At 42.2% G+C, this 116,833-nt stretch overlaps 10 protein-coding genes, 1 long non-coding RNA gene and 1 other non-coding gene across 19 annotated transcripts; 5 read left to right on the top strand and 7 right to left on the bottom strand.

The window, feature by feature from the left end:
- Positions 21,839 to 26,300, top strand: LOC8068109 (protein rough sheath 2). 3 transcript variants are annotated; one of them, XM_021445786.1, is made up of 3 exons: positions 21,839 to 22,247; positions 22,817 to 24,418; positions 24,696 to 26,300. In XM_021445786.1, exon 3 carries the CDS (start codon positions 24,750 to 24,752, stop codon positions 25,893 to 25,895), a length of 1,146 nt encoding a protein of 381 aa, XP_021301461.1. In that variant the 5' UTR covers positions 21,839 to 22,247; positions 22,817 to 24,418; positions 24,696 to 24,749; the 3' UTR covers positions 25,896 to 26,300. The 3 variants fall into 3 exon arrangements, with proteins under 3 accessions (XP_021301461.1, XP_002443396.1, XP_021301460.1); XM_002443351.2 differs by lacking the exon at positions 22,817 to 24,418; XM_021445785.1 differs by lacking the exon at positions 22,817 to 24,418 and having other exon boundaries at positions 24,693 to 26,300.
- Positions 34,504 to 39,327, top strand: LOC110429891. Of its 2 annotated transcripts, none has more exons than XR_002447082.1 (4): positions 34,504 to 35,231; positions 36,275 to 36,490; positions 36,590 to 37,618; positions 38,521 to 39,327. It is a non-coding gene; the product is annotated as an uncharacterized LOC110429891 (long non-coding RNA). The 2 variants fall into 2 exon arrangements; XR_002447083.1 differs by lacking the exon at positions 38,521 to 39,327 and adding an exon at positions 38,051 to 38,396.
- LOC8074238 lies at positions 40,667 to 41,230 on the bottom strand. The gene has a single exon (XM_002442316.2). The coding sequence runs from the start codon at positions 41,113 to 41,115 to the stop codon at positions 40,696 to 40,698; it is 420 nt and encodes a 139-aa protein (XP_002442361.2). The 5' UTR covers positions 41,116 to 41,230; the 3' UTR covers positions 40,667 to 40,695.
- Positions 43,076 to 46,033, top strand: LOC110429869. Its single transcript, XM_021446566.1, has 4 exons — positions 43,076 to 43,441; positions 43,533 to 43,791; positions 44,176 to 44,238; positions 45,376 to 46,033. Exons 1-4 carry the CDS (start codon positions 43,251 to 43,253, stop codon positions 45,613 to 45,615), a joined length of 753 nt encoding a protein of 250 aa, XP_021302241.1. The 5' UTR covers positions 43,076 to 43,250; the 3' UTR covers positions 45,616 to 46,033.
- On the bottom strand, positions 46,243 to 46,976 carry LOC110429870. Its single transcript, XM_021446567.1, has one exon. It carries the CDS (start codon positions 46,843 to 46,845, stop codon positions 46,444 to 46,446), a length of 402 nt encoding a protein of 133 aa, XP_021302242.1. The 5' UTR covers positions 46,846 to 46,976; the 3' UTR covers positions 46,243 to 46,443.
- LOC8068108 lies at positions 60,166 to 61,559 on the top strand. The gene has a single exon (XM_002443350.2). It carries the CDS (start codon positions 60,394 to 60,396, stop codon positions 61,123 to 61,125), a length of 732 nt encoding a protein of 243 aa, XP_002443395.1. The 5' UTR covers positions 60,166 to 60,393; the 3' UTR covers positions 61,126 to 61,559.
- Positions 62,452 to 65,202, bottom strand: LOC8068107 (mitochondrial import inner membrane translocase subunit Tim9). The gene is made up of 2 exons (XM_002442315.2): positions 65,018 to 65,202; positions 62,452 to 62,929 (listed from the first exon to the last, which is right to left on the bottom strand). Exons 1-2 carry the CDS (start codon positions 65,110 to 65,112, stop codon positions 62,743 to 62,745), a joined length of 282 nt encoding a protein of 93 aa, XP_002442360.1. The 5' UTR covers positions 65,113 to 65,202; the 3' UTR covers positions 62,452 to 62,742.
- TRNAK-CUU lies at positions 67,216 to 67,288 on the bottom strand. Its single transcript has one exon. It is a non-coding gene; the product is annotated as a tRNA-Lys (tRNA).
- Positions 67,834 to 72,590, bottom strand: LOC8074237. Of its 4 annotated transcripts, XM_021445629.1 has the most exons (8): positions 72,400 to 72,590; positions 72,022 to 72,186; positions 71,852 to 71,930; positions 71,501 to 71,655; positions 71,217 to 71,269; positions 69,540 to 70,905; positions 69,295 to 69,447; positions 67,834 to 69,043 (listed from the first exon to the last, which is right to left on the bottom strand). In XM_021445629.1, exons 3-8 carry the CDS (start codon positions 71,869 to 71,871, stop codon positions 68,175 to 68,177), a joined length of 2,616 nt encoding a protein of 871 aa, XP_021301304.1. In that variant the 5' UTR covers positions 71,872 to 71,930; positions 72,022 to 72,186; positions 72,400 to 72,590; the 3' UTR covers positions 67,834 to 68,174. The 4 variants fall into 4 exon arrangements, with proteins under 4 accessions (XP_021301304.1, XP_021301303.1, XP_021301305.1 ...); XM_021445628.1 differs by lacking the exon at positions 72,022 to 72,186; XM_021445630.1 differs by lacking the exons at positions 71,852 to 71,930; positions 72,022 to 72,186.
- LOC8068106 lies at positions 76,524 to 80,094 on the top strand. Its single transcript, XM_002443349.2, has 2 exons — positions 76,524 to 76,689; positions 79,334 to 80,094. The coding sequence occupies exons 1-2, from the start codon at positions 76,524 to 76,526 to the stop codon at positions 80,092 to 80,094; spliced, it is 927 nt and encodes a 308-aa protein (XP_002443394.2).
- On the bottom strand, positions 80,223 to 83,696 carry LOC8068105 (repressor of RNA polymerase III transcription MAF1 homolog). Of its 2 annotated transcripts, XM_021445808.1 has the most exons (11): positions 83,512 to 83,696; positions 82,935 to 83,040; positions 82,758 to 82,828; positions 82,624 to 82,673; positions 81,922 to 81,953; positions 81,602 to 81,664; positions 81,185 to 81,272; positions 80,920 to 80,982; positions 80,765 to 80,844; positions 80,602 to 80,673; positions 80,223 to 80,513 (listed from the first exon to the last, which is right to left on the bottom strand). In XM_021445808.1, exons 2-11 carry the CDS (start codon positions 82,964 to 82,966, stop codon positions 80,471 to 80,473), a joined length of 594 nt encoding a protein of 197 aa, XP_021301483.1. In that variant the 5' UTR covers positions 82,967 to 83,040; positions 83,512 to 83,696; the 3' UTR covers positions 80,223 to 80,470. The 2 variants fall into 2 exon arrangements, with proteins under 2 accessions (XP_021301483.1, XP_021301484.1); XM_021445809.1 differs by lacking the exons at positions 81,602 to 81,664; positions 81,922 to 81,953 and having other exon boundaries at positions 81,185 to 81,262; positions 83,512 to 83,689.
- Positions 86,855 to 88,855, bottom strand: LOC8068104 (flavonoid 3'-monooxygenase). The gene has a single exon (XM_002442312.2). It carries the CDS (start codon positions 88,781 to 88,783, stop codon positions 87,056 to 87,058), a length of 1,728 nt encoding a protein of 575 aa, XP_002442357.2. The 5' UTR covers positions 88,784 to 88,855; the 3' UTR covers positions 86,855 to 87,055.

Below are 116,833 nucleotides of genomic sequence, written 5' to 3'. Positions count from 1 at the left end.
TCCATCATCAGAGGCGTCCATGAGAGGAACACGTATTAACTACAGCGGCTGTTATATAAAAATTATACGTACTCTACAATATACAGTACGGAGTCTACGGCCGTGTTTAGTTCACCCTGAAAACCAAAAAGTTTTCAAGATTCTCCGTCACATCGAATCTTGTGGCACATGCATAAAACATTAAATATAGACGAAAATGAAAACTAATTACACAGTTTAGCTGGAAATCACGAGACGAATCTTTTAATCCTAATTTGTCCATGATTGAATAATATTTGTCACAAACAAACGAAAGTGCTACAGTACGGAAAAGTTTTCTACATACTACTGTACTCCTACAAGAAGATGATGGGACGATGAGCAGGCCCGGCGCTGTGGCCCATGCATGCACGTCGTAGCGAGAAACACGGACTACTCTACCCACCCGGCGGCGGGGCCACCATGCATTTCATCATCTGACGAGGAGTCTCCTCCTAAGGCCTTGTTTAGTGCAACTAAGAACCATTTTTTAAAAAAAAAAATTCGTTATATTAAATTTTATGACACATGCATAAAATATTAAATATAGATAAAAACAAAAATTAATTACACAATTTGCTTGTAAATCGCGAGACGAATCTTTTAACTCTAGTTAGTATATAATTAGACAATATTTATCACAAACAAACGAAATTACTATAATAACAAAATCCAAAAAGTTTTCCCTGGCCGTAGTCGTCGTCGTAGTCGAAGTCCTCTAGACTAGTAGCGCTGTTGCTGCGCGTGAGCTGAGCCTGGCACCAGCACGGTCGTCGGTCGACTCGTCCTCTGGTGCTGGTGGTGCTCGTGCTGCTGCTCGCTCCGTCGCTTTCATCCATGCAATGCAGGAGCCACGCGAGAGTAGCAGCGGTCGTGTAGCCCGCGCCACGCGCCGACGTGGCCAATACGTATCTCTGCGCTGCGTTCATGGTCCATGCAGCTCCACGACAAACATGCATGGCATGGCATGGCATGGGCTACGTACCGGGAGACGTGACTGCGGCGTCCACGCACAGTCGTGTAGTCGTTCGTAGTAAGGCCCGGTTTAGTTGAGGAAAATTTTTAGATTTTATTTTTGGTTTTATTTAGTAATTATTATTTAATTATAAATTAACTAAGATTAAAAAATTTATCTCGTAAATTATAGATAAACTATGTAATTAGTTATTTTTTTATTTATATTTTATATTCGATCTGCGGCACAGTAACCTTTATGGGCGCCAAGCACTCCAGTGACCCATCTCTCCGATCTCTCTTCTGCGTACTGTACCTCTTTTTCCATGTCCTAATAAACCCTGTATAATCATCATTCAATGTTTGTTTCTCATTTTCCTCTCGCCGGATCGGAATATTGAACCCAAAGGACCGGTATCTGAAGCGCAGGACACCACCGGTCGGCCGGTCCGGGACGGGTGCCTGCCATTTACCCCGAACCGGCCGGGGCATGCATAGTAATGTCATAGCAAGTCAACGGATCAGATAAGGTACCCCTGCCGCATGCATGCCAGCACACAAAGGCAAATCAACGTTTTTTTTCACAAGAAACCAAATAAAATTAATTAACAGCAACTTGCTGTTAGAACCATTACAGAGTTAACGGTTACATCGTGAAGTGTCGTCATTAAAGAACACTCCTGCTCGTAAGGTGCAAAAGAACGGTCACCATTAAAGGTAATCTGATTGACCCTAATATATGTAAGAGCTTATCTGGCGAGCAAATCTACCATTTGATTTTGTGTACGCCTGATCCTTTTTATAGATGATTTAATGCCCAGCAAGCTGGTCTTAATTATCTGAATAAAAGGTTTAACTCTCCAGTTAGGTGGGTATTCCTGATCTTGTCCATTTAGGAAATAGACAAGCTGCTGATTGTCAGAAAGCATTGTGACATGATCCAACTACATAGCCTTGATCACTGCAGCTGCAAGGGCAAGAGCAGCCGCTTCTGCCATAAGGACGGAAGAGGCATCCCTCATGGGTGTTTTGATGAAAATACTATAAGGGGGGAAGGTGCACATGGGTGTTGACCAAGAAGATGCCAATCCCAGCCTCTCTAGAGGTAGAGACTGAGGTCTTGTTTAGTTGGAAAAAATTCTGATTTTTGGGTACTGTAGTATTTTTTTTTGTTTGTGGCAAATATTATCCAATCATAGACTAATTAGGGTCAAAAGATTTATCTCGCGATTTATAGGTAAACTGTGTAATTAGTTTTTGTTTTTGTCTAAATTTTATACTCCATACATGTGTCGTAAGATTTGATGTGACGGAAAATCTTAAAATTTTTTGAGAACTAAACAAGACCTTATTGATCCGGTTGAATGTAAGCATCCACATAGCATCTATATCCTGAAATCCGAGAACGAAGTAGGACTAGGCGCCTATCCACCATAGAAGTGGTATTGTTGGACACCGGCATGGTGTGTGTATTGGTTCCTGCAAGGAAATTATTTGTACCTTGATAATGTGCTGCATTGACAGAACTGTCACCGCTTTTGTTCAGATGGTTGTGGCCTTGCTAAGGACTTTAGTTAAAAAAAGTATCTAAATTTCTTTAAAATTTTCCGTCACATCGAATCTTACGGCACATCATGAAATATTGAATATAGACGAAAATAAAAACTAATTATATAGTTTATCTATAATTTGCGAGACGAATATTTTAAGCCTAGTTAGTTCATGGTTGGATAATACTTATAAAATACAAACAAACATGCTACAAAATCTAAAACCAAAAAAATTTTGCCAACGGAACAAGACCTTATTAGTTCCAAAATATTTTGCAAAATGGATACTCTAACACTTTCGTTTGTATTTGATAAATATTGTCCAATCATGGACTAAGGCCTTATTTAGTTACAAAAAGTTTGCAAAATGGATACTATAACACTTTCGTTTGTAGTTGATAAATATTGTCCAATCATGAACTAAGGCCTTATATAGTTCCAAAACTTTTGGCAAATGAACACTATAGCACTTTCGTTTGTAATTGATAAATATTATCCAATCATGGACTAAAGCCTTATTTTAAGTTCCAAAACTTTTGGCAAATGAACACTGTAGCACTTTTGTTTGTACTTGACAAATATTGTCCAATCATGAACTGACTAGGCTCAAAAAATTTTTCTCGTAAATTACAGACAAATTATGCAGTTGGTTATTTTTTTAATCTATATTTAATGCTTCATGCATGTGTCGCAAGATTCGATGTGACAAGAAATCTGAAAAAAATTTCAAATTTTTTTGGGAACTAAACAAGGCCTAACTAGGCTCAAAAGATTAGTCTCACAAAATACAGACAAACTGTGCAATTAGTTATTATTTTTATCTATTTAATACTCTATAAATGTGACACAAAATTCGGTGTGATAAAAAAATTGAAATTTTTGACAAAAATTTTTTGGAACTAAAACAAGCCCCAAGGAAAAAACTCCTATACGGGGCTGAGAGGTAAAAAAAAAAACAGATTTTCACTTCTTCAAGTGGGAACGTGTCCCCGAGCAACCAGAGTGGCCACGTTAGTAAATTTATTTTCAACCGTTTGATCTCCGCTTCGAGGGCTAGGAGCGCGTTTGGATGCCAGCCATGCACTGCCACGGGCAGTGTGGCGGCAACTCACTTGTGGCGATCAAAATGGCCGCCTAAGCTGCGGCAACTTTTTGAACTGCAAAAGACTGTGGCGGCCACACTTAAATACTAAGGGGTTGTTTGGTTCACGGCCACACGCTGCCACGCCACAATGATGACAGCCGCAGCATGGCATGGCGGTGGCGGAGAAAACGCCCGCCACACTCGCCACGGCCTCGCCACAATCGTCATGCGCTACACGACAACCACAAGCAGTAAAGGACAAGAAAGAAAGGCATGTGGCCGCCACAGCTAAAAATAGAATCAAACAGCTGCCTCCACTCTGTGGTTCACCGAAGCTTAAGCAGGCAAAGTATGGGTATGAACCAAACAGCCCCTAAACAACAGCCATTCATCTGTGGCGCGCCGCAAATTAGGATGGTGAAGTGTGGTGGTCATCCAAACACGCCCTAGATCTCTTGCTGACATCTGTTTGCACCTTGGCGCATTAAATGTGCCATCTCGAAGCCTCCCTTCCTCGGCTCGTGAGCCAATAGGAGGCCAGCACAAGTCCATGCGTCAAAAAAAAAGTGGGGGCGGTTAAATCCAAATTCAAATTTCTAGATTCTTAAACAGTAGGAAAGCTCTAAATCTTATTGTTGTTCTTTATTGGTTTTCTCAAAATCTATTTACTGCAGACCAAAAATATTATGACTTATACTCGGTACAATGCTTAACTATTGATTTGGTTGGTCTTATTAAAGTTTATCGCAAGTTGCATCGAATATTTGGATATATGCATTAAGTACTAAATATAGACTATTTACGAATTTAAAAACAAAGCTACAGAATAATTTGCGAAGCGATTCTTTTGAGTCTAATTAGTCCATAATTGGACACTAATTATCAAATAAAACGAAAGTGTTACAGTACATGCTAAATTTTAACAACCCAACCGAACGCCCCCAACGGTTGATTAACAAAATAAAAAAAACTCATCCCTATATTTCACCTACTGTGAATTCCGTACATGCTCTATTTTTTGACCATACTAACATGGCTGCTTTTCGTTTTTTAGATCTATACAATATATTATGTTTATCAGATCCGACACCGAAGACTAAAAAGGCAACTATTTGTGTTCATGTCATGGAAAATGGAGCTATGATGAAAACGTTGCTAATGACCCATGCCTGCATATTAGTCTTATTCTACGTGATGACCAGGCTTATTGCTACAACCTTTGACATTGTCATGTATTTTACTTCGTGCACACGCACAGCTATGTTCAGGTTTACAAATATTGAGGTCCTTTCTTCAAAATTTTTAGGACTAAAATATCATTTCAGATACTATATTTCTCTAATCCTCCATAATTTGGTTGTCAACAACTCCTATTAGTCAGTTTGTTTACTCAACTAAACCCATATATTTGTATTGCTCATTTCTTGTTGTTACTAAGCCCATCTATTTTTTTGTTTACTCAAATTATTCATGTTGTTACTAAGCCCATCTATTTTTTGGGTATACACCTTGAACTGATTACTTTCCTTTACTTGATCATATGATTGCTTGGGCATTTATATTTTAATCATTGGCGGCACGAGTAGGTTTGTACCGAGCCAAACGGTAAACACACCTCATACTATGGTTCGCTTCTACTCCATGATTAAAAAACTCAACTCTTTCAAATTTCAGGTAGTGTAAAACCATATACCTAATTTAAAGGTTCCATAATCAGGTATCAACTTATTTTCGATATTATTATTAAGAAAGCCCACCAGAGTGTTTCTGTGCTAAACATCAATAAGTTACCTAATGTAAATTTTGAAGTAAAATATTAACATCAGGTTATGTCTAAGAGACTCACACGGTGATCAAAAGTGCGGTGAAAAACATATAGCATTTGCTCCTATTTATAAGTCTCTAAATTACACTAAAAATGTTCTTTGATACAGGGTAACTCATATGAACTAGGTGCTCTACTAGGTTTGAAACTCCACATCTTCCGTGCCGACACGAACATGCCATCGAACTGAAGGATATGTAGATGTTACAACCATACTTATATGTAGTCAATTTATCCAAGTGCTCACAAAGCCAAGATTGACTATGTATCTTTTTACATGAAAGATTTACATGTAAGATCCACAAGAGTATATTAACCTTTAATGTGCCATGTATAATGTCATCAGAGTGCTTACCCGTCGCGCGAAGGGTGTGCGTTTGCCACTAGTGCCTTGTTTAGTTGCCGAAATGAAAAATAATTTCGGCAACAGTTGCACTTTCATTTATTTATGATAAATATTATGTAATTATTTACTAACTAGGTTTAAAAGATTCATCTCGCGATTTACAGGTAAATTGTATAATTAGTTTTTATTTTGGATTGTATTTAATGATTTATGTATGTAACGTAAGATTTGATGTATCGAAGAATCTTAAAAGGATTTTAGATTTTGGGTGAACAAAACTAGGGCCTTGTTTACTTCCCAGACAATTTTGCAAAATTTTTCACATTCCCCGTCACATCGAATATTTAGACGCATGCATGGAGTATTAAATATAGACGAAAATAAAAACTAATTGCACAGTTTGGTCGGAATTGACAAGATGAATCTTTTGAGCCTAGTTAGTCCATGATTAGACAATATTTATCAAATACAAACGAAAGTGCTACAGTGTCTATTTCCCAAAAATTTTTGGAACTAAACAAGGCCTAGGCCTAACTTGTACAACGTACAGCGAGCATCCGCGTCCATTGGTCAGGAGGCTACAGTAGTAGGCAGGTATCCTAGCCGGGGGGCTATCGCGTCCCGTCACCTGATAGATGACTGCCGCACTACGCAGACGCAGCAGAGAATTCCTCTATCGATCTGCGCATGCAGCCTCATGCAGACTGGTCACTGACCATACACGTACCAGCCGCAGCGGTCTACGGAGTACTCGTCGTAGTATACAGTAGACTACGTAGGAGTCCGTCGTCGTAGGCGTCTGCACGCAGGCGTCTTCAATGGTTGTCGGGTAGCTAACTTACCAGAAATTCTATCGGCTATTAATAACAATTTATAAATAGCTAAGGCCCTATTTAGTTCGCCACCCAAAAATGGTTTAGGCTTTGTTTAGTTACAAAATATTTTGCAAAATGTGAATAATACCAATTTCATTTGTATTTAACAAATATTGTCCAATCATGATCTAACTAGGTTCAAAAGATTCGTCTCGTCAATTCCGATCAAACTGTGTAATTAGTTTTATTTTAGTCTATATTTAATATGTCATGCATATGTCTAAAGATTCGATGTGATGGGAAATCTGAAAAATTTTGCAAAATTTTTTTGAACAAACAAAGCCGGCTGCCGACGGGCACTCACAATATAAGTAAACTTTATCACACGAACTTAAAGTTTAAATAAGATTTTAGAGTCTTATTTTCTACCTCTTCCTCTTATAAAGCCTTGTTTAGTTCCAAAAAAAAATTAGAAAATTTTTTAGATTTCCCATCACATCGAATCTTTAGACGTATGCATTAAGTATTAAATATAGATTAAAATAAAAACTAATTACACAGTTTGGTCAGAATTGACGGGACAAATCTTTTGAGCCTAGTGAGTCCATATTGGACAATATTTGTCAAATACAAACGAAATTAGTACTATTCATATTTTGCAAAATATTTTGCAAGTAAACAAGGCCTAAATATGCTGTCACATCAATAAAATACTATAAATAATATATAATTAATTGTCTTAGACTCTGTTATAGAGTCTTACTTTGTGAGTGCCCTAATATATCTCCTACGTGGCCTGATTTTTTGATTAGGTGGACTCTTGCAGCAGGCTAAAAATAGCTTAGGCCTTGTTTAGTTTGTAAAAACTTTAGGTTTTGGCACTGTACCAATTTCGTTTTTATTTAATAAATATTATCCAATCTTGAAGTAACTAGACTTAAAATATTCGTCTCGTAATTTACAGATAAACTGTACAATTAGTGTGTGTGTGTATATATATATATATATATATATATATATATATATATATATATATATATATATATATATATATATATATATATATATATATATATATATATATATAGGGTTTAGGGCACCATGCATATGCCACAATATTCAATATGACGGGGAATCTTGAAAAAAATTTTGGAACTAAACAAGGCCTTATTATACTTGCTCTAAGAGCAAGTTTAATAATACAGTCTAAATACTGACTATAAGGAATCTTGCAGCCTTCTTTTAGCCCACCAATACAATAGTTAGCTATTTCCTCCGTCCACGAAAGAGTTAATTTCTAGAGTTGTTCTAAGTCAAATTTTTAAAGTTTTGACCAAATTTCTAGAAAAAAAATCTAAGATTTATGTTATCAAATTAGTATCACTATGTTCATCATAGAATATATTTTCATAATGATGTGTATTTTATGTCATAAATGTTGTTACTTTTTTCTATAAAGTTAGTCAAACTTTAAAAATTTTGATAGGCATGAATTCTAGGAATTGATTTTTTCGTGGACGTTGAGAGTATTCACTATTAATACATAGCTTATTTATCTCTCTCGCAAAATATTTTGGTTTCTGTGTGTAAGCTGGCTCTAAGCTTACAATCTGCTTCTCTCTTCTCTCCTCCACCTCAGTATTTAGCGGCCGACTTACAGTCCACTATAATACTTGCTCTGACTAAATAAAACATATAAATAAAAATAAATAAATACTATAGCGGATAGTTATATGAAAGAGATATTTCTAAGAGATCATGTTAGATATTATTTAGGTATTTCTTTAAATAATTACAAGTCACTAGTTATTTCCTCTCTCTTTAATAAGCAGTAAAAGTGCTAGTACTTTTTATTATTGTTTTCATTAAAAATATTAAAATAGCCAATAGAATCCTACTACCTAGCGTTGGGGATCGGCGAGTTGTACTAGAAGCTAGCGGGCGCCCGGTGGGAGCCTGCCGACTGCCGTATGCTTGCCGGCCAGGCTACACAGGTTACCACAACAGCAGCCCCTAGCTAGCTTCCAGGTGCCCAGATGGCATGGCAGCGAGCCGAATGGCCTGGCCGGCATGGGCGTTTGCTTGCGCCGCTCGCCTTTGCCGTTCTCACGTCTCCCTCGCCGCTGCCCGCTGGTCGCGCAGCCTCTTAAATGCTGCCATGGCCACTGCATGCAACGACGAGCCGCCCGCCGCTGCTGCTGGAAATGGCAGGAAGCCACCGGACCGACCAGGGGATCTGCGGGAGGGTCGTCGGTCATCGTCTGGGCTGGGCGGCTGGCCGGAAGAGGAAGAGATCCTCCTCCTCCAGAATCCAGAGCTGGCCAGACAGACGCAAGCTGGGACGTCGGACTTGCCATTATGGTAAAGGGATTCAGATCAGTCCGTATTCGAGTCTGAATATTTAACATCCGATACCGTATCCGTATCGAGTATTTAAATCGTATATTTATGATATCGACGTCCAATCGTATCTTATCCGACATAGTTGACATTATCCGTATTCAAATCCGAATTCGACCAGAAATACGAAAACAAATATGATATCGATGATATCCGTCCGTATCCGATCCGTTTTCATCCCTAGCTGTAGGTGACTTGCCATTTCACTCATGGCCTTGTTTACTTCTCAAAAAATTTACAAAATGTTTTAGATTCTCCGTCACATTGAATCTTTAGACGCATGCATAGAGTATTAAATATAGATGAAAATAAAAACTAATTGCACAGTTTAGTCAAAACTGACGAGACGAATCTTTTGAGCCTAGTTAGTCCATGATTAGACAATTTTTTTTAAATACAAACGAAAATGCTACAATATCGATTTTGCAAAATTTGTTGGAACTAAACAAGGCCGGTTCAAACTTGTTGGCTCTTCCAAAATCTTCTACTCAAGCTAAGGCCTTGTTTACTTCCTAAAAAATTTTACAAAATTTTTCAGATTCTCTGTCAAATCAAATCTTTAGACGCATGCATAAAGTATTAAATATAAACAAAAATAAAAATTAATTGTAAAGTTTGGTCGGAATTGGCAAGACGAATCTTTTGAGTCTAATTAGTAAATGATTGGATAATATTTATCAAACACAAACGAAAATAGTACTATTCCAAAATTGATTTTTCTAAAAGCAGCTTGGCGTATAATTAAGATGGCCCACCTCTAGTTTTTTTTTTTAAGAAAAACTGCTGTAAATAATGACAAAAGAAAAAATCCAAGGAGAAGTCTTGATTATTAAGAAGGACCACGACCGGCCAGCTAGGCAGCTTCCTAGGATTTCAGCACATGACCTCGCACAAGCCACTCAACCTCTATTCATTTCGCTAAAATTTGGCACATACTATGCTAATAATAATTGGAAAAAGTCTACCTAACCCCCCAAACTATCTAGGGTGGAATACTTCATCCCCAAACTATAAAACCGGTTATTCTACCCTCTGAACTTTCAAAACCGGTCAAATAACCCCTCGAGTGGTTTTTAAAGGGTGGTTTTGTCTTTTTCTTTTTTATTTATTTCCGCTGAATCTTTGAAAAATCATAATAAATCATAGAAAAATCATAAAATAAAAAATTCAATTTTGTTGGACTCCTGATGAGTAGATCTACATAGTGAATATATAATATGATATACTTTGGTACAAAGTTTTTTCTGTAGCTTTAAATCTATGTTTTTCTGTAATTAATTAGAATAATTCATATATGTAGTTCCTATGGTCCAATTGTGGTAAACTTTTTATGGTAGGCTCATTATTGTATGTTTGAGCTATGGTAAAAATTTCATACTCATTGGATCACATATAACTTAGTTATAGATAAAGCATATATTTAACAAGAATAAAGATAAATAAATCTATAACTAAATTATACTTGATCCAATGTATACGAAACTTTTACCATAGTTCAAGCATACAATAGTGAGCCCACCATAAAAAAATTACCACAATTGAACCATAGGAACTACATATATGAATTATTCTTTTTAATTATAGAAAAACATAGATTTAAATCTACAACAAAAACTTTGTGCTGAAGTATATCATATTATATATTCATTGTGTAGATCTACTCATCACAAGTCCAACAAAATTGAATTTTTCAAATTATGATTTTTCTGTGATTTGTTATGATTTTTCAAAGATTCCGCGAAAATAAATAAAAAAGAAAGACAAAACCACCCTCTAAAACCACTTTAGGGGGTTATTTGACCGGTTTTGAAAGTTCAGGGGGTAGAATATCCGGTTTTATACTTTGGGGAATGAAGTATTCCACCTTAGATAATTTGGGGGGGGTTATGTAGACTTTTTCCAATAATAATTTGTTGTGAAAGAAAAATATTATTTCTTCGCTAGAAAAGTATTGCTGAACTAGTGCTAAAAATAGAGCAAATTTTATTAACGTTAGCAAATCTTTGTATTGAATATTTAGGCCTCTAAATCCATTTGTATTAATAACAAAGTTTAGATCTTATTAAGCATTATACCTTTGATTTTGTGCATATGTTCAGCTGAGGCCAACTAGAAAGTTTTAGATCTCTCGAGCTCTACATTTTTTATATAAAGGTATGCTTTTTTTTTTGTAGCACCTCATATTATTAGTCACAAAAAAAAATGGGTCATATTACCAACATCACATAAAAATTGATTTCTTGAGGCGGATTGATGCTCCCAAGTGCCTATCGAAATAACTCTATTTCTAGAGACTACACCTGATCTAGATATAGCATTTTCTAGAGGTGGTTGGTGCCTCTAAAAATAAAACACATTTCTAGGGGAGGCCAAAAACACTAACCACTTCTAGAAATTGATTTATGCTGAAGGACCACATATAAAACTATTTTTTATGATGGTTCTTGATGGAACTGCCTCTAGAAAAAGAAAATAAGCACATTTAAAAAAAAATGTTTGTATAGTAATTATATGTTTTGGTCGGTGCCAGGAGTGCATTCGGTTAGGTTCATTGCTAGCCTGACTCTTTTTTTTTTTTGAAGAAATTTGCTAGCCTGACTCAGGGAACCATTGTTATTTCAAATTAAGAATTCTCTCTCTTAGTCTTTCGTTGAGACAAAATGAGTATTTTCATAGCAGTGGCATCTCACAACAAATGACCAGAATTTCATATATTGTTCACGTGTGAATTCCTTTTTCTTTATATATTTCACTATACCTACATGTCCCACAAGGAATATTTGCAAAAAAACATAACAACAGTATTTGAAATGGAGAGAACAAATTGTGCTTGGATAAATAAATGAAGGGAGACGTGCTAATCTATATATACTCTCTTTTCAAATTGTAAGTAATTTTGACTTTTTTAGATACACAATTTTTATTATAGATTAAGTACAGAGGTTTATGTTCTTAACCTAGAAATTTTATTAAAGAGACACTTGATTCCACCACTTAAGTGATGATGAAGTGCTCTATTCGATCTAGCCCCGTTTTATTAGTGCCTTAAATTTAGTTACCTCCTCTTAAGTTTAGCTTAGTCTCGGCCACTTTTGTTACTCATCCACTTTTATACATTATGTCTAGATATGAAAATTTAGGCCTTGTTTAGTTTATAAATTTTTTTGGCTTTGACTACTGTAGCACTTTCATTTGTATTTGGTAATTATTGTCAAATTATGGACAAACTAGACTCAAAAGATTTATCTCCTAAATTACTGATAAACTGTAAAATTATTTTTTTATTTTTGCTTATATATAATACTTTATGTATATGTTCAAAAATTCGATGTAATAGAAAATTTTAAAAAAATTTGGGAACTAAACTAGGGCCTTGTTTAGTTCCGAAAAGTGAAAAGTTTTCGTTACTGTAGCACTTTCGTTTGTTTGTGACAAATATTATTCAATCATGGACTAACTAGGATCAAAAGATTCGTTTCGTGATTTACAGCTAAACTGTGTAATTAGTTTTTGTTTTCGTTTATATTTAATGTTTCATGTATGTGTCATAAGATTCGATGTGACGATAAATCTTAAAAACTTTTTGTTTACATGGTGAACTAAACAAGGCCTAGGCCTTGAGAAAATCTAGAACTTTGGAACAAGGGAGTAGAGAGAGACGCACACGCAGCGGCCTTGACACGGCCCGTGAGCACAAGGCAATAAATCCAGCGACGCCATCTCTGTACACGTAGGAGTACGTCAGTCACGACAAGATGCTGCGTTTCTACTGGAAAAAACCACGCACTACTGACGCACGTACGTTACGTGAATAGGTGTACAAAATCATGTATACGAGTATGTACAAAATCCCGGCCGGTCGACTCGAGATTGATGGATACTGCGGCGTATTTGCCCGTTTCCTGCAGCTGCCTATATGTACAGTATATGCAGCTGCATGCTGGGAAAAAAACGTACAAACCGGGTTGACCCTCACGATTCACGGGGCACACCGCACATGAAGCGTGGCCCCGGCCGGCAACGACGTCGACAGCTAGCATAGCAGCGTACAAAACGACCACACGCACGCATACTACGTGACAACTCACGCACGCGCACGGCACCAGAGTGGATGCATGCATATGTCGTCGTCTCGACGACGCGTCCATCCATCGCCGCCCCGGCCGGCCGGCCGGCCGGTCTGCCGCCGGTGACCACAAGAGGGCATCAGGCATGAGACAAATTGCATTGGTGACCACAGGCATCAAGCACCGATCTATATATATATATATATATATATATATGCGTACGTGCGTGCATTGCAATGCGCCCGTGACGATCGACCGCGATGCACCATAGCTAAACTGGGCTTATCAAGTACCTTTTAACGTTAAACAAACCGTACTTGATGATAAATAACATACCGGCCGACATACCCCTACGTACTAGTGTACTACTACTGGTGATGAGGACGACTTGCATGCGTCCGTCCTCGACGTCGAGGTCCCCCATGCATGGCCGGCCCCGGCCTGGCTTCAATAATGCATGCAGCTGCAGGAGCAGGAGGCCCAACTAACCCTCAAGATTTTTCTATCACTTTGAATCTTTAGACATATACATAGAGCATTAAATATACTCAGAAATAAAAACTAATTATAAAGTTTTGTCGAAATTTACAAGACGAATCTTTTGAGTCTAGTTAGTGTATGGGTTGACAATAATTACCACAAACAAACGAAAGTGGTACCGAAATTTTTTTCTTTACCAACTAAACACGGCCTAGGCCTTGTTTAGTTCACCCCAAAAAGCAAAAAGTTTTCAAGATTCTCCGTCACATCGAATCTTGTGGCAGATGCATGAAACATTAAATATAGACGAAAGCAAAAACTAATTACACAGTTGAGTTGGAAATCGTGAGACGAATATTTTGATCTTAGTTAGTCCATAATTGGATAATATTTATCACAAACAAACGAAAGTGCTACAGTATCGAAATCCGAAATCTTTTCGGAACTAAACAAGGCCCTAATCGAAACGGTGCTGTCAAGGTGATCACATCATGGTTTTGTCACCATGTGCATGCACACCGGGCCGGGGCCGGGACCGGGACCGGGACCAACCGTGCATGCGTGTCCTGTAGCACGCCGGTGCATGTCTGGCTCTGGCCTGCTGCTCCTGTACGTGCCTGCACCGCGCATCTAGCCTCCCCCATGCATGTTGGGCGCCAATTGCATGCCTCCCATCCCTCACTCTCCCAGAGTTTATCATGCAAAATCGCAAGCACACCCGTGATTTTTGTGTGTATGTATATGCGTTATTAATGTGAGTATATGTATCAATGCATATGTACGTGCTACATAGGCCTTGTTTAGTTCTCCAAAAATTTTGCAAAATTTTTCAGTTTTCCCGTCATATCGAATCTTTATACGTATGCATGGAGTATTAAATATAGATAAAAATAAAAATTAATTGCACAGTTTGGTCGAAATTGACGAGACGAATCTTTTGAGTCTAGTTAGTTCATAATTGGACAGTATTTGTCAAATATAAACGAAAGTGATATTATTCCTATTTTGTAAAATTTTTTGAAAGTAAACAAGGCCATAGCAGGACAGCTAAATATGCTGGAGCTCCATCATCATGTCGCCAGGAAGTACGTACGTACTGCTAACCTTGCTTCCGTGCACCCTCTAGTTGAATGCAGTACAGTACCTTTAGGTGGACTATAGTGCTCGCGTTCACAGTCACAGCAGTTCAGGTTTGGTTAAGCTTTCATAGTCAATGCTACACATATGTCCATGTTTGGCGCAGATTCCGCAGGAGACCCAATCCGAACACCGACCGGAACCTTACTTGTTGCGGCCGCGGAATTCCACATCTAGACAGTGTTTAGTGACAAACAAATGGACACTACTGTAAAAAGATCCAGGATGCGAATGCTTTAATTAGGCCTTGTTTACTTTCACTTCAAAACCCAAAATTTTTCAAGATTCCCCGTTACATCGAATCTTTAGACGCATACATAGAGTATTAAACATAGACGAAAATAAAAACTAGTTGCACAGTTTGGTCAAAATTTACGAGACGAATCTTTTGAGCCTAATTAGTCTATGGTTAGATAATAATTTATCACAAACAAACAAAAGTGCTACATTGTTGCGTAATTTTTTCCTTCCCAAACTAAACACGGCCTTAACAGAGATGGCAATTTTTGGTGTCGCCTCTATTAATAGCGAGGCAGGTCCAGGGAAATCCTCATATGTGTTGTTCATTTACAAAAACTGGTCACCCTAAGTTGTGTGACTCGGTAAATAGTCAATTTACAAAGCCAATTGAAAGCTCTGGTTTGGTGTTGGTAATTGAGAAAAAAATTAGTGGACTAACAACGCGCTTAAGTGTTGATAAGCTTGGTTAACTCCACACCTAGGAGATGAGCTTTAAGGCTACCATGGAGAAAATGGTGAAAGCCATAAAGATGATCAAGCGCTCAACTTTAGAGAGAAAGAGAATGATGAAAAAGATGGAAACAAACCCAAAATGCAAAGGTATAAGCTAGGGGTCTCCATTTCACCAATCAAAGGTGCAATAGAGTGTACGATTGAGTATAGGATGCAAAGTCATACTATTAATAAGAGAGGACCTCTAAAGCAACACGGTTATCTAGTGTCACTTTGTATGATCTAACTTTCCAAATGGGTTAGACCTAGACCTAGTAACATGGCAAGGATGCAAGTGTAAATGTTTCAAAAAAGCATTTAAAAAAATTCTAGCTTAGTGCTTGAAGGGTGAGGTGTTCAATGGAACACATTTAGAGTTAGGCCTTATTTAGTTCCTAAAATTTTGCAAAATTTTTCAAGATTTCTCGTCACATCAAATCTTGCGGCACATGCATGGAGCATTAAATATAGATAAAAATAACTAATTACATAGTTTGCCTGTAATTTATAAGACAAACTTTTTGAGCCTAGTTAGTCCATGATTGGACAATATTTGTCAAATACAAACAAAAATGCTACAATGTTCATTTTGCAAAAAAAAAATGCAACTAAATAAGGCCTTAACATGCTTGCGAAATGGTTTGAGATCAAGAGGGACTTCGACTAAGGTTTTTATCCTCAGTAGATTTATCTCGTGCGTGTGTTGAGGGGGGTCATCGGATAAAAGGCTAAGTTCCTTAACCATAGTGTATGTTATGCTTGCATGGACTCGTGTGCCACTAGATTTTATCAAGTGGTGATAAGGTTTGGGCACCGAAGCAAGAGGCTCCTAAGGGGCAATGTAGCGGCATATGGAGTCTACGCGGGAACTTCAAAAGGGTGGTTACTTCCTCTAGTGGCGGCATTGAGAAAGCATTAGACTTTTTTGGTGCAAACTACGTGCTCTATAGAACCTTCGAAGCATCACCGAATTTATTAGGTGAACCACAATGCAGAAACACCAAAAAATGGTGGATTCAAATGTTGAATCCCAATAGTCACCTGCAGGTGTACGCGCAGAGGCTCCCTAGAGCCACTAGATTTTTCCAATGGTGGTCCAACTAGAGTATTGGAGAAAGTCTTCTTCAACAACTAGTTCTAGATTGAATCTAAGTCATTAGATCTTCACAATACTTTATTTGGGGCCACCAGACTTATCTGGTGGGTGCGCCCAACCTATTGTGGAGCTCTCAGTGGCTCGTTTCATATGGATGCTATAAATAGAGGTTGAGTTTGCCCCTTTGAGCTTTCTTGGCCATGTCCATTTATCCCTACATCACATAGATGCTCAAGAACACTTCCCCTCACTGCTTTGACTATAGATAGATCTAGAGTGAAGTTGGAAGAGATCTAGTGGATTTGGTTAGAGAGTTTGCATCTAATGTCACTAGTTCATTGTTGGAGTTGTGGATTCCTTATTTCTTTCAGTTGTTGGTGCCACACCTATATGCTTGGAGTAGACTAAGATTGTTGAGTACCACTTGGTGACTATGATATGGCTCTGATCGGAGAGGTTTCATGCTCATCGTCGTGAGATAGCAAAGTGCAACCGTAGTGGAATTTTCAAATCTTCTTGGAGTGTTTTGTTGACTTAGCTCTATCATATACAAGCACCAACATCAAGGACAAGGTTTAGGGCTTGCTAAGCTTATGGCAGAGTAATAGTCCAAAGACTTGCCTCAACATGGACGCTGGTTGTCGACAAGCAACTAGTGCTTTTACTTTTGTATGTGTGTGCTTGTGCTTTCTCTGTGCCTTCAGCGTTTTGCCTTTCTCTATGCATGTGCTTTTACTTTTGTATGTGTGTGCTTGTGTAGTTTTCTCTAGTTGTCGTTGTGCTTGTGCCTAGAGTAATTGAGTAGAGTAACTTAATTGATCGGTTAGTTTTTAGTACTAGCGCTAAGGTGTTTTGTGTTGATCACTAGCTTTGTATAGAAAGGGTTGGTAAGTAGAAGCTCTTAGGCTCATCGCTTGTGCTTATCAAATTGCCTAGTGTTGTGCTTTTGTAAGGAATTTTTATGGGCTATTCTCTTGAATCTATGGACGAGAGAACATGTAGGAAACTACAAGATTGAACATTTGGATGGAGCGCAAGAAAAATATAGGATTTTAGTGTGAGAGTGACACAAAGGGAATTTTCCCATGAGGTTCAACCTCTTTGTAAAATTCCTACAAAATTTCTATGAAACAAGTCATTCCATAGGAATTTCATATGAATCGTAGCAACTAAATCCTTTGTTCCAAAGGGGTTCACATGGAATTTTTCTGTAGGATTCTAATCCTCCTCCATTTTGATTTGTTCCAAAGAGGGCAAGCACGGAAAATTGCCACTACTATTTTGTTGAAACATAAATGCCAAGGCCACACATGTCATGGACACAGCCAGTGGAAATTTTGGTGGCTAGTACATCAATTGTGCCCACCTAGGTTACAATCTTAGGTGACCTAAGCATCAGGTTTTAATTTTTTATATTCACAACTAATAAAATTATTCACATTAATTTGCACGATTTTATTTTCTAAAGCAACAGACATATAGTCTCTATAGAGTTTACATTTTCTCGTACACATCCGTAGTTTTTATACTTCGAATACACCTACATGTATCTTCTATGAACATTTAGTTGGAACCTTAAAGTATTGTGACACTTATTCGGCTTATGTCGCACATAAATCTAGATTATGATTTTATCTTATTTGTAGCTACATATATTTATCCTCAAATTGAGTTGAAACTTGTGCTTATTATATATTTTGTTAACATAATTTGTTGAAAATAAGGATTTTATATAGTGATTACACTCTTAAGTTCTATGATGGCACAAAATGACACGTAGTTTGAGATTAGTGGTAGAGATTGAAGTGAGATCTACAACATGGGTTCTAACTATAAGAAGATATTAATATACAAGCCAAATAATCACTGTTATCTAAATAAATCACAGACACTATGAAGGTGTGCCCACCATTGTTTGAACTAATATATAAGCCAAATAATCACTGTTACTCTAAATAAATCTTAGATACCATGAAGGTGTGCCCACCATTGTTTGCACTAACCTGTCTAGTTTTCATTTTTTTTATTTTCTTATACAAAAAATATATGGGTAGCATTATTCCTTTATTATAATGTTAGATATGTCAAAACGTTGAGGTAAAAATATATAAATTTATCTATTGTAACAATTATATAACGTAAATTATATAGCTTTTTTATTTTTTTTTGTATCATTCATATATGAGTTATGAGTTATTAAGGCATGATTCTAAAAATGATACACATACACATACATGTTTAGTTGGTCTACGTAATGGCACGAAATCATGTTCATTTGAAAGTATTATTTAATACTCCCTCCATTCTAAATTATAAGTCATTTTAATTTTTTTTAGTATATCCACTTTGCTATGTGTCTAGACACGTGTTATATCTAAGGGGGTGTTTGGTTTGAATGGTAAAGTTTAACAGGTACTGTAGCAGTTTTGTTTTATTTGACAATTAGTATCCAATCATAGACTAATTAGGATTAAAAGAATCGTCTCTCAAATTACTCTCCATGCATGTGCTGCAATATTTGATGTGACTGAAAAAAATTATAATTTTTTTTTGGGAACTAAACAAGGCCTTAGAATTTGGAACGTAAGGAGTATATTTATATTACAATAGGGTTTAATGGGCTACAGAGATTATACCTATCATAATGGTGGGTGGGTAATTAGATGTAAAGTTAGGAGTAGGTGGATAATTCAGATATAGAAATCTATGGGTTACTTTTTTTTATTTTAGTGCTACATAATTATTTTGAGAACAAATACATCGAATGGCTATTATTATCATTTATGATTAATGTCTATTATAGTTATGGCCATTATTATCGATCATGATTAGAGTCTATCACAATTATGGTCTGACTTTTTCTGATTTTTGTGACAATTCATATATTTAATTTGCTTTTTTCAAGCAAGCATACGAGAAGTAATATGGAAGCTTCTTTAGGAACCCCGAGTTAAAACTCTTTGGATTTATTTTCCTGTAATATGCAGATGCATTTAGTTGAAACCTAAGCTTAAGTTAAGCTATTATTGCATTTATTTTTATGACATCATAAATCTATGTTTGGCTTTCAAAAATTGACCTTAGTACGTGTTGCAGTTTTTTTATGTGTTACCCGTAAGTTGTAACTGTAGTGCTTATCATATATTATATGTTTATTTTGTCTTAAAAACATTAGATTACACTTTTAGTTGCTACAATAGCATAAAGTTCGTTTCAGTCTATACTGGTAGCACACGTGTGTCTGATATGGACTTTAGATCGATCCGAAAACCCGTGCCACGAATTTGTTGTGAAATGTTGTTTTTTTACACATAACTTTTGCTGTGAAATGTGGCACGATGTCTATACGATTTAATTATAAAAATCTGAATCTGATTGGTATTTTAAAAAATCTGACGTGGTAAACGCCCCTCTAGCTCTGTTCGCTGGTCTGAGTCATGGCTGAAATTACTGTTAGCTAATTTATTGTGAGAGAAAAATATTATTAGTTGGTAGAAAAAAGTACGGCTGATAAGAGAAACGAAAAGTCAGACAATTCGTAGTTTGATGAATATAATTTAAAAGAATACTAGTATGATACAACATGAATATCAGTATTAATTAACTGTGGAATTTAATTTCATAATAAACCTATTGAAATACAGAAATGTTGACACTATTTTTTTATAGAAATCTGGGCCTTGTTTAGTTCCGAAAAGATTTCGGATTTCGAAACTGTAGCACTTTTGTTTTTATTTGACAAATATTGTCCAATCACGGAGTAACTAGGCTCAGAAGATTTATCTCACGATTTAAAGATAAATTGTGCAATTAGTTTTTATTTTCGTCTATATCTAGTGCTCTATGTATGTGCCGCAAGTTTTAATGTGATAGAGAATTTTGAAAAGTTTTGGGTTTTTGGGGTGAACTATACAAGGCCCTCAGGCTTAGTTCACCTCAAAAACCAAAAAGTTTTCAAGATTCCCCGTCACATCGAATCTTGGGGCACATGAAGCTTTAAATGTAGACAAAAACAAAAACTAATTACACAGTTTAGCTGTAAATTGCGAGATAAATGTTTTGATCATAGTTAGTTCATAATTGAATAATATTTATAAAAAAAACGAAAGTGCTGTAATAGCGAAATCTAAAAAAAAATTCGTATCTAAACAAGGCCTTGTTTAGTTCACCCAAAAATCAAAATCTTTTCAAGATTCTCCATCACATCGAATCTTGCGGCACATGCATCAAGCATAAAATATAAACGAAAATAAAAACTGATTATACAGTTTACCTGTAAATCACGAGATGAATCTTTTAAGCTTAGTTACTCCATGATTGAATAATGTTTGTAAAATAAAAACGAAAGTGCTACAGTTCCGAACACTTTTTCAGTTTTTGGAATAGTTAAAATTTAAAATTGTTTGACTTGTACTTGGCTATAGTCTGAGGCTACTCGGCGTAGTAGGGTATCTAACCTGATCCGCGTGCGACCCCTGCATGGTGCCGTGATTTGACTCGAGGAAGCCCCGGACCCTCTTTTCGTCGCTTTCCACGCGCTGGCTGCCACGACAAGACGCGACGGCGAACGACGACGACCGGTGGTGCGCCCTCCCCGTGCCTGCTGCCATCCATCCATGCATGCCATCCACGGTGTATTCGTCCCTCCGATTCGAATGCGAGGTAGCGCGCGCGAGGCCCAGGCGGTTTGCATGATTTCCGCAGGGTTTTTCGATTCGAATCACAAGGTGCGCACCCACACGTCGTTGCGTCCCATCTCCTCTCACCCCCGCAGCCTGGTGAGCCAGTACTACTGCGAAGTCAGCTCGCATGGCAGCAGCAGCAGCAGAGAAAGCACCGGCGCCACAACCACGTAGCAGTACTGTTACTGCTATTGCTACTGCACCCGGCCCTGCTGCAGCTGCACGCTCCTCCATCTCCGGCCATGTGCATGCTCCAGCTGCATGTGTCCCATTGCCATTGGGGCCATTGTTGCCCGTGCTGCGGCACCTCCTGCACTGCTCCACGCCTTCCCCCCCCCCCCCCTCCGACCCTGTCTAGGGCCTTGTTTAGTTCTGAAAAGTGAAAAGTTTTCGGTACCGTAGCATTTTCGTTTGTTTGTGACAAATATTATACAATTATGGACTAACTAGGATCAAAAGATTGGTCTCGTGATTTACAGCTAAACTGTGTAATTAGTTTTTGTTTTCGTCTATATTTAATGTTTCATGCATGTGCCACAAGATTCGATGTGACGGAGAATTTTGAAAACTTTTTGGTTTTTAGAGTGAACTAAACAAGGCCCAGTCCTATATATATACACGCGCGCCCCCTTTCCGGGCAACCCTTTTCCTCCCCCCGTCTTTTCCTTTCCGCGTGCCCTAATTTCTTGCTGCGCCTTGTCCCCCACCTCCCTCCTCCTCCTCGCCTCCTTCCTATACATACAGCGCGCGCGCGCACACACACACCCAACACACAAGCTTGCTCTCACTCCACTCGGCGCCGGCCCCTCCCTGGCCGTGGAAAGGAATCTTTAATTTCAGCTCACACCTCCCTATCCCTCCCTTCTCCCCTCTCCCTGCTACTGCTCGCCAGGTCCCTAGCTCAGCTCACCTCGTCGTCGTCTTCAACCTCGCAATTATTTGAGCTCTCCCTCCCTCGTCCTTCCTCCCCCTCTCCCTCTCTCTCTCTTCCAACCGCCCAGGACGACAGGAGGGACCAAGGAGGCCAAGGACTGTTGCCACCATGGTGTAGCCGTGCCTCTGTAAGTGAACCCGCCCGCTGGCCGCATCCCAATCCCAAGCTAGCTCTTCATCAATTTTTTTTTTCATCGCATCAGCTCACTTGTTTCACTACTAGTACCTTCTCTCGTCCTGTTTGCAGATGTTGCTTGATTGAATGCTTGCGTTCTTGTAAAAGCTCGGTTCTTGACCTTGCTCGTTTACATATTCTGGGGATCCCATATTCTGTTTATTAGCCTGTCGGTCGTCGATCCATGGGTGGATTCTTGGGAGCGTAGTAGTAGTGGCCGCCTGATCTGGTTTAGTTCTAGTACGTTTTCAGCTGTCTTCTTGGATTGGGATTGTAACGCCACTCGTACTCCCTACTGTGGTAGATGTTGATTTGTGACAAGGATTGTTCCTCAGTTTCCGGGTCTTATTTTACTAGGAAATGGGCAAAACTGCAGCCGCTGAATGTGATGTGCCCCCTGCCTTTTATTTTTACCCCTGTTCTTTATTTCGTGGAGGGTTTTCCCCCTTTTTTGTGCTGCGCGTCAGGAGGAGATTTTCAGTTGTTGATTCCAAAAAATGGCACTTTTTTTTGGCGTTTCAGCAAGAGTCGGCCAGCTGATGGTCGGGTGCCTCGTGAATTCCTCTGCAACTTCGTGTGAACACAGATGTGATCGTTGTTTGGTGTCAACTCAATCTCCCATGAGAAGATGAGATACTCCGCAGTACTAACGTAGTTGGAGAACTTTTCCGTGGCTCTTGGGGTCATTCATCAGATTCTTCCCCGGCCGACGGGAACGCCATGTTTTCTTCTCCCATCATTTCTAGCTTGATTGCTTCATGATTGATCTCATCTCGGCACTGATTTTCCACTGCCTGCCTCCCCTTTGGAATATTCACCACTTGCGTAAGAATAGGACCAAGAGCAAGGATGCAAAATGATGAGGAAACTAGATTTTCTTTCTTTTTTTTTTTTGCTAAAACTCCTAGCCCTACATGAGTCTCCACAGATCCAAGTCCCATCCTAACTGAAATAAAGTCGTAGAGTACCACAACATTGATCTGTCTTCGACACATTGCTGTCAGCATTGTTGGGCTCTGTTTCCTCATCATCATGCTTAGTATATGCTTGATTAGACGTAGTAGATTTCATAGAACCAACCAATCTTGAACACCACTTGGCCACTCCATCATTGTGTAGGGTACCACAACCACTACCACCTCTCCGTCAAAATCTGCCTTTGTCTGTCTCGTACTAACCTCTTTTCACCCTATATAATCATTCACCTCCTCTAGAGTCTAGACATGTGATGGGAATGGGTGTGAGTACCACTGACTCTAACCCGGAATTATGTTAGCATGTCGCCAAAGGCCAAAGCCCTGATTAAGGGCTGGTCCTGCGCATCATTAACGTCACATTGATTCAGATTTGCCTCACATTCCCTCGCCTTGGTTTCTTCTAGCTTTCCCCGTGAGGGTACGAGTAGTATTAGGTCGTCATTAAATCCGGCAGATTTTAGCTTCGGGTCCTCGATCAAGCGCCACGTTAATGGCCGACGGCGACCCTGCTCCAGCAACAAGACAAGCGCGCGAGAAACCAGCGCGTGCGTGCTCGCCGTGCCCACACCTTTGTCTCCATGTGTGGGTGTGGGTGTGGGTGTGCTGATTGATAGCGGCGTCGCCATGGATCGATGGTGCTAGCTTCAGATTGACTTCAGTAGCTAGCTGCAGTTCGGTTGGTTAACGTTGGTGAAGGTTGATGGGCAATACAGTGGCTAGTACTACTCCGTAGTAGCTTTTACATTACAGTTGGTTAATCTTGGTGCCGTTAGTTACTCTGCTCTGTCGTAGGTTAATTGGTGAGGCAAGAAACTGGAGAAATTAACTTCTTTTGGTCATACTGGAGTAAGTAGGTTATGGCAGTGTAAATGTTGCCTGGAGCCGGTAGCAGATTATCCTGTCACTTGAGTAATGATGGAGTGAGTGACAACTGTTAGAGCTGTTTCTGGAGCGTGCATTGGTGGCTGCTGAGTTGCAGCAGCGCTGCAGCGGCGAGTGGCGAGCTTTGCAGGCCACAGTTACTCTCCCTGAAACCAGTAGTTATGAATGCTGCAAATCTCTGCAATACAATGAATTAGAGCAACGAACCACCACTGGGAACAAGCATCATCTACATGATGATCTGGTTTCTTTTGTTACCCTTCTGGTATGCTAATCACAGTTCTTCGCTCAGCAAGATGCTGGCTGAGACATCTGTGGTCTTTGCAATAGTTATTAGCATACTTTATTTATATAGTTATCCATGTCTTTCAGTTTCAGTCTGTTCTTGTTCATTCTTTTTTCAAAGCTGATGAGCTAAAGATTCACTAGCAACTTCTAATATATATATACTACTATCCATGCTTACGATTTGATGTTCCTGGTTTTCTTGCAATGATCTAATCAAAGAATTGATCTTTTTCTTGCAAATGCAACGGAAGCAGCGCGCATTATGAGGTGTGGTGGTGTGGGATGGGCGATGGCCTGGGCCTGTGCAGATGAAGGAGCGACAGCGCTGGCGGCCTGAGGAAGACGCCGTCCTGCGCGCGTACGTCCGGCAGTACGGCCCGCGCGAGTGGCACCTTGTGTCGCAGCGCATGAACGTGGCCCTCGACCGCGACGCCAAGTCCTGCCTCGAGCGCTGGAAGAACTACCTCCGCCCCGGGATCAAGAAGGGGTCGCTGTCCGAGGAGGAGCAGCGCCTGGTGATCCGCCTGCAGGCCAAGCACGGCAACAAGTGGAAGAAGATCGCCGCCGAGGTGCCCGGGCGCACGGCCAAGCGCCTCGGCAAGTGGTGGGAGGTGTTCAAGGAGAAGCAGCAGCGGGAGCTCAGGGACAGCCGGCGCCCGCCGCCGGAGCCCAGCCCGGACGAGCGGGGAAGGTACGAGTGGCTGCTCGAGAACTTCGCCGAGAAGCTCGTCGGCGAGAGGCCACACCAGCAGGTCGCCGCCGCAGCCGCGCCACCGACGCTGCTCATGGCCTCGCCCGTGCTGCCGCCGTGGCTGTCGCCGAACGCCGGGGCCACCGTTGGCGTCGCGCAGCCGCCCAGACCGCCTTCGCCGTCCGTGACGCTCAGCCTCGCGTCCGCCACCGTGGCCCCGCCCGCGCCCGCGCCGTGGATGCCGGAGCGCGCCGCGGCCGAGGCCGCCGCCGCGGCGTACGGGTTCCCTAGCCCGCCGCAGCAGCACGGCGCCCCCGGCGGCGGCGTGCCCCCGCCCCAGCCGCCGCCTCCGCATCCGGGCATGGCGGTGGTGGAGGGGCAGGCGCTGGCGGAGCTCGCCGAGTGCTGCCGCGAGCTGGAGGAAGGGCAGCGCGCGTGGGCGGCGCACCGGCGGGAGGCGGCGTGGCGGCTGAAGCGCGTGGAGCAGCAGCTGGAGATGGAGCGCGAGATGCGGCGGCGCGAGGTGTGGGAGGAGTTCGAGGCCAAGATGCGCACCATGCGGCTGGAGCAAGCCGCCGCGGCCGAGCGCGTGGAGCGGGACCACAGGGAGAAGGTGGCCGAGCTCCGCCGCGACGCGCAGCTCAAGGAGGAGAAGATGGCCGAGCAGTGGGCGGCCAAGCACGCGCGCGTCGCCAAGTTCCTCGACCAGATCGGCTGCTCCTCACGTTCTTCGTGGTCCTCGGCCACCGAAATGAACTGCTGAGCTAGCTGGACACACGAGCCGCCGCTGACCACACACCGCCGCCGACATCGCCGTGCTGCTACGAGCTCCGCTTGACGACACACTTTCTTGCCCTCCGGGATGCGACTTGTAAAACCAACAGCAATCAGACGACGACGCCATGGATGATCCCTTCCCTTGCTCGCGTTCACTTTCGCTTTCTTTTTTTTGCCCTTTTGGTTTACAACTGTTGTTACGGTCGGTTCAATGCTTCTGTCTCTACTACTAGTTGATCAGAGTTAAGAAATGTAATGCTGCTGCTGCTACTGTCGTAGTTTCCTCCTCTCTCTCTAAACTTGCGTTCTGTCATCAGTTCTTGATCATGCCAAGCTTCAACCTTAGCACTGAATAAATAAAAACGAGAAAATTCAGACACAGTTTCAAACCTGAATGTGCTGTGTAAATGATGTTTGCTGTCGTAGTTTTACTGCATTTGTAAGAGGAATGCCATCAAATTCACCGTGTGATACTGGAGTATATAGTAATCAGAACAGAAGGTGGTCACTAGTCCAAGAACAATGGGCTGCATATATGGGCTTGTCATCTGCACTTGCCTCTCCGAACAACAGCCGGAGCCGACGAGGCCCAAAAGCCATGGCAATCAGAATAAGAAACACATGCACTGCAAAACCCGGACGTTGCCATGGCATGTACCCAATCCCGTGTTGCTATATTGGGTTCAGATACCCGAAGGAGGTTCTAGGCATGCTCCCAAGTCAAGGAGTCTTGTGATTTTAAGTATTGTCTATGAAACAGAGCTAGACACGTTGTATCTACGTTCAGCTACATATAGTGCCATAGTGGGAAGGATATGTATGGTGATAAACAGAGGGTGCTAAAAAACATGTAAACTGAAATAAAAATGAACAACACTTGTTGCATTATGATGTAGGATCAAGCAGGGAATGAGTACGTCTCCAAAAAAAATGGTTTGTTTGGCTGATAAGTTATGACAGAAAGTACTGTTAGCTGATTTATTGTGAGACTCATGGCTGCAATCTGTATTATTAACTAAAAAATAAAGCGAGGCCAGTGATGCAAATCAAAATACTAGGATTAGCCTGCTGGTCAATTCCAGCAGCAGGCAGTGCAAAATCAATATACTGATAGTGGCTAACATTTAAGTATTTACTGTATTTTACAGTGTGGACATAAATGGGAGCAATTTGAAGTAGTAGGGCAAACTGCATATCTTGTTTTCTTGATGTGTCAATCTTTCTATGTTGGACTAAATTTATGCGAGCACATTTTCGCTTCCTGAGAAACAACTTTGACTAACTATAGTTTAAAAATATTAATATTTATGATACATAATTAATATCTTTAGAAGAATCTATTAATCTAGTATTTTAATAAATTTATTTGAAGATATAAACACATGTATTTTCTAGAAAATAGAGACAAACTCATGACACATGAACCCAAAGGGACGGAGGGAGTAACCCAGTAGCCGGTAGCCGCCAGCTGCCGCACGGTGAAGATCCAACTGCTCTGATTTGTGGTCTGTAAGAAATGGTAAAAAAACAGGTACATAAATACATAATGTAACGTACATTAATAATGTTTCTCTTATTCGCTTGCGGCCGCGCAATTCTGCAATGATCGAACTGAACACACTGGCTGACTCGTATCAACCTCTATCGATCGGTTGGTTAATTGGCAACGTTGCCGGCCGGCGTGTTGGGGCAGGCATCGGCTCGATCTCGTACGTGCAGCCCCTGGTGTAAGACCCACCAGGGCCAGCGGTGGCCGGGACAGCGGATGCGACGAGGACGAGGAAGAGAAGGACGACGGCGATGGTAATAATGCTGCTGCTGGTGGCTGCCACATCGCGATTATTTCTATGGTAAAAGGCCGTGGTGCGCGGTCATGCGCTTAGTCACCGCGGAATGGGAACGATGCAGCGTTCCACGTTCCGGGAACAACGTTTGGGACGGAACGCGGGAAAGAAATCGCTCCCAGTGTAAAAACTGCATCTAAAACGTCGTTCCCATTCCCGATTCGTCGTTTCTCGATCCGTCGTTCTGGGAACTCCGGTGACTATGGTCATGCGCATGACATCGTCGCGTAGGAGTCTTAATATAGTCCGCCCGTGCACGGTGCACAGAGCTACTAGATTACTGTTGCAATCACGAACATGTACAAAGGTTGATGGGGAGGAGAGGAGTGCACCTTTAGCTTGGAGTATGCAGTGCAGTCATTTTGGGACCGGACCCAAATAAGCAAAGGGGTCGGAAGGTGTAGTTAGTCACGCGCACTTGCTTCATATATAGCACGAATAAGCTGCAAATAAAGCATAGTGTACATGCATGATTAGAAAGGGGAAATGGGGTGTGGGCGTCTATAATGGGACGCTCTATATAGTCCGCCGTACCATATATAACACATACATCATCACCTCTCACCTGCAGCTAACTTTAACCTACTTCATCAGCCACGTCAATCTGACGACAGGATACGGCATGCATCTGCATCTTGGGCGCTAGCTAGAGCTGCTCAAAGGCAAACACAAGTGGAATTCAAGGGTCGCATACACTTGAACTGACAACTGTGCCAAGGCCACTTGTGCCAAAATCGAGAGGCATATAATATCTCTACTCCTACAAACGTGAAACGGACCCGTCTACACTTGTCGTGGTGAAGCCAGCCAGCCAGCCGACGCATGATGCTTCACTCATCCTAAGGTCATTTTTGCGCCGACATGTGGGCCACCATCATCTCTTCCAAACACGCCTCCTCCACCCCTCCCCTCGCCCCAGCCAAAACGTCCGCATCCACTCTCCTCGCACACCTTCTTCCTCCTCTCGTCCCCGACGGCGTGCTGCCGTGCTCAGCATGACTCCACATCCTGGCCGCCTTGCCCTACCCCCGCCTTGCCATCCATCACGCCTCCTTCCTGTCACGGCGGCAATAGCTTGAAGAGCTACAGACCGTTTCAACAAGACGTATTCATATTTGTTGTCTACGTTTACGCTTCTGTAAGCCGGAAGGCGCACTTTGGGCCAGAGGCCGTTCTGTAATAAGCGAAACCCCTATCGGGATGAACGGGCGATTAGACAACACGAAAACACGCCAAGCTCGGGGGTTTGCCCGGCGGCGTCCTCGTCGCGCTATCCTTCTGTGCCTCCGTTGCGTATCTCACGTTCTCGCCGGCGACGGGCGAGGGCCAAGGGGGCGCTACAGTGGCATCAGAGCCCGATCCATCCTCGGCAGCGGCGACGAGCACTCTCGGAGCCGACGCGAGCTACCGGCGGCGGCAGGGATAAAACCTGCAACCACCACCACCACCACCACCACACTCCAGCTTGACGCGGATCCTCACGACCGCGCCCAGCAACCCCCTCTTCGACACGCTCCAACGAGTACCAGGCAGCCGCGGCGGCGGCGACCGCAACGTCTTCGGCTGGGGTTCGGCATCGGCAACCGGGTTCGGCGGCGGAACCGTAGTGAGTACCTCAAATTCACTCGCTTTCCTTCATCTAGCACCGATTGATCGCGGATTAGGGTTGCGCGGCACTTGTTCGCGTGTAAAATTCCGAGTATTCGCCGATTGATCAAGTGTGCGGTGGCGTACGGCGGGGGAACGTCCAGCGTTCAGGTTGTCAGGCTGTTCTTGCGCTTGCGCAGAGCCGTCCTGACGTAAAATCCCGAGACGGCTGCATCGTTCCCAGGCGGCGGTGATATTGTGTGCAGAACCAACAGGGGAGGCCAAGGCTGAACCTTTCTGCAACACAACTGGCTCCAAAGCGAAGCAAGCAGTGTGAGCCCTCCCCACAAACCAGCCTCATCCTCAGCGTCATGACTCGCAGTCGGGAAGAGGAAAACAGTCGATGGGAGAAATTGGAGAAAAGCTTGGATGCCTTATTCACCCGCATTGATGGCCTCAGTAACACACAGAGCCAAATGAAGGCACAGATGGACCTCAGAGATCAGGCTATGGACTCCTACACGGAAGAACAACATAAAATTGCCCGCACTGTGGAGGCCAATGCAATTGCCATTGCGAGGGCAACCTTGGGGAACCCAGAAAAACAACCTATGGATGCAGGTCAACCAACATTTGATACTGAACCTGTATTTGATGAGCATGATGTGGATTCTATACTCTTTGGCAAAGAACAGAGCTTTGAAAACCCATTTGCAGAGCAACACAAGCCAGCACAGCATAAACCTGCCAAGATCCTCAAAACTGATCATCAGGCTTCTGGTTCCAGTAAACAAGAATACAACAATCAGGGAACACATACTGACCAAAGATTGCCTAAGAACATTATGCCCAAGATGGATTTTCCTGATTTCTATGGAGATGATCCAAAAGTTTGGCTAGATAACTGCAAAGACTTCTTTGACATGTACAATATTCCAGAAGGGATGTGGGTAACAGCAGCTAAGGTACACTTGAAGGGAAATGCTGGGAAATGGTATCAGGCATTCAAACAAAACAATTCCTTCAGAAGCTGGACTCATTTTTGTTATGAGGTAGAAAAACAGTTTGGCTCAGAGGACTACAATGCTTACATGGACCAGTTGCTGGATCTCAGACAGACTGCCACGGTAGAAGAATACACAACTCAGTTTCAGAGCTTTCAGTATGGCGTCAGCATGCATCATGCTGGCTTTGATGAAATGTTTTTCACCAAGCAATACATAAGAGGACTCAAAGATGACATTAGAGTGATGGTAGAATCTCAAATGCCACCTTCTGTCATCAAAGCTGCTGCATTAGCTAAAATTCAGCAACAACAAGCAGAAAGAGCAAAGAGCAAACACAAACCTCCAGGAAACTACAAACAGTTCCACCAGACCAAACTTGACCCTAAGACAGGCCTACAACCAACCATCTCATGGAAGGACAGACAACTCAGAGATTACAGAAAGGCTAATGGTCTCTGTTTCAGTTGTGGGGAAAAATTTGTTCCTGGCCACATGGCTGTCTGCAAGGTCAGAAACAAGGCTCAAGCAAATGTACTGGCTGTCAATGAGTTGGACATGGACAAAGAACTACCTGATGAGATCCTCAATGCTCTAGCCACAGAGGATGAGCTTAATGAACAATTCTGTCAATTGTCCCTCAATGCCATCACCACAAAGGACAACCTTGCCTGCCTGAAATTCAAAGCTAGAGTAAAAGACAAGGTGATGTTGGTTTTACTGGACAGTGGAAGCTCTCATAGCTTTGTCAGCAAGCAGTTTGCAGATATGACAGATTTACCAGTAAGCCCAACTCAGCCTAAAAGAGTTAAGTTGGCCAATGGCAACACTATCACTACAAACAGCATGGCAGCCAACATGAAATGGTACTGTCAAGGGCACACTATGACAAGTAACATGATAGTGTTGGATATGCAACCTTATGATGCAATATTGGGGTATGACTGGCTTGCAGCACATCCACAAATGACTTTTGACTGGGACCAGAAAACAATGACTTTCATAGAAAATGGAAAATCTATCACTTTAAGAGGACTACATACTCCAATCAAGGAAGTGAACACAATCTCTGCTACTAAAGCACACAAAATTGCTAAAGGCAATGAGGTGTGGGCCTTTGTCCTGGTTGAACAACAAAATACCATTGACAAAACAGCAACAGTGCCTGAGCAGATTCAACACCTTCTCTTGCAATACAAGGACATTTTTCAGACACCTACTGTGCTGCCACCTCATAGAACCCATGATCATGCTATCCCATTATACCCTGGTTCTGTCCCTGTCAATAGCAAACCATATCACTACTCTCCTCATCACAAAACTGAGATTGAGCAGCAAGTGCAGGACTTACTGCAATCTGGATTCATTACACACAGCAAAAGCCCCTTTGCCTCCCCAGTATTACTAGTGAAGAAAAAGGATGGGACCTGGAGACTTTGTGTGGATTACAGAAAGCTAAATGCTCTAACTATCAAGAACAGATTTCCAATGCCAATTATTGAAGAAATTCTTGATGAGCTGGCTGGCACCAAATACTTCACCAAGTTGGATATGAAATCTGGCTATCATCAGGTGAGGATGGACCCTGCAGATGAGTATAAAACAGCTTTTAAAACCCATCAGGGCCATTACCAGTATAAAGTTATGCCATTTGGGTTAACAAATGCTCCAGCTACATTCCAGTGCCTCATGAACCACATCCTGCAACCTTATCTCAGGAAATGTGTCTTGGTATTCTTGGATGATATCCTGATCTACAGCCCCACCCTGGATGACCACCTGGTACATTTATAGGAAGTCTTTGAGCTTCTCAGGCAGAACAAACTGTATCTGAAGGAATCCAAATGTTCCTTTGCTCAACAAAGCATCTCTTACTTGGGACATATCATATCCTCAACTGGGGTCTCTACTGATCCTAGCAAGATTCAAGATATGCAGAACTGGCCAGTTCCAACATCTGTCACAGAATTGAGAGGGTTCTTAGGCCTAACTGGATACTACAGGAGATTCATAAAAGGGTATGGCCTACTCACTAAACCTCTCAACAATTTGCTCAGCAAAAAGACCTTCCAGTGGTCTCCTGAAGCACAACTAGCATTTGACAAAGTCAAAGACACAATGACACAGACACCGGTGTTAGCACTGCCAAACTTCCAAGAGCCTTTTGTAATCGAGACAGATGCTTGTCAAGATGGTGTGGGAGCTGTCCTCATGCAACATGGTCGGCCAGTAGCCTATTTGAGCAAAGCACTTGCTGGCAGGAACCAACACATTTCCATCTATGAGAAAGAGTTCCTAGCACTCATTATGGCAGTAGAGAAATGGAGGCAATATCTGCAAAGGAACGAATTCACCATTCTCACTGACCACAAGTCTCTGGCATACTTAAATGAGCAAAATCTCCACTCTGAAATGCAAAAAAAGCAATGGCAAGGCTTATGGGTCTCAACTTCAAAATTGTATACCGCAAAGGGAAGGAAAATATAGCTGCTGACGCTCTATCCCGAGTGGCACACCTGTTTACTCTCCAAGCAGTATCAGTAGTACAATCTGCTTGGGTCCAAGAAGTGTTGAACTCTTATACAACTGACACACAAGCTCAGCAATTACTGCAACAGTTAGCTCTGTCCAGTCCAAATGATCAAGGTTTCTCCTTGGAAAAAGGGCTCATATGGTTCAAAGGGAAAATCTGGATTGGCCAAAACTCTGCACTACAAACAAGATTGATCTCATTCAGTCACTCCAGTGCTATTGGAGGTCACTCTGGAATTGCTGTGACATATCAAAAGCTGAAGCAATTCTTTGCATGGAAGGGAATGAAAGTGGATGTGGAGAATTACATCAAGCAATGTAACATCTGCCAACAAGCAAAACACAGCAACACTCATCCAATGGGACTGCTCAACCCACTACCAATACCAAAGGACATCTGGAAAGATCTGTCCATGGACTTCATTGAAGGACTCCCCAAATCCAAAGGCTTCAGTGTTATATTAGTTGTGGTAGATAGATTAACCAAATATGCTCACTTCATACGAGTGAGACACCCCTACACTGCAACCACTATAGCACAGCTGTTCCTGGATAACATCATCAAGCTTCATGGGCTTCCCAATTCTATGGTCTCTGATAGAGACACTATCTTTGTCAGCAAATTCTGGAAGGCACTGTTCAATGCATACAAAATTGACCTCAACCTAACCACAGCATATCATCCACAGTCAGATGGGCAGACTGAAAGAGTTAACCAGTGCTTGGAAATGTATCTGAGGTGTTCTTTACAAGATGCTCCCACTACCTGGAAGGACTGGCTTCCATTGGCTGAACTCTGGTACAACTCTTCACACCATTCAGCAATTGGTTGTTCTCCATATAAGGCTCTGTATGGCTGTGAAGCAAATTTGGGTGCTGTTCCGGTTCTCAACGATGACACACCTGACGATGTCAGATTGGTGATCACCAACAGAGAAATCCATCTAGCAGCTCTGAAGCATCATATGGCTCGGGCTCAAAACAGAATGAAGCAGTATGCTGACAGGAAGAGAACAGACTATACTTTTGAAGTAGGTGACATGGTGCTGTTGAAGCTGCAACCATATACACAATCCTCAGTTGCAAATCGTCCATATCCCAAGCTTTCTTTCAAGTATTTTGGACCATATCAGATTCTGGAGAAAGTGGGATCAGTGGCTTACAAACTGCAACTACCTCCTGGATCTCACATTCACAATGTTTTTCACATATCCCAGCTGAAACCATTCACTGCGAACTATGCTCCAGTATTTGATAAGCTTCCAGTCACTACTGACTTGCAGGCAGCAGCTGCAATTCCCAATGAGATTGTGGAGCGCCGCCTGGTGAAGAAAGGCAATGCTGCCGTGCTCCAAGTAAGACTCAACTGGACGGGATTGCCCAGCAACGTAACTACCTGGGAAGATTACACTGTCGTGAAGAGCAGGTTTCCAAATGCGCCAGCATGGGGACACGCTGGTTCTCAAGGGGGGAAGGTGTCACGGCGGCAATAGCTTGAAGAGCTACAGACCGTTTCAACAAGACGTATTCACATTTGTTGTCTACGTTTACGCTTCTGTAAGCCGGAAGGCGCACTTTGGGCCAGAGGCCGTTCTGTAATAAGCGAAACCCCTATCGGGATGAACGGGCGATTAGACAACACGAAAACACGCCAAGCTCGGGGGTTTGCCCGGCGGCGTCCTCGTCGCGCTATCCTTCTGTGCCTCCGTTGCGTATCTCACGTTCTCGCCGGCGACGGGCGAGGGCCAAGGGGGCGCTACACTTCCGCAGGCACGCGGGCCTACTCTGCTACACAGCGCCGCCTCCAGGCGCCTCGCTCGTCCGTCCTCGCTGCCGCCTGGCTTGGTCCTTCTCACCGCGGCTGGGCGCACACCCCTACTCCACTACTACTTTTTTCGGGGGTGCATGGACTGTGGAGTGAAGACCAGGGTTGGCCTCTACAACTAAAAGACCCCGACGCCGCCGCCTGGACGCGGACCATGGCTGGCCACCTCGAGCCTCGGCGGGAACCCTAGGTCCCGCTCTAGGGGTGGACGGCGAGGACCGGCGTCGGCGTCAGCGGGGTGGAGGCGGATGTAACGCTCGACCAGACCCCGATGTTGCAATCCAGACCAATCGCCACGATCCGGCCTTCTCTACAATAGCCCCAGCAGACCCAGTTCTTCACCCTCCGCATTGCAAACCAGATCCGCTCCCACACATGTCAAGTCTCCAGATCGCCTTCCCCAATGCCCCACTTGTATCATCTGCGCCCCACCTAGATCACGTGCACTGGTCTAAGGGATGCAACGGTGAAGGCTCTTGCTGTTGACGAATCAGGGCCGACGCGCAGCAACGGATTCTGCTCACGGATAGGTAAGCCGCTTGTAAATTGTAATTTAATATTTAGTTGCAACTTGGTTCCCTGAATCGCATAGATTGCAGTTTTTTTACTACCCGTTCACATATGGGTACCTTAGGATTCATTGAAAGGTCAATGTGTTCGAATTGTCCCATTCACACACAGAGCTACATGTATGCTTTTCTGAATTTTTGTCCATAATTTTTTGTTTGTTTGTGCATCTTAATACGCACCGGTTACTAGAGTAACAATCTCTAATGGTAGTTAATTGTGCAGTCTTATCATGTTTATTTTCTTGATACATGAAAAATATATTCCCATGTCTGATTTGTTCTCATGGTATTTATTTGTGCTTCTACCCATTGTTCTGATATCATACACACATTGAACTGCAGTCAAGCAGGTTATGCTTGAGCAGAGGCCATGGCTGTCAGAAGAAAAACTTCTGTCATATACTAATGTTGCCGTCATCAAGATGCAAGATTTGCAAGTTAGCGTGCTTTTGAAAAAATTACCATCTCTATCAACATGATTTATACAAATGTGGTAGAACTAAAATGGTCCAATAGAGAACGAATTATTTTAAATATTTATTTATTCAACTTTACTAGGAATACTGATGACATGTGTTGCAAATGGATAGTTCATTATGTAAAGCATCTGCTCAGGTCATCTCCAATCTATTGATCTGACCTGAACAGAAGAGATATTGGATGAATCACACTATCATGCTGGTTGCTTCCTGAATTTATATTTGCTCAAGTCACATCTTGAAATTATATGCTTCCTTTAAGACTGTTGTTTGTCCTGAGTTATCTATCCACTCTAAATTCATTATCAGTTTTTTCAGCTGTTTAACTTATATGTGCATAGATATGTGGAATCAGAGAAATGTGTACCATTCAATCTCCAACCTACATATTTTTTGCACTTTGAATTTGTTTGTATTTTCAATTTCATTTTTGTTTTGATAGTAGAGATGGAGGTTTCATTTAATAAATAGCTAACTGCAATACCTCCACCATCTGATGGATGTTTTTTGCTGTTTTTTCTTCAGATAGTGAACCATGCTAATAGGCTGTCGATTTGTCAATGTCTGGCATTGATTCTCGTCCTCCGCTAAAGTCGCCTTGCACCGGCCCATTCTTGAACGCCTCCCCTACAGGCCCTACTTAGCATGCCAGAGGTACGGCTCCGTCTGACTGTTCCGTCCATCCACCGCCACGGTCGTTTCTCTCCTGTCCAGATCCCTCTCTTGCAAGGTTTCTCTAAGGTACACTTGGTTCTCTGTGGCTTCCCTTTCGGAATGTGTTGGTACGGTGATGGTGTTTTGATTTGTGTTCGTCGCTTTGGCGGATCTGGTCGTGTGCAGAGTGGGCAAACAAGATGATGGGCGGGTTTCTCTCTAGGGTCCTCCTGTAAGCGCTCTCTTGCTCCTAATCTTGTAACGTGTTCTCCCAATCTTGTAGAGAGTGTTTTGAGTTGTTGTGCTCTTTTTAGTGACCTGCTTCTGTGCTTCGTCAATAACTAGATTTGATCCTCTTCATCTCTGTGTTAATGAATTATCTCCCTTTTTGATGTAAGCACATCTAAAGTGTCAGTCTGTTGAAGGATACTTTGATACAGAAATCATGCATCTTTAAATTGTCAGCTTTTCTTTCTAATTTGTCGCACTTTAAAAAGCAAAACCTACAATATCAGATTCAACGATACTTTATAAGTCAGTGAGGTGATGTTCCTCATATGTGCATACTGCCTAGATTTGTAGCTGTGAGCGCAGGAATGGCACTGACATGTCTCATTGGCGACTTTGTGCAGTTCGTTATGAGGCATTGGCAAGTGTGCAGGGATGCCTTGGATGAGCTTGTGCGTCCTATGGTGTAGGATATTTATGAGTTAATATCTTAGTTGTGTGATAGAAGTCAAGGTTACTGAATGAATTGGAAAATATAAATTATAATGGTGGTAGCTTCAAATCCTAAATGGTCACCCCATGGAGTGGGAAATAGGTTTTTCCCTAATACTGTACTCTGATTCTGGCATGCTAGGAGCAAACTATAGATTTGATAGCTTTTTTGTGTGTTTCGAAACAAACTAAGATTTCTCATGATATCATCACCAATGCAGATTATATAATCAAAATATGTTCGACACATTAGTCTTAATCCATATTTTCTTTTCTTGTCAATCTGCGATGATGAGTAAATAACTCTACAGTACCATGACTTTCTACCATAAGCAGTGGTGCTTGCTTATGGTAGCTGATAACTGATATCTCCACAATGTACCATGGACCTAGCAAACCCGTAGAAGCATACATGTGCAAGTGATGCAAGAGCCCATATTATCCAGGAGGTGGCCTCGATCCTACCATCCAGGAGCATCTATTACGGGATTCAAAGTATGGGAACTCCACCAATTCTTTTGATCTTGTGATTGATTTTGTCGATTTATGATCTTCTATTTTCATGCATTATGCACATGTCGGATGCACTTCTATTTTAGCATACGGTTTTGCTAGGATTTTGGTATGATTGAACTGTGTGGCATCCAGTCCAACTACTCCTGAGAGCCACTAACTGTCAACCATATTGGCATGGTGTCCAGCAACACAGACAAACAATGTCTATGTCATCTCAGCCTATCCAATTTTTTTACACTGAATTTACTTCAATTCCGAACATGGTTTTTCACCTATTTTTATTCATAACAATTTAGCTAGATTTGAATCAATTTATTTTGTTACTTGCAATAAAGCAAAGGACACATGATACAATTCCTGGATGACAATGCGGGTATCAAAGAAAAAGTTTCTTATTCCAATTTACTGCAGCCTGCTGGTGCCACGACTAGCTAATCATGGATGAAGCGTTTCTCTCCTGTTATAGAAAAGATTATTAGTATATCATAACCAGTAGTTATATTATAATTGTAATTGCAAGTCATCTTAAAATACATGTAATTAGCTGTATACTTTTTAAGGTAATAATTATTAGACGGGCTATGTTTGGTTTCATGTAGCCGAACATGTTTAGAGTGTTCATTGAATCTGTTGTACAATTAGTATCATCTCATGGAATCGGGCAAGTGATGCTACATTTTTATTTGAACACACACATGTGTATGATACTATACAACAAAAGTACCCCCATAAAGTTTAATAGAATACTTCGTTTGAATTGATTTTGTGTGGTATCAACTATGAGTGTTTTCCCGTCGCAACGCACGGGCACTCACCTAGTCAAACAATAAGACTATCTCCAACAGAAGATGCCTAAACACAATACCTATTTCATGATTTAGGTCAAGCACAATGAAAGAACGAGGGACCCAAAAATTTTACCTCTCCAACAGGGAAGGCAAAAAGCCCCGGAGCACGGAGCTGCACGGCCGACAGATTTCATCATCCTCACCAGGCACGACCAGCATGCGTAAACCAGCCGCCTCGCTAAGGCTGAGGCCGCCGCCATCGCTGTGTCCGCGTCGACGCTGTCCAAGGCCACCGTGTGCAAGGCGTCTTGCGTCGCCGCCCCGACCCTGAAGGTTACCGAGGCTGAGCTCGTGAGCCGCCGCGAGGAGGAGTGCCTCCACCTTGAGCGAATGCCGAGCTCGAGCGGATCTCACGGCTGCCTGTCAGAGGATGCGCGCGAAATCCCGGGCGCCCTCGTGGACGCTCGCGGATGCTCCCGCAAGCGGACTCTCGTGGATCCGTTGACGGAGGTCGCCCTCGCGATACAACGCTCGTGTGCGGAGTTCGCCCGATCAAGTTTATCGCCGGTCCGATGGTGGTCCCGATGGAGCTTGCCCTCGTGGTGCTAGGTTCGTTGGCGATCGGTGTTCACGGCCACCATCGGCGGGTAGCAGAGAATTAGGTCGAGGAGAGAGAGAGAGAGAGATGCATATTTGGGTTCCAACTCCACCGCGATGCAAATTGCGTCTTAGGTTTGCGTAGTCTGTTGGACCCTCACTTCTTCACCTAAAGCCACATTGAGGATGTATATTTGGTTTTGGGTACCGTGATAGGTAAGCGGTTGGAGACAATCTATAGTTTGGCTATTTATTTCTCTCGACTCTCGTATTATTGATAAATATACCACCATTTACTAGGAAGTCAATGCCGCAGAATACGTCAAATGCAACTATTTGTACAACTTTTTTGTTTAGATACAACCTAGTACGGTCCAACAATTCATATATAAATATGTTTTTCGATCTTCAATCCTCAGCCCTGTAACCTGTCTGTACTAGAAGAACCGAACTTGACTCAGGGCTTGATTGCATCCCAAGGCTAAAAATTAGCCCATCTTATGGATAAAAATAAGTTGATTATGGGCTAACTAGTCCATCAACTCTCGATCTTGTACAGGGTAGAATTTTAAGAGATATAATGTTCTATAATAATACATCTGACTAACCAAAAACTATGTATGTTAGATTTTATGATTTTCTATAATAGACATTTCATAATCTATATCCAATGATAATAAACTTAATAATTAATTTTTTTTGTAAGAGACTAATTTATAGGTTTTCAACCATATTTGTATTTTACTTTGCATGGCACCTAAGTATCTTTCAGTTATGCAATTAGTTTGAAATCTTGTCATTAAATTTGGTGGGCCTCGCTACATCACATGCATAAAAATCGTGAATCTAAATTTTGTTTTGTTTTCCAAATTTTTATATATACTTTAGATCATGTTTCTTAATGCATATGTGGGTAGTTAAAATGTAGTCACGTGTTACTTTATGTTGTTTTATTTAAGCCATAGCAGAGGTGGGGTGGTTATTTAGAAAATGATTGTACAAGTTTTTCAACAAACTACTGATGTGGGCATAACTGATCTAGGAGAAATATTACACTAATGGTAAGCTTCCTGGGCATAATATGAAGGGATCGATTTTTGGTGGAAAGATATCTTAAGGGTTCTAGATACTTTTAAAGGACGAGCCTCCGTTATCATCCAAAATGGTACAATCTATTTCTTGTGCTTTGGAATGTGAAGGTTCCTAATCAAATCTATCTAGAGCTTTATCTAGAAAATTGCTTATGAAGCTCTTTTCTAAAAAAACAACTTCACTAGTGAAGCTTAGCTATGCCAAACAAGACCTATGATGTGTGTTGACATTGTTGCTGACCGGTCGCAGAGTTTTAGTCGATCGGTCGGTGTTTTCCTCTCTTGTGTAGGTAGTCTGCCACGGCTGTTTATTTGCATTTTCCGCTATATCAATAAAAACATGCATCATGTGTGTCATTTTGTAACCAAAAAAATGCATGTGTAGCCAGTGCGATGGGCTAACACTAGCTATTTTTTTTATACACGCCAATTTATTCATGTAACCGCATGAAACACACACAGAGACACGCACACGTACTAGTCGTGATCCCATCGGAATTGGATGGCATGGTAACTATATATATATATATATATATATATATATATATATATATATATATATATATATATATATGTTAGCTCACACATGCACGGCGCGTGCGTGCCTGGGAGGGCCGGTGTTGGGGCAGTAGTGCGAGGCCGCGCACGGCCTGGTGTAGTGCTGACCCGGTTGGGCGCAGCCGTGCAGGCACACCGGCCTGTTCCGGTCGAAGGCGCTGTAGCCGATGCCGCGACCATCGCCCGCCCCCAGCAGGCCGCCGAGCTCCGGCGCCACCTCGTCCTCCACCAGGCGCCGCCGCTGCTGCCACCTGTTAAGAGCACCGCCAGTAGAGTCGTCGACGTCGAGGACCCTTGCCCCGGGTGCCCGGATGATGACCATCCTGCCGTTGTACTTGTGGGCGGCGGCGGCGGCCACCGGAACAGCAGATGTGGCCGCGAGAATGGCGACGACGGCGGTGGCGAGGAGGAAGGCGGCGACGGGCAGGTAGGTGCCAGCCATCGTGCACTGCTGGTTTAGTTTGCTTCTTCGTTCCTACTGGCTAGTACCTTCGTCGTCTAAGGCATGCATGCAGTCACTTGGGCTGGCCGGCCGGTCCCGGGTGCTTCACTAGCTGCTTCTTATAGCCCGGCCAGCACAGTGTATGCATGATTAGAATCACATCACTAAGGCGCCGTTCGGTTAGCATGTTTCAGGCCTAGTTTGGGCAGAAATGGTTCCGGTGCTACTTAAAATACTCAAGAAATGATATGCCAGGAATGATTCCGGGATAGGATCATTGATAACCGAACGCGAGGCCTAACCCATCCAATCAAATATGGAGCACACTCACAAATTGGCTAATGATAGCTAGGTTGTAGGTTCAGAGATGGAGTATTGTAGTGAACATATGATTAAAAGGTGTCCCTTGGGCCTTGGTGCTGGCAGCAATTGAACAGCGCATGCCTATGCTTTTCGTGCGCACTAACAGAAGGACCAAAGCCAAACGGGCCAGGCTAACGCTGCTTACTTCATCCGGCACGTCTACCTGACGACATGCCACTTGTTTGTGCAAAGGCTGCTGACAGACCAATGACTATATATATATATATATATATATATATATATATATATATATATATATATATATATATACCACTCACAACAATTGGCTGACGATGATCTCGTTTAGTTCGCAAATTTTTTTTGATCTGACTACTATAGCACTTATGTTTGTATTTGGTAATGATTGTTTAACCATTGAGACTTCAAAGATTCGTCTCATAAATTATATGTAAACTGTGAAATTAGTTATTTTTTATCTGTATTTAATGCTCAATGTATGTGTTCGAAGATTTAAAATGATGAAAAATTTTAAAAAATTTTAAGAACTAAACTATGCCTTAGGTTCAGAGGAGCAGTGTAACATAAAGGCATAAATTAAAGGTGCCCCTAGGTCTAGGTGTTGGGTCGGTGTTCCATTTGAGTAGCATGCGTTGGTTAGGGTTCGTGCTCGTGCATGCGCGCGCACAAATGGAGGAAACGGTGGTGTCAGATTAGTCCATGATTAAACAATAATTATTAAATACAAATAAAATTATTACAGTAGTCAGAACTAAAATTTTTCTCCAAGTAAACAAGGCCGAATACAGCCCCGCTAGGGCTTATACTTCATGCGTCACGTCTATCTGACCACATGCGACTTTTACAAAGGCTGCTGAAGCATCACAGACAACATATAATGATATAAAAACATCATATTCGGGCCTTGTTTAGATGCGAAAAGATTTTGGATTTCGTTACTGTAGCACTCTCGTTTGTTTGTGGTAAATATTATCCAATTGTGGACTAACTAGGATCAAAAGATTCATCTCGTGATTTCCAGGTAAACTGTGTAATTAGTTTTTATTTTTGTCTATATTTAATGCTTCATGCATGTGTCGAAAGATACGATGTGACGGACAATCTTGAAAAACTTTTTGGTTTTTGGGTGAACTAAACAAGGCCTCAGATGGAATTGACCGTCATTTAGGCCTTGGACTTGTTTAGTTCACCCTGAAAACCAAAAAGTTTTCAAGATTCCCCGTCACATCGAATCTTGTGGCACATGCATGAAACATTAAATATAAACGAAAACAAAAACTAATTACACAGTTTAGCTGTAAATCACGAGACGAATCTTTTGATCCTAGTTAGGCCATGATTAGATAATATTTGTCACAAACAAACGAAAGTGCTACAATACCGAAAACTTTTCACTTTTCGGAACTAAACAAGGCCCTTATTTAGTTCCAAAAAATTTGGCAAAATGTGAATAGTACCAATTTTGTTTGTATTTGACAAATATTGTCCAATCATAGACTAACTAGGCTCAAAAGATTCGTCTCGTCAATTCCGATCAAACTATGTAATTAGTTTTTATTTTTATCTATATTTAATACTTCATGTATACGTCTAAAAATTCGATGTGACGGGAAATCTCAAAAATTTTACAAAATTTTTTCAGCCACAGATGGAAATGGACTGAATTTACTGAAGCATACCATCGAGCAATTTGGGGTCTCTTCAGAATGTGAATCCCTGCTGTGTTGTCTACCAACTTCGACACTTGCTGAAGAAGATGCAGGGTTCAGTCATTCAAGCTGAATTTGTTGAAGATGCCTCCCTCCTCGCACACGTGCTCTGCCGCCCGACTCCGGCGCCCTCCCTTCCTTATCCTTCCGGACCCTGTTCCGTTCGTCTGTATCCCGCAGCGAGGAGTGGAGAGGCGCTTGCTTGATTCGCTGCATCTGAGTATCACGGCCGCGACTCCGGCGCCTCCCGCCGCCGCAGCACGGCCACGACGGAGGTTAGGTCCCTTCCGAGGAGAAAATGGCTATTATAGAGGACTCCGATCGTTGTGGCTTTCTCGACTCGTAACGTTGATTTCTCCCAAACAGGACTCGTAACGCTCGCTTCCCCGCCGCCGCCCACGAAGTATCCCAGCGCTCGCCGCGGCCTGTCCGCTATGGCCGCAGCCCGGAGGCGAGGCGGAGGGAGGGCCCACCCGGGGATTTCTTCGAGTACATGGAGCGCTTGCGCAACTATGAGCACTCGGTGTCTCGCGGCGGCGCCGGCAACGACTCCGACGACGGCTTCGACGTCGGCAGCATGCGCCTCTTCGTCCGTCAGCTCGGTGACCCCGACACCCACTGCGCGGTGAGGCTCCCGTTCCCTTGACTCGACGGCTAGTGCGGTGAATGCAGTTCTAGGCCTTTATTACTTTCAACCAAAAATCCATCCAAATTTTTTCAGGATTCCCCGTCACATCGAATCTTTAGACGCATGCATGGAGTATTAAATGTAGACGAAAATAAAAACTAATTGCACAGTTTGGTCGAAATTGACGAGACGAATCTTTTGAGCCTAGTTAGTCCATAGTTAGACAATAATTACCACAAACAAACGAAAGTGCTAGTGTCACGAAGTTTTTCTCTTCACGAACTAAACAAGGCCTAATACTACTGGCATTGAATCTGTTCATGTCCTGTCTCTCATCGAATTAATATCATGATTTTCATAATTATCTCCATGCTTTTGCAGGTTTTTACTGCTCCTGCATTTCTTCTATTGTCACAAGAAAACGTTGACACTGACATAATCAAAGTAAGTTATGCAACATCTATTACTAGTTTACCGCCTTATATGACCTCTCAAGTTTTGTGCTCTTCGCTGTTAAATGTTTAAGGCTGGAATAGAAAGTAATGCAATTGATGTCATTGTAACAAGAAAAAGTTTTATTATGAGTTATTTGCATGGTTAGGCAGTCCTCGACATGGACCCTTTCAAAATGATGGCAAATTGCTAACTCAAGAGGTTGTCAATTGATTATGCTAGATAATGTCTAAGTTGAGACGATATATAGGTTGTTCTCTAGACTGAATTGGCTTGCCAAATTAAGTTTGTCAACTTACATTGTGCTGAATCAAAGTGTGCAAGAGTGTGCCGCTAGGAATAGAACAGGCAACTGCTGCATTTTGAGAGTGTAGGCCAAATGGCTAGCATGCGAAAGCACATGAGATACAGGACTGAACGAAATAGTGCTAGTAAGTAAAAAGTTCTGCTCTGCTAGCATTTCCAATAATTGCTTTCCGGATGGATCTCAATCTCACTATAATCTAAAACCAAATGAACATAGGAGCAATAAAATAGGTCTAGTTTGTCTTGAAGGCAAAGGACCCTGCTTTTCAAAGTAGAATCACATATCAAAATCAGCTGTCCAACGCAGATTGTCAAGAACACTGAACCTGAATTTTCAGAGTCAAGCTCTGTTAAACACACTGAATGTGAAGCCCTGTTGGCTACCAAACTTTTGACAATTGGCCTCTTCAGACTGCACAGTTCAGTCAGTCAGTCCAAGTTGATTCGCTGAAGGTTCTTCGATCCCATCTTGTAGGCCTTGTTTAGGCCTTGCTTAGTTTCTAAAAATTTTACAAAATTTTTCAGATTCTCTGTCACATCGAATCTTTAGACGTATGTATGGAAGTAAACAAGGTCATTCCAAAAAATTTTGGTAAATCGACACTGTAGTATTTTCATTTGTATTTGACAAATATTGACCAATCATGGACTAACTAGGCTCAAAAGATTCGTTTCGTCAATTTCGACCAAACTGTGTAACTAGTTTTTATTTTCGTTTATATTTAATACTCCATGCATGCGTCTAAAGATTCGATGTGACGGGGAGTCTGAAAAATTTTGTAAAACTTCTTAGGAACTAAACAAGGCCTTGCATGGTTAAAGGAGCTCCTTCTACTCGGGTCGATGTGGCCGCGGCTTCTTGGATCGGCTCGCTGTGGTTCCGTGTCCAGGTCCAGATCAATGGTCGTCGGACGTCCTGTTCACTTGAGGTTTAATAAGTCTTTTCATAAAGACACTGGGACGTCCAGACAGATGCTGAATTCATGGCTGGGTCCACGAGCTCCATGTGCAAGAATAGACAGAGGAGAAAGCAACAAGAGCAACGTGAGGGACAATAATTGAGTAAACAGGGAAGCAAGGACAATAATTTCTGCCCTGCAATTTCGGTGGCACCAGCTGGAACCCGACCTCACTGCATGAGTCAGGTGATTTCACACTGTGACATGATTTCAAGCAAGGTTAACAAGGTCCTGGAGAAGCTTTAATATGAGTTCAAATAACTGAAACGGAATTACAACATTTGTCAGAGTGTCAGTTGATTTCTTTGCTTCAAGGGGGAATTCAGCTTGTGCAAACACAAGCTGAAATTCAGGATTGAATTGCTGTAGTTCATAGCAATCCATCTTTTGTAAAAGCTAATCCATCTTTTGTAAAAGCTAATCCATCTTTTGAAGCTGTAAGGTAGGATCCATGCTCTGTTTCACACTCGACTCGAGTGCTGTAAAAAAAAAAGTTCAGAAATATCTAGCCTCATATGCAATTAATCATCTCACCTTCCCTGAGAAAACCACACACGCGCTTGCATTCACAGGCCACCCAACCTTCCTCATCCTCCCAGAGTTGTTGTCTCTCACACTAAGACGTCTGCGCGCTCCAACTCGGTGCCGCAGCTACAGAGTCTTTATCACCTCTTCACATCCGCGGCCTCCAAGAGCTCCAACTCCAAGACTAGCCAAAGAACGATACACAGATCGACGAGATGCAGGATATATACTGTGAGACCAAACAGGCTGATCGAACTGCTGATGCACGCACGCACGTACATACTGCACTGGGGTTCACTTATTCACTTATTTGTGCGGCTGCAACAACGAGAACACACACACACACACACACACACACAGGCATGCATATGCATCGCCTCTCGAACGTACTACGTGCTCATGGACGTCAGTGCGGGCAGTGGTCCTTGTACGTGCACGGCCGGGTGTACGAACCTCCCCGGGCGGCGCACGAGCCGTCCGGCAGGCAAACCGGCCTGTCCTTGTTCTCGGCATTATAGGAGACTTGGCCGCCGTTGCCCGCCCCCAGCAGGCCGACGAACTCCGGCGCCACCTCGTCCTCCACCAGGCGCCGCCGCCGCTGCTGCTGCCGCCGCCACTTGTTAAGAGCACCGCCAGCAGAGACGACGACCGTCGTTGCCCCTGGTGCGCGGATGATGACCATCCTGCCACTGTAATACTTGTTGTTGTTGGCGGCGGCGGCGGCCACCGGAACGGCAGATGTGGCGACAAGAAGGGTGACGGCGGTGGCGAGGACGAGGGCGGCGAGGGGCAGGTAGGTGCCACCCATCGTGTGCACTGGTTTAGTTTGCTTCTTCGTTCCTACTACCTCCTCCTAAGTCAGGCACGCATGCAGTCACTTGGGATGGCTTGCTTTCCCTAGCTGCCCTCTTCTTATATACTATGGCCTTGTTTAGATACATCCAAAAACACAAAATTTTATAAGATTCCTCGTCACATCAAATTTTAAGGCACATGCATGAAGTATTAAATATAGATTAAAAAATAGCTAATTGCACAGTTTACTTGTAAATCACGAGATGAATCTTTTAAGTCTAGTTACTCCATAATTAGACAATACTTGTCAAATAAAAACGAAAATGTTACAGTGTCAAAATCTCAAAACTTTGTCATATATCTTGAGCCCGGCCGGGCAACGTAGAGTATATATGCATATGATTGGAAACACTCAAACACATATAGACGACATAGTGCATATATAGTGGGCAATTGAACAGCATGCCGCCTATGCTTTTGTGCGCACTAACAGAAGGAGCAAACGGGACAGGCTAGCTACCGCTTCTTAATTACTTCATCCGCCACGTCTACCTGACGACATGCCACTTGTTTGTGCACGGGCTGCTGACAGGCCAATGAGGACTGATATGATACAGCATATATCTCTCCACAATAAGTGGCATACGAAACTGTTTTCATAATATTATACGGTATACGTAACCAAAGAATTAATGGTGGTATACCAGACAGATCGAGACAAGAGTTGATGCGTATATATGCTCGCTCTCATGTCGATCTAGTGATGCATATGCAGGGGAAGAGTGAACAAAGTTGAAGCACACACGTACTACGACGGCACACGCACCATTGCACGGTGGCAAACACACACGTCCTGTGCCTTCCCGGCGCACTGCACTCACTGGTTCATATTTGTGCTCGCGGCTGCAACAACGAACAAATAAACACACACGGCACACACACACACACACACACACACAGGCATGCGCATGCATCGCCTCTTGGCTGAGTTTTTAGCAACACAATGATGGCCGCGGCGGCGGCGTCAAGTCATACATGCATGGCGAGCTCATGGTCAGTGCGGGCACTGGTTTTTGTAAGTGCACGGGCGGGTGTAGGAGCCTCCTCCCTTGGCAGCGCACTGGCTGCTGCTCGGGCAGAACAGCCTGTTCTTGTTGAGGACGCCAGCGGAGATGCCGCCGCCTCTCGAGTCCGTCGTCGCCAGGATCCCGCCGAACTCCGGCGCCACCTCGTCCTCCACGCGCGGAGCCAGGTAGTGCCGCCGCCACTCGGTACCACGAGCGCCGGCGACGACCTTCGTCCCCGTGCCGTGGACGAACACCATCCTGCCGCCGCCAACAGTGGCGGCGGCGGCGGCCGGACTGACGGACGACGTTGCAGCGAGGAGAAGGGTCATGGCGGCGGTGGCGAGGAGGACGACGGCGAGGGGCGGGTTGGTCGACATTGGATTGCACACAGTACCGGTTTATTTGGTCTGTCAATGATCGGCAAGGCTGGGCACGGGCTACCGTGTGCCTATGTACACGATTATATATGGTTTGTGATGAACGCGAAGCGGGGATTATAGTTTTCCAAACGGGCGGCACGGCACTACACGGCACTAGCACGGTGCTGGCACGGCACTAACAGGCACGGCCCTATCAGGCACGCGTGCCAGCCGTGCCGTGCCGAGTAGGGCTGCCGTGCCAAGCTCCAGGCACGGGCACTACACTAAGGGCGAGAATTAGTGTCGTGCCGTGTCCAAGGGCACGGCAGCCCGCCAGTGAACATTAGTGTAGTGTCGTGCCCAGGTACTAACACTACAAAAACATGCAAAAAACTCATAAAAGTAGCAAATTCAATGAACTTCTCAGAATTTGAAAACAAAAAAACACGCAGAGATCACAAAGACACAAACATAACAAAAGAAAGGGGCTGTGCAATGGCTGCCTCATTAAAAACCTGTCTAGGTAAAACTCACCCTTGTGAGAAACCCTAGACAGGGAAAAAAAGTACAGCCAGCCCCAGATTAATTGTTCATTACATCAACCAAGGTCCAAAGCATCCACATCCAGAGTTTTAAGATTACAGAACCATTACATAAATGAAATGACTAATCAAGATAAAGCTCTTCAAAGGCAGCATCCAGTTCCTTGTCCTCCACCATATGTTGTAGCCTTGATTCAGCAGCTTCCCAATCCTTGATGCATGCCAGTGCCTCCACAGTCTCAGGATTCAACCTTCGCCGCCGTTCTTCAAGGATCCTGCCACTTGTGCTGAAAGTAGATTCTGAAGAGATTGTAGAAACAGGCACACTAAAAATGTCTTTAGCTAGGGTAGAAAGAACAGGATAAGTTAGTTTATGCTGATGCCACCAATGCAAGAGGTTGAAGTCATCATCATACTGACTGACAGTGTCAAAATCCAGATAGGATGTGAGTTCAGATCCAGTAGATGAAGAAGTAGTTGCTGCATGAAGCAAGGTAGTAGCAGGAATACTCCTGGACATATCAAGATTAGGAGGAAGTACATCATCATCATCATCATATATATCAGCCCAGGCTGTTTTTTTCTTACCAGATAGGCTTGGAGGGGCAGCCCTTTTCTCCCTAACAGAACCATACAGATCATCATATTTATGATATAGTTTGAAAAGCAGGGTTCTAGTTTCAGCCAACTTATTACCATAATCAGCATCAGTAAGCAAATGTAACTTCCTAAGCACAGCATTGAAACCTTTAATTTTAGCTCTAGGATCCAAGATAAATGCAATGCAATACAGATGAGGTATGGTTCTCCAGTATTTATTGTACTTATCAATCATAGGTTGCACAACACATCTAATATGTTCATCATTTTGATACTTATGCAGGTGTAAAGCAATCTTAACAATATGATGAACCATAAGTGGAGCAGTAGGATAGTACACACCAGACAAAGCAACTGTTGAGTCATAAAACAGTTCAAGGAATGCCAATATTTTAGTTGCCATAGCCCAATGATCATGAGTCAAAAGAAAGGGAGCATTTCTAGCTCTAGGATAATTAGACTCAATAAAAGTATGGAAAATTTCCTTGTGAGGCATCAAATGTTTCATCATCAGATATGTAGAGTTCCACCTGACATCCATGTCCAATCCAAAAGTCCTAGGTCTAACAGAAGAAGCCATGCAGTAACTTTTGTATGCAGCAATTCTTTGGTTAGAAGCATTAAGCCATGATATTGCAGTTCTAAAAGCATCAAGCATAGGAGTAACAAGAACAAGAGCCTCCTTCACTATCAGGTTTATGATATGACAAGCACAGCGTTGATGCAAAAACAAATCAGCACCCAAGTACTCCTTAAGTATAGGTTTTAGTGCATCAATGGCTTTAGTGTTAGCAGAAGCATTGTCTAAAGTTACAGAAAAAACTTTGTTTTGTATGCCATAATCATTAAGCACAACATTAATACGATCAGCAATGTTCTCAGCATTATGTGACACATCAATAAGCCTTAAACCAAGCACCCTTTTTTCAAGTTGCCAATCAACATTAATATAATGAGCAACAACAGACAAGTAATCTTGTTTAGCATTTCCAGACCAGATATCAGAAGTAATAGCAACAGAAGAAATAGCACTACTCTTCATAGTTTCTATCAGAGCATCACGCTTACCATTGAAATACTTAAGTAAATCTCTACCAGTAGTTTGCTTAGAAACAACTTTAAATCTAGGGTTATGTGCAATGCGTATGTATTCTTCCCATGCCTCAGTTTCCCCAAGTCTAAGAGGAAGGTCTAGTCTAGCAAGCAAACGAACAAGCTGAACACGAGCTACCTCAGAAGAATACTCCCAGTTACGAGCAACACCATCTTTAGTGAAAGTAATGTGGGACTGAGTAAGGCGAGACTTCTCCTTTTTCTTCTCACAAACGTCCATATGACGCAGGAGGTGGCCAGTCCCAAATCTAGAATACCCAGTGTATTCTTTACGACAATGAAGACAATGAGCGCCATACCTGACCTCCTTACCATCTACCTTCTTGAAGAGCTTCTCAAAATCCTCCCAGCATTTTGAGGTAGAAGGGCGTTTACCCCTAATGCTGGAGGCATCAGCAGCACTGGCGTTGCCGTCAGCAGCATCGGCGTTGCCGTTAGCAGCACCGTCAGCAGCATGGACCTCGATTGGGGCCACATCGTTGTCGACGGGATGTGGGTGAGCAGCAGAACCCTCGAAGAGCTCCTCGGCAGCACGAGGGCCCAAGAGCTCCTCGTCATCCCCAAAGAGATCGTCCTCATCGTCTCCAGTCATCTCGACGATCTCATCCTCTTCTGTCATCTCGTCCGTCTCTGGTCCCTCAACGCCAAACCCTAATGAACATCAAAACAAAAGAGAGAATTAAAACCGTTGCTTGACGAGATCTAAACCCTAACGAACATCCAAACCCTAACGAGATCTAGGGTTACGACTCACCTTGCTTGACGGAGCACCAGAGACAACGGCGAGGACGTCGTTGCCAAGATCCGGCACCCTGGTACCTCAACGCATCAAAGCGGAGCACCGAACCTGCCGGAGTCCGGCAACGGCGGCGTCGACGACGGAGACGAGAGAGAGAGAGGATAAGAGGAGATGGACGAGGTTACGTTCACATTGACTTGGAGCAAGGAAGAAGGGGGGTGGGGGATGTAGATCCGTGTGTCAATCAGCCGCCGTGGCCCTCTGCTTCTCACCGGACGAAGGGAAGAAGAAGGTGGATTTAGGGTTTCAGCCGGGGAGGAGACGCCGCATCGAGAGCGAGTGGAAGAGGAGAGGGCGAGAGGCCGGCCGAGGGGGGGGGAATGATTTAGGGTTTCAGTTGGGGAGGGGCGGCCGCAGCGCGCGGCTTATATAGTGCCGACCCCGTGCCGACCGTTTAAGCGGGCCGTGCCCGGGCCGTGTCACCGTGCTGCCATCGCGGCCCAAGCACGGGCACGGTGCCGGGCCGTGCTTGGCACGGGCACGAGGCAGGCCGTGCCGGGCCGTTTTCGGGTCAGGCTTTTTCGTGCCGTGCCCGTGCCAGCCCGCCAGATTTGGCCCGTTTGGAAATCTATAGTGGGGATACAAGCATGGCATCACTGGGACTCTAATCATTATATATATTTGGTCTGATTATTTTGGGCCTAATCCAAAAGCTAAGAGCAGGTACAATAATGGGCTTATAGCCAAGCTAATGCTGATGTGGAGGAGAGAAGAGAGGAGAGAGATGATAGCTTGGCTCTTATGTAAGCACCAAGCTGAGCACAGATGTATAGGTAGTAGTGGGTCTAAATAGCAAATGTTGTGAGAAGGAATAGGAAAGAGAATGTGTTTTAAAAACAAGTATGAGACAACTTATTCTATAACTTAGCTCTAGCCAAGCACTTGGCTCTATTATTGACCTTGCTCTAATAAAGCTAAAGATACCAGAAAAAAGTCTACATCACTCCTTGAACTATAGAGTGGTGTCTACTTTACCCCCGAACTATGAAACAGTCTAATTTACCTCCTGAACTATCTAAAACCGTTCAAATCACCTCTCGGACGGTTTTTTTAGGGCGGTTTTGCTATAGTACTGTGGTTTTGACGTTTTCTTTTTTCCTATTTGTTTTCATATAATCTTTGAAAAATCATAGTAAATCATAGAAAAATCATAAAATAGAAAATCTAATTTTGTTGAACTCCGCATGAGTAGATCTACGCAATGAATATATAATATGGTATACTTTAATACAAATTTTTTCTATAGCTTTAAATTAGTTAGAAAAATCAAAATTTATCTGTAATTAATTGAAATAATTCATAGCTGCAGCTTTTGTGGTCCAATTGTGATGAAATCTTTATGATGTAACTAATTATTCCGATAAGTATGAAATATTTACTATAGTTCAAGCATTGAATAATTAGTCCACCATAAAAATTTCACCACAATTGGACCACAAAAGCTGCAGCTATGAATTATTCCAATTAATTACTGATAAAGTTTGTTTTTTCTAACTAATTTAAAGCTATAGAAAAAAAATTTTTACTAAAGTATACCATATTATATATTCATTGCGTAGATCTACTCATGTGGAGTCCAACAAAATTAGATTTTCTATTTTATGATTTTTCTGTGATTTATTATGATTTTTTAAAGATTATGTAAAAACAAATAGAAAAAAAGAAAAAGTCAAAACCACAGTTACTGTAGCAAAACCATGGTTATTGTAGCAAAACCGCCATAAAAAACCACTTGACGGAGTGATTTGAACGGTTTTGGATAGTTCAGAGGATAAATTAGACTGTTGCATAGTTCGAGGGGTAAAGTAGACACCACCCCATAGTTCAGGGGTGATGTAGACTTTTTCCAAAGATACCAACAATAATGGACTAAAGTTTGCTGAACTGAAGGTTCACCTAAACTTGTCTGCTTATTTCACATTTGGCATCAAATCTCTCTGAAGATGCAGCTTCGATCGGAATCTTAAACTTGCCGTCCTTTATTTGTTACCTTACCTAGCTAGATCTTTCAGTTTTAAAATTCAGTTGAACTTACAACTACACTGATCAAGTGGTTTATGATCAGTGTAGATCTCCTAATCAGTATATTATGGATATATATATGTTGATCTGAAACAGTTGCTATATATATAGTATTCGACATTTTACAAACAAGAGCGACACACCGACACAATTCTACAGCTGTCAGTGTACTCCATCGTAACAACATTATTGTATAGAAGCGCGTGTTTCATAAGCTCATTCACAAATCACAAACTGTATATACCGTACTAGCTCTCGTACGTAAAAATATATATGCATTATGGTCTGGTACTGCTGAAACAGGGCGAATAAAGCTTATATTAAAGCCGATCGATGATGCTACTGCGTAACTGATTCAGAATGGTGCTGCACTTGAACCACCAGGCTATGGTCACCTTTATTTGCCGAGGCTTTCATTATATTATCTACTAGCTCACTAGCTACCTCTTTTGCCAAAGCTTTTCTTTCTTACTTGTCGCCACGCTAGCACTACTACCTGCACTATCACTCTCACTGCTGATATGTCTCCGCAATGTTTTTCTCTTACAATAAATTAACAAACAGTACTTTCAGTCATAACTATTTAGACTAGCGAACAGGTTCGATCATATACAACCTGTATTCTTGACTTCCTCTAACTAGTAATAAGCCTAGCTAATTAATAGCTATGTTGTGGTCAGCACTAAGCAGTAGTAAGACCCTGTTTTGGTTACTCCTGGTTTTTTAACACTTATCACATCGAATATTTGGACATATGTATGGATTACTAAATATAGATTATTTACGAAATTAAAAATACAGGTAGAGAATAATTTGTGTGACGAATTTTTATGCCCAATTAGTCCATAATTTAATATTAATTGTTAAATAAAATAAAAGAGCTACCTGTGTTAAATTTTAACACGTCTTACCAAACACCCGATGATACCCGATGATGTATATACGAGCTCACTAGTTGGCGAACGTTCACCCAAAAAGAAATGAGAGAATGAATTTCAGACATTGTCTAAATAGTAAAGTACTCATTTGTCTCTTTTTTTTTTTGACACCGCATGTTTCTTTCTCTTTTCTTCTCACTTCTTCCTTATTCTGCACAGCGCAAGTTGCATTCTCTTTCTCTTTTGGCGCATTCCACTCATTTCACTTCACTTCTCTTTCTCTTGCTGAATTGCATGTGCTACAACATTTTTTTCTTATTTTTAGAACTGAAAAGCATCTAGACCCCTAATGAGTTTTGGTGATTAATGACAATATTGATTACTATGACTAACATATGTTTTGCAGAGGCAAAGTCATTAGTGTTAGGTTATGGTAATGGTGATCGATGAACTAAAAGATTCATGCCTACTTAATGGTGGAAAACGCTTCGGTTTTCAAAGGATTGTTGGACATCGTCGGGACTAGACTAGGTCTAAGTGCCACATGGTGAAGAAGGGCACTTAGAGTAGTTTAGGACTTTGTTTTCCGTTGACCGTACTATTAAGAGGGACATTGAATGGGTAGCTTGACCTAGGCAAGGCTTTAGGTTTAGGTGTGGTGCACACTTGGTAAACCTAGTGCTAGGCAGCTCAGAAAAAGTCCTTAGATCGAGAGGAACAAACTTCGTTTTGGAAAGTTCGTGTTTCGAGGAAGTTTGGGTACCTAAGTAGGCACTGGACGCTATGTGAATGCGTCCGGTGAGGTTGACTCGAGTCAAAGTGACTGGGTGCCTAGGGTTAGGCACCGGACGCTCGCACCGGACTCACCGGGGAGCGTCCGGTCCTATACCCAGGGAGGTCTGCAGTAAGACCAGGGCACCGGACTCGTCGGGGAGCGTCCGATCCTATACCCAGAGAGGGTGTAAATTCACTCTCACACCGAACGGTGTCACCGGACCCTCTGAGGTAGCGTCCGGTGCTCTGTCAGAGAGAGTACAGTTAGCCGTTATGGGGTCACCGGACGCTCGGTGCAGTGCGTCCGGTGCAACATAACCAGCGTCCGGTGCTCTCGTTTTCAGTGTAAAATGGTTGGCCGGCCCTTAGACTTGATGGGTTGTATTTATACTCCTCCACCTCGTCCAAGGGAGGTCTCTTGCCCATTTGATCAGTTGAGAATCACCTTGTGGTGCAAGAGAGAAGCAAGAGCCTTGAGAGGATTGAGAATTGAGAGATTTCTTGAGTGAATCCTTCTCTAGTTGAGTTTCAAGAGTCAAGTGTGCATCCACCACTCTCTAGTACCTTGTTTGGGTCAAGTGAGAGTTTATTGCTTGTTACTCTTGTTGATCGCCATCACCTAGATGGTTTGGTGGTGATTGGAGGCACGAAGACGGCCCAGAGTTCTTGTGGGTGGCTCGTGTCAAGATTGTGAGCGGTTGTGGGCAATTCACCGCGACGGAGTGTCAAAGAATCAGCCCGTAGAGAGCACTTGGTCCTTGCACGGACCAAGGGGGAGCAAGACCCTTGTGCGGGTGCTCCAACGAGGACTAGTGGGGAGTGGCGACTCTCCGATACCTCGGCAAAACATCACCGAGCCTTTCTTGCTCTTCTCCTTTACTTTCTAGCATTTACTTTGTGCAATTACTTTGAGCTTTTACATTCCTAGAATTGCCATGCTAGAATAGGATTGGAACTAGGTTGCAAAACTTTTATCCGGTAGCTCTCTAGTCACACTAGGCACAAGAGGTTGAATTGGAGCTTATAGGTTGCTTAAATTTTTAGAGAAGCCCAATTCACTCTCCCCCCTCTTGGGCATCTTGATCCTTTCAAGAACCATGCACACATAATTTAGAAAATGGAATAGGACAACATAACCTATATGAATAACTTAACAGTGCTAACTTTAGTAGTGCTCTCACATTCTCTTTTAGATTCATTAGCCAACTTAGAAAATTGAATTAGATAGTATAACCTGTATGGATAATTTAATAATGCTAACTTAGCAGTGCTCCCATATTATTTTTTAGATTCATCAGCCAACTTAGAAAACTAAATTATATAACATAAACGAGTAACTTAACAATGATAACTTAGCAATGCTCCCAAATTCTCTTTTAGATTCAACTATTTTTCTCTTTTCAGAAAACTAATCATTCGGGACATGGAAAGAGGGTTTAAAAAGGGTGGGGTTGAAATAAAACTATCTTTTATAACATATATTAGACAATAAATTTCATAGTATAATAATACAACCTTCCAAAACCAAGATAAATAATAACTTTCATAACTTCCACATCAATAAACTCAACATCAATAAAACTATGACACTGAGCATATCTTTTTCATCAAACTGAAAGATCTACAAAATATTTTAATAACAAATAAAAATACAAATTAGATGCATTACTCTTAACAGTAAGTTAGTCAAAAAAAAGTTACCCAACATGCATACACTAAGTTAGATACATAACTATCTATGATCAAATAAGTTAGGCAGTATATACACATAAAAAGATGACTTCGATATGTAACTTAGAACACTAAAGCTAATGAACTAGGTTGGTAGCAAAGACATGAAAAACAAAAATAGAGAGGTAAATAACTTTGTTATCTACATATAGCACAAAAAAACTGTATGTATAACTTATTAATTGACTAAGTTATGCACATAAGTTATATATATAACTTACTACGTGGCAAAGTTATATGTATTACTTATATATATATATATAATATTTTTTATATAACTTTTATGTATAATAATTACAAGATATAACTTACTCCCCATATCCCAAAATACAAGTTATTCTCGCTTCCCAAGAACTCAACTTTTTAAATTCGATCAATTATATATAAAAAATCGATAATTATAATACATAATTAATATCATCTGCCATGCGCCGTGGGACTCAAGAAGGCAACGAGAAATTCGCCGTCGGGGGTCGACTCTCCATCCCAGTCCCTGCAGGGACAGTTTTTCCTCATTCCCGTCCCCGCCACGATTGTCGGGGCATGACTTCTCTCCATCCCTGTCCCCACCGGGGAATTCATCCCCGTGGAGAACCCCGTCCTTGTTACAAACTACGGAAGAATACATAAGATAAGAAGGACAACTCAAACAATATAAAATTCCAATGGTTTTGGACACAAATGGCACGCTGTACATAAATCATTGCATTCACCAATAGATCTGGAATCAAAGATATAGACACTGGAAACGGACTCCAACGAATTGAGCTGCATCTCCAAAAACAACGTCCCTGACTCCCTATTGCTTTCTAGCTGGATTTGAACCACCATTCATCTCTCCGTTGATAAAGCAACACGGTAAGAGCAGGCTCGGGCACTCGGCAGAATACCCGCGTGTGGACGCGGGAGTGTGGCAGCTCAATCCATCGGACCCCCCGCACTACACAACACGCCCACGCCACTCGGGCCCGTCCCGGTGCGCAGGCAGAGATCCAGGACCTACACATTGTCGCCCCTGCTCGGCGAGCACAACGCCGGGTGATGACAGGCTGCTGAGTGGTGTGTCGGTGTCGAAAGTTGGAGCGCAGCTGGGGAGTCTAGTGGCGGCTGGTGGGGAATGGCGAAAGGGATGAATGGTTACGCCTGGTTGTTTAGTTAAAAACTTTTCAAGATTTCCCGTCACATCGAATCTTGCGGCATATTCATGGAGTGTTAAATATAGATGAAAACAACAACTAATTGTACAGTTTGTCTGTAAATCGCGAGATGAATCTTTTGAGCTTTGTTAGTCCATGATTGAACATTTGCCAAATAAAAACAAAAGTGTTACAGTATCCAAAACTAAGAAATTTTAAGAACTAAAGGGCCAGGGTGGGTATATATATTCGGCTGCCTATAGTTGGGCCTTTTGATGGGCCTTCTCCTGCTGAGTCGCGCGGGGTGGGTTAGCGGGGATCCGGGAAAGGGAGAGCTTGACCGGACCCGCCCCCGCTATCCCCGATGGGGAAAGGATTCCTATCGTTTAAGTCCCTATGGGAATTATTTTGGCCCCATCTCCGTCCCCTATTAGAGCAATTCTCCACGGGGAATCGAGGAACATGACCCTGTTACCATCTTGACGTGGGACTAGGATGGAGGCCAGCCAAGATGGTTGGGGTTGCGGCCGGTGACAGGAGGGAGCGGGACTAGGATTAGATTTTGGGGGTTGGTTTATATATGTGAGCAGGTGTTGGGTCATGGGCTAGATATCCACCAGGTAAGATCATAGATTGCTTTTGATGGTATATTAATAGTGACGTTCTCAAAATTCGTCTTAAAAAATTTGTCATAGAATAGAGGATTTCTTGTATATTGCAGGTACCGCCACCGCTCTCTAGAGAACTGCGGTGGCGGCTACGGATCAACCAAAGGCAGGGCGTCGGAGGTGTGCGTTCGTCGTCCCTGGAGTCGCCTCAGACGGAGACAACGCTAGGGATGTAATATTGGATTAGATCAGGCCATTTTGCGAGACGAGCCATGGGCTGCAGTCCTATTAGGCCCACGGGCTGAGCTTAGCCTGATGGGCTCAGGGAAGGCTGTCAGGACAAGCCAGATTTGTTCTAATCTACAGTTATTCATGGCCCGTGGCGACCCATCTTGAGTGCATCGATAGCCAACAAATTCGCAACAGTAGAACTAAATTCATTTCAATTCAATAGGCCGCAGCTCTACCTTTCCTAATGCTACGGGCTTTGCTGTGTTAAGTACTAATTGCTGCTACTTACGAAAGGAAGCTGTGTCCACAGTACGCACTTTACAGGAACTGCTAGTATGGAGTAATTTTCTGCTGGTATGGAGTAATAAACTGCTACCAAGCGGGCCACCATCTGCAATGCAGCCGATCATCATCGCAACCACGATGTGATGTGACACGGCTGTCATCTCCATGCATAATAATAATCATGCAGCGATGCGTTATGGGCTCGTCACATGAACTCATGAAGGCAGAGACCAGAGAGGCGCAACAGGGGAAGCCGGGAAGGGAAGGGCAGTAGCAGTAGCGGCACATCCGCACATGGCCACAGGCCCTGCTGCACATGAGGCGGCACTGATTAGCGCGACGCAGCCACGGGCGTGCTGCAGTATTATTAATATATTCAGGCAGACAAATGCTGCTCTGCTTGATTATATACCAGCGGCACTGATTACGTTCCTTTTGATCTTTCTGCAATCTGCAGTGTATTACTTCAAATCTGCCGCATCCGATCCGTTTTATGCCCCCTAGGTGCAGTACAGGTACGGTATATATGTCTACTAGTTCAGTCACAGCTAGCAGAAATCAGGATGTGTTGATCCATCAGATTAACACGAGTTGTAAACTTGTAATGAAGCCCAGTCATGTGACTGTGAGTGTACAGGCATCAGATTGGCATTGCCTGGGTACTGGGAAGCTGTACACAGATACTGGTACAGCGACAATGAAATTTCAGAACCCATAACCAGTAGGGCATGCTGCAACAGGAACAAGTTCAGACTCTTCGGAGATGGGAGGAAGAAAAAAAAAATTAAAGGTGATGTCTGTCCTGAAGCTGGAATCTTCAGAGACCTTTTCTCCTGCACACTCAATTGTGATTCCTCAAAAGTATTCGGATGAAAATAATATGGATATTTTATAACTTTATTCGAGATCGAATTTATTTAGAGAGATCTGTGACTCTGAATATTCAACATCCGATATCGTATCTGTCTCCGAATACTTAAATCGTATACTTATTATATTGCGAATACTTAAATCGTATATTTATTATATCGACATCCAATCATATTTTATTCGATGTGGTACATACTATCCGTATTCGAAACCAAATCCAACCAAAAATATAAAAACAAATATAGTATTGATAATCTGTGTCCGTATCTAATTGGTTTTCATCCGGCAAGGACAATATAAAGCAAATTGTTTCATCAAAATACTGTGTATGTTCATAGAAAAAATTGTGAAGGACGAGGAACCTTGCGCGCGCGCGCGCTTTCTCTGTCCCTTAACTGCTCTGACCAACCCCACCTTCTTCCAGCTGCCTTGTTCCCTCTACCTCTGTCTGTCTTCTTGACGCCTTCAAGCTCCGATTCCGAGCCACCACTCCCTCTGAGCACGAATAAGCACAGCCGGCGAGCAGAGGACGAGCCACTGTCGACAATGGCGGAGCCCAAGGCGTCCAAGAGCAAGTCCAAGTCCAAGTCCAAGAGCAGCCACGACGGGGCGGCGTCCAAGAAGTCCAAGGCCAGCGCCGCCGCGGCCGCACCAGGGACGCTGGACGCGCACTTCGCGCCGTGCGCGGACGTCAAGGGCCTCCGCTTCGGCGCGCAGCTCGTCACGCGGGCGCTCACCGTGCGCCGCGCCGCGCCGCTCGAGCTCCCGCACCTCCTCCGCGCCACGCCGTGCCCCTCCCCCTCCCCCGCCACCACCGCCTCCGCGGACGCGCTGTCGTTCGCGCCGACGACGACGGCCTACATCCCGACCAACTTCGCCATCCTGGCGCACCACGCGTGGCACACGCTCACCCTGGGCCTGGGCACCAAGAACTCCAAGGCCGCCGTGTTCGTCTTCGAGTCCGCCGCCATGAAGGCCGCGGCGGACGCGGCGTGGCCGGGCGTCGTCCCGCTCGGCGACGTCGGACGCCGCCTCATCCGCGCGGCGCCTGGGAAGCCCGAGATGGCGCGCTTCAAGTTCCGCAAGGGCTGCGTCACCTTCTACGTCTACGCCGTCCGCACCGCCGGCGCGCGCGGGTTCGCGCGCGCCGACGAGCTCCGCGCCGTCGTCGAGGCCGTCGCCAGGCTCAAGGACTTCCTCGACCACACCGCCATGCTCGCGCTCCCCGGACAGAGGAGCATCGACGTCGCCGCCGCGCAGATGGGCGTCGTGCATTGAGCCATTGACGCGCTTGATTTCCGGTGGCGGCTTGTGGCGAACTGTGAATAGGATCCATTCTTTTCTTTAATTTCTTTTTGTTTCTTGCGGAGTGTCCAGTGTGCATTGATTTCTGAATGTGGCAGTTTCTTTTTGGATTGAGATCGATGTTTGTTGCGCAATTCCTTGGTTCTCTGCTGTGAAATTGTTCATTAGCACCGGAAGATGCCATGGAAATTTCAGTCCTAATAAGATGCTGATAGGTTACCCAGTCATAGTTAGCATTTTTCTCTTCAGATTAAGAGTGGAGTTACAAGACAAGCTGATCCTTGGCTTCGCGTTTCAGTTAAAGAGATAACGAGTGTGCCTAGTTTTCATGCTTCGTGAGCAAAAGCGTTTGATTTGTAGACAATTTGTCAAAATTCAGTTCATGAATGAATTTCATTGTCTGTCTACTGTCCTCAGTTCAGTTGATTCCCCCCCCCCCCCCCCCCCCCCCCTGATTACGAGTAACACTGGCAGCAAATCTCATCAGAGCTGAATTTTGTGGGGAGCTGAACTCCTATCATTGCTTCAAGATGAGCTGTACTTTACAGCCATGAGAATGGGATTCTAGTTCGTGACAGCCTCTGATTCTTGATGCCAACACTAGTGATCAATCAAAGAGCCAAAAGAAGTAGAAGTACCAGTAAAGAGAGCTTAAGATGCTGCTCCCTGTACACATCATGACGGCCCCAAACAAGTACTGACGGCTGACGCATCGGCACCGTGCGGCTTCAGCAGGTTAGGCTACAGCGCTACAGCACCGACATGCCATGCAGCAGCCCGAGATCTGCCGCCGTGCTGCAGCTTCTCCATGGCACCACGGCGCCACTGTAGTCTGTACCCACAAGAGAAAACAACAAGCCAGGCCATGTCTGTCCAACCCCCACATGAGAAAACAACACGGCAACTTGGGGAGAGCACAGCAGGTGGTGGGCACAAGGGCCAACCTGCCCACATTGCCCCATGGACAAGCTCCAAACCACCAAATGCCAAGCTGATCATGCCCAAACTCCCGCAACCATCTTCAACCTCCAGCTGCTTGGGTTAGGCAGCAGAGCCAGCCCGTGTGCCATCCCGGAGCGCAATCTGGTGTAGACACATGTGCTGGATCCACAGCTCCCTTTTGGGCTTCCTAAATTCCAATTCAAAGTGCATCAGTTCATGGCATGATGAGCTCATGTGCAATGGTCCTGCATTCTTTGCTGTCAAAGAAAGCAGATGTATCAAGAGACGGCATGAAGAAAGGTGCCTTTACAGATCTTGTAACATGATGTCTAGTACACTACAAAGAATATCTGAACATAGCAGCAATAGTTTGCACTTCATGTGGCTAAAAAAAAACTGCTGGATTGAGTATGGAACAAACACTTCTCACCAACCGATCAATGGATGGATACAGAATTAGCAACAATATACGCAGCACGTACCCATGGATACAATGATTCAAGGTGAATTATTCGATATAAGAGCAAAGCAACCTAACTTTGGCCGCATATCTCAGAAAGTGCTAAAATACTTTTAGGACTACTACAAATTGGTGCTGACAAAATCCCCAAGGTTAGATACTTTGCAGGAGCAATGAAACCGTCACGATTAGTCAGGCGTGGCCACGCCCTGGTTAAGCTCAGCGAATCTCATGCCAACCCTCATGGAGTGCTTCAGGAACTTCTCGGCGCAGCGGCGGACACATGACTCCTCTTGCTTGTCCAGGGTCTTGCGGCGGAACGTGTCCACACAGTCTGTGAAGCACCTCTCCACCAGGGAATTGTACATTCTTAGACTGCAAAGTGATAGAGCAAGGGTGTGAAAGGAGTGAAGAATCAATGAGTTATCAGGCATTTGCAGGGATTTTTAACTAGAAAAAAAAGGTAAAATTATATTTACGAGGAAACCCCATTTGAAATTATGTTAAGCATTACTCCCTCCATCCCAATTTATAACACATTCCAAGAATCTTGGAGAGTCAAAGCATCTCAAGTTTGACCAAAATTATATGATAAGATAATAATATTTATTATACCAACTAAGTATCATTAGATTCTTCATTAATTATATTTTCATAGTATATCTATTTGATGTCATAAATCTTTGTAATTCTCTCTATAATTTTGGTCAAACTTGAGATGGTTTGACCCTCTAAATTCTTGGAATGTCTTATAATTTGGAATGGAGGGAGTACGCTATTTGCATAAGTTTTGAGTTATACACAAGGAAAGACAAACCAAATTTATGAGGAAATACCACTTACAATTAAGTCAAGCATTTAAGTGTTTTCTACAATCAAGGATTCAAGGATCATTCATTGATTCAACTGGGAAATATTATTCTGTTACATAATTTCAGTGTTCCGCTAGGCGGCGCCTAGGCGCGATTAGGCGCTGGGCGAGGGGTACCCGCCTCGCCTAGGGGGGTAGGCGGCATCTGGGCGCTGGGCGGCGCCGAGGCGGTCGCGGAGCTGGGCGAGCCGCGAAATTTCGCCCCCGCGGGCTGATGGCGCGGCGCAGAGGCGGACGGCGCAACCTTTCGCGCGCGCGGATGGCTTTGGCTGTTGGAAATCACGCGAAATCCCCACCGCCTCCTCCGTCCTCCTGCTCCACCACCGGCTGCTACCCCTCCCCTGCTCATCTTCTCCCCCACCGCCCCCGCCCCCCCCCCCCCGGCGGCAACTCCTCCCCTGCTCATCTCCCCTCCGCCGCCGGCAGCAACTCCTCCCCTGCTCCTCTTCCTCTCCCCTCCCCTGTTCCTCCCGACGCCTAGGAAAACACCTAGGCGCGATTACTCCCACCTAGGCGCTAGGTGGAGGGTCACCACCTAGCGCCTAGCGCCTAGCTGAATTTTGCATAATTGCATCCTTATTTGTCCACGTTTTGAATATCTTCAGGCTGTGACTTCTAGCCTACTCTGAAGCAACAGGATAACAATGGCACTTGCATTTCTGGCTCCAGCATCATCCACCTTGAACTAGAGTTATCTGTTTCCAATGCTATAGACTACAATTGACCAATCGGCAATTCGAATGCAACAGTTGTGAACCACAAAATGAAAAGACTAGAACCGCTGAGCAACAAATCCAATAAGGCGGAACTTAACATACAAATAGCTTTGCTCAATACCTAGAACCTACATACCAGACATCATAAACAGCAAAAGAGATGCTGGCAAGCATCGAAGCTACAGAATCCTTGGTTACCGCAAGAGTCGCTATGTTTAGCGAGCAGACAATATTTTCAAGCTTAAAATTCTGGGTATGAATTCACCTGATAGTTTGGCACCTTATGATTCCTGAATCTAACTAAAGCACTTGGCATATATAGAACAGCAAAGAACTTTTCCCTTCCCAACCATGATCATCCATTTTATATACTGATTTCATTACACTCTGAACAAACTAAATTATTTGCCACTGAGCAGCTCCTCATACAGTCATGTGCGTAGCCAAACGTCTGGAAATCATGCTTAAATTTCAATCAACGAAAGAACTCGCTAAACCTATACTGATTCGCATGATTTGGGACGTACAAGGCGCAAAATCACATAAATCTAGTGGACACCTACAGCCAAAACGCTTTGTTACAATGCACCGCATCAGTTCGCTGCGCCAATCGCTTGCACTACTTTTCATTGAAAACCAACGGTAAGAGAGCGAAAAGATCAATTTTCGAAGGCTTTCCCTAAACCCCCATTTCAGGCTTCCCAATCCAGCTCGTCGGAGCAACAGGCGCTCAGCGCCCACACAATCTCAACTAGGCACCGCTAAAGAATACTTCAATTAGAGGCCACGACGATGCAGGCTTCAGTTTCAGCAGCGACTAGGCGCCAAGGAAACCGGCAAAAATAGGGATCAGGGATGCATTCTTATGGACCGAACCTGTCTCGGATCTGGAGCTGCTCGACCATGGCGGCCATGCGCATCTTGTCCTCCTCGGGGAGGCCGTCCAGGTCGCCCAGCATGCTCTTGTCCATGGCCGCCGCCGCCCAGGGAACAAGAACGCTAGGGTTTTGGAGCCTCGGAGAGGAAAGGGGAGAGGTGACGAGATCCAATATTTTCGTTCTTTTTACTTGTTGCATAATTGCATCGTTAATCTGGTGTACTGGACATGCGGATTGGGCCGGGCCGTTATGGGCCTCACATGTGAAGCCCAGTAGTAAATGTGTAGCCCAACTTGATGTGATTTGGTAGAAATTTGTGAGAAATCGCATATTTACAGCAAAATCCATATGGTTTTCTCTCGGGGAAAACAAAATTATGTGGCTATTCTTCTATAAAGTTTATCCATATCTATATCTATATCTATATATCCACCTTGAGTTGTTGCCATCTCCTAGGTAGATGATGAGATGAATAAGTAATTTCCTGTCATGTAGTATATGCTATACGCGATGTACCTTTATCACTGACCTAGTAGCCTAGTTTGGACTCCTATACGAAGGGCGTGCAATAATGTAAAAAAAAGTTTAGTGTCACTTATTTAAAGACTTAAATGCGTAGAATGGTATTATAGTAATTATTGGTAAGCTCTAGTATTGTTTGTTGCCGATTTTGTTATGATTTATTATTTAACAAACTTGTATCTATTGAGTAATAATTTATAGGCTAGGTACATTATGGACCTGTTTAGGTTTCAAAAATTTCTCAAAATTTTTTAAGATTTCTCGTCACATCAAACCTTTAGACGCATGCATAGAGCATTAAATAAAAAATAACTAATTATATAATTTATCTGTAATTTGTGAGACAAATCTTTTGAATCTAGTTAGTTCATGATTAGACAGTAATTATCAAATACAAACGAAAGTGCTACAGTACCCAAACATTTTCACCAACTACACAAGGCCTATGTAAAGAAGTAGTGATCCGAGTTGTCACCGAAAAACCCTTTTCACTGGTAGTGCCCATCACTGTTATATGTTTCTCAAGATTCGAACTTGAGATCTTAACGTTCATGATTCCTCGAGTGTACTTACCAGCTGAGAGTTTGCTTTTGATCAAATAATCCAAAATTGCATCTGTACATTGGCTCCAATTTCAACTAAAAAGAAAACCATAAATATTCATGACCTGATACCAAAACAAGCAAAGATCTTAACGTTCATGATTCCTCGAGTGTACGTACCAGCTGATAGTTTGCTTTTGACCAAATAATCCAAAATTGCATCTGTACATTGGCTCCAATTTCAACTAAAAAGAAAACCATAAATATTCATGACCTGATACCAAAACAAGCAAAGATCAAACATGGTTGCTTTCAAAATTGAACGTTAATTCCACGGCGTCCTGTACAGGTTCAGCCAAAGGATCACTTTTTTAAGCAGGTGGGCTCTGCAACTCTGCAAGCAACTGTTCCACGTTTAGACAGATTGGCTAAAAAGTATGTTTGCTTGGCTGAAATACTATGGAAGTATTGTTCGTTGATTTATTATGAAAAAATACTGTCAAATAATTGACAAATTCAATAGATAAGCTTAAAATAGGTTTGCACACCGAGGAAACATCAAAAGCAAGTTCCTCATTCTGAAATCTTGTGTGGTAAGTGCCTCGTGTTCATCAATCCAAAAGATGGTTACTTTCGATTTGTTTCGTACGAAAACAAAGCAATTCATAAGATTTTTGGATGGAATATCAAGTTATGCTCACTCTTTCAGATTTTTTTTAATAATAAAATATAGCAAAAGAAACAACGGACAGGACATCCTTGTTTCCATCATCAAGCTAGAAATATGAAACAGAGGTTCGAATTCGTTGATATCTGGACCAGTGAGAGATTTGAGACAACAGATATTTGCTTGAATTCACATAAACATGCAGACAATGAGACAAAGCTCTAGCTACTTTGAGTTCACACTTGGGTCCACGCCTTGTGTATAGCTAAGGACAAAAACTTCGGCTCCATTCACTTGTGTCGTATATTTTTTGTCAGGCAATAGTGTTTCTGTTACAACATTCAGTCATAACTTTTCAGGCAAGCAAACAGACTCTTCATGATAAAGCATGAAAGATAAAAAAAAGAATGAATCAAAATCGAAGTCTATATGCAGCATTCACGTTTTATGTAAAAAAAAATAAAACGCCCACCGTGGGGCTCGAACCCACGACCACAAGGTTAAGAGCCTTGCGCTCTACCGACTGAGCTAGACGGGCTTAGTGCTCAGAGTTTTATTAAATACTATAAATTTAATAATTTTCTTAAGTAAAAATCTTTAGTGCCACCTCCTAAAGTGACTTGGATCAAATATGATACTTCACGAGAATGGAGATACTACACAGTGGAAACAACTGGATCCCGTAACCTATACCCCTTTTTTCTTCATATTTTCAGACGTTTCGCCTGAACTTCATCCGACTTTCAGACAAATGGCAACTGCAGAAACTTTTGCTTATAAAATAAAGAAAGGACATTTGTGCACACACCGTTTGAAGCATAATGATCCGGTGCGAATAATGGGATCGTGTACCTCCTGCACCCTCTTCTTCAACTTTTCAAACATTCAGCTTGAATTTCACATAACCTCCGCAGCTAAAAGCATGCCAGATTATACATCAAAGAAAAAAATGCCCCTCTGCCTATTAAGCCAAGGAGATTGCAAGTACAGATCTATAATAATATATGACGATCCACTGAAAAGATGTGCGTAGTCAACAGAGTAGTGTTTTTCACATTCAGAATTGTGCCTTCCACAGATCCATGAATAGAGGACAAACACCAGAATTTGTATAAGAATCACGAGCTAGAAATACCAGTATTGACTAATAAAAACGCATGACAGTTTGGTTAAATTTATCAGGTATATAATGCTATCTATTTCCTGTCTATTGTTTACCTTCTGTTTCTGATTTTCTATGCATGGCTAACATCCTACTACATTTGACAGTTGCTAGAATAGCCATGGTAAAATGATCTACACAGTTACTGTTGCACAATGCGAGACAAGCGATCCATCTATCTATCTAGTACCTTTCTTCAGTGTTCAGCCTTATGAACAAATTACTCCAAAGCTCAAGCCACCAAAAAAAAAGATCTGGATAGTCATTCATCAATTGATTCTAACACTATCTGAATGACAACATCATCCAGCAGGTCCTCCACCATCAGATCCTCCATGTCCAACGCGGTGCACTCCGCGTCATATACCAGGTTCATCCAGCCGTCCTTCCTCATAAGATCTTGTGCCACAATGTCCTCCACCGTCTGGCCTTCCTTCCAATGCAGGCTCAGGTAGCAGCTCACCTTCGCCCACACCTCCTCAAGAACATGATACCCCATGGGAATGGGTCTGGTTCGCAGGTCGAAGCGTGAGTGCCATGGGCCGATGACAAGTGAAGAGTCATAGATGTCCAGCAGGACCTCGTTGATGAGATCGAACAGGAGCATGCGCCTGACAATACTGTGTGGCTCATCGCATGCCATGCTGAGCTCCTGACATGAGCATTCTGCCTCATCAAAGACCACAGGGCTGACTGGCTGATTGGATGCGTACCAGTCGACATCGCCGCAGCTGAATCCTGATTTCTTGAGGATATCCTTGACATACTGGAAATCAGCCTCGTTCTTGTCACTGACATAAATGTGCAAGGGTTCCACAGCACCTTGTTCAGAAAATTCGTGTATGAAGCGAAAATCCGAATCCAAAGCATCATTAGTTATGGGCTGCCCTGACTTGACTAACCACTCTTCATCTTCAGGATCAACATCCTTGGCACCAGACAGTTGCGTCGCCTTAACTAACCACTCTTCATCCTCACGATCAATACCATTCATGACACCGGAGTGCTTCAGTGGTGTGACCAGCCATTCTTCATCATTGAAATTGGCAGCATATGCTCCTGCAGGCAGTGGTGGCTTGACTAACCAGTCATCGTCCTCAAGCTGCAAGTTCTCGAATGGTGGCTCTGAATCTAAAAAATGTATTAAGAAAAGAAAAGTGTCACAAGGATTGAAGTACTAGAAAACACATACAAGCAATGGGTTTTAGAGTTTTTGGATAGTGCAGAAAATACAATTGGTAATGGAAAAGGCTGCAATTTGATAGGAAAAGAAGATATGCTTGACAAAAATAACTAGTCTGGTTCTGAATGGGGGAAAATCATGAACTTTTACTAGTAATTTTTGCATTTTATAATAAACGCAGAGTTCAAATATAATCCACCTGCTATAGAACACTCTGTGAAACTACGAGTATGGTCTTGAAAGAATGACCGATCGAAGGAAGGTAAACTATTAATGCGACGGTGGGAGAAAGACTGGCCAAGAGAAGACAGACTTGGACTTCGAAGGATGCCACGGAAATTCTCTTCCAAACCTATGATAGCAATTTGTGCAAAAAAAATTGACAATATTGTAAGTCTTCTAATAAAAAAATGTGTTAATCTTAACTTTCTTTTGCCAGCTTACCTCCACAATTTAATCCAATGTGAATATTTTCTGATTTTTCTGTGACATCATCAGGATAGAAATTTCCTTCTGCACAGATACTGAAGGCATCAGTTCTACGTGAAGAAAAGTGATCAGATTCCACATTGCAAGTCTTGGACCCAATCCGAGAAGCTGAAACTTCAGGCAGGGCCTCTTGGTGAGATGAACATAACCGCATCTCTGGAAGAGAAGTTATTCTTTTGAGGCTCATTGGCATCTTCTTATCATTTAAGCTTGCACCGCCTTCCATTGTTATGTCTAATCTTTCTGGAGAAATTCTTGAGTCCCTTGAGATTGACTCATATAGTGTTGAATACTTGTCTACTGATTCCGCAATGGAATATGATCTTTGGATTTGTTTCTCCTCCTGGACAAACTTCTCCATGGAGGGGCTCCTGGTCAACCCAGACATTTTTTGGCCATATGGCAGTTTGTGGAAGACTCCATCCTTTGTAATCCGAGCAAGCTCTTTCTGGTTCTCCCTTACGACATCTTTGATCTTTCTACTGATAGCTTTAAAACGGTTTGAAGCTGTTCCAGCTTTCTTCAGGCTCCTTGATTCTGCAAGAGAAACTGCAGAGCTATCAATACCAGTAGGCATTCTTGTACTAAAGACCTTTGCAGCTTCCAGGTCAGCGGTAGGTCTCGAGGGTGACCTTTGGATTTCTGACCTCCTGCTTTTCTCACTGTCACTCCGATCAAATATAGGGTTACGTTTCCCTGATGACCCTCCTGGTCTTGGAAATGATTCCAATTTGTTCAGTGGTACAGAACCACTGGAAGAAGCTTCTTGCGCTTGCTGTTCAGGTGGTACTAGTAATGAAGGATCATGAAGAATCTTCAGAAATAGTTCCCTATGTGCATTAAACAATTCAAGAAAATCCAAGAACTCCTTTGAGTGATGTGTTGAAGCATCACAAGTTTTTTGTGTAGAGGGAGCCTCACTCTCACCAGTGAGATTTCCAGGTGCTGTCTCACAGGGTGCCTCCAGATCTATGCTATCTTTGCCATCCATGCTGCCACAAGCCCTGCCGGGCTCTTGGATATTGGGATGTTGTGGACTCTCATGTGGCAATGGTGGCGGTTCACTGTGAGAAGAACCCATCTCACTGGAGCCCGAGTTGTTCATTGCATGATAATGCGCAGCTAACTCATCAGGAACCTCATAATCAAAGCATTTCGAGTGATGGATTGATCTGGAGCGCAGCAGACGTGATGAGGATGGGGAACTGGCTGTCGAGCTGCTCTTCTTTTTGTCTTTCCCGGGTGTTTTTTTCTTGAACATGAGTGTCCTCCATATGAACATGTGGGACTTACCAGTTTGGGAGTCACTATTAGTTTCCTTCTGCAATTAAACACCACAAGTAGAGTTAGAAAAAAAGAGAAGTGCATTAACATTTAACTGGAACTATATCAATAACTTGAAATATACATGTAGAGCCTCCTAGTGATTTAGCATTGACAACTAGAAAATTATCACAAAAGGTTGCAAAGCTTTCATAGATTGCAAACATGGCAATTTTGAGTCATGCATCACTATAGTTTGTTGGTTGTGCTATTATACGAAATGTAGTAAGATCCATCACTTCAATATAACAGTAGAAATCTATGAGGCTTCTGTGTTTACCATAAAAGAAATGTAGTTTATACACCTACCGGGATATATTCATCTTTTTCACTGCTAGTTTTGGGCTTTGGGACTTTCACTCCTACAACAAATAGAAAAATGTGGTCAGCACACTACAATTTTAGATGACCCAAATAAAGAGACCTGCCTTGCTAGGGTCAGCTTTCAAATATGAACAGCAAAGATAAATCTATGCCAAGATCCAATTCATAACCAGGGAAATACAAAAAGCATGACACAGACAATCCTGTGGAAATAATAAAAAGTGTTGCCAAAAATGCAAAACTGAAAGTAGACATATGTAAAACCTTACTGATCGTATTGTTACTTCCTTCGCTGTGCTTTCGGTAGGCAATTGTCTTCGGCATTTGCAACCGTTGGTTTAGGGCAAGGAAGTTGAACAGGCCTTCAAGGCAACCTGTGCTCTTTGTATCAAACCGCTTGCTCTCAGCCATTGTTCCAGCAAACCTAGCATCAGTGTAGAAAGGGCAAGATTCAGAACACCCTAAAAGTCAACCTTAATATATTTGGATACCCAGACCCATTTCCAATATGTATAAAAGGCTCATACTGCAGATGCTCCAGATATCCATTTTTTCTTATTTAACCCAGCAAGAGAATGTACGTTCTAATTATGTGAATCAAATACGAAAGTTTGACATACAAGTTCCATGTAGCGCACATATTCCATTTGGGGTTTATATTTGATAACACAGCTGCTAATTTGGGAAGAGATGGTAAATCTGCAATGAAGAAATCATTGTGTTTTAAATAAAATACAGAAGTAGTTTTTAGGGAAAACCAATCACGAACTGTCAATGATAATTCCCCTACCAAGATCATCAATATTTCAACTAGAAGAAAAATCAGGCATTCACAAATCCAACACAACCATGAATTGCGGGTGAAAGATATATATCAGGACTAATCTTCATCTTGCCAAGCATTTGTCATGTATGGCCCTTATTTTTGTTGGGGGAGGACAATGCAATTTCATCCCTGCCATCGAAATGGACATGGCAAGTTTATACTCAGGTTCAGCATCATCCACCAAGTCGCAGTTAGGCAAGAATCACATAATCAACAATTCATGCAAACACAATTGCAATTTGCAATACTCCCCCAAATCAGTAAGCACCAATATTAAAATCCTAACCAAACAACCGCGCGGCGAGAAAAGGGATTGGGAAAAGAATAAACGAGAGACCATACCGGGGTAGAAGCGAAAGATCGCCCTTTTCGTGGGCTGCGCATGCGGAGAAGGGGAATGGAGCTCCTCCCCTCCATGGGCTAATGGCTATTTCCTCTCTCTGTCTCTCTCTCCTCCCCTAGCGAAACATACCCAACTGTGCGAGGCAGAGAGGAATGCGCTCCTCCTCTCTCCCTGTGCATGTCAGCTACTTTACGTTTTGCAGCACAGGGAGGAGTGGCCTTGATTTTTTTTTCTCAAAAAACCAAAACCTTGCGGACATTCCCATACAAGCCATTTTTTATATTTTAGCAAAAATATAATAAAATATTAAAAGAACATGTCTCTAATTGACCCAGTTCGGGTGGCTGATTTCTGGATTGGTGCGAGAGAAAAATATTTATAGCTAAAAGGTAGTGCTGATTTTGACTGATAAACACAAAAATTAGCATTTTCTGCCAAGCCAAAAGAGGTTGAAGACTAATATGCGATAAACTCATTAGTCACACTAATTATGATGTTTGGATATTTAAGCAAGATGTTGAAGACCTTCGTTTGATCTAGCTCTTAAATTGACTTTCACATAATCTCTCTATTCAAAGTGGTAACATGTAAAATGTAGCACACGTGATACTTCATCTTAGTATATGGAGTAAAATTGAAAATTTAGACTAAAAACAATTTAATTTTAAAAGCCTTAGTCTAGCACCCAAAGTATTCCAAGTTTGGAAAATAGCATTAACTATATCAATATTTAGAGCTGGTTTAAATATATAATATATATATACGTTGTACAAAAACATATAATCAAAGTTGGAGTGTATTCTAAAGATCTTTAATCCAAGGTATCTCTTATTAACAAGAAATGTATGGTAGTTCTTTTAAGTTGCTAAGGTATGCACAAACTAATTAATGATTTGGGTACTAGATAGATAGTGAGTGAAAATGTTAAAAGATAGTATTAAGGGTCTGATAAAACAATAAGTTTGTAGATAAACTTATCATAGGCTTAGAGCCAAATTAGTGAAGGTAAAGAGCATCTCTAAGAGTTATCGATATTTTGTTCCTCAGAATATGGTGTTTGCCAACTCCCAAATTAGTATGGAGAGAAAAAAAAGAGGTCATCTTCAGGAGTTTTCTATATTTTTATCTTAAAAGTTTTTCTTGTCACTTTTTTCCACCTCCTTCTACTTCTCTAGATGCGTGCTTCCAGGCCGCGTGTATATTTGTGCACAGTGGTGGTTTTGTCAAGTGTGAAAAGATAGGAAAGAGATATGGGAAACACTTGGAGATGAAATTTTCTTCTTTTTTCCAAAAAACATGGATGTGAAAGGAACATGGGGCACTCTTAGAGTTAGAGATGCTCTGGTATGTCATTTGGTATAAGTCTAGATCTTCAACGTTTTAAGTCATAGTGGTCTTTCGATTAACCAAAGCTAACTAAGATAATGTTAATTAACTCTAAGCGTCAACAGTGGATCTATGACTTTGATCAAAATTTATTAAAAAGGATCTTGTTAAGTAGGGAGTGTGTGGAAGTTGAGGTGCTTAAATTAAGTTTGTAGAGTAATATACACTTTCTCAAACCTTAGTAAGGCTAGCACAGTTTTGACAAGTTGTGTTTCCAACTAAGGCTTTGTTTAGTTCCGAAAATTTTTAGAAAATCGACACGGTAGCACTTTCGTTTGTATTTGACAAATATTGTCCAATCATGGACTAACTAGGCTTAAAAATTCATCTCGTCAATTCCGACTAAACTGTGCAATTAGTTTTTATTTTCGTCTATATTTAATACTCCATGCATGCGTCTAAAGATTCAATGTGATGGGGAATGTGAAAAATTTTGCAAAATTTTCTGGGAAGTAAACAAGGCCTAAGAGAAAATCATCAAGAAAGACGACTGGCGGAGCACGAACTCGAGTTCTGCAGCTCGATCAGCACCGCTAGCGCATCAACGGCCTAGGTAGCTACCAACAGCCGCCGCTTCAGCCTTTAGCTTTGCAACACGGTGATCAAATAAGAGCTCGTGCAGGTCCACGTAACGACGACCTTGCCATATAAAAACCAAAGTTATAGACGATTTCGGTTGCTTTATAACTAAGACGTATTTATAATCTCAATAAAAGAGTCCTGTTTTCTAATCTCAAAACTATAAGATGTGTGATCCGGATACAAGTAAAATATATCTTCTAATATCTACTTGAAGAATTTTGGAGATATACTACATACTCCCTCTGCCCTTTTTTAATTGTCGTTGTTGGTGCGCGTGCCATAAATTTGACTCGATTTATAGAAAATACGTGCAATATTTGTATCTCCAAATAAATTTGTTAAAAAACTAGATTCAAAGATCAATCTAATGATACTAATTATGTATTATAAATATTAATATTTTTTAATATATAATTGTTAATATTTTTTAATATATAATTGTTCGACAGTTGTTTTTCGGAAAGCGCAAATCAGCCTGGGCGTTCGGTTCCTCGGTTCGGTTCGGTTCGGTTCTTCGGTTTTTGACACAAATTCGGTTCTCTACAAATAGGAACCGATCGGTTCTTCACAAATCTTGGAACCGAGCAAAATCGGTTTCGGTTCCGACCGAACTAACCGAAAATTTACACAGGCATAAAAAAAATAGAAAAATAGGAAAAAAATATTTTTTAAAAAGCAAGATGTCGTTATTTTAAAAAATGTGAGGATGTGAGGCTATGAGAAGGTGTCATTCACCTTTTATATTTAGGGTTAAGGTGGTATTAGGCCTATGTTGTAAGGTTTATTGGGCTAATTTCGGTTATTTCGGTTCTTTCGGTTAACCGAGCCTGGGAACCGAAATTTGATCGGTTAGTTCGGTTCCTGAGAACTGAGAACCGAACAGCTAACCGAAAATCGTTTCGGTTATTTCGGTTTCGGTTCCGGTTATTTCGGTTTCGGTTTCGGTTCTCGGTTATTTTTGCCCACGCTTAGCGCAAACGATAACTAAAAAGGAACGGAGGGAGTATATATGTCCGTTGTTTTGGATCGAAAAAAAATCAATATAGCTGAAACTAGAGACGAAAAATTTGTCACGGCATTATCTGGCGTGACTCACTACTACCTTCCATGCCACGTCGATAACTTATATTAAGTGGAAAGTGTTTCCTGAAGTGGTATCTAGTTAGGCCTTGTTTAGTTCCGACCAAAATTCAAAAAGTTTTCAAAATTTCCTGTCACATTGAATCTTGCGGCACATACATAAAGCATTAAATATATACGAAAACAAAAACTAATTACACAGTTTGTCTGTAAATCACGAGACGAATCTTTTAACCCTAGTTAGTCTATGATTGGACAATATTTGCCACAAACAAACGAAAGTGCTACAGTAGCAAAATCCAAAAAATTTTCACATCTAAACAAGACCTTAGTCACGTTTAGACATGTGGCGAGGTTAGCAGTCGTGTCGCCGTCTTCGGCGCGATTAAAAGTGTCAAAGTTTTTCAAATTATAAGTCATTCCAAGAATCTTAAAGAGTCAAAGTTTTTCAAGTTTGATCAAATTTATATAGCAAAATAATAATATTTTTGGTACCAACCAAGTATCATTAGATTCTTTGTTACTTATACTTTCATAGTGTACCTATTTTATGACATAAATCTTTATATTTCTCTCTATATTTTTTTGTCAAACTTGAAAATGCGTTGACTCTCCAAGATTTTTGAAATAACTTATAATTTAGAACGGAGAGAGTAGTTCAGAACATATTCATTTTTTAATATGAGTTAAGGCCTTGTTTAGTTCGAAATTTTTTTCAAAATTCTCCGTCACATCGAATCTTTAGTCGCATGCATGGAGCATTAAATATAGACGAAAATAAAAACTAACTGTACATTTTACCTGTAATTTGTGAGATGAATCTTTTGATCTTAGTTACTCCGTAATTGGACAATGTTTATCAAATAAAAACGAAATGCTACAAAAATTTTTACGAACTAAACAAGGCCTAATAAATACACGGCTGGTCATCGCACGCGCTCGCAACCTCACTCGTGGAGCCCCTCGACCGAGCGGCGCATCATCCCAAGGCGCGACGTGGACTTGTTTTCTCCTACCCCGTCGCGGCCGAACATCTAGCAGGTGTTCTGAGCCTCCGGGTGCGCGCCGGGAAGACATGCTGGCGCCGGTGCCGCAGGAGACATTCCTGTTCGCGGTGAGCATCCACGAGAACATCGCGAACCACGGGCGCGACAGAGATAGAGGTGGTGGAGGCGGCCACGCACCTGGGCGCTGGCGGAGGCATATCGGATGCGAGTGGGCGAGCACAACTGCAGCTGAAAGTAGGAGATGACTATCCTAGGCAGCATGGCCGGATCTATAGATATTCTTCGGTATTCCCGCGAATACCTAATTATTTTTGGTATATTTTTATGTAAATATTTATATATATAAAAGTATAATGCTATAATATATAGTATTTTCGCACATTTGAGCTCAAAACATGTAAAAAACTGGCATTTCAATTAGAAGTCTATATTCTCAAAAGCAAATATTAGTTTAAAGTTGTTGACTTGCAGTATGATTGTTTATATTTTAAATCTATGGATTCGACTTTGTAAAAGTGGAAATACTCAAGTTTAAAATCCTAGCTCCGCCACTGCTAGGCAGCCCCTACATAAAGAAGAGGTATGGACCTATGATGCACGACTTAACAAGTTCAGAGATCTAGATTTCGGTTTTAAGAGTTTGTGGACCTAGATGGCATAGAGCCACAAGTTTAAGAGCCATGTATTTAACTCTTTTAGTATTACACAATAGTATTTTTGGATAAAAATAAAAAAAAAACAAGAAAATATGGAAGCTACTACCCTCGGCTCATTGTTCTGATAAGCATTTCCCACTAATCGATGTACTAACTGTGAAACCACTCAACAGAAGATGGGTATTGGTTTAGTGATTAGAGACCACAACGGTAGCTTTTTGGCTGCTTGTAGACAGAGCCGCAGCTGGGTCACCGAACCGAACCTGAACTTGCAGAGGCAATTGCTCTTAGACATACAGTCCTTTTTGTCTCAAGTCTTCCATACCTTAAGGTATTGCTAGTGTCTGACTGCCTCTCTGTGATCCATAAGCTCCAATCAAATGGCAGAGATCGCTCACTAGTGGCATCGGTAATTCAGGACATCAAGCAAGAGATGAGACTTTCATCAATTGATTTCTCTTTTATTCATGTCAGTAGATGTTGTAATGTGGTAGCTCATATTCTAGTTAGATCAGCTGGTCAATTTTCTGACTCTGTTTGGTTTCATGAGGCGCCCGAGCTCAGTCAGGCCTCTTTATGTAATGATCGGTTGAATTAATGAAACGCTACCCGTTGCTCTCAAAAAAAAAAAAAAAAAACCCACTCAACTGAACTCTGAACTTTTGCTTTGTAACCATCTTCGCTTCAGAGTTTAGAAAGAAAGGAAAGGAAATGAATGGATGAACGATACCAAACCGGCTGGTTCTTTTTGAGCTATCTATCACTTTTGGTGTGTGTATATATATTAGGCAAGCACTATCTACACTGTTCAGTAATACATCGAGATATGTGCAATTCAAAATAAGTAGTGTAACACAGTGGAGAGAGGGGTAAAGTATTAGCAAGTATGTAATAACACGAATCTCAAAGCACATTTGCAACACATAATTGACTTATCCGCGCACAGCAGCTTCGTAGATTGAAACCAAAACACACCTCGATTCTCCTTACAAGGTTCGGCAGAAAACAAAACATTTTTACTCGTACCTTTTCAGGCATTTACAGAAACCATCCAACTCCAATCTTTGACAAAAACATAGAAATGATGCTCCGTCACCCATGGTAGCTCGGAAAAAAAAAGGTAAACCGGTTTGCATGTTTTTGTTACTGAAACTGGAGTAGTATCATTTTAGGCATTTACAGAAACAACGCACTACTAGACAAAGATACAGAAACAGAAGTGGATACTCTGTAGCTTCAAAAATAGAAATCAGGTACGCAACAAGACCTGTTATGCACAAGAACTAACGGCGTACGCAACCAGGACCTGTAACCTGTTATGCACGGATAGACGACAGATGGTAAATAAACCTTCCTGGTTTCAAAGAGGTGTGGACCTGCCAATCCAGACTCCAGACGGCCAAACACCATGTGTCCATGTTAAAGCAAATAGGGGAGAAAAAAAAAACTGCCCCTCCTTGTCAGGGAATATCACAACACGATGCCAAATATGCGCAAGTAGATGGGGAACAAATTTGACAACACTTCACACACTATTCTGAAATTATCTGTATGTTTTAACTAGGCAGAACATAGACTCCAATTCTAGCAAACAACGTACCAAATCACCGTGGCAGTTCAAGCCTCGGGGATTGGAAGTTTCCCGCTGCCAAATCTCAAATCTGCATATCTACAGACACAGCTATGTTAGACCTCCGCAGCACGAACTGCACTCACGCGCACACACACGAGAGGAGACAGAGGTGGAAGATGAACAGTGGACACGAGTATTGCCGGCGACGAACGCCCCGGCCGCTGAACGGCCTGTATGTTGGCTTTATTAACTGGAAGATACACAACTCACTCAACAAGACACGAGCCTACACAGCCAATTTATACTCGTAGCGACGCAGCGCCCACGCACCCACTTTGCGAGCTTCATGCGCACGTACGCACGACACTCTGGAGGACCTGGTCTCTTGCGTTCGTGAGCCACATACTCCTCCGCAAGAATGGGTCTCCATCCTTCTCGCTTAGCCTGCTTTGCATGCGCTCAACCGCCAACGACTTGCCTCTAGACTCGATCAGCCTTGCCTAATGCAATCCTAACAAACTACATGCAGGACTCCGGCCACACAACGTGAACTCATCACGTGTCCAGCCACAACTAACCCAAACACGTTAACACATAACGTGACTAATCTATACGAGATGCAAAGACTTAAAACTAATTCAAGTTGCAGATGTATACCCGGCTCTCTTCAGTCACTGCAAACTTCAGTCGGCCTCCGTCAAAGAAATCATTGATGTTGGCATTCAGAACACTATGGTTCCTCGGCTAACAACAGCTGCTCAACAAGAACTGCGGGATGCCCAGGACGCGATAATCAGCCTGCACCTATCAGACCAAAGTGATGTCAGGAAATCGGTGTTCGAAAGACAAGAATGCAGCCTGGACAGCGGTGCCATTTACAAGATGATCAAGGCAAAAACCCAACCCTCTAGCCCCAAGGCCAAAGTCATCTGGGAATCATACGCTCCTCCACGCGTCCAACTCTTCATGTGGCTGTTAACTAGGGGCAGGATCCAATGCAGAACGGTTCTCTTCTCCAAAACCGTGGTTGACGACCCGACTTGTGAAATTTGTCGGGCTTCTGAAGAATCTGCAGACCACATGGTTTGTGGGTGCAACCTCGCTGGTCAGCTGTGGCAGAGGCTGCAGATTCAAGTAAACCCCGGGGACCTGGACATCATTCATTCATGGTCTCCACCACCAACCATCCCGCGAGAGGCATTCTCCTCCTTCCTGGCAATTTGCTGCTGGCAACTATGGAAAGCAAGAAACGCTTTCATCTTCAGAACGGATACTACCAGCGTTCAAGCACTACTCCTACAGTGCAAAAACGCCGCCAACCAGTGGGCCTTCAGACTTCCGGCATCCAAGAGGCATATCGCACAGGCTTGGGCACTCGCCTTCCAGCGGGCGAGGCAGGGTGAAGGTTAACTGTCTTCTTTAGTCTAAACGATGTTTCTTTCTTCCTCTGTGCTAAGTGACCCTAGTGTACGCCTGTCCAGGTGCACCATGTACAAAAGATCTATGTAAACTAATTTAGAGGCGTTTTGGCCCGTGAGTAATACAAAATTCAGGTGGGGAGCGACTCCCCCCCGTTGACCGTCAAAAAAAAAAAAACTAATTCAAGTCATGATTATTTCTAACAAGCTAAACAGGGGCCATGGTTTTTACATGCTACAATAAAAGGGAAGTCATATTAAAAGTTTCATAACAGGAATGGGCATACATGCTCTATATTACACGCACATCAGGTACCTAGCAGAACACTGTCAGTCATATGTCCATGTCAATCAAGGCATCTTCCTCTTCACCATCCAGCACCTGTTAAGAAGTCATCTCCTGATAATTTGCTGCGTTGAAAGAAGAATACGTCATTAATTCATTATTGATTATCTTGTGTTCCCTGTCACAACCTCGCAGCTCTAAACAAGCACCTACCTAGTGCAGTAACAACAAAAGCTCACAACTCGTTTTAATTTCCTATTGTAGAAGAAGTAGTTGAACGACCATCTACAAGAAAGAGGTTAGTATCTATATTAGAAAGATGATTTAGATGCATAAGCTAACCATCACAATCCTATCGTAGTTCACTCAAACATACATGGACCCTTTCTCTAGAACTGGATCTGCATCAGAGTCTGGGTTATAGCTGTAGATGTCACACTCTCTGATTTTGATAACCTAAAACATAAGGAGCAAACATAAAATAGAAGGACTATACAACTTCCGAACCAAACATTATAAGTGAATCCTGACCTCATCAATTGCTTTAGTCATACTGTCCAGAAGAGAACTGCCCTCATTTGTGGCTGCCCATTGCTGAAGGGAAGTCCAAATTCAGGTAAGCATGTCAAACAGTGAGAAAGGCAAAACAAAGTCTCAGGATCATATGCCCAGTTTATTAATCAGTTTTCGTGTTTTTCCCTTTTTTGGAATATGCAATCTAGCTAAACCAATCTATTTATATGAACAAAGTAAAAATAATCAAACCAAAAGATAAAGAGGAATCATAAAGCATTACCCTAGAAGCATCAGGTAAGTAGGTGTCTACCATCTGCTTGAAGCTTTCCAACTCCTCTTCTTGGAAGAACAAGTGTGCCTGAACAGCACTAATAAGTGAACAAATGTTGACAAAAGGATGTTAAATTTAATCTGACGGTCGTGCTATCATGAATGTGTGACATGACAGCGAGATCTTAAGAAAGTTAGATATATCAATTGCCAAAGACCAAGGGAAATGGAGAGAATTGAACTCTCAGCTCAAAGAGCAACGGTTATTAATCCGTCTGTCATACCATCTGACAACACCCCCTTAGGCTGGTAGGAAAGGACAAAAGCGGGTTTGCCATATTGCCCACAGAAAGCTGACTATGACATTACCCAGATATCCTTCCTCCCAAATTATATTAGAACACACTTGCTACAAATACGATGTTACCTGAAATCATAATCTGGATAAATGTGGCCAAGAGTGAGAACTAGATATATCATTGTTTTCTGGCTGGACAAACATAAAACGAAAATAGAAGTTAGGCTATGTAAAAAGAAAATGTGCACAACAAATAGGGAACTTTTGCAAACATATGACTGGGTGTCTGGGTCAAACCCCAATTCTTTGGATGCCTCAATGAAAGGTAGGACCAGGGCCCACCTGTCAATGGGACCCAGTGGTAAATGAAAAATTGGGGGGGGGGGGGGGGGTTGATCAGTGGAATGTTTGCAATTTTTTTCTAGTAAATATACCCCACAGATCCTTACCTTGATCTGGAGGATAAGTGCTCCACTGGTGCCTACAAGGCCACAATTAGAGTAGAAGATAAAGCCTAACATGACAGGTGGAAAAAAGTATAGGACTGCAGCTTGAAGAAGGGTGGCATTAAGCAATGAGGTTGTACTTGAATCATTCCATGATTCTTCATGTATGCAAGATGATAGCTACAAAACTAATGGCTGGTAAGCATCAACTGCATACATGAGAGGCCCCCTGCTGCAATATATAACTATGAATAAAGGAAGCATATTAGAAGAAAAATTGAGTGGAAGCAACCAAGCACAAAATGGGTGAACCAAGCAGGGGTTAACTACCTGAAAGCAAGGTTCTGGGATTCATTTTGAAAAAAAATTCGGCCCCAACCGAAATGGACGAAATTCGGGAAAATTCGGTCCAATTTCGGGCTGAATTCGGTGAATTTTCGGAAATTGAATCATAAAATTCGTTTCGGCCCCAACCGAATTGGACGAAATTCGCTGAAATTCGGAGTATTTCGGTCGAATCCCAGATCCTTGCCTGAAAGTATCTAACCAATCAAAACAGTTTGTTTTGCTCTACCATGATTCCAAACAGAGAGGAAAAAATTTATAAACAAATCACTGTAGATTACATATGATTCATAGCTTTGTTGGAAGAAAAACGATCTCAGTGATAATATTATAATTCATGGGTCCAGGAAAAGCATATACCTCATGTTCTAGGCTTATTGAAAGCCTACGGTCCGTCGCAGTGTGCTTGCCTGCAAATTAATATACTAGTTTATCGAAAGCATGTGGCTCATGCTCAACAAAGGATGCAATGGAGCAAGTTCCTAGTTTCTTACAAGAGAATGCCTCAAGGTTCACTCTCATTGTACAATCACCAAGGTTGAGTTGCTCGAGGAACAAATTTATACTGGAAACATAAACAAAACCGCAAAAAAACAGTAAACTGGGGAAGACGAATTGGTTGCAATTGCAACTAAAAGCACACCAATAGCAACAGAAAACACCACATTTACCTGTCGAAGGGGGTGTATTCTAAAAACTTCATGCTGGGTGTCTTGTGAACTCATAAAATAGTCAATCTGATTGGACGTGTCTCGCGAAGTGGGTTCAGAACCCCAACTGTGAAATTAACATACTCATATTCAGCGGCTGATCTAGGACTTTTGCATAGGATACGCTGGACCAAAATTTACTTACGCAAACCAGTAAAAATCCATTTAACAGTTCAGTAAAGTGCCATAAAAATTGCCCCACAATTCGATATACAAATACTAAATAGCATAATATAACAAGTCTTAAATTACAATACAAATACAAATACAAATAGTCTAAACAACATACTAATAATTTGAAATATGCATGATATAGAATCTTAAAGACTAAATATAATTACATCACTACTTTTCAATGAAAGGCAATCACCCAAAAGACTATATCGTTCATCTTATTTCCCAGCTCATTTCTACAATTCTACTACCTACGTGGCTACATCTATAAGCTACATCAAAATATAAAATTACATAGGATTAGAGATTTGGGGAACTTGAAAGCAAGAAGATAATGGAGGGGGAGGGGTTTCTTAGTTCTCACAGATGTGCCGCCGACGATTCGTCCCTCCGTCCGCCACCCGGGCGTCACCGTGTTAGGGGGGGGGGGGGGGGGGGGGGGGGTGTTGGGCGGCCGCCGGCCAACCAAGCAGCCGAGGGGCGGCGCGGCCGGCGTCGCTGGGAGACTCGCGCCGTCGTGCGGAGGGCGGAGGCTGACTGACAGGAGTCCCCGAGCCGGGCGGATGACCGTTTCGGCGTGCTTGTTCGTTGCGGGTTTTTTTTTTTGGGTGAATTGTTCGTTGCGATTTGTTTCCACCATTTTTGTCCGTCATCCATTTACGAGAGCTTTTTTCTCTAGATAAAGATGGTCATTTTGTTCATGTCACTAAGAGAGTGAATTTTTGTGCTATGTCATTTATCTTTTTTTTTTTTGCTCAGTCTGCTATTTTATCTACTTTTTTATCTCATGGTGTTAATAGTAATATTATTCTTTAAAACGGTCAACATTGTAACAGAAAATATCCAAATAACCCATAAAATTTCGATAATCAATATTGCAGAACTAGCATTATCCATTTAGAGCATCTATCTCCATCAGATTAGCCAAAAACTCTAGTCAAATTTACTGATTTAGCAACTCTCTAAAATAGATTTGACAAAAAAATATTAGAGTGCTTTGTAAAAGGATGGTCAGTGAGGTAGACTATTCAAAAGTAGAAAGCGAATAAGATGAGATGGAGAGCCAAAAACATATCACAATGCTACTCCACAGCTAGGCAGAGTATTACAAAGTAGTACCCTCTCTATTCAAATTATGTTGTTCCGAGTTTTTCTAAATTCATGATAAAAGTTATCTTAACATAGTGTATATACATAGTAAATGCTATGCATAAAAAAACTCGAAAACGACTTACATTTTGGAACAAAAGTAGTAGTACTCTTGCTAGGCTAGGCATAGAATCATGCCATACCTATATGGCGCACTAAATATGCTTCAGCCAAAATTGATCAAAAATCAAAATAGAGTTGTTCTAAAGAAAAATTAGGGGACCAGAAAGAAACAAAAATCACATATTTCAATAAGGGTGGACCAGCAAAGGATATGATATACATGTACACTTAGCATGTGTTTAAATGATGAGATGAATGAGAATGGAATAGGATAGTACCTATTTTGCTGGTGTTTAAACTGAGGAGCATATATTTACCTTAGATGTGGGGCAACTCCATCCCCTTGGAACCAAAGGGACGGGGCATCCTTTTGCACTATATGAAGTGTTATATCTTTTGTGTAGTGTGGTTGGGTGGCTCTATAGGCGGCAGCGCCATCGAGGAGCTCTGTGGTTGGGAGTCAGTATGGGCGAGGAGCTCCGCTGCCAAGTGGTGTTGTGTGGTGCTTTCAGATAGCAGCGTGGTTGAGGTGCTCTCGACAGTCAGCACAGCCCAATGAGCTCGTGGCTACTTGGTAGAAGAGGAATACGAGATAGGCCGATAAAAAATAGAAACACTATATGATAGACATATGAGCATAGATATGATAAATGGACCCACTTATAACTATCCCTAGCAGAGGTAGAAATCGACATCGATCCCATATAAACCAAACAAAAACACAAACTGTCATATCCCATCAACCATACAAAGTATAGAGATTGATCATCCCATCCATAGAAACTATCCGTCCCATCTCATTATGTCTCATCGGATTCTAGTCCTTTGCCGAGAGCTCCGAGCGCTCGGCAAATGGGCAAACCCGCTTGGGAAACGTTTTGCTGAGAGCAGCTCTCGGCAAAGAACTGCCGGCAAACAAGCTACCGGCAAAGGAGAGTTTGCCGAGAGCTGCTCTCAGCAAAGTTTTTGCCGAGCACATGGAGCCCACCTCTCGGCAAACTATAGCTCTCAGCAAACGTGAACACTAGTAACGGCAAAACGACCGTTAACGGTCAGTTCCGACAACTATTCAAACTCCTTTGCCGAGAGCGTCGCTCGGCAAAGATTTTTTTAAAAAATAATGAAAAAGAATTGCAGTCGAACTGGTTTGGAAATAATATTTTTTACTGAGGTTTGCCGAGAGTCCAGCACTCGGCAAAGACGACGTTTGCCGAGAGCCCAGCTCGGCAAAGACTTTAAAAAAAATAAAAAAAGGTTTGCGCCATTTTTTACTAGTCTTTGCCGAGAGCCCGGCGCTCGTCAAAGTGACTCTTTGCTGAGAGTCTGCCTTCCAGGCGCTCGGCAAAGGTCGCAACTTTGCCGAGAGCCGCACGGTCCCGGCTCTCGGCAAATCCTTAGCTCTCGGCATAGGCTCTAGAGAGCTTTTTTTTAAAATTCTGTTTTTGTTTCCAACTGTTATTCACATATAAAACAAATATTAACAATTAACAGATATCACGCCGTCAGTCCAAGTGATGGCGGCAGCTCTTTGCCGAGAACTGCCGTTTGCCGAGAGCTCAGCTCACGGTAAAGATCCAATTTGTTGTGCGCCTTTCTTTGCCGAGAGGCCCTTTCGTCAAAACGGTCCAGTTCGCCGAGCGCTTTTGTTTGCCGAGATTCTGACCCACGGTAATTCGTTTGTTGACGACCCTTCTTTGCCTAGCGTTACCCTTGGCAAACGTTCTGTTTGCCGAGAGCCCGTTTTTTTTTTTTTTTTTGCTCGGCTCTCGGCATTGGCTGGTTTTCCGGTAGTGTTAGAGTTGATTCCAAACCAAACACGCGTCTAAAGTGTTGTTTGATTCACAAACAACAACAATGGAGACCGTAATGGAAATAGAACATGTGCATTCTTGTATTTTTTAGGTGAGTAGGCGATCAACCAAATTGTGTTAAAGGAATCATATCCTTGCTGACGCTAGACCGGATCACCGTGTATACAAACAAAATGCGGCCTGGCACTTCGATCTGGTGATGGCCTTGTTTAGTTCACCCAAAAAACTAAAATGTTTTTAAGATTCTCTGTCAAATCGAATCTTTTGACACATGCATGAAGCATTAAATATAGACGAAAATAAAAACTAATTGCACAGTTTAATTGTAAATCGCGAGACAAATCGTTTGATCCAAGTTAGTCCATAATTGGATAATATTTGCCACAAAAAGAAAGGGTTGATAACGCCTAGAGTTTACTGTATCACTTCTCCTTGAATTTTAAAATAATTTTAGGCAACACTTTTGTACCATCAACTAGTACAAATAGATTATTACATTTATGATTTATTATTTGCCTACCATAGTATATCAAATTTTTTGTCCTTAACTATAGGAACAATTATAAATTGTTAATTGATTGCCTTTGTGCCAACACAAATCAGATTTTTTTTGGGGTTTGTTATTTTGTCTAATATGATTTTTATTCGCGAAATTGAAAATTGCATATTGTGCCTAAATTGCAATGAATAAAATGGTGCAATTTTGATATAAAATATATGTAATAACCATCATCTGAAATAAAACCAAAATTCAGACACCTGAATTTTAGTAAGTCCCTTATTGCAAAAAAAAAAATATATACTTCGAGTATGTGTGTTTGCCCCAGCATGTTTTTAACGTGGCATATAATATGACCACACCAAACCGCAAGCCCGGCCAGACGATTAATCGACATCGGTGTAGAGGTGCTCCGGCAGCCTGGGCTCAGCGATGGCGACGAGGGGCACCTTCATGCTCGTCGTCAGCCCAAAGAACTCCTCCATGCTCACGTCCTCCGGCGCCACCCCGTCCGGCAGCCGCCACGTGAACCCATGGACCAGGTTCGCCAGCGCCGCCGCCATCTCCTTCATCGCGAGGTTGTACGCCGGACACATCCGTCGCCCGGCCCCGAACGGCAGCAGCTCAAAGTGCGTTCCGCGCACGTCCACGTCCTCGGCGCCACCGCCGGCGAGGAATCGCTCCGGCCGAAATCCTTCGGGAGCGTCAGGCCACGACGCCGGGTCGCGCGCCACGGCCCACATGTTCACCAGCACGCGTGCTCCGGCGGGGATGTCGTAGCCTCCGACCACCGTGTCCTCACGGGCACGACGAGGGACCAGGAGAGGCGCTATATGGTGGAGCCGCATCGTCTCCTTCAGCACGGCGTGCAAGTAGGGGAGCGCCGGCAGGTCACTCTCCGTGGCCCAGCGACCACGGCCCACCACGCGGTCAAGCTCCGCGGTGGTGGCCGCCATGGCGTCCGGCCGGCGGAGGAGCTCCGCCAACGCCCACTCCATCGTAATCGCCGCGGTGTCCGTGCCGCCGGCGATGATGTCCAGGATGAAGGCCTTGGCACCGTCGCGCGTGAGCCGGGCCTCCGGTTCCTCTTCCTCCTGCCCGCCGCCTTCCTCGACTAGCTGCAGCAGCACGTCCACCAGGTCTGTCGTCGTCGTCGTCGCTGCGACCTCGCCGCCGCCGTCTCGAGCTCGGCGTCGCCGGTCTTTCTCGTGCTCGTCGAGGATCTGCTCCGTGAAACGGTCGAGCTGCTCGTGCACCCTCTTCATCCGACGAGTGAAGCCCTGCACGTCAAGCGGCCCCAGCCACGGCACCCACTCGCCGACGTTGTTCACGGCGCCGGTCACCGCGAACGCCTCGTCCAGGGTGCGCCGGAACGCCTCGCCTTCCTCGCTGCCGTAGATGCCCATCCACTTCTTCCCGACCGCCATGCGAAGGATGTTCCGCATGGTGAAGTTCACGAGGTGCTCCTTCACCTCGACGGCGGCGCCGGCGAGCTCGAACAGGCCGCGAGCCAGCGCGCGCATCTCCTGCGCGCGCATGTGCTCGAACGAGTCGACGCGGCGCGGGGAGAAGAGCTCGGTGGCGCAGAGCTTGCGAGCCATGCGCCAGTAGGGGCCGTAGGGAGTCTGCAGGATGCCCTTGCGGCCATAGGCGAGGATGGCGCCGAAGGACGTGGGCGGGCGGTCGGCGAAGGCGAGGTCGTGGGTCTTGAGGACCAGCCGTGCCGTCTCCGCCGAGGAAGCCACCACGGTGTCGAAGGAGCCAAGCCGAAGATGCATGAGCGCGCCATGGCGCGCCGCGAGCTTGGCCAGTGCGCGGTGCGGCGGGAGAGCGCCTGCCAGCAAGCCGAGGCTGCCAACCACCGGCCATCCCTTCGGCCCTGGCGGGAGGTTCCGCGGCTTCCGACGGCCGCGGAGCCGAACAACGGAGCCGAGCACGATGAGGACGAAGGTCACCACCGACGCGAACGCGACGGCCAGAGGCACGGCTGTTGCTGTGAGCTCCATCAGTGAATGGAAGTGTCTTCCTTGGCAATGGCCAATGGCAAATAATGGAGTGTGCCGGCCTGTTGTTGGCGCAAAAAGAGAGAACGTTCTCCCCTTTTCTCGCACCATTTTAACTGTATAAATTGATTGTTATATGATGGTATCAAAAAAAAAAAAGATTGCGACACCTACTGTTTAAATTTGATGAAAAGGAACAGATATGGCGACAAGGTGCCGTGCCACACAGAACTTTGTCCATTATTGATCATTCAATTTGCGTTTTGTTCTTATACTCTACTAAGAAAATGAGAGCAACGTATGGATTGAACAAGACACACGTGCTCTGAATTCAGAACCACGTATATGGATTGAGCGAGACACGTGCTTAACTGCTGGTTTCTACTCCGCAAAGGGATATTTGAGGAGCGACTATTGTCATGACACGAAATATTCTCTATTCTTTGGTATTCCTTGACTGGATTTTTTTTCTCTCTCTCTATATATACATTATTCGTCTGTTATTTGCATTGTAAGACGGCATCAAATTATCGTTCTAGACAATTGATAGTCCGGGTTGATCCTCGTGCGAAATCGATCCGGGCCTATTGAGCAAAGCGGGTCGACCCCATACGGACGCGGGGCAGCAGGGTGGTGACCCCCATCGACCCCAATCGAAACATGGGTCACTCCTCTCTCGTCAGTTGAGCTGTGCGCCATCACTCTACTCTGATTCACGTGGAGCTATGGCGTCGCAACATGCAGCTCCCTCTCGGAACGGAGCCGTAGCTTTCTACTGCGCGCATCATCACAGAGCAGGGCCTCGACGGTGCTGCCATGGAGACGAGCACTGAGTACGTAGGGACAAATAGGGTCGTCGTCGCTACAACCGGCACGAAGCGGCACCGCCGGCGTAGACCACGGCGTCCGGGCGCAAGGGGGTGCCCCGTGCCACAAGACCGCTAACGGCGGCGCGCCTTGCGGTGGCCAATGGGTGCCCGCGCGACAGCCAGCGTCCATCTTCAGCCCCTGATGCGGACGAAGGTGCTAGATCATGCATTCAGTATAACAGGATTCACTACGGGAAATCAGAGCTTTGCCGAGGGCTCAGCTTTGCCGAGAGCTAGCCCTCGGCAAAGACTGCCTTTGCCGACAGCCAAAAACGCCTCTCGGCAAAGAACCTTTACCGATGGTCAAGCTCTCGGCAAAGGCAGGCCCTCGGCAAAGGCTAGCTTTGCCGACAGCCTAGCTCTCGGCAAAGATAGGCTCTCGGCAAAGGACCAGCGCTGGTAACGGCAACTGTTGTCGTCACCTTTGCCGAGAGCCACAGCGTTAGGCTCTCGGCAAAGAGGAGGTCTTTGCCGAGTACCTTGTCAAGCTCTCGGCAAAGAAGAAAGGTTTTTTTTTAGTATTGGACCCAAACTTTTTCTGTAACCCTTAAATATTGTATATAAGCACATGTTCAAATTTGGGAGCTTTTTATAACATTTTGCTATATTTTAACAATTAAATTATTTTATTTGTATTTTTTTGAAAAAGAAAATTTGAACTGCAGGAGTATGAAATAATAAAATATAGTCATTCAAAAAATGATACTCATGTTCAAGACTGCATTTTGATGTTGTATCCATAAACTCACCCAAGAGTTTGAATTTCTTGTATATAAAACATGACCATCCATGTGCCGTACAAGTGATTTTTAATTATATAAATTCCAAATGAAGTCCAAAAATCACGAAACTTGACGACGTGTCATGTTATGGCATGTGGAGACTGTGGTAAAAAAATCATAAGGTTTCGAGTAAGTTGCGATACCGGATATCTAAAACCCAAACATCTCCGCATGTGATCACATTCGATAACATGTGGAGATATCTGGGTTTTAGACATCCGGTGTCGCAACTTGCTCGGAACTTTATGAATTTTTTACCACAGCCTCCACATGCGATAACACGATACGTCGCCAAGTTTCGTGATTTTTGGAGTTTATTTGGAATTTATATAATTATAAATCACTTTTTCCTCACATCCCTCGACATGTTATGTTAGCGAGAGGGTTGAGATTTCATGTGTGGTTGTGGATACGGCCTCAACGTACACCAAATATCTTGACTATCATTTTTCGAATCATTGAGTTCTAATATTTCATGTACCTGCAGTTGAAATTTGAATTATGTGAAAAAATTTAAAGAAACAAGATTAATTAGTTAAATATAGCAAAAAAAGTCTAATTAATGCCAAAATTTAAAATGTATTTAGAAATTAGGTCACAAGGACACAAAAAAAACTCAGCTCTAAATTCAAAAAGAATAGAAAAAGACAGCAGTTCTTTGCCGAGAGCCTGCGCGTTAGGCTCTCGGCAAAGGGGCTTTGCCGAGAGCCAGGCTGGCCGGCCCTCGGCAAAGCGTCTTTGCCGAGAGCCATACTAGCCGGCCCTCGGCAAAGGCTGTTTTCATAAAAAAAATGAGCTTATTTCTTTGCCGCCCGGCCCGACACGCGCGCCTAACCCTAACGCGCACACACGCTCACCCTGCACGCCGCCGCCGCCCGCGTGCCGCCGCCGCCGCACCCCGTCCGCCACCGCCGTCGACCAAATCCGCCGCAGTCAGCCTACACCGCACCCACCCCCGGCCCTGGCTCGCCCCTCCCCAGCCCCGTGCGCCGCCGCCGCCTCGCTGCATCCTGCACGGTCGCTGCAGGAGTCCTCTCTCTCTCCAGAGGGAGGAGGAGGGACCCGAAGAGCAGAGGAAACACCAAGCAGCAGGGCGCGACGCGACAGGGGGTAGGGAGCCCAGGAGGTCTCGCAAGTCCCGAGGCGTTCGTCGGAGTTCCCCAGCCGCAATTCGTCCCGGTACGGTCTAATCTCCCGCTCCCGCTTCGATCCTGTGCTGCTGCGGGCTGCTTGCCAGTGCTTTAATCTCCAAACTCCGGCTGATAGATAGATATTTTGCGTTGGCGACTACGCGGAGATATTTCCATGTCTAATTACGGGGTGCTGGTGGTGAGGAAAGTCATTAGGGGCTGGCCGCCTGACTGCTAGGACGCTTGATTTTTATTCTTGTAGTAGGATGTCTCCAATCATTGAACTCTCAAGTCTGAACGGGCTAAAAATCTCATGACAGTAATGAGGAAAGTCATTAGCTGCTGCATACTAGTTGTTGGACTGCTTCTGCTTGCCCAGCGCTGGGCTGTTGCTCATCATGTATTATTGGAGGAAAAAAGTAATGCTCCAGATGCTGTCTAACTAACATTGAAGGGGTTATGCTATTCTAAAAGAAATATACACATTTCTATTCAGATGAGCATTTCTTGATAATATTGAATAATAGAAATGATGAATGAAAAACTGTAAACAGAGTAAAGTAACAAAAGGAGAACTATACAAATCTGAAATCTCTGAATATTTATTTCTATTTGATTAAGAAGTCTATTATTTTCCTCCAGTAGACGATCTATCTCAGACTTGTATAGTTCCAAATATACTAGCAAGTAGAAGGCTGTGTAATCCCAGACTTGTTCTAACAAGTTCCACAAACCCAAAGCTATTCTAATTCATGCTCTTGAATATAGTAAACATCCGAAGTGTCAACATTTTTATCCCTTTCTGTCACTTGACACTAGAAACTGTGACAATATATACAATTATAGGCATCCAAGACTTACAGGTAAAAATTATACGCATTTAAAATTATATATTAAATATCAAGCTCCAGTGGGATGCAAATGTACTAAAATTGATCAGCAGCAGTACAATGTGTTTCATTGCATATTCTGAATACTAGTGATTTTCTCATGTGTTGATAAGCCACTGAATATGAAATTGACTTGTTTGAATCAGCCATGCTTCGTTCATTGCATATTCTTTTGGTATTAGAATATGGTCTGACCAGCCACTGCATTAATATATTACTAAGTCTAAGTGGATTCCAGCTTAAGTTTCTTTGCATTAATATATGTGTTGTTGGCCATCGAGCCGGCTTTCTTTTGCAGGTTTTGGAAACCTCCCGTGCAGGGGAGGTTCTGCCGAAATTTTGTACTTATAGTGTTGTTTTTCTTGTTTTGCAGAGTAGGACCTGTCGGAGGGGACTCGGAGCACCTTGGCACGGCGCCACCTCGCCACTGCACCGTCTCGCAGCACACGTGGCCTGGTGCCCATCCGCAGCACGGCCACCCCGGGTTGTCCGGCAGCCCTCCTCCGCGCCCCGGGTACTCGTACCCGTACCCGTCGGTGCCAGGGCAGGCCATGTGGGCGCCGTGGGCAGGTGCGAGCTCTCCACACCCTGGGAGGCACTCACTCTGGTCGGCTTGGCCAGATGGGGGCTCGGGACACGACGGAGGCCACGGCGACGACGGGTCAGAGTCACAGCACTAGGGGTGAGGCGCTAGCGACTTCGAGGAGTGATATTCATGTGGACTTGTAGTTTATGTTATGAACTTGTGGTTTATGTTATGAACTTATGGTTTATGTTGGACGTAATGTTAGATTTGTCATATCTATGTGGATTTGTGATATCTGTGGACTTCGATATGTTTCATGTGTGATATGTATGTGGATTGTGATATAGACAAAGGGATTTGTGATATATATATATACATATGTGGCTGTGCATGTAAAAAACAGAGAAAAAACAAAAAACAAAACTAAATTCCCAGCTTTGCCGAGAGCCTGGATGGCTGGCAGTCGGCAAAGATAGAAAGCCGGGTTCAGAAGAACTACAGCTTTGCCGAGAGCCAGCCTGGCAGGCTCTCGGCAAAGGCTTTTTTTTTAAAAAAAATAAAGAATCTTTGCCGAGAGCCTGCCAGCACGGCTCTCGGCAAAGACGACGTCAATATTGACGTTACTCGACGGCGCCGTAGGCTTTGCCGAGGGCGTTTCTGGCCCTCGGCAAAGTCTTTGCCGAGAGCCTTCCACGTGGCTCTCGGCAAAGAATTCTTTGCCGAGAGCTTCTTTGCCGAGAGCTCTTTGCCGAGAGCCACGTGGCGGGCTCTCGGCAAAGCCTTTGCCGAGGGCTTTTAGGCCTTTGCCGAGGGCTCTCGGCTCTCGGCAAAGAAGCCGGATCCAGTAGTGATTGGAAGGTGCTGCAGTAAAAAAAAAATCAGACTAAATAAATAACATGTTTGTTTAGTCAAATGATGAGCAATTAAAAGCTAGCATGATTAGAGCACATGCCAGTTGAGGTTGGATCCTATGAGCACGACTGCAGAAGCAAATCTGTACACTCGTTGGTTCAATCCTAGAGGCACCACGGGTCATTAACGCCGAGCAGGAACAGTATGGGGGGTTTGCCTGACCCTTAGCGTTGACACTCATGGTTTGGAGGTTCGGGTGGAGGGGCGCTCCGACCCAGCCCATTTGCAGGCTGAGACACCACCAATACATGCATGGTTGGTATTATGCTACCTTACCAACCATCTCGTGAGCAGTGCTTGGGTGCAGATACATTGTTACATATCAGGCCTTGTTTCCTTTCAAAATTTTTTACAAAATAGGAATAGTAGCACTTTCATTTGTATTTGATAAATATTGTTCAATTATAGACTAACTAGGCTCAAAAGATTCGTCTCGTCAATTCCAACCAAACAGTGCAATTAGTTTTTATTTTCATCTATATTTAATATTCCATGCATATATACGTCTAAAGATTTGATGTGACGGAGAATCTGAAAAATTAAATTTTGCAAAATTTTTGGAGTGGGCCTTGTTTAGTTCCCCAAAAATTTTGCAAAATTTTTCAGATTCTCCGTCACAAGGCCTTGTTTAGTTCCCCAAAAATTTTGCAAAATTTTTTAGATTCTCCGTCACATCGAATCTTTAGACGTATGCATGGAATATTAAATATAGATGAAAATAAAAACTAATTGCACTGTTTGGTTAGAATTGACGAGACGAATCTTTTGAGCCTAGTTAGTCCATAATTGGACAATATTTATCAAATACAAACGAAAGTGCTACTATTCTTATTTTGTAAAAAAAAAATGGAAGTAAACAAGGCCTGCCACGTAGGATTTTTTTATGACCGTGTATTAGAGAACAAACAGAGGTTATTTGTTTCATGATAAAGCACAATCACACACCTCAGAAATAAAAACTTAGGGGTGCACTGGGGGTCACCGAGAACACCTTGGGTGCACTGATTCCTCACTGTGGTGTAGAAGCCCAGCCACTTCTCCCCGATCGACGGTCATGCAAAGGATGTTCTGCATAGTGAAGTTCATGAGGTGCTCCTTCAACGCAATGGCCGTGACAGACGACTCAAACTGGGCACGCGTCAGTGCACGCATGTGTTTTTTCAATAAACAGGGCATGCGAATCTACAGTAAGTTGCAGTTGTCCTTCCAAAATTTATTTTTTTTTCGAATATGAAAAAGGTTTGCACATCTTTTTATATTAAGTAAGAAAATTTTTTTGCAGACGCATTGTAGCGTTGGACGAGGGAGGGCCTAATAGGTATTACAAGCAGCAAAGCTTCTCCTGCACTCACGAATGAGATAACCTAGGTTTTATGCCCCGACATCGATCTATAGATCGGCGGTGTGTGCTTACTGAGGGACAATAGCTAGTTGATGATGGAAGGAGTGCTTGGGAAGCATCGTGCGTTTCTCCAGTGCGCGTATCTCTTGTGCACGCATGTGCTCGAACGAGTCGACACGGCGTGGGGGAAGAGCTCGGTGGCGCGGAGCTTGCGTGCCATGCGGCATGCGGCTGTAGAGAGTCATCAGGATGCCCTTGTAGCTGTAGGCGAGGATGGCGCCGGCGGCCGTGGGCGGGCGGTCGGCGAAGGCAAGATCATGGGTCTTGAGTTGAGGACCAGCCGCGCCATCTCCGTCGAGGAGGCCACCACGGTGTCGGTGGAGCCAAGCCGGAGATGCATGAGCGGGCCATGGCGCGCCGCGAGCTTGGCTAGCGCATGCCGCATGGTGCGGCGGGAGCTCGCCAGCCAGCAAGCCGAGGCTGCCAAACACCGGCCACCCGCGCGGACCCGGAGGGAGGTTAAGCGTGGCCTCCGACGGTTGTGCAGCCAGACAACGGAACTGAGCACGAGGATGACGAGGCAGGTGGCCAGCAATGCCACGGGCATTGGCAGTGTTGATGCGTTATGCGGTGAGCTGCGCTGGCCGAAATGGAAATGGCCTTTGGTAATGTTTATTTTGCTCTTGAGGGTAATGTGCTCTCACTCTCTCATCATTGAATTCGCTTTTGAGAAATGTGCAAACACATATCTCAATACGAAATTGTTTTAAGATGTGTATTCTCAAAGCGGGAGAGTGAGGACATGTGCTCTTAAGGGCAAAAAAAAAAAAAACACCTTCACCTTCTTTCTTGGGAACATGGACAGTAGAGGTGGCATAAAAAGAGCGATATACAACTATTTCCCCGGTATTGTCTCATAGGCAATCTCATGCAGTGCCACATAATTATGAGATGATTTAAGAGGTAACAAGTACAATGGATTGTCTTTTAAATCGTCTCGTAGTAATTCTAGACTTCTCAATTTATGGAAACAACAATGAAATTTTTGTGAGTTAAATGGTAACAACAACTCATTCAATGGTGTGTAAGTTGCCTTATAGTCCTAAATTATAGCTCATGATGTTGTTTCACGAAACAACAACCTATTTCTCTTTCCCTCTCTCTTTCCTTCACATAAGCAAAAATCATATGTGACACTGCATAAAACAGTGTACGACATACAACTAACGTGTAGCAATGTAACTGCCCTTTAAACTTTCTAAAATTTAATTAAATTTGTAGAAAATACTAATAATATTTTTTTATCTCTAAATAAGTTTATTATAAAAATATATTCAATGATCTATTAATAATACGAATTATGTACCATAGATATTAAATATTCAGTAAAAATTTAAAATCTTTGATTTTTTGGATGAGAATGATATTTTTAATGGAACGGAGGGAGGTCGGAGGGAGTATATTGTTTTGCGAACGAATAAGCAATAAAATGTCGCAGCAAGACAGTGACAGGGATGTAAACAGTTATCACGTGTTCGCCAGAAACTTGTCAAATATGGTCTGGAAGTGTCCGTTGTCCACTCTCTGTTTGTTCTTATACTCCAAGAAACCAAGGCCGCACATATTGCTTGAACAGGGCACGTGCTGATGATGTCTCGTTTGTCATGTAGAGTGAGGTCGATCCAGAATCCAATAATTCGTTGGCCACACCCACACTCAAATGTTGGTTTGTCACCGAGAAGAAAAGGGCCATATTTTAAGGAACACTTTTTTTTCCTCATTGGCCAATATAACATGATTTTTTTTTATTTATAAAAAACTCACATAGAAGCTCACATAAACATATATGCACATTCACCCTTACGGGATCACCCGCGTGGTGATCTCGTCCTCGGAAAGAGCCTCCTCACACATCCAGGTCCCCGCCAACGAGGCCGTCGGCCCCATTTGGAACAAGAACAAGGGCCGCTGCGCTAGTGGCAGCACCCTTCAGATGTGAAAGCCCGCCACCACATCGGCCGCTGTGAAACCCTTGCTCCGCAGCTTCTCTAGGCCCCTCAGGAGGGGGTCCAGTCTCGGCTCATCATCTTGCACGACCCCCCACTTCCACTTCTCTGGCCTCTCGGTCACCATCCTTCCGTTGTAGGCGGGGAAGCCGTCGAGGTCGTTCCGGAGGTAGAACCACCACTCTTGCCAGCCCCGGTTGGAGGACGGAAGCGTGGCAGGGATGTACATGTGTGACTGCTCCTAGCGCACTTGAAGCGTGCAGCCACCGGCCCTCAACGGCTTTCGAGGCGCGCCTGCCCTGGTGGACTTTGAAGTCTGATCCTCGCGAAACAGATGGATCCACAAGTCCCAATGTAGGAAAATTGCCCCTCGCACATGATGACGAAAATTGCTGCCTACGTGATCGAGTTGGGATTGAAGTTATGAAGCTCGACCCCATAGTAATTAGGAAGAGCCCTCATAAACCTACCCGACGAGACCCTAAGCCTCTGGTCGTGAAATGCGAGGAAGCTCACCACGTAGCCCGACGGCGGGTTGGGCTCCCTCGCATCCACCGGGGCCAGGGCACGATCCACTCCGGGAACCCCATGTCCACACGAGGGCAACGGAGACCGCCGTCGATGCGCTCCAGCAGCGCCTCCAGAATCACCGTGGAGACAGGCCACGCCTCCGGAATGCCAGGGGCGGAAGAGGGACCTATTTGACGTAGGCAAAGTTGACGAGGATGGGGAATCTTGTGTTCTTCACCCAGCTCTCTCTCTCTATGCACAGAAGGAAGACGATGGCGAACAACGCAGGCAGGGAAGGCGAGAGCGAAAGGAAAGGTGGGGGAGAACGGACGCACCTTGCTCGCTTTTATATAGGCCTTGTTCAGTTCGCGAAATTTTTTGGTTTTTGCTACTGTAGTAATTTCGTTTGTATGTAACAAATATTATCCAATCACAGAGTAACTAGGCTCAAAAGATTCATCTCACAAATTACAGATAAACTGTGCAATTAGTTTTTATTTCCGTCTATATTTAATACTTCATGTATGTGTACAAATATTCGATGTGACGGAGAATCTTAAATTTTTTTGAAAACTAAACACCATACAAGAAAGGGGGAAGCGAACCGACACGATCCAAAGAGGAACCACTGTATGCAGCGCATTAACGCGCAACGGTAACCCACGCCCCACTGGCCAATATAACATGATTTTTTATTTTAAAAAACCCCATAAGGACATAGAAGCTCACGTAAGCATATACTCCCTCCGTATCTGAATTAGAGGACGTTTAGGACATAAGTGTGATTACCAAGGAGTCATTAATTAAGGGGTATTTTTCCTTCTTTGCCCTTATTAAATAGAGGTGTGGGTGGATACTAGACGTGAAACAAATTGAGTTCGATTGGCTATCGTAGTGAGGAGTTGGTCCCAGACATCAAGGTTACGCGGCCACCAACTACTGCGTCTGTTCCATGTACGTTTTTGGTGATTCCTTTGTGCCATTGTCTACGTTTACAAAAAACATGTATTAATATCTTGTATCTGCGTTCATTGCAACTTGGTCATTACAGCGCCTGCTGCAGCGTCGGTCTTCGACGCTACGGCAACAACTGCCTGTGATTTAGCCATCACACACTTCATGGTTCTTTTCCTTTTAATTTTTAGTCTATGGTTTGGAATCTGTCCATCTATCTTAGGTTGCCTTTCTTCCTGATCTTATGTTGTCTAATGTTATGCCCAGATAACTTAGAACAGCCTTGGTTGACTCAAAATCTTGTTTTCCCGCATCTTTGGCCTACAATAGCGAATTTCAACCGCCTAGATTCCACCACAACAGGTAATAGCCTGCTGTATACATTATCCATATCTATACAAATTTTAGCACATGTTCCTATCTTAATACGTTCAATACACTTAGTTTGATCGTATTTTTTTGGACTGTTGTAGCAACTTTATTGCCATCTATACCATCGCCTCTTGCTCCATTTACCCTACCGTTTTGTCTTCCATTGAATGCCAACAACGTTTTCGATCGGCATGCCATCACAAGTCCTCAGTCTACTCAGGCTCGACTAAATCGGAAAAGAAAACTTGACCAGCGAAAACTTGCTCGCACAGGTGAAAGAAAAGGAACCATGGACTCCTAACATATGTTTACTATCTATGTAATATCCTTAGTCTAATACCTTTTGTAACTAATCAGGAAGCCTCCATATGAACACTACGACTCTTAGGTGTGGACAGTTCGATGAAGCATACGTAGATGCGCTCAAAGGTTGGCTCTCATGGAATACCTCAACAACATATAAAGAGACCTAAACTTTACCAAAATCCTTCTTGTTTTTTGTTTGGCCAATCGATAGTCTATTCAATTCTTTGCTAAAACAGACCTGCTTCCTTTGCAGCGTCTCATCCGGGAAGATCATATTATGGCCCACCACAATATTGTTGCCCCTATTGCCAAGATGTTTTTTGGCCACGCGAAGGTATCAAAAGAGGCTCATCACGCCATTTGAGACAGCCAATATACAACAATTGCTGCAAAGGTGGTAAAATTGTTATACCACCGTTCCTACCCCGTCCAGAGCCCTTAGCTTCATTATCAAGATTTGATGGAGATGCGAGGTGTAGTAGATTCATGAAAAATATACGCCAGTACAATTGCCTGTTTGCTTTCACTTCAATGGGAGCAAATATAGATCGTTCCATGAATGATGGCCGTGGCCCTCCCGTGTTCAAAATTAGTGGTCAAGTCCACCATCGGATAGGTTCCTTGTTGCCACAGCAAGGCACACCTCCAAAGTTTATACAGTTATATGTATATGACACATCTAATGAAATCAGTAATAGGTTACAGGCCTTAGATTATGCAGAAGCATCAGAAGGAAACTTAGATACCTCTATTGTGCAGGCTTTGATAAGTATGTTAGATGAGCACAACCCATTTGCTAAACAGTTTAGGATTGCCAGGGATAGGTTGCAAGAGCATGGTGACAAGGAATTTGTTATTAGAATTGTGGGGCCAAGAGAAGGAGATCCACCACAGTATAGTTTACCAACTACTAACCATCTCGCCATGCTGGTTGTTGGTGATTTCACGGTTGACGCATATCAGCGAGACATAGTCATAGAAACACATGCTGGTGAACTTAAGCGGATATCTGCTCTTCATCCTGCTTTCATGCCATTGCAGTATCCTTTATTATTTCCATTTGGTGAACGAGGTTACCAGGTTGGTGTACCATATGAAGGTACGGAGTCTACAAGCAGCAACACACGAACTAAGGTCACTATGCAAGATTACTACCGCTACATGCTACACTACAGAAAGAACCAACCAAATCCATACCTTAGTTATGGTGCTTTGTCTAGCCAAATAAAGGTTGATGCTAGGGCTTGCATTGATGAGAATAGACTTTTTTTACATCCTTGATCATCAAAAGGATATACGGATGGAAAGTATACAAGGGATTACGGACGCAATTAGTCGTGGCTGTACACAAGGCAGTGAAATGGGTAAAATGACTGTGCTTCCTGCATCTTTTACTGGAGGTAGATGGTACATGATGCAAAATTATCATGATGCAATCGCCATATGTAGAGAATACGGACCTCCAGATTTCTTTGTGACTTTCACGTGCAATCCAAAATGGCCAGAGATAACTGAAGGCATAATGGATGCTGGTCAACGCTCAACTGACAGATCAGATATAGTTGTTAGAGTCTTCAACATGAAACTTGAGGAACTATTACATGATTTACGTCATGGTACTGTATTTGGTCCATGTATGGCAGGTGTGTTTAATTGCCTACTATATTCATTCCAAAACTTTGAGAACTTCTTTTGGTATCTCATGGTGCTGCATGTTCCTTTTTTAGATTCATGCCACCAACATCTGAATCATTCTTAATTTCTGCAGTTCTTCATACTGTGGAATTCCAAAAACGTGGTCTGCCTCATGCACATATCATTCTTTGGACTAAGATTGACACATCAGAGCCAACCCCATCTCTTATTGATTCCTTTATAAGTGCTGAGATACCTGATCCTGCTGTTGATCCATTGGGATATTGTCTTGTAGCTGAACATATGGTTCATGGTCCTTGCGGTAGACTAAACAATAGATGCCCTTCCATGAAGGATGGAAGATATTCAAAGATCTTCCCAAAAAATTACCATGAAGAAACATCTGTAGATCAAGATGGTTTTGCTGTCTACAGACGACGTTCAAATAATCTGTACATTGATAAAGGTGGTCATTGTCTTGATAATAGATGGGTCGTACCACATAATCTCAAATTATTGAAAAAATATCAAGCACATATCAATACAGAATGGTGCAACAAAACTATTTTTGTCAAATATCTTTTCAAATATGTCACCAAAGGTGCTGATTGTAGCAAAGTTTATCTTCAGAGGGTCAGGAATGGTGAAGCTACACCTTATGACAAAGAAACAGAGACTATCAATGAAATTAAAGAGTACTTAGATTGCAGATACATCTGCGAGCAAGATGCATGCTGGCGCATATTAGGTTATGACATTCACATACATTATCCAGCTGTTGAAAGAATGTCTGTTCATTTACCAAATGAGAACTTTATAACTTATAGTGCTCGAGCTAAGATGAAAACAATTATAGAACAAGAATTCTTAAGGAAAACGATGCTTACTGAATGGTTCACCACTAACCAAGCACATATTTCAGCTAGAGAACTCACATACCCTCAGTTTCCTGCTAAATGGAGATGGGAAACTAAATCAAGATCATGGGAACGTCGTAAAGAAAATCGTCCAAAGATAGGCCGCCTGCATTATGTACATCCTTCTGCTGGTGAGAGGTATTATTTGAGGATGTTGTTGTTGACAGTAAAAGGATCCCTTAGTTTTAGTGACCTGCAAAATCACAACGGTATACAATATTCCACATTTAAGGAAGCCTGTAGATCCCGTGGGCTTATTGGTGATGATCGGGAATGGTATGATGCTTTTGATGAGGCTGCAACTTGGGCCACATCATCTCATCTTCGTAGACTATTTGTTACCATGGTTCTCTTTTGTGAGGTTGGTGATGAATATGCATTTTTTGAAAAAGTTTGGAGGTTACTAGCCGATGACATCCAATATCAAGTTAGAGATATGGTAGGCAACACGTCTTACTGCATGTCTGACAGTGATATTAGAGACAGTATTCTTGATGATCTATCAATATTATTTTCTAACAATGGTCGAAGTATTCATGAATTCAACCTTCCTCAAAGAACTGTACCTAACCCTTGCCCATCAGTCAACCAACTAATTATGGAAGAGCTGTCATACCCTTCTGATGAACTGTACAATGAAAACAATATAGTATGCTCTCTTAATTCTGGTCAGCTGAAAGCCTTCAATACTATAATAGATACAGTCCTCAATAATGAACCAGGCTTCTACTTTGTATCTGGATATGGAGGAACAGGGAAAACCTACCTTTGGAACTGCATAGTTAACCACCTTCGTTCACGGAAAAAAATTGTCCTTACTGTTGCTTCATCTGGTGTTGCATCATTGCTCTTACCAGGAGGCCGAACAGCCCATTCAAGATTTAATATCCCTTGTGATCTAGATGATAGCTCTGTTTGTAGTATAAGCAGAGGAACCATGATGGCAGAACTTATTGAGGCAACATCATTGATAATATGGGATGAGGCCTTAATGACTAATCGACGAGCTTTTGAGGCCTTAGATAGAACTCTTCGTGACATCCAGTCCGCCCACTATCCAGAAGCATCATCTATTCCATTTGGTGGGAAAGTTGTTGTTCTAGGTGGTGATGTCAGACAAATATTGCCAGTTATTGAAGGTGGCACACGAGCACAGATCATTGGATCTGCTATATTTAATTCACATCTTTGGTCAGTTGTTAAAGTGTTACACTTAACACAAAATATGTGGTTAACATCATGCCACTCTGATTCTACTGCAAGTGAGTGCCTTGCTGATTTCAGTCAGTGGATGCTGGATATTGGTGAAGGTAAGGTACCCGCTGTAACTAGGGAAGGTGAAATTGAACCCTCATGGATTAAGATACCACCTGATTTACTTATTATGATCAGTCAAGACAAAATGGCTTCCATAGTTGAAGCAACTTACCCATATTTCTTACAGAACTACAGAAATGAGGTGTATCTAAAAGAACGAGCCATACTTACACCCTCAAATGAATCATCTGATCTTGTCAATAATTATATTGTCTCTTTGTTACCAGATGCTTCTAGGGACCATATTTGAGCTGTGACAGCATATCCAAATCTACTAGCAGTCATGAATCTTATCAGTTACTATATCCTGTTGAATTTCTAAATTCTTTGAATGGTAACAACTTTCCGCACCATATTATAAATTTGAAAAAAGGTGTGCCCATTATGCTACTCCGAAATCTCAATCAGACAGAAGGACTTTGCAATGGTAGTAGACTTATTGTTACACACTTGGGTGAAAAGGTTATCGAGGCAACACTAATAACAGGAAATCATGCAGGGAAAAATGTTTTGATACCTCGCATTACTTTGACTCTAAAATGTACTAGATATCCATTTGTGCTTGAAAGGCGACAGTTTCCCATCAAAGTTTGCTATGCGATGACAATCAATAAAAGTCAAGGCCAAACCCTTTCCTACATAGGAGTCTATTTGAAAAGACCTGTATTTTCACATGGTCAACTTTATGTTGCGGTTTCCCGTGTTACTTCAAAGGAAAGCCTCAAAATCATTATTGAAGATGAAAAAGGGAACTGCACGGATGAAACAAGAAATGTTGTATATAATGAGGTTTTTACTGCTTTTACATCTGCACAGACTGTTTGACCACACATTGAAATAATATTTGGTGCACACAAATGGTTAGTCAATTGCCTGTCTGCATGTATAATTTATCCTCTATACAATTGTACTTAATCATCTAATGTTTTTTTCTGACTTTACTTGTGTAAAATAATTGATCTCAGTACATCTTGTTTTAACTTTTACCATGTTTAAACATGAATTCCCTGTTATAGACGTTCCTTATTTTCCAAAATTTAAATCAATACATTATTTCACATATATCTTTAATTTTATTATGTTTTTACAATCATCAATTTATTACTGATATTGTCATTATTAGAAAAAATATAATGCTTTATCAACATGGTAACTAACATGTGTCACTTTCTGTGTGCAGGCACACATAATGCAGCACCCTACACCACATAAGCTTTACTTATCAGACCTAACTCATGGACCAATAACAGAAAGTATCTGTGTACGTGTCATGAGGAAGTGGACCTATGATGGTAACGAAACTGGTGGCTCCATTCGCTACATAGGACTTGTGCTTGCAGATGAAAAAGTTATCTTTATTTTTGATCGATTTTCTTAATCAAGTATGAGTCTTGAAGATTAAAGTTACAACTATTAATATACTTACAATAATAGCATCTTTTTAAGTGTTCCAACTAACCTTTCTTTTTCAGACACATATTAACATAATAGCTCTATCATCCCTTATGTTTCTAAATTTTACATACTATGCAGGGAAATGCAATATATGGTCATATTATAGAGAGAGATGTTCACACCAAAGGACCTTTACTGCAGCTTGACAGCACATATCTTATCAGAAAATTCTATGTCAAGACCTCAAAATCAACATATGTGCTGTTTGAAAAAAAGTACATGATTGAATTTACTTCTTTCACAACTGTGACACCAGCTGAAAATCCACCTGACAGTTTCCCAAAATATGTCTACAATATCACTCCTTATTCTGAGATTAATCCTGTGTATCCATCGTCAACAAAATACATTGGTACTTTTTTTAGCCATTTCAAATGTTTACATCACACATGGTGAATGATCCTTCTCTGGTCTATATATTACTCACCTAATAATCTTTATTTCTTATGTACAGATGTTTTGGGCATCGTCACTTCAGTTGACAATGTGGTTGATCAACGTGTCAAAAACAAAGAAAGAGTCATTCCAATGAGAGAGATCTTGATAAAAGATTTGAAGTAAGACTCCCACACAATAACAAAGTATTCAAAATCAATACTCTGATTTATCACATCAAAAAATACTAACATTACCTTGTTTCAGTGATCAAGAACTAAAGGTGACACTATGGGCTGAACATGCTACAACATTCAATCTGCCTGAATCATCAACCTCTGGACCAGTCCATTCAATTGTGATCCTTTTTGTTGGCTGCCTGCCAAAAAGCATAGATCGTACGTATATTTATGTTTTTCCAAAATTATCGAATTTAATTCATATGGTAAAAAAATATGTATCTATGACCTGCCACTTAATATAATTAGGTAAAACTCAGCTTAGCGGAGGGAATGGTTGTCGATGGTTCTTTAATCCAGACATCAAGGAAGCGCAGCCTTACTATGACAGGAAAGCTCTCTATTTTTACTTTAAATTAGACCACATCATCCACAATTTCCACCAACAAGCAATATTTTTATAATAATATAAATCTGCTTATATATTTCAATTAAACAGTTTAAAGAAGAATCATGTACCAATATATCAACCTCAACCACTAGATCCTGCATCACATGAACCAGTACTGCCAATCATACTGGAGCATAAAAATCTAGATGAACCTAACAATATGGATCCATTTGAATTCCCGGTAAGTTATTACAATTATGTCCTTTCTCTCCTATTTTGTAAGTCAAATACATATAAATTGAACAGAACAAAAGTACATAGACCCAAACATCATTCCCGTTAGTGATTCCATATAAATTAATAATTTTGTTCCCTTTCTTATATTAGATCCCATGAGTCTAACCATATGTTTGTACAACTGTTTGACCCTTTCATAGAAACAAGGATGCAAGTGTACGGTTACAATCAAATGTATTCCTCAGGAAAAAAGGTGGTGGTATTTTGGTTGCGCAAAGTGCAAAAAATCTCCAAAGGAAGAAACAGGCACATTCTGGTGTGCACCATGCAAGTGTTCAGAAAGTATACCATTGTAAGGACTATCCCTACTAATGCCATGTGCTGGTCTAATAATCTATGAAATTCATCTATCAAACTTCTTGTGCCTTAACCATATCCTGTGCCAACAGGTATAAATTTTCATTCACAGCTGCAGATGACACAGCTGAGGCACAGTTCTTTGCATATGATGACGCGGCACGTAACATTATTCACCGCAATGTTAGAGCAGTATTAAACCAACTCAACAAGGGCTCTGGTTTCCCACAGTTCCTCACAGATGTTATCTCAAAGAAGTTTACGTTCAATGTCAATTTGACAGATGACTCATTTGGTGAAATGAAAGATAGAACTTATATTGTCAAATCAGTTGCAGCAGACCACCAAGTACAAGCTTATAAAGCAAAACAGCAGGTCTTAACCCAACCAACTGGTGATACATCACTAACTTTAACACCAATAGTGAGCAAAGAACACACAATCCAGTCCAATACTCCCAGTAATTCTGCTAATACTGTTCCCGATATTATGGACACCGGAGGCTCTTCGGTACGCTTACTAATCTTTAAATATCTATATTTACCTATTTACTTACTCTGTCATATCTATGCCACATCTGTCTTTACCTTTTATGTTAGCAACAAACACCTCCACCAGGCTTTGCAATTGGTGACACACCAAAAAGAACCAAACTAACCAGGTCTGTCTCTTTCTATCAAACATACCAGTAGCATTGCGGTTTGAGTAATTACACATTTACAATCCATCCCCATACATTCACATAATACTTTCATTATAATACATGGCAGAGACACCATAGAGAAGGAAAAGTCATCTGCTTATCGAACACTTTTTCCATCAAGCACTGATGTAGACAAGGTCCATCATTAATACAATATTCTTATATTACCATGCAACTACTTATATTATTATAACTCCATATAAATTTCAACATTTAGGCACAGACAGAAGTGGCAAGCAATGATGCTACAAAATTCAGTGAAACGTTAGTCACAGATGTTACAAAAATGTAAGTCCCTAGATCATATTACGCAAATATATGCTTATTTTCTTGCCTTCAAATTAGTAATCCTTAATTTATAATCACAAATTCATTATTCCTATTATCTACAGAAACAGCCTCAGTAACCCTTACTTTATATCCATAAATTGATTTTTACTCTTACCTACAGGAACATCCCCGTGAAGTCCATTGCACATACAAAACAATCTACATCAAATGCTAACACTGAAGCAGTCAAGGTTGGTTCTAATTCATATACTCTTCGTTCCATGTGCATTATCTATTTAGTACATAGTGACATATTAACATACATATTTTAGGATTCAATCACTGATGAAGACTATGGATCAGAGGATTTACGCAGCCATGATAGAATTAAACCATCTAATTTGCCCACAGAACAAAAGGCTAAGAAGTAAGGAAAATCACTCCACCATTCTACACTAAAAATTTAAAAATTGCTTTCTATTTAGTTTAATCATACTTACAATTTATAATGAATTCTTCACAATGATAAACAGCAAAAAACTGATGCATCCAGCCTACAGCTAGAACCAAAAGTTGGAAAACCTACATCAGCAAAAACCACAAAATAGGTGAGAAGTAAAATCTCACATTTACATATATATTGTACAGATTTTACTTATGAAATGTATATATAGATACTTACTTTTACTTTCATGTATCTATTTCAATGTTTTAAATAGCGGGCTATAGAAAATAGCGTCTTCCTGTCCCATACGCTATTTGCGTTATAGCGAACGCTATAGCGGTGCTATAGCCCCGCTATAGCGGCTGCTGTACACAACAACGTGTTGTAGCTATCCACGCTATAGCGGCGCTATAGCGCGCTATTTATTTGGAAACAAGCAAAATATATAATAGACAACAAAAAGTTCAAACAATCACCATATTTCACAATCACAAATCCCAAATCACAGGTGTTTTACAGATTAAATGTTTAATACATAACTAACTCATAAGCATAATGCATGACAACATAGTGCAAAACCACAAGTGCATAAGCACAACACAACAAATAAGTGCATGACAACATGATCACAGAGAAACAACAATAGCGCGCAAATAGCGGCGCTATGGCGCTATTTCAATTTAGCGGCGCTTTAGCGCGCTATAGCGCCAATAGCGCTGATAGCGTAAAAACGAGGTATAGCTTCGCGTCGACTTATTCTGGCCGCTATAGCGGCGCTATAGCGCGAAAATAGCGTGCTATTTAAAACATTGATCTATTTCCATCCAAATCCGTACTAAAAAAATAATTGCTATGTTTCATGAACAATACTCATAAATCTTTTTCAGATCTCTCCACTATGAAATTTCCTAAATGTTTTTCTCATCTTTATTGTGACAGGTTGGACAACCATCTCAGGCATTTATGTCTTTCTTTTGCAATATCGCAGGAATCATCTTTGAGAACTTCTAGACTTCTTTTAGATAACTATGATTCGAGGATAAGCTATTGTAACGCCCTCGTTATTTTGTAAATTATGATCCATAAGACTTTATGAACAAGCCAAACATGACACTAGAGACTATAATTATGTATGTATATATCTAAGTCCAGCAAGCATGTACCTTGGAACTATGTCGTCAATTACTGAGCAGTATGTTATTTAGCTACATACTTGCATTCGTGATATTCTTTAGTATTAAATAAAATGCGCTAAGCTACATACTTACATTCGTATTATCTTAGTTAGATAACAATATAAGATCTAGAAAATATTGCTTTTTAACATATATTAAAAAAAAACTTATTTTTTTGGCAAATATTATAAACATACAAAAAGTTATTTACTATAATATATCCAAAAAAATGGGGATGCATACATAATACCTTAAAAGCGAATTTATCACAATGATAGTAATATAAGGGGAAAAAATAACAAAATGGACCACCCATACTGAACAACAGACGCGAGAAAGCATCGTGAAAAAAAATGGTCGACCAACAATAAAGGCAAATAGAGTGGGGGGAAAAAGGAACACTCCAGAAACATGTAGTAACCCCAATCTAGAAAGTTACAACACGTCACTGAGTCTAATATTCTCCACCGATTCCTCACTGCTCCAACCTCTTCTTCGACTCACAATAGCATTTGTCCCTTGCACTTCCGCCGGCACCCAAGGTAAGCAAACCCTAATTTTCAAGAATCATACTTTTCCTCTTTCAGCTCAGCGTCGCTTCTCTTCGTTTTTTCTTCCCCAGTAGACTTCTGCACACTCTACTGAGCTAACACTACACAGAACACAGATTGATCTATTTCTTTACAGCCTATTTCTTCTTTGCTCTTTCAACATAAATCTAACTAATAGATTCAGTGTTTTTAGTGGCCGTAGCTTCTTTTGCTTTTTATCTTCTTTAGATTTTTTACAGCAGTTCTTATCAAACAAAACAATCTAAACAACAAATAAAAAATAATCCTGCAGATGCAGACCTACAACATGGTTAATTAAGGACATCGTGACAAAAGCATATGAACTATGGACTCAAAGCAGACAGGTAAATTATATAACAAAAAAATACTATCAATATATTTCACATACACTATGCGTAGCTAATTTTTTTTTTTTTTTTTCAGGAAGCAATCAGAGGTTCTCAGTAATTATCGGACCAAGGCAAGGAATTCCATGTGCTCTAACTCCATTAGAGATTAGCATGGAAATAACAGAACAACTAAAACAGTATGGACCAATCTTCAATGTTGGCTTCTCGCCACCAAACTTTGCTATTAATTTTACATCGCTCGAGCTCCAGCTGCATCTCCTGTCAGTTCAAGCACTGACTGGACCAGGTTTTACACTAGACATCTTACCATGGTCTTATGAATATGAAACATTCGAATTCCCATGGGTACCTGCCACTTCTTCTCAAGGTACTATAATAATAAATAATATTGAGAAATATGCACTTCCTGAATTTTATTCCTTCAATTCAAGAATATTACTGAGGTACTACCTAATATCACATACACAGATATAGACCTCACAAATAAACCAGGAAAGAGTTACCTACAGAACCTTATTGGGCAACCAAAGCCATTACAACGCCACATCTCTGCTATTATTTGTAGTGACCGAATCATCAAGCCAAAACAAGGTATATGATTAGCTACCCTTAATTACCAGTTAGTAATCATAGAGCCAGCAAATTACACACATATAAAAAATATATCATTTAAATTAGATTATGTTCGAACATGCAGGTGAAGCATTAGATGAGTCAAAGATCTACATGTACAATTCCAAGATTCCAGCACCAATCTTATACAACTTTGTCACAGGTTAAACCCTATATTTATACTGCCTTATTTATATGCATTTCAGTTTTAACATTACTAATAGAATTGACAAAAACACAATCTTATAATGTTATATTTCTATGTTCTTAACTCATAAATAAATTATTACAGGACAGCAAAAGAAGATACTAGAAACAGATTTTAGCTACTTGATGATTCTTGAATTGAAGGACTTCTACTATGCCAAATTTGATAGTTTCACAAGATGCAAAGAATTATGCAGGGATATATGTGAGATTGCCCAACTCTTCTATAATGACTTCAGTCCAATGATCCAACCAATCTGTAAAGACACTGACGTTCTCCAGGATACATTATCTGAAGAAGTGAACTATTATATCAGTGATTTTATTGACTTCTTAAACTATGAGACATTATATATTGCAGAAGAATTGGTTGGACTTGGTTTCACCCTACATCCAATGTATGAAAAAAGCAGGCCACCTCTAAGCCTTGCAAGTTACAAGAAACAAAATTCTTCTGGCCAGGTGATAAAGCTTTTATTCTCTTTTCTTAAATACTGCTACATAAAATATTTTTGCTTATCTCAAATTTACTGATGCAGCCATCTGACTATAGCTATATTACCAACATTAAACATCCACGCTTATGATTTGTATTGCAGATCCACACACCATTTACTTTGGCACCTTTCCTAAAGAAAGCTCTCAATATCAGTACTGAAAAGATCTATGGAACAGCAGCAACTGTCAAAACAGAGAAAACAAAAAATGGATATTTATGCACACATATTTCAGTTGCATCTCTCCACCACAAATACATGTCAGGCAATACAGTCACGGTTGATGAAGCTGAAGCGAATAGCATCTATCGTTTCTTGAAGTATGCAACAAACAAGCTCGCCTACAATATTGTGGATCAAAACTACCCAACTCTGCTGAGGTTAGTATCAGAAATTGACAATTATAATGTGGGGATTAGTGAGCTAGAACTCTGCGCAAGGAAAGCATGTACTATAATCAGTGAAGTCCAAAAAGACATTGAAAATATGCACCATCAACTAACAAAGCACGTGGATACAGAAAGTATTCCACCTCTCAACAGCAAAATTAAACACCTTCTCAGTTGGATACAAAACTATTCCATAGCTACAGACCATGCTCTACAATGCTTCAACCATAACAAGGTATAGACGCCAAAATCTGTCATCATTTTCAAACTTAACATTTCAGAATAAGAATAATACTAATATATCATTCTAACTATTTAGTTCTGCAGGAAAAGTTCAAGTCAACAAGATTGCAGCCAATATATCGCTCAATCCCAGATGAATCTTAAAAGCTCAGGACATCACTGCAGCTCTCAAGTAGACACAACCACATCTTTCAGTCTACGAGCAAGAGACTTCAGACCTCAAAATCTTAGTATATTAGCATTTGTATTTCCAGAAATATTAGTCGTTCTACCTTTTCTCTATGTAATATAAAGTATCTTACATAGAAATATATTGGTAATATGCTATAGTTTGAGTATGGCAATACATTGCCCGAACTACTATTGTAATATTTATATGTGTGGGTGTACATAGAATATATGACCTCTGTTTTTTAAAAAAATGGTCCAATTGCTTCTCCTAAAATGCAATACATAGAAAAAAAATATTTTAATAAAAAAACCCTCAATTATATAAACCAAACGGCAGACACTTAAAAAAAATACAGACAGAAAAAAAATATAGGTTAATTGAAAAACATAAAGTGACATAACTCTTTCGCTTCCTCTATTTTTTTTTCTTAACAGTGGACCCTCACAATTTAGCAATATATAAATAAGGATGAAAAAAAAAGAAATGCAAACGACTTCATCCTTCTATTCACCACGCATCCTTCTGTCTTCTCTTCCACACCACACCTCCAGGTCTCCTCCCCACCTCAGATACTTGGCTCTCGCAGCATTCGCCCTCCAGCACCCACGAGTAGAAAGAAACCACCATCATCACTGGCGAAACCCATCAACAGCATCAGACGAGGAGAGCCGCTGCCAAGATCTACATTCATGCCAGACCGAGCTCTGACGCGTCAAGCCCATCGACCGCGCGCTCACCAAGCGTTGACTGCTCCCGTCACCAGGTGAGTTAACCAAATTAACCCAGGTCCATCCTTTTCCGTGCATCTGCTCTCCGACATCTGCTCCCAGCTTACTTCTGGATTCCCCGCATGCATTGATACTCTAAGTATAAGATCAGTTAGGATTCAGGATCTAGCATCCATGACGACAAAATTTATTCATAGATTTCAAAGATTCGCTCACCGATTCAGATTCCTAAATTCATTTTACAGGCCATCTAATACTGGACTATCTGCGGGGATGGAAACTCCACAAAATAATGAAGGTTTATTTTTTTTAATTTTTTTTGTTACCTAATAACTCAATACACAGATTCACAACTCTGGAGACCTTCATAGTGTTCTACGATTAAAAAAAGGCAGCAATAGCTATTCTATTTTTTTATTTAATAGTTCTGTATTTTTTGTTTAATTTTTCAGAAACATACTGGCGGCACTGCATTATTGCAAAACCATCCAATGCATACAAGGCGAAACCTCGCCAAGTCTCAAAAGAAATAGTTAACACAATTTCCAATTATTTAGGAACATACATGACCACATCTGATGTCACATATAATCCACCAAATTTCATCATCTCTCTACACAACCCCCACCTACAAAGACAAGCAGTGATGACAGCAACTTTCAAGACAACAAATTTTACCCTGCAAGTAATGCCATGGTCAAAAGAACATGAATCAGGCAAACTTCCTTGGATTACAGGTAAAATAATTATGTATCATGCTCTATTATTAACGAAATTTGGATAAACCATCTTGCTAAACACAAATACTTTTTATGTGTTTTCAATGCAGGTAAACCAATAGATGATCTTATAATAAATATTGATCCGCTGCGAATATTACCTACGCCTTCACAAAATCAATCGCAAATAAGTAAGAATTACGATAAATCTTTTATCCAGCATTTATTATTGTAAATTTCATATTTAACTATATTACTCCTTTTAGGAAATAAAAGTCTCAAGGATAACTACAGCAGCATAATAGGTCTCAACTATGAACTTAGAGCTCCTGATTACAGCTACTAGTGATTGCAGACCTGCAGGATTTCTACTACAAGAAATTTTCCATCTTCACAGCATGCAAAAATAAAGCTATCCAAATACTGGAACTATCACAAGAATGCTTACAACAGTTCCAGACTCAGACTACCAATATTTATAATAGCATAGAGGCATTAATAGATAATACCGCAAAGAAAAACTACAAATACTTTCATGACTTTGCCACCCATTTAAATAAAGCTGCAAACCATGCTTATATGAGCTATACTATTCTAGATCAGCACAAACATATAATTGAAGCACAACCCGACCAACCTACATATCTAAGTGGTTTCAAGAAAATTCCACCGTTCCACCAGGTATGGAATTTCTGTATGAAAAAAACCTCTGTATTGCTCATAACCTATTATTTGTATGGATACATATGATCACATATTAACAACTAACATAGACATCGACAATGTAGGTACCAGTTCCATCAACTTATGTCACCAAACTGAAAGCCATATATGCTGCAGTGACCAAGGCAGTATATAAAACAGAAGGCATCATTACCACCACAGAGACAAGGACAGGCAAGTTTGAAGCATACATGACCTTACAAAATTCAACACGGAAATACGACGAAGCTCCCCAAAAAACTCCAGCATCAATTGAAGCGTCAGCCATTTACTACTTCTTAAGGCAAATTACAAACGTGCTTGGATATCAAATAGTCGACCTCAACTACCCAACTCTAGCACAAGTAATGACTGACCTCAACAATCTTAGTCTTCACATGAGTGTATCACAGTGTTGTGCATCAAATGTCATAACAGATATGGATCAAATACATAGGACAATCCACGAAATATTAGATGAATACACTACATCATCAAACACCAGCAGAAGCTTAGATAATGATGTAGCTGAGCTCAACAATACCATCAATAAATACTATGACAATATTACAAATTTATCAAATGAATTCACATACTGGAAGGTAAAAACAGTTATCCTGTCTTTCATGTTATATAATGCAGTAAAATCATTGTAATAACAACTCACTATACAACCATGTGTAGATGCAATTTCTTTCCACATATTTGGACACTGAATCACTAACTACAGCGCCAGATCGCTGACTTGAGGTAAATGAACTAGGTAAATTAAACTCCTGCCCAAATTATCCTACCAAGTTCATGCTTTGTATCATTATATGAAATATAATAATTTTAACACATTCAACAATTTCTTACCTAAAAATTTAGAATAATGTAGCTGTTAACTGCATTATAACCTCATATAGTCAGGAACCATTATAATAATTGTGTGAATATTTTTATTATTTTTTATAAAGAAACATAGTTAAGATCGATGCACTTATTACAGTAACAGCAGCCCCAACAAACAACTTTAATTGTATAAATATTTATTTATTTCCTTGCAGAAACATAGTCAAGATCCATGAACTCATCACGGCAACAGCAACCTCAGCAATCAACTCTTCGGTCAATTAACAAGAGCAAAAAAGGAAGACTTTACTTCCTTATCTTTTTTACTTTCTTGTTCAACTACCTCTGCATGTAATGACAATATCTATAAACCTTCAGCTTCAATCTCCTACCTTGTCTACTGTATCCACTAACTCCATGGATTCACTATGTTTTTTTCCCCAAGCCTACCAAACAAAACAAAAATTTCCTCCATAAATAATATATTTCCAGATCAACGCATACTGCCGTATAATATATCTACCTTCTACAGTGTCAACACCGTACAAATACAACCAAATAAAAAAACATGTTCTACAATACACCAAAAATATTACTACACTTTTTTATAAATTTAACTCTTTCTCTCTCTCTCTTTATATATATTGGGCCAAAACCAAGAGCATACTGTATGAACACAAGGCCCATCTAAGGATACATGACACGGCAACCTCCTAGAAATCTCCAGACACTACCTGTTGCCACTACAGAAACATAAAAAAAAACACAGGTACTCCACGCTCTCTCCATTCTCGCCAATCCCCTTCCTCTCATCGCCAACTCCGTCCACCAGATCTGAACACTCGGCAGCACAATCTTCAGCGCCAAAAAAGTGCAGAATCAACTCAGGCACTCCAACCATTCTTCCCTTCACAATCACGGAGGATTCATAAAAGGTATTTTCGACCTTTAATATTCTTCAATATCATTTGCTCCTCAAGATCAAGATTATGACCTACAAAACAACAGATAATGCTTACAACCTTATGATTTTTTTTCCCTTTTCTTATTTTGCAGTTCATAGATCTCCACGTCAACTTCGCAGCACCTACTAGCATCCAGATCCATGTGTGCGTAAAAGCCCAACAAAATCGCCATTAGACAGTTAAGGTATTACACATCCTTACTTCCTAATCTATATTCACCAAATAAAATTATCCTGCTTACTATGCCTTATCAATTAATTCCTATCTCCTGATAAAAAAATCCTCACAGGACGACTACGCACACTGAGCAACATGACAACATTCCATTATCCAAACCTGACAATTATTGAAGAATCACAGGTCCAACAAACTGCCTCTGCTATCTTGGGGCGTGCAATAGTTGCAAAACCTCACAGATCAGCCCAACAATTACTCTGCCATCAACACATAAAAGATGCAATTGATGGAGAATTTGAAACAGATATAGAGATAGAAAAAATCTCGCAGTTTGGTACAGACTATCTTGTTTTAGCAGATTCACCGGCTGTAGCATCACAAATGCTCCATAGAGGATCTCTCAATGTTCATACTTTTACTGTTGCCTTACTACCATGGACCACAGAATATGGTTCCGTAACTGTACCTTTGCACACTCAGGTATCCAACAACCAGCAGCCAAAAATCCATGATCAACAAGCAACACGCAAACAACGGCTCACAATTCAAATCTCCGGAATCCCGCCGCAACTATGTTGCGAGGCAACACTGCACTCTCTGTTCAACAATATATGTCCTATAACAAACATCAGCTTCAACCGCTTTGATCTCACATATTCTGTTTCTGCCAATGCATCACCTACAATTGTACCCGACATTGCGCACATAGCCATCAAAAAACAAGACCAGATGGTGATATCCTAAACATTTGGACACTCTAGTATGAAGTTATGACATCAGATATGTATCCCTTTGCCGAGCCATCAAGCCCACATATCTCCACTGAACATTCCAGAGGTATATCATCAACAAGACAATTTTTTTTTACATACTATGCACGTTTAAATTAATTACATATGATTCCATCAAATTCAGGTCACTCCAAGTTTGACACCACAC

The sequence above is a fragment of the Sorghum bicolor genome, chromosome 8 (assembly GCF_000003195.3).
Source record: "Sorghum bicolor cultivar BTx623 chromosome 8, Sorghum_bicolor_NCBIv3, whole genome shotgun sequence".
Taxonomy (NCBI): domain Eukaryota; kingdom Viridiplantae; phylum Streptophyta; class Magnoliopsida; order Poales; family Poaceae; genus Sorghum; species Sorghum bicolor.
This window is presented reverse-complemented; position numbering and strand designations above follow the sequence as displayed.

Coding starts and splice junctions, on each gene's coding strand:
- LOC8068109 (XM_002443351.2), top strand. CDS start 24,750: ATGAAGGAGCGACAGCGCTGGCGGCCTGAGGAAGACGCCGTCCTGCGC.
- LOC8074238 (XM_002442316.2), bottom strand. CDS start 41,115: ATGGCTGGCACCTACCTGCCCGTCGCCGCCTTCCTCCTCGCCACCGCC.
- LOC110429869 (XM_021446566.1), top strand. CDS start 43,251: ATGCCTCCCTCCTCGCACACGTGCTCTGCCGCCCGACTCCGGCGCCCT. Junction 43,442..43,532: donor GCAGCACGGCCACGACGGAG/GTTAGGTCCCTT, acceptor TCTCCCAAACAG/GACTCGTAACGCTCGCTTCC. Junction 44,239..45,375: donor TTGACACTGACATAATCAAA/GTAAGTTATGCA, acceptor GCATGGTTAAAG/GAGCTCCTTCTACTCGGGTC.
- LOC110429870 (XM_021446567.1), bottom strand. CDS start 46,845: ATGGGTGGCACCTACCTGCCCCTCGCCGCCCTCGTCCTCGCCACCGCC.
- LOC8068108 (XM_002443350.2), top strand. CDS start 60,394: ATGGCGGAGCCCAAGGCGTCCAAGAGCAAGTCCAAGTCCAAGTCCAAG.
- LOC8068107 (XM_002442315.2), bottom strand. CDS start 65,112: ATGGACAAGAGCATGCTGGGCGACCTGGACGGCCTCCCCGAGGAGGAC. Junction 62,930..65,017: donor CAGCTCCAGATCCGAGACAG/GTTCGGTCCATA, acceptor ATCACTTTGCAG/TCTAAGAATGTACAATTCCC.
- LOC8074237 (XM_021445629.1), bottom strand. CDS start 71,871: ATGTGCGCTACATGGAACTT. Junction 71,656..71,851: donor ATGTGCGCTACATGGAACTT/GTATGTCAAACT, acceptor CACTGATGCTAG/GTTTGCTGGAACAATGGCTG. Junction 70,906..71,216: donor AAAAAGATGAATATATCCCG/GTAGGTGTATAA, acceptor GTTTAATTGCAG/AAGGAAACTAATAGTGACTC.
- LOC8068106 (XM_002443349.2), top strand. CDS start 76,524: ATGCTGGCGCCGGTGCCGCAGGAGACATTCCTGTTCGCGGTGAGCATC. Junction 76,690..79,333: donor GAGCACAACTGCAGCTGAAA/GTAGGAGATGAC, acceptor TTCAAGTTGCAG/ATGTATACCCGGCTCTCTTC.
- LOC8068105 (XM_021445808.1), bottom strand. CDS start 82,966: ATGAAGTTTTTAGAATACACCCCCTTCGACAG. Junction 81,273..81,601: donor TATCCAGATTATGATTTCAG/GTAACATCGTAT, acceptor TTCACTTATTAG/TGCTGTTCAGGCACACTTGT. Junction 80,514..80,601: donor TTTTGTTGTTACTGCACTAG/GTAGGTGCTTGT, acceptor CTTTCAACGCAG/CAAATTATCAGGAGATGACT.
- LOC8068104 (XM_002442312.2), bottom strand. CDS start 88,783: ATGGTGCGAGAAAAGGGGAGAACGTTCTCTCTTTTTGCGCCAACAACA.